This window comes from Mercenaria mercenaria, chromosome 7 (genome assembly GCF_021730395.1).
Source record: "Mercenaria mercenaria strain notata chromosome 7, MADL_Memer_1, whole genome shotgun sequence".
Lineage (NCBI taxonomy): Eukaryota > Metazoa > Mollusca > Bivalvia > Venerida > Veneridae > Mercenaria > Mercenaria mercenaria.
The window spans coordinates 77,979,964-78,124,142 of NC_069367.1; the positions used below are offsets into that span (position 1 = coordinate 77,979,964).

At 34.2% G+C, this 144,179-nt stretch overlaps 4 protein-coding genes across 6 annotated transcripts; 2 read left to right on the forward strand and 2 right to left on the reverse strand.

The window, feature by feature from the left end:
- Window positions 1–1,785: 1,785 nt before the first annotated feature.
- LOC123553881 (uncharacterized) lies at window positions 1,786–9,621 on the reverse strand. The gene is made up of 3 exons (XM_045343592.2): window positions 8,649–9,621; window positions 7,771–7,908; window positions 1,786–6,798 (listed from the first exon to the last, which is right to left on the reverse strand). Exons 1-3 carry the CDS (start codon window positions 9,085–9,087, stop codon window positions 6,581–6,583), a joined length of 795 nt encoding a protein of 264 aa, XP_045199527.2. The 5' UTR covers window positions 9,088–9,621; the 3' UTR covers window positions 1,786–6,580.
- Window positions 9,622–47,167: 37,546 nt separating this feature from the next.
- LOC123553882 (alpha-mannosidase 2-like) lies at window positions 47,168–72,615 on the forward strand. Of its 3 annotated transcripts, none has more exons than XM_045343594.2 (3): window positions 47,168–47,445; window positions 63,546–65,833; window positions 67,959–72,615. In XM_045343594.2, exons 2-3 carry the CDS (start codon window positions 63,577–63,579, stop codon window positions 69,569–69,571), a joined length of 3,870 nt encoding a protein of 1,289 aa, XP_045199529.2. In that variant the 5' UTR covers window positions 47,168–47,445; window positions 63,546–63,576; the 3' UTR covers window positions 69,572–72,615. The 3 variants fall into 3 exon arrangements, with proteins under 3 accessions (XP_045199529.2, XP_053404690.1, XP_045199530.2); XM_053548715.1 differs by lacking the exon at window positions 47,168–47,445 and adding an exon at window positions 53,744–53,976; XM_045343595.2 differs by lacking the exon at window positions 47,168–47,445 and adding an exon at window positions 56,069–56,568.
- A 7,312-nt stretch (window positions 72,616–79,927) lies between these two features.
- LOC123555225 (N-acetylglucosamine-1-phosphotransferase subunits alpha/beta-like) lies at window positions 79,928–83,205 on the reverse strand. The gene is made up of 4 exons (XM_045345897.2): window positions 82,958–83,205; window positions 81,548–81,661; window positions 80,925–81,026; window positions 79,928–80,063 (listed from the first exon to the last, which is right to left on the reverse strand). The coding sequence occupies exons 1-4, from the start codon at window positions 83,203–83,205 to the stop codon at window positions 79,928–79,930; spliced, it is 600 nt and encodes a 199-aa protein (XP_045201832.2).
- Window positions 83,206–110,975: 27,770 nt separating this feature from the next.
- LOC128558836 (uncharacterized) lies at window positions 110,976–111,677 on the forward strand. The gene is made up of 2 exons (XM_053549048.1): window positions 110,976–111,458; window positions 111,569–111,677. The coding sequence occupies exons 1-2, from the start codon at window positions 111,104–111,106 to the stop codon at window positions 111,601–111,603; spliced, it is 390 nt and encodes a 129-aa protein (XP_053405023.1). The 5' UTR covers window positions 110,976–111,103; the 3' UTR covers window positions 111,604–111,677.
- Window positions 111,678–144,179: the final 32,502 nt, after the last annotated feature.

Consider the following 144,179-nt stretch of genomic DNA (forward strand, 5'->3'; position numbering starts at 1 on the left):
CTATCACCTGCTCTAGAACATCCATAGATATAGATGAATCATTTTCCTTATGCAATGATGGAGTGGTTTTCTTATCTTTGTTCTTCTTGATTTTTCTTGGTGACGATTTCTGCTTGTTGGTATTAGATTTCTTTTTTTGTAATTTTTTTATTGTTTCACCCCATTCTTTTTGTAAATATTTGTCCTGTTTATGTTTTTTAAGACCTTTTTTGCTCAGATTTTCCAGAAATTCACTGTCGGTTGAATTCACGTCTTCCTCTTTATCAGGGTTATAGGTATAATCTGTATCTGATTTATCAAAGCATGTTGTCCATGCACGCTTAGCAAGAACACTCAGAGGGATATCTTCATCACTGCTACTTAAATATCTCAATTTCTGTCTAGTTCTGCGCTTCCTAAGGCGTTGTTTCTTAGTTTTGCTTTTTGTGTTTTGTTGTTCAGGTATTGCATTGTCTTTACAATCACTTTCATGTGACAGATCACTTAGATGAAAATCTGATTCTTTTCTGTCATTTGCATCTGATTGATTATCTTTGTCTAAGGTAATTCTATACTCTCTGAACCAAGCTGTGTTTTCGTTTTTGCTACTTTGCTCAGTTTCTTTGTGTTCTTTTTCATTTTTTGTTGCATTCTCTGTAACAATGGTTTCATTCACATCATCATTTTGTGTTGCAGTCTTTTTAACACTGCTTTCATGCATAATTTCATGTTGTGTTGAACCCTGTTTATCACTGCTTTCACTCAGTTCTTCATTTTGTTTTGCACTCTGTTCAACACTGTTGTCATCAATTTTCTCGTTTTGTGTAGCTCTTGGTTTAACACTGCTTTCATTTGTTTTCTCATTTTGTGTTGCACTTGGTTTAACACTGCTTTCATGCATAATTCCATGTTGTGTTGCACCCTGTTTATCACTGCTTTCATTCGGTTCTTCATTTTGTGTTGCTCTCTGTTCAACACTGTTATCATGAATTATTTCATGTTGTGTTGCTCCCTGTTGATCACTGCTTTCATTCACTTCTTCATTTTGTGTTTCACTCTGTTCAGCACTGCTAACATCAATTTTCTCACTTTGTGTTGCACACTGTTTAACACAGCTTTCATCTTTTTTCTCACATTGTGTTGCACTCAGTTTAACGCTACTTTCTCTGTTTTCTCGTTTTGCGGTCCACACGGTATAAGACTGCTTTCGCTCTGGTTTTCACTTTTTGTTGCACTCAGATCAACAGGTCTTATATTGTCCATTTCATCATTTTGCATTATATTTTGTGTGACACTTAATTCATCCACTTTGTCATTTTGTGTTGCACTCTGTCTGTTACTGCTTTTATCCTTTTTATCAATTTGTGTTTCACTGTGTTTATCACTTCTTTCTTCTGTTTCATCATTTTGTGTTTTACTCTGTTTAATACTGCTTTCGTTCTCTGTATCATATTGTGTTGCAATGCTTTCATCTCCATTTTTAGGTATTAGCTCACTATCAGATTGTGTCATTGTGGCCTCATCTGACCAATCACTCCATTCGTTTTCCATCTGAAAAAAGGTTATAATTGTCTGTTTATTATCAGTTCTTAGTTATAATTAAACTTTAAATATCAATGTAGGTAAGCTTAAATCATATATTTTAACATGATTTATTTTACATATTTGTGTATTATGAATTAAATAAATATTGCTGAAAATTGATAACAATGAAAGTTCAATGGTCAAACTAAGACTCAAATAAATATCAAATTTACTTTTATAAACTTTTGTATGTTTAAGTAGTAATTTAAACCTTACCTTTAATAACTTCCACCTTTTTTTACTAAAACATTCAGACAGAAGAAATTCCTAGACCATAATGTTCAACATTCCAGTGCAAAATACAAAATCTGCCACACACTTTAAATTTAATAGCCTGTTATCAACACCTAATTATTGAAACAACAGTGGAAATTGACACCGCCTAAACAACCTATTATGGAATGTCTGCTTCTTGATACGCAAATGACATACGATCTTACTACCGGGGCATCAACCAGAATCTTCTATCTTGAAATAGCATAATATGGCTGTTGCACTATTGTATTTTATTAGTAAGATTTAGGTTCCATCTTTATATAGCCTGTAATGGCAAAGATGGGTTAATTTGTTACATGTAGTAAACTGCTCTACTAAAACGAGCTATCTTCACATATCATGTTTTGGAAATTTTTTTAACCTTCTAAAAACTTAAAATGCAGCCTGCCAAGAGCAGCTATAAGTGTATAGAATGTTTTGGTAAATTTCAAATAAGCTAAACTTACATTGGTAACATGCTATGTAATGAAAGCTGTTTTTGGCATAACTCATTAATGGAGATCCTGACATGACTGGTTTGATCTTGATTGAATTAATTAAGAAATAATTAAGATATAATGACGCAGATTTGTGCAAAATGTGCGCCTTGAAAAGCTTTACCTGAAAATGCCAAAAAGTGAAAATCGTTAAATGTGGTACATAGCACCTTCTGGCACTTACCCCTCGTTAATTTTTGTTTTTGTTTTTATTTTTATTCTCTTATAGATAATTAAAAGAAAAACTCACAAGAAAGGGGCGAGTGTGATATAATGGTTTAAAGAATCCATTATATCAAATACTTCTTAGGCATTCTTTTCAGACAGCTTTTCGGTCAATAATAAGTCATGTACTTTAAGAATATATTTCGCATTCCTTTTCACACTTAGCTTTACGGTCTAGAAATTAGTTATGTGCATTAAATGACAGGTTACATTATATCGCCCAGTTAATGCATTGTCCAGCAATGCATGTTTCAAAATTACTAATTGTTTTGACAACTGACTAACTGGATAAATGACAGGGTAATTATAAACACCCGGTCTTTTGATCACGCTGCATGACTCAAGTCACGAATCATTTCTTTCATAAGCAGAAGTTTTGAGACAAAACTTCAGTATCCTTCTGGTACTCAGTTAGGTTAGATGCGTATGTCCGATACGCGCAAAAATGAATAAGTTAGATACGGACCGAGGCAATTAACGTTGAAGTTATTATGTCGAAGAATAGAAGTTCTGTTAATAACTGAGGAAATGTTAGTGAACTATGTTAGTGAATTATGAAGAAAGACATTGATGTATATATTATCTTAGAATTTAGTACAATATTAAATAGTAGTTATTATAGAGAATTGTTGTTGTTGTTGTAGTTAGAATAGTGAACTTTAGACCCTGTTACACCACAATTTTACTTAAGTATATTTGTTATTCATAAAACAACTCAATAAGTAATTATTGGCTTTTATTGTGGACGAAAACATTAAAAAAACAACATTAATTTCAGACAGATACAACATGCACAATTATGCTTAAAGTGCTTTTATCTGAAAACAACACTTTAATCGTACTCACGACGCCATTTTGTTTTCTGACTTAAGTCATTTCTTACGTATCTTAAGTTTAAGCTGTTTTATGAATAGGACTTAAGTTTTTTACTTAGACTTAAGCTAAAATCACCACAAACTTAAGTAAATTTTTCAACTTAAGTCAAAACTTATACTTAAGATGCTTTATGAATACGGCCCCAGATCTAGCTACTGTTATAATGACCCTTTTATTATATACCTCTACCTTTTTGTTTGTTGTTTTGTTATTGAACGAAATTTGCAATGTTTATCGATATTAAATGGAACTAAAAGAGGTTTTTATGTGCGCTATTAATAAAACTGCGTCAGGTTATGCATATCTATGAATGTAGTCCGGCACTATACAATACAAAAGGTGGAATACGGAATTTAAAAGGTACAATACGGATTTATTTCTGCCTGTTCATATTTTATTGTGTAATATAAGCCGATTTTTAACAGAATTTATATAGGTATGTAATCAAAATAATTATTCGAAATCTACAAAAACTGCATGTTATCATCTTTTGTAATGATATTTATGGTTATATTGAATATACATGCTCTGCACAGCTTGTTTAAACGTTGTAAAAAGCGATGAACACCGCAATAAAAGATTTATGCTGGAATTATCGTTCTTGAATTTTATTTAAGTGCACTTTGATATATAGTCACCAAACTCTATTTGTCACAGCTGTATTTACATCTGTTGAAAACTTGCCTATCTGTTTATATCAATCTTCGACCAGCTATAATATATGACTTTTATGATACGAACAAATTGAGCAATGCTTTATATTTCTAGAACAGATCAATCAAATACTGCATATTTATATCACTATTTTGCCTCCACTGTACTGTACTCTCTATGCTTTTATTTCATGTTGAACATTCTCATACTCTGGTTCTCATACTCTGGTGCTCATGAGTGAAAAATAGTTTGATCTGTAGGTGCCACGCAATAAAAGTGATATCAAAGATATTACATGCCATCATTACTATAATGAAAGTTCAGACAATGTTCTTTCGATGCAAGTTTGTTTTGTGATAGATAGTGTATAACATACATTTAAGGGTTGATTTATCTCTCAAAACAACAAGTTTTTCTTTCAAGTATGTTTTGATACAAAATTCTTTTATGAAACATTTATATGTTAAATATGTACCTACAAAAGGATTTAAATAGTATGTTGTGTACGCATATTTTATGATTTTACGAATAGCACTTAGGAAAGGAAATATATGTTTGAGAATGTGATCACTTAGATTTGTTTATTTCAAAACAATTGAAAAATGTATTTACAGTTAATGTTTATTCCTTAAGTACATTTTAGTAGCATCTCTTCTGTCTGATATAAAGCTATTAGTAGTTATGTAACGTCTTTCTTAGAGTATGTTGTATTTTAGTGTATAATTATAACCCATGCCTCCCATTCTTTTCTTTTGTTTAAACATATTTTTATTTCATTCGATCAAGTAACATAGTTGCAAGATACATTTGTGCAATATATATTTATGAAATGCTGCAAGTAAGTGCTTATATTAATTCCTTTCCATGATGGAGTTGGCCTAATATAATTATCATTGCACTTATTCGACCGGAACGTAAATGTAAATAAGTGAGAGTAGTTATAATCGAAACTTTTACATTACGTTTACATTTTGCCGTAAAAGTAATTATGATAACTTGGTAACTTAATCATTGTTATTCAAGTGTGTTAAGTATGTAATCGTACTAGGTTAGACTAAGAACTGAGATGAATATGAAATAAAAAAAGAAACAAATTGTGATTTGCTATGGGTTATGATGTCACGCAAGGAATAAAAGGAGTACAGAATGTCACCAAAAATGTCCCCGTCATGTGTCAAATCTCTTAGTTGCCGCTATGTAGCTCTAGACACATAGGGAGATTAGTTTGTTGTTTTCGTATGAAAGATGCTCGTCTCCAAGAAGAAGATTATTAAGTGTGATACCACATAGGAAATCATATAGGTACCGTTGACGTGCTTGGAACTGACAACTTTACTTCAAAGGCATATTGTCAGCGTCTCCCCCTTTTAAACTGTTTATTTTCATTTTAATTCATACAATTCATTTTATTCCCTGGCAATATGCAATCTTTTTCGTTGTTATTCGGCGCCGCCGTTTGTTTTCCCTGAACATGTATATGCAAATTAAGCATGTCTCCCTGGACCAATGAAAACTCGTCTTATCGTCTATGGAAAAAACGCGCGGGAAAGCCGGTAAAAATTCACATATGTCTGTGCCGATCAGTCGAAACGTAGGATTCTCCGGGATTTCAGGTTCATATTTTCATATGTAAAATATTGTTTGGTTCACATGCAAGCTGTTTCTTTCTTCTTTTTTAAAGTTCTGAATTAACACATTTACAACTGATACAGGAGATTAAAGGTGGGTGTTGCTCATTTATTGTTGGAATTCTGCCTTAACTGATCCGCGAAAATAATGCTTAAATTATATCTCAATACATATATTGTCGAAACGATAGAGCGAAGCAGAGAAGCAAAATCACAAAATTACTAGGCCTAGGTCGAAATACGAAAACCTCATGACCTGTCATAAAACGTTGACAATATGAGGCTCGTCTGCTAAATTAACATTAAAGCGCACCAGAGTATTGCGTTGTGACTATTCAACTGCATAGAAAATCAAAGATTTATTGTAAAGACACAACTGAAGAAGTGGGTCTAAAATACTCCAAGTTAAATCCTAACAGTAAATATCACAGTTTTAAGCACGCATGCACAGCGCGGGCAAGAAAAGCATATATAAGTACCAGTTCGTTTTTTGAATATACCAAAGTAATGTCTTTAATGTAACTGCGCCATTTGTCTTTTTTGAAAACATTTCTTGTTAATGATCCCATGCAGATTCATATAGACATGACGTATCCGTTCTTTCCTCTTTTGTGTACTTTCATGGTCATACACGTCACATGTTTTTTTGTATTCACAAACCGGTTATATATTACCCGTGTCCGTTTTGTCTAGTAATTGAGCGATAAAAGCAATGTCCCATTCCTGTTGAGCCGTGTTATCCTTTTAGTAGATCTATAAACTCGCTTAATTTTATTTTCTTATTTCTTTTCACACAATCCCGTTCAAAACTATGTTCAAGTTACCATCTTCTAATCCTTCACTGAACATTTTACAGAGATACAAGGCATAAAATCAGCAAATTCAAACAAAACGAATACTCCTTTCAAACCAGTCTTGAACTGAACTTTTGCCTGTCTCCCATGTTCTCCATACTGAAAACACTGCCGCCAATATCGCATAGTCACTCAGTAATGACAATATTAGCATCAATGGAACACGGAAAGTTACAATATCAGACATGCCAAGTGTGCCGAACAGCTTTAATGAGACTATAACTACGCCAACCAAAGACACAAAAGCTGAAATATAGATTGTAAAAGTAAAAAATAATTACATAAGCAACACGCTTATGCTAATTTTAGTACACATTTAGACAGGAACTATTTTTAAACATTTCGTGAGCTAGACAAGAATTTTATAAATTCAAAATGAATTGTTAATATTCTATTTGGATCTTGTAATATTCAAAACATCCTGTTACAGAACTGATTACGCTATCTGCAAGTTTACAGAATAGACAATCAACCTTAGAAATGAAATATTGACCTTATCGAATGATTTGGCAAATCAGGCCGTAAAAACTTACAAGTGGAGTACTGATCCGGCACAACAATGCACATTAACACACTGCCGTTTTCGAGTGCAATTTTATGAGATTTATGGAAGTCGTGGGCATACGTTATTTCTGAACAGGCTTCATCATAATGTGTTTATTTCTAACCATTAGTGAAAACATCTCTTCACAGGAACACTTCATAGAAACCACTGTTTGTGATGGCTAGAAGGTACTAAATGTCTCCACTACTATTTTCAGTTTAGGAAGAACTATAAAATTATAACATCTTTTTATCAGCATTTGAGCCTTTAATTTCTTGTGAAACCAACCATGTTTTGAATGTCTGTCTATTGGAAATCAAAAATACAAAAATACAAATACATTTTACTTTGTAACCATGGTCATGTGACTGAGATACGTGATAGAAACGGTAACATTCCGTAGGTAATCATAAAAGTACCTTTCTGTTACTTTCGTTTTTAACCGAGCAGCTTTGACAAAAACTTTGAAGCATATGTAGTAGCTTGAAATCATCCACAGAATTCCATTTTAAAATAAAGCAATAATAATGCCTATATCTGGTATGAAAATGGCATTTACTAATGGCGCCACATACTGATATGGTAGACCACGGAGGTATATCTTTCGTATCTAACATATTTCGATGGTTACTGTTTCGGATATGTTCGATATTACTAAGGAGTCGGATACATACCAGCCGCTAATCCGCCTAATGTCATGATCATAGAAACAGCTGATTTTGACACTTTGAAGTTAATTGTCGCAAATATTATCGTTAACACCACAATAACTGTTGATAGAAGAAAGAACTGCCGTGACCCTATGATATTTTCTGAAATAAAAAAAGCTTTATATTCACACTTTGAACAGCTGGGAAAAATTGGACATGAAACGTAAGACAATACCACGGCGTTGCTTTAAAACAAATATTTTTTATACCTTATGCCTTCCCCGCTCATATTTAGCTCAGTCATAACCGGAACTCTTTTATTATAATAACTAACATTTGTGGCACAGATAATTTTATATGCATTTCTAAATTGATTGGTCTTGTTTGCATTACTAACAGCTTTCCCAAAACAAATAACAATTGAATGAAAAATGTAACCGAGCGTGCGCACAGAATATAAACCTCGGCAAGATGCAGGCCTACGTCTTGCGGTTTGATTTTTTGTTCGTCTGTTTTGGGTTAAACGCCATTTTTCAACAGTATTTCAGTAACGTAACGGCGGGAAGTTAACCTAACCAGTGTTCCTGGATTCTGCACCAGTACAAAACTGTTCTCCGCAAGTAACTGCCAACTCCCCTACTTCAATCAGAAGTGGAGGACGAATGATATCAGACATAATGTCTTTTATCAAATCGTCACGGAGAACATACGCCCCCCCCCACCCGGGAATCAAACTCACGATCCCGCTATCCGTAGATCCGCGCTCTACTGACTTAAGCGGGCGGACATCTGCGGTTTGGACTAATTTATTCTACCAATTTGGCTAACCCAACGGGCAGTTTCGAATTGAGGAAATAACTGGCCAATATTCAACATAAAAAATGAAAAGTTTCTCTTTTTACCTTGAATTTCAAACAGCAATGGCAGAGGAGCAAAAACACTCGGGGAAATGTCAGTGTCAAGGTCTACGCAATAAACATCGTCCTCTGTGCATAAAGACGTTTTCCAAAGTCCAACGTACATATTTATTTGATTTTCAATCTTAAAGATAGTATCGTATTCATTACTCTTTCTGTAAATTCCTTCATCCATGCCATACACTAAATTAGTTTCCATAGAAACGTCCTTAACCTCTGTATTGTCTTCGAATGCACCAACAGCTTGCTCCAATAATGTTCCCATGGCAACAATAATCCTACCACAGTTTGAACATTTATTGATGTCTATTTTTAGAGTGTACCACGATTGAATGAAAAGTGTAACGCAGTTTAGAATTAGGATAAGATAAAAACACAGTAATGCTATAAGAGGTGACTGGAATGTTTTTGTCTTCATGTTCATTGTGTTCGTATGGTAAATATGTCCCTAACTTCGCCAGTCTCTTCCTATAATGTTCCCCTCAGGACACGTGCACTTTGTATTTGTACAATACTTTTCGGCCGTTACGTGAACTTTGTGTCTCTATACTATTCCAGAACAAGTTTCGAGTTTATTTATGAAAAAGTTTAAATATATAATTATAGTAAAAATAATCATTTTTTAATTAATATAACGTAGATGTAATAAAATTATGATATATCCAATTATTATTTTGTGTACATTTTATTTTGCTTACGACACTGTACAATTCCTGCAGACATTCATTACATTGTTTTAACACACGTCTTTTGTTTCTTCTTTACTTTTCCGCCCAATGTTTTAAGTCTCTTTGAACAGTTTTTTGAACTTAGATGCCCGTCTTCAAACATATGATGGTATATATTGTATTTTTCCTATAATTGATTCCCTTTCCATTTAATGTATTCATATCGCAGCTCAACATCTGTGTTCCTTAGGTAACATACGGTATCTGAAAAGTATAAATCACAGTATATTAAATCTCCCGAGCGTGTAGAATGTTTGGTCATAAACATTATCAACATGTATTCCAGGCTTTATTCTTTATATATCCGCCTAGAAATGGACATTAAAGTATATAAATGTACAAAGCAACACAAAATAGAATAGAATAGAAATTACAATACAAGTTCAATAGATTTTTATATTACTTTTTTCTTAGTTATTCTCTTTTAACAAGTGATTATAATACAACACGAATTTGCTTCAGTTAAAACTTGAATTCCTATAAAGTAGTGCTTGTCATTTGAACACATCTGTCAGTCTCACAATGACGTCATTTACCCAGCTGCATCCCGATACTATACATTATTTTTCAATCGGACTGCAATATGTAATAAATTTCACACAGTTACAATTTGCCAAGTTACAAATAGTATTCTTGTATGATCTACAAACACCTGGGACTACGCATGATGTTGCGCCTTTTAGTTTTTCAATTTATGTTCGGGTGTAAATTTTTTTTCACGTTTCTTTGCGTTTACTCACTATGTTTTAACCCAGTCGACAATGCAGCAAAATGCTCCGGTTTGCCGAATTGTAATTTGCTTCACACAAATTTCAGTAATGTTCAATTCAAACAATAAAGAAAAAATGCCCAAAGACAAAATATATGAGGAGATATAAATTCACATCATTTATTGAGAAAAAAGTTCTGTAGTTTGAATACCATACGAGTTTATTTTTTATCAAAGACGGAGTTTGATGGAAGGACTTCTTTAGAGAAAAAAAAAAGAATATGTTTTTCTTCTTGATTATAGAGATCACTTATATTTTAGCCTTTACAAGTTCCTTTGTGATTTTATTGATTATGAAATAAACTTTATTGGTAAATTTACTTTTCCTTGAATGTTTTTTTTTTGTCATTTACCTGTAAAAAAAGAAACTGGCGTCTGCTGAATAAAACTAGTTTTAATACCATCGCTTAGTTTCCTTATCAGTCATGGATAATATGGGATTAGTTTTAAATTTTGATTTCAACTTTCGGTAAGTTTCGTAGTTAAGCAATGAAATTAAACATAAATTAAAGGAAATCGTTGTATGAGTTTATATATAAATAAAAGAAATCGTTGTATGAATATATACATTTCGTTTGAATGTTTTAGGTTTAACGCCATTTTTCAACAGAATTTCATTTATCTAACGGCGGGAAGTTAACTTAATCTGTGTTCCTGGATTCTGTACCAGTACAAATCTGTTCTCTGCAAGTAACTGCCAACTTCCCAACATGAATCAGTGGTGGAGGACAAATGATTTCAGACACAATGTATTTTATTAAATCTTCACGGAGAATATACGGCCCGTCCGGGGATCGAACCCCGCGATCCGTAGACCTGTGCTTTCCCAATCGAGCTAAGCGGGTGGACATGAATATATACATACTGAAAGAAATCCGTGTATGAATATATACATAAGTAAAAGAAATCGCTGTATGAATATATACATAAGTAAAAGAAATCGCTGTATGATAATACCTCTCTAGTCAATAGTTTGCTATTTTATGACTCTAGACCGCCATCTCATATGGGGAAAAATTGTTAATCTCCATATGGGGCTACAATAAATCTCTCACTTTGTCATTTCTTTCTACTTTCACTCTCATTTTCAACTAAATTTTTGTCTGTTTGGTTGCTTATGGTAACTGGTTACCTCACCCTTACACTGTTTTCATACTGCTGTAACATATTGTCGATTGACATACACTTAAACAGGGTGACGGTTCAGTCCAGCATAAAATGAAAGGAATCTAACAGTTCACTAGTTTTGAACTCGTAACCTGGATGGCTATGATTCTTCTGCTTGGAGGTGATATACATAAAAGTCTTGGCCCTAGTTCCGAAAACTCTACTTCTTTTTTCTGACAATCCTCTTTCACAACGATAAATGATGTTTCGAAAACTATGCCCTTTTTTTCACTATAACATCCAAAGCTTTCTGAAAAAAGGACAACTTAGAAAATGAACTGGGTCTCTTTGATATCATTTCTCTCACGGATACCTGGCTAGCTGCTACCATGGACTCTGACGCTCTGCTGTTTCAAAACTACTAAAAATTATGGTGGTATCCTCGTCTATGTGAACAACCAAATACCGGCTATATTAAAGGAGACCAGATCTGGAAGTACATGGAGTTGAAAGTATATGGATTGAGCTTCAACTTAAAACGAAAAATCTTCTCTATGGAACTTTCTATCATCTTCCTAATTCTGCTCCATACGTCCTTACTCAGATAGAAAACTCTATTGGACTCGCTTTTGATACCAATATCTCAGACATAGCTGTGGCTGGTGACTTTAATTTTGACATGCTTAAACCTCTCACTTTGGCAAAGGTATCAAAAATAACCTCATAGCATAAAAGACTGAAACTTACAGTATACAAGAACTCGCACATTTTGCTGAAACATCAAACTCACTCATAGATCTGTTTCTTGTCTCTCCTTCATGCAAAGTGGCCCTTACTGGTGTTGGAGAACCATTTCTGGATCTGAAAACGAGGTATCACTGTCCTTTTTTCTGTTGCATTGACTACTAAACCACACCTTAGAACCTATAAGAGGATGATTTGGCAGTTTAACCGTGGATATTACAATGACCTCGGGCGAAACATTTCCGTCTTTCCATGGGAAACCCTCCAGCCTGACAACATTGACACATATGCCAGCAACATTACAGGTACTATCGACAAAATAACTAAAGAGCATACTCCTCACAAAATAGTTACAACAAGACAGTCATCACCACTATGGATACACAACAAGCTAAAAAACAAATCAGAAAGCGCAAAAGAGCATACGACAAATCAAAACAATCGCATAACCCTTCACACTGTTAACTCTAACAGACTTCTGGAAAACACTCAAACAGTTCACTTAAGAATAAAAACAAGAGGGCCAAGATGGCCCTAGGTCGCTCACCTGATAAACATACCATAACAGTGTAAACATGTTTGACATAGTGATTTCATGGAAACAAATATTCTGACCAATTTTCATTAAGATTGGATCAAAAATGTGGTCTCTTAAGTGTAAACAAGCATTTTCTTCAATTTGACCTAGTGACCTAGTTTTTGAACTAAGATGACCTATATTCGAATTTGACCTAGATTTGATGAAGGCAATCATTCTGACTAAATTTCATCAACCTCAATTAAAAAATACAGCCTCTATCGCATACAAAACTTTTTTCTTTGATTTGACCTAGTGATCTAGTTTTTGATCCCCGATGACCCATATTCAAACCTGACCTAGATTTTATCAAGGCAATTATTCTGACCAAAATTCGTGAAGATCAATTAAAAAATACAGCCTCTATCGCATACACAAGGTTTTTATTTGATTTGACCTAGTGACCTAGTTTTTGACTCCAGATGACCCATTTTCAAAACTGGCTTAGATTTCATCAAGGTTATTATTTTGACAAAATTTCATGAAGATCAGTTGAAAACTACAGCCTCTATCGCATACACAAGGGTTTTCTTTGATTTGACCTAGTGACCTACTTTTTAACCCCAGATAACCCATTTTCGAACTCAGCCTAGATTTCATCAAGGTAATCATTCTGACTAAAAGGTCTTTGCTTGATTTGGCCTAGTGACCTAGTTTTTGACCCCGGGTGACCCATTTTCGAACTTGGCCTAGATTTCATCAAGATTATCATTCTGGCAAAATTTCATAAAGATCATGCCTCTATCGCATACACGGTTTTTCCTTGATTTGACCTAGTGACCAAGTGTTTGATCCCAGATGACCCATTTTCAAACTCGACCTAGATTTCATCAAGGTAATCATTCTGACCAAAATTCATGAAGATAAAATGAAAAATACAGCCTCTATTGCATACACAAGGCTTTTCCTTGATTTGACCACTAGTGACCTAGTTTTTAATCCCAGGTGACCCATTTTCAAACTTGGCCTAGATTTCATCAAGGTAATTATTCTGACAAAATTTCATGAAGATCAATTGAAAAATACAGCCTCTATCACATACACAAGGTTTTTCCTTGATTTGACCTAGTGACCTAGTTTTTGAACCCAGATGACCCATTTTCGAACTCGTCCTAGATTTCATCAAGGTAATCATTCTGACCAAAATTCATGAAGATCAGTTGAAAAATACAGCCTCTATCGAATACACAAGCTAAATGTTGACGGACGACAGACAGACGACAGACGACGGACGCCGGACATCGAGCGATCAGAAAAACTCACTTGAGCATTGCTCAGGTGAGCTAAAAACAGGCATGCAAATACTTATGAAAACGGGACATATGTAACTTTAGACAAAACCAAAGCAAATCTAATGAACAACTTTTTTCACTCGCAGACAGAACCTAATGATAACAATAAAACTCTTCCAAACGCAAATAGAAAAATAGATACACTACAGTTAAATAACATTGAAATAACACCAAAAGAAGTAACATCAGTACTAAATTCATTATCAACAGGTGAGGCATCGGGTCCAGACTCAAAAACAACAGAGTACTAAAAGAACTTTCGCAAGAACTAGCACATCCTAACAGTCATCTCTTCAACAATCATTACAAACTGGAAAAAACCTTTCCAGTGGAACCTAGTACACGTCTGCGCGATCTTCAAGAAAAACGATCATACATCACTTCAATCTGGCTTTGATCCCAATGATTCCACTACAAATCAGCACATCTCCATCTAAAATACATTCTGTCAGGCTCGAAATGAAGGAAAGGAGGTACGTGCTGTCTTCTGTGACATTTCCAATGCATTTGACCGCGTTTGGCATCGCGGTCTCATTCATAAATTTGACGAAACAGGTATTACTTGTCAACTACTTAACTGGTTCTATGACTATCTCTCTGGGAGAAAGCAAAGAATGCTCCTTTCTGGGATCTTTTGTAAATGCGGGCGTCCCACAAGGCTCGATTCTTCCTTGTATATATTAATGACATTGTCCAGGGCATCAACTCTACTATCCGCCTCTTTGCAGACGATGACACCATCGTTGACAATTCATATAACTCTGCAGTCACACTAAGCTCTGATCTTGATATAATTTTCAAATGGGTGAGTGCCTGGCTTCTGGATTTCAACCCATCTAAAACAGAATCTCTATTACTATCTCGTAAAGTTCACAATCCTACTCGATCCATTGCTTTTGAAGCATATATTGTAATCACATGCTGTTTTGTTGAATAAAATATTGTTTAAACCAAATATATAAAAGAAGCTATGTCATTAAGAAACGCAATTTATTATTCCAAAGTATATAATTTTATAACTCAGCGGCGTACCTGGGCATACGCCTGTGCGTATAATTCAAATTCGGCACTTTGAAAATGAAAAGGCTTAAAATGCTAAAAATGCTATAAAATGTAAAGCCATGGGAGATTAGGTGGCTATTTAAAGTTCTTCATTTGAACAATGCCTTTAAGTTAATGAGATTATCACATTCATTTTTGAAATATGAGACTGATTGTTTTATTTTTTAATAATCGTGAATATAGTAAAAAAACGTAAAAGGTAAGTTTAAATTTCATGGAATCATATAGCACAGCAAACACAGCCAGATCTCGAGACACAGACCGCCAAATGGAAACACTCACGCACACACGCAAACACCAGTACACAAACTGAAACTGAAAGCGAGAACAAAACGAACGGATATGTGTATATTGGGCATCCCGTGGATAAAGTTTTCTATAGAAGAAATTACGCATAGAAATGCCTCACAAGAACCAAAATGCCCTGGTGGCAAACTTAAGTAGAAACATTCAAACAATGCAAGTGTATTAATGCCATGGAAAATATGCAGGTAAACACTGAAATGTTAAGAAAGTAAACTTACAATAATTTACAAGTTTGTGTTTGTGTCTCAAAAGAACTATCCAGCTTTTAACAGTGTTTAATGTTGTGGGGAAGACCCCGGGTGCCTCCTTTGGACAAAACTATAGCCATGAACTGGTACTCGGATAAAGCCATGAATTGTTCACAAAGCAAGCTTGATGACTTACTCGTATTAAAAAATAAACACCTCGTGCGGGGTTTCGAACATACAAAGATACGAGCGGATCCAGACCATATCTCAAAGTTGCACTATAGATCCGAATTTTAAATTTGATAATGAACAATTACTACCTTTACGTTTAGTTCACGTAAACATGCAATTAACAGTACTATGCAACAGGTTTAGAATAAGACAAAATGCATGTTTAGCTTTCGGAAGGCCGGTGATTTTACCTAGGTGGCCGCCCGTGATGAAAATAATGCACGGATGGGCACCTTGGGTCTTCCTCCACCATCGAACTAGAAAGTTCCCCTTTGACCTAAATCAAGTGTATCGGTGCGTCGTTGTATCCAACAAATCTCTTGTGCATGCAAGTTTCTACGGCAACGACCGAGCGTTCGTTTCTACCAACACAATACTATGTCCGTTAACTTGAACCTCGATGTTTTCAATTTGGGCATATCGGAAAATTAGTTAGCACAAAGCAGGACATCCGTCTTACTCTGCTGTTCAAATTTCAAACAAGTCAAATGGTTTATCGCGGCCAGAAATTTGTACAAACCGGACAAAAGTTGCGAAATTGTCATTTGTGCAGGAAAGAAGCGTTTACCATAATGTCCAGTACTGGACAGGTATAGTGACATACGTTTAAGATATCATGCTTTCTGTTTATGCAGCACAATTGTCTGAACAGTGTACAAACTCATTACTGTTTTTTCAGGCAAGGGTGGAAAAAAAGTGGTAGAAAATGAAAGCAGTAACATTTTTATTAAAAAAAAAATAAACAGTGAGACAAACATTTCCAACATCTTTGGACGGTTAAAAAATCCCATGTTAAACATACGATAAAGCCCGAAACGCGTGAAAATGTTCCGAATGTAAATCGGGTGAAGTAGGCGCTCTATGTATAGAGATAGATTATGCGTCTTTATACTGTACCAGAGGGGTCGGTCAATTGTGGGTTATTGATTACACTGGGCGAGTTTACTTACTTATTACATGAGGATGAAAAAAACGTGTTTTTTAAATGTTGCTCTTAAACAAGGGTGGCGGTTGAACTACAAAAAGTACAACAGTTAATTCACAACAAATCGTTCGGTATGTTTTATAATCAGTAGAAGCTAGTCGTATTTACGCTTATGAGACCTGTTTCACCCATAAGTAAAGAATTCACAGGTCCATCATGAAATATTTACCCCAGCGCGCATATACTTCACCTATTCCATATGATCGCGGCAGGCCGCGATCAATGAAATGTGTTTTATTGGTAAACCAAGAGAGCAGTTATCAGCCGATGTTGAGAAAGAAAAAAGTTACGCTAAATATAACAACATTGGCGTGATCAGAAAAGTGTCATATTTTCAGTGAAAAAGGGCACAATTATGTCAAAAATCAAGACATTTATTTGTAAACATTGCACCCAAGCGCAAAACCTTGCATGAATCTTGTTTGTCTTTATTCTTATGTGACTGTAAAGACAATATAGCTAAAGAACAGGCTTTGCGCCACAGCACTGGCATACTATAGTATTTATTTCATGAAATGTGAAGCAAAAACCCAATTACCTGTCAAAAATACTGTAAACCTAGAATTGTTTTCGCGCTTTTTAAATTAGCGGGTAGTATATTTCCGTGAAATTAAAAAGTCGCGAAAAACTCTGATCTAACAAAATCGCGAAAGATTTTAGCTTCAGCTTAAATAGATGGCTATAAAATGGTTCTGTGCTTACACATATCTGGATATTAATAATTCATATTCAGTACCATAATTGTATTACCCGAGTGCACAAATCCATATTATTTCAACTGATTGACAAGTTACTTATTTATGAAGCAACAGCATTTTCAATATCGATCCATCAGGCAAACAGGGGATAATCAAAGCCTTGAAATGTCTGATGGTTGCGGGTTTTTGGTAGATTTATTTTCTGTTTAAATGCCAGTCTATGAATGTACATGAATGAGAAACAAATACAAATTTAATGTGCCTCATATCTAAGATGAACTCTGCCTGACCCAGCTTGTGATGTAACCATGGGCTGGAATACCTTATCATTGATAGATCGTATATAATCTAGATGGTCAGTGTGAGTGGATACAGGTTGAATAAGAACTGCTTGTTCATTGATAATTCATCCGCATGAATGGGACTATTTTGTGTAGCACATGAACATCCTTTAGATGTGATTTGGAATCAAATAAAGATCCTATGATTGTCAGAAATACACTTTAGCTTTGGTAGCGGGATAAACCCGCAACCAAAACCAAAAGCAACGTAACATAACATAACATAACATAACATAACATAACATAACATTTATCTGGCATTAAACACATATGCATTTATAGCCAAAATATCTCAACAATGCATGGAGTAGAACATGTGAAAATTTTCAGAGAAAGTCTTAACATGAAGTATGTTTACAAAGTAAGACACACTATATTCAGAATACTTGTAGGTGAAAAACGCATTTCAATAACAATGCAAACTATTTAAAGTAAAGCACAATATATTAAACATTATTTCGTTCCTTATTAGCAAAACAAAGGTACTTGGATAGATTATTAAGTGTCACAGAAATGTTTTGAAGACATCAATGTTTCAAATTTATGAACAGTTGGCCAGTGGCAAAATATGGTTTCAAAACTTTCTTACGTAACATATAATATTTTGGGCAGACTAATAGAAAATGATATTCGTTTTCTACTATATTCATGTTGCAATTTGAACACAGTCTGTCTCTGACATGTTCATATCTCCCTGATTCTATTGCTAAATTATGAGAAGACAGCCTAAATTTTGCCAGTGATATTCTATATTTGCTTATATTTACACAATTAAGGTATTCTTCAAGTTAGAATGAGTGTTTGTAAAGGCTATACGATACCAATCTGCTAGAATTATTAATATTTGAGTACCACCCTTGTTTATAGATATCAATTATTCTGTTTTAATAACTTGAAAGTTGATCTGGATATTTTCTTGGTTAATCCATAAGTATGTCATTCCGATTTCATTTAAAATGGATTTGATTTGATAGGCCCAGTTTTTCCCACTATAAGAGTTATCATTATCAGCATCAGTTTTTATACATACGTTTCAACAAGCAATTATCATCTAGTGATATTAATTTTAACCAATATTTTATCAAAATCAGTTTTCGCTGGATTTGCATTGGATATCGCCCTGTTTCTCCGTATAATGCATCTAGATTTGTTGATTAACTCACAATGAATGAGTTCTATATTTTCCCCTTCATTATAACCAAAAACTTCTGCACCATAGTTCAAGATAGATCCGACTAAGCTATCAAAAAGTTTACATTTATCAGTTATGGATACTTCTAGCTGATTAAATACTATAAATAGATTATGCAATGCAAGTAATGAATGCTGGATGCAATGCAAGTAATGAATGCTGGGCTAATTTCTTTTGTGTACGATGCCAGTGTCCATCTTTGAATAAGTGTATTCCGAAGTATTAAAAAAGATTTCACGTTTTCTATGATAGTATCACCGTATGTAAAGTTGCATTGTGTATGTCGTCCTAACTCGAATATCATTAATTTCGTTTTATTTGTGTTTACTTTTAGGCCCCAAGTTTCGCAATAAAGCTTTAGTCATTCAGCATAGACTGAAGAGCTGCAGGTGTATGTGCAAATAGCACGGGATCGTCTGCAAACAATAAAATGAATATTTTTATGTCATCAATAGTAAAAAGACCATCTATATTAGAGTTAATACTACCCAATATGTCGTTTACGAAAAACAAAAACAGTAATGTGGAACTAGGGTCCTCTTGGTTTGCACCTATATTTGAACCAAAATAGGGTGACACTTCATTTTTTAATTTAACAGCGGCTTTAACAGTATTATACATACTTGGAATAGCTTTTACAAATTTGGAACTAATAACTCTTTCTGACAAAAGTTTCTGGAATATAGAAAATCGATCCAATTTTTTATCAAAACTTTTTCGAAATCCAAAAATAAGCAATAAACCTTTGTTGTTTTCTGAAAGTGACCTGGCAATAATAGAATGTAATAAAAAAAAAATACAGTCGATTTTCCCTTTTGTCAATGATTTTATTATGTTTTACTGACCATTTAGTCAAGCGATTAAGTAATATCTGTGAATATATTTTCGCAATAATATTTATTAAGGTGATTCCTCTATAGTTTTTGGCTTGTTCGATATTTCCTCCCTTGAATATTGGGACTATAATTCCAGCACCCCATTTTTTCGGATATTCTCCACTTTCAAAAATCCTATTAAAGGTTATAGATAAAAAGGGCGAGATGATATCGAAAGAGTGTTTATATATTTCCGCAATTAAAGTATCTATGCACGCGCTTTTATTATTATTCTGTGAGAACACTGCGTCTTTGATTTCGGAAATGCTTAGGCCTATAACTCCGTCAAGATCATCGTCTTCTATAATATTTGAATCTAAATTTAAATTCTCGACTCGTGCGTCAGTGCTATATAAATTATTAAAGTAATTGTATAACTCTGATATATTCAGTTCATTTGAATTTACGGAGCCTTTTACATACTGTTTTTTAATTTCCTTCCAAAATTTACGTGGCTGTGATTTACTTAAATTCGTAAGCTTTTTTCCTTCTTGTGATTTATATTTGTTTTTGTTAATACGTAAAACTCGATTATATTCATTTTTAGCGCTTACATAATTCTGTCTCAAAATATTATCAGATTTATTTCTTAAAAATACATTTCTAGATTTCTTAAATTTCGCTCGTGTAGTAAAGCAATCAGCATTAAACCATGGCTGTAGTATGTATGCGAAGTGTATTTTCTGTTTAAATTTCCGCCATTTTTGTTACAGCGATACATTTCGCTCACTTAATCCTTACAGCACACCACCATAGGTCCTCCACCTGGTGATATTGAAGATCTGTTTTCATGTTTGCAATTAAATCTATCAATTTATATCCAAGCCTAAGAAGGTCAAGAAATACCATATAGCAATTTACGCAGTTTGAATTTGCATTTGCAAATACAGTAACTAGAAAAAGGTTACATTTCGCACGAGAAAACTTAACATATTTTCAATGTCAATAAATAAATAAATAAGTACATACATAAATGAAATATATTTTTCTACAAGAATAACATTCTAGCTTTAGCGAATACGGCGCAAACTGCCGATGATTACCGAATTTGTCGGCACTATCATAAGCACCCTCTTTTTCACAAGGAAGCCAATGCCTGACTAGCAAAATTCCCACCCACCACACCCTTATTATTACATTTGTATCTATAACGCTATTTTGTTGTTTGTGAATATCGAAAACCTCATTTATATATTGTTTAAAAAAAATGTTGGCTATTTTTGAGTATTTACTAAAGTACTGCGGGTGATTTTATCTGCATTTCAGTGCCAAGATGAATTCAAGCGGTCTAAATATTCCATGGCTCCCATGGCAGAGGAATCAAGCTCCGGTGAATAAGCATTACACAAGTCAATGGCTTAAAATAAATGGAGGCCAGGAGTATTAACAAACGTAGTGGTCTATCTGTACATCGTGTATAAGTGATCTGCGAGAAGCGAACAAAGTTCTCTATTCTATTTACTCAGTCGCTAAGTGAAGCCCAGCGGAAATTCTAGCTTTAGAATTGCATGTATTTTTCAGCTATTCGAAATTCATTAAAACTGATAATCTTAAAAAATCTTTTACCATTAAACGTGTTAAAGTGAACGTATTTTAAGCCTCCCCTGTTCCTGCGTACAACAAAGTTTAAAAATAAGATCTTACAGGGCCTCGAGGTTCACTCGTGCATATTTTGGTGTCTCTCGAGAAATCCTTGTTGTTTGGATAATGTTTTTTGTTGTTTTTTTTTTTTTTGGGGGGGGGGGGGGGGGGGGGGGGGCTGCAGCCGGTTGGTGCATACTAGTGTAGCACGTTGTGCATGTGTAGCACGTTAATGCGTGGTGTAACACGTTAGTGTGTGGTGTAGCACGTCAGTGCGTGGTGTAGCACGTAAGTGCATAGTGTAGCACGTTAGTGCATGGTGTAGCACGTCAGTGCATGTGTAGCACGTTAGTGCGTGGTGTAGCACGTATGTGCATGGTGTAACACGTTAGTGCATGGTTTAGCACGTCAGTGCGTGGTGTAGCACTGTAGCACGTTAGTGCATGGTGTAGCACGTTAGCGCATGGTGTAGCGCGTCCGTACATGGTGTAACACGTCCGTAGATGGAGTAGCACGGTAGTGCATGGTGTAACAAATCTTGTGTGTTTTGTAACACTTTAATGACTTACCATATTAGTCCACTGGTCAAGCAAATCAGGGGATGGCTTAAAACAGTTTTTATTCTTCGTTTCTCACATAACACCTTAAGCTTGAGTTTCCGCTACGCGCCAGTCAGTTGTGCTTTGTTGTGTTACTATCGCGACTTCAGAATTACTTAGCGGCCACATATCTCCACAACGACAGCAGGACAAATTATAGGATGTTTTACGCAATACAGGGACAGACATTTAATTTGAAAACAGTGTTCTGGGGATTTGATCTTACTATCTGCCGCCTATATAGTACCGCAGAGGATCTGATCTATCTGTCGCCTATTTGGTACCACAGAAAATCTATCTATGAAATAAGCATAATTGACACTGACTGTTTAAATAAGTGACAATTCATAGTGCTAGTTGTAATAAATTTATCACTATGTGGGCATTCGCCCGATAATTATAATAATAATAACATGATGTCTCTAATAGAAGTAAAGCTGTTGTGTTTTTAATTATTTTTGGGAGACCTAGTCTTCCGTTTGAGTATGAGATTCCCCTAAATGTATATGAATGGCCACCATAAATACCTATTACGCAAAGCAGACCAGGCTGTTCGGGAATCGAACCAGGTGTGTTGGATTATGATAACCGGAGTCTTAAAATAATAAGTAATGATATAACAACAGCTTGTCACACGGTTTGATTATGCGATTTGTTCACATGTATAGTTGAGATAAGGTAAGAGTTTAGATGCAGTTACCCTAACATACACATTGTTAGGTCCATATAGCGATACACAATATGCCTGCGTGGGTCTTTGTAGTTCCACAATAAAATATATCATATAATGACACAGTGTTTCAATGACGCAAATATTTTGAAACAAAACTGTATAATCTACTGTTACTGTTGATTTAAAGTTGTTTTGTCCTGGAGTATATTGTATAGAGTTAAACATTTTAAAATCTCAGATAAAATTATTAATGAATACTATATAGTATGGACCAAGTATCGTGCCAGAGCGATCGAGCTATTGAAGCATACACTTTCCAGGATAAAGTTGCAGAGGACTCTATACGAAAAATGGTTATATTCCTCAAAGTATCCAGGGCTGCTCCGGTTGCAATTTTACACCCTGCCAGTAAGCATGCGCATTGTGATAAACTATAAATTTAAATGATTCTCTTTGTAATATGTAGATAGTAAAAATGTGACAAAGTTCAACAAAATATATTAACGCTGGAATATAGCTAGAGAATGCATCTCTTGCCGAACATTTTCCAACATTTTCATGAGGAGGCCCAATATACCCTAATCCGCCGGGAGATGGAGACCCCCTTCCCCACCTACCCCACATTCGCAGCATTTCCGCTTGATTCCCAACTATGCTGCTCATATCTGGCGGACAGTTCAAAATCATCCGGGTACGCCCCTGTAACTAATTGTTCGGCTTCATAACCTGTAAAATGTATATGCCCTTTTATACTCGTGTTATTATGATTGATATTTATATTTCTGTTGACTAGAAGATGTATACTGAGTACATCTAGAAATGCAACACTTGGGTCTTCTGTTGATATGTTTTTAACCGACGATACCTTGCATTGGTAAATGCAAATGGTGGTTTTACATCTTATTAACTGTGTGCTTGTTCAAACATGAATTTGGACCCTTGATAAAATTCAAATATACATGTACAAGGAAATTATAAAGGAAAGTATGAACAATAGGGTCACTGACCCTAAAGCGCTCACCTGTGTACAAGGCTTCAAGTGTGTTTGTATAAGTACAGAGTAAGGTTTCTTCTATGTTAGCCTAAATTATATACATGTCACACACACTTTTGAACCTAGGGCAATAATTTGACCAATTATGCTAGACATTACAAATCTGATATCACACGCCAAATATCAAGGCTCTAGCTATTATTGATTCAGAGAAGAATAGTGACCACGCCCACTGGCAACCATGTTTTTTGACAAATCGGAATAATCTAAACAATCTTGGTAGAGGGTCACACAAGAACCATTTGTGTAAAAGTATTTTAAAATCGGGCAGTTTCACAAAAAAAGATTTACATATAGATATACATAAAGGGAAAAGTGACCAAGCCCTCTGGCGTCCATGTTTTTTTGACGAATCAAAATAATTTGAACAATTATAGTTCCGTAGAGGGTCACACAAGGACCATTTGTGTAAAATCATTCTAAAATCGGGCAAGCAGTTTCATACAAGAAGATTTTTTAAAGTTTCTACTATATACATATAGGGAAAAGTGACCACGCCCTCCAGCGGTCATGTTTTTTGACAAATCGGTATAATTTGAACAATTTTGGTAGAGGGTGACATATGGACCATTTGTGGTAAATTATTTCAAAATCGGACCGTCGGTTTAGGAGGAGATGTCGATTGAATACTTTTCTATTTTTAGCTCTAGTAGCCCCTATGTGCAATCAAGCGGAACCGTTTGAAGATCATGACCAAGTTTCATCAAAATCCATTCATTGGTTTTGGAAGAGATGTCCTTTAAACACAAATGTTGACGACGGATGCACAGACCCACGCACGCACGACGGACGACGGACACAGCGTGATCACAATAGCTCACCATGAGCACTTTGTGCTCAGGTGAGCTAAACAGTCGAGGGTAAAAACGTTGCGTTTCTAGATGTACTGAGCATACTTTTATATAAGTCTGGAATAACTTTTGTTCTGTTCTGTTTTGTTCTGTTCTAAGGTTCTTGGTGTTCAGGTATTATGTCCCCCATCGAGGACTTTTATTTTTCACCAAGTTTCATCAAAATCCATTCACTGGTTTTGGAAGAGATGTCCTTTAAACACAAATGTTGACGACGGACGGACGACTTGCCGGACGCACGCACAGACCCACGCACGCACGACGGACGACGGACACAGCATGATCACAATAGTTCACCATGAGCACTTTGTGCTCAGGTGAGCTAAACAGTCGAGGGTAAAAACGTTGCGTTTCTAGATGTACTGAGCATACTTTTATATAAGTCTGGAATAACTTTTGTTCTGTTCTGTTTTGTTCTGTTCTAAGGTTCTTGGTGTTCAGGTATTATGTCCCCCATCGAGGACTTTTATTTTTCACCAAGTTTCATCAAAATCCATTCATTGGTTTTGGAAGAGATGTCCTTTAAACACAAATGTTGACGACGGACGGACGACTTGCCGGACGCACGCACAGACCCACGCACGCACGACGGACACAGCGTGATCACAATAGCTCACCATGAGCACTTTGTGCTCAGGTGAGCTAAACAGTCGAGGGTAAAAACGTTGCGTTTCTAGATGTACTGAGCATACTTTTATATAAGTCTGGAATAACTTTTGTTCTGTTCTGTTTTGTTTTGTTCTAAGGTTATTGGTGTCCAGGTATTATGTCCCCCATCGAGGACTTTTATTTTTCACGCGGGTCTACATTTTAAAAGATAGTATTCTTTAGATTACCAAATCCAGTTAGATCTTAAACATGTGTATTCAATAAATAAATAAAATAATAAATACATAAATAAAACAACAACAAAAAATTTGCAAGCGTCCCGCGATCTTTATCTGATCATAAATCCATCGATTCAAAGCAATAAGAACGCATTAAACGAAAGTGTACTTAGATCTATACCTTTATCTATCTACAATATAAACAAATATTACATTTGTTTCAAAATGTTAAGGATATTACTTTGACAATAAATATATATTCATAAAAAAATCAAATTTGACAAAAATAAAAAAAAAAAAAAAAAGAAATCTGTACGGTTGAGCAATTTATCTATAAGCAGGTTTCAAAGAGCACTGTTTTATTTCGTATATTTTATATTTTTTATATTTTATTTTATTAGAGTCTCATCCATTTACATTTTATACACATATACAAACAATAAAAAATCACATATCATACAAGTAAATGGCCATTCTATATAGAATTACAAGAGACTTTTTTTTTAAAAAAATAGTACATTACACTATTAAAATCACAGTAAAACTATTGCAAGTGTATTGTGTTGCATATTGTGTTGTGTTCATTTCAAGTGGTGCATGTTTGTGTGTGTGTGTGTGTGCGTGTGTGTACTGAAGTTGTGTGTATGTGTATACTATGTTGTGGTTGTGGTTGTGTTGTGTTGTGCATGCATGTATTGTTTTATTTTTTATTTTAGTCTCATCTTTATGCAAACATGCAAGTTTACAATTCAATTATACATAAATAAAACTAAGTACATAGCCGCTCTATAAGTAGGACTATAAGAGACTGTATCAGCTGTGACACCACTTGCTCCAATGCACCTGGGACCCACCACTCAGAAACCATAAATGCAACCAAGAGCTGTCCGTAATACAGCACGCTTGACCTTTCTCAGTGCCTGACTCTTAATTAAGAGTTAAAAAACAGGCATAATTTTACCAAAATTCAACTAAGAGTTATGGAGGTTGTTTCTCCTGGTGTAGACTACTATAATAATTACTACTTTAAGCTTCAAGTCAAAATCTGTAATAGTGACAATAGTATGTAACTTGTCAGAAACTTTATCCAAAACCACTACATTACAATTAAAGGGGCATAATTCTGTCAAATTCAAATATAGTTATGGTGAGTGTCACTCCTGGCGTACATTTTGATAATCAACACCTATTTAGATTCTAAGTCAATAGCCAGTAACACAGACACTTGACTTTATCCGCATATGCGAATGCAATAGCTCTACATATCCTTCGAAAAGACGAGCTAATAAATTCATGAAATTGTTTCAGAGTCGTGCATTCCAAATGCACCACAGCAAGAAGGGGCCATTTTGCCTCTTACAATACAAAATGATGCACTTTGAAAGGTACATAATAAAATTGATTATATAATCTACAGTACATGGTAAAACTAAGTAGTAGCTGCTAATCTTTCATTAAAACACAACTAAGACGAAGTTCAAGATTACAATTTTGAGAAGAAATACAGGCACTAATGCGCTTATATAAAAAACTTTTAAAAAAATCATATATCACCCAGATCAGATCTAAGATGAACTGATTAGCAACTGTTACTTAGATGAGCTAAACGAATATGACTAGGTTAAGAATTATAATGACATTATTTACAAAGATAAGACTTTCTTCTATTAAGAATAAGAAAACAGGTTCTGGCACATGATCTAATTGTCTCCTTATTTGTAAAAATAAATGCTAGCTTTTCGGATTCTGGCATATTTTCAAACAAAGGATTTACAGACAAAGTTTTTTCAAAAAGACTTTTTCGTAAGTCATCATACAAGTAGCAGTTAAACAGTACATGTGACTCTGTCTCAACGGTATCACAAAATGGGCATTTTCTTTCTTCAATGGCTAAATTCTCATACCGACCAGTTTCCAGTCTGATTGGTGCTACCCCACACCTAAATTTACAGTATGCCGACCTGTGTGAAGGTGGTAATATCATTTGACAATATTTTTCTACACTAAGTTCTCTTTTGAAAGTACAATATGTTCTAAGCTTATTTCTACCTTTTCTCGATTTACCAACTTGACTGTTTAAACTTTCCTTCCAATCATTTACAAACTTGTCCATGAGTGATTTACAGACGGTCTCAGTAATATATTGCTTAGGAGCAGGATTCCTAATATCACAGTACATATGCAAATGACATTCAATCAGTTTAGCCTTTACTACGGTGTACCAAGTTTTACGAGAGTTGGTAGCCCTTGATGCTGCCCACAGTGCGACCCGCTTATTCAAACGAACATTACCAGTATTACACAGCCGAGCCAAAAAATTAATCACACTTTTCCACTGGCGGACAACTGTAGGCTGCCAGGCCATCTCTCCAACCAACGCTGCATTTGGGGTATACTTTCCAACACCCAAAAAGAACCTCATAGCCCGATTATGAACAGCGTTGATGGAAGAGAATGACCGACAGCCCCAGACTGCGGCACCGTAATTTATAACAGGCCAAACAATGGAGTCGTACAGTTTTGTATACACATTATACGGGACTCCACCAATTGATTTGCATTTAGCAATTACCAAACCAAGTGCACGGCTCGCACTCTGGGCAACAAATTTAGCTGTTATGTGAAAGTCAAGGTGCTCATTAAGTACAAGCCCAAGATAGGTATATTTATCTACAATTTCAATAATATCTTCACCACATGTAAAAATAATGTTACTGCGATCAACAGCTGTTGGTCTAAAATGAACAACCTTGCTCTTATTACAATTTATATGCATATCATACAGATTACACCAATCTTTCAAGGCATTCAACATGGTTTGTAAATCTTGAGAATTTTCTGCTAGGAGGACTATGTCGTCCGCATACAAAAGAATGCAAACTTTTTCTCCGTCAATATCAATTCCGATATCCAAAGATTTTAGATATACTACTAGGTTGTTTATATACATATTAAACAATAAGGGAGATAACACACAACCTTGACGTAGCCCAATATTAACATCATACCAATCGGTGCAGAAATTGTCAACTCTAACTGCTGAAGACACAGATGTATATAATGATTTTACAGCATTTAACATTTTCCCTGATATTCCAGCATCTGAAATGTGTCTCCACAACTTATCTCTATTTATAAAATCATACGCTTTTTTGAAATCAATAAACGATGCAAAGGTAGATAACTTAAGCTTTTTTCTTGTTTCAATTATATTACACAGAGATGAAATATGATCAATCGTGCTACGTTTTTTACGAAAACCATTCTGCTCATCCTCTAACTTGTCATAATTTTCAGCCCAAGTACTAAGTCTTGCATTTAATATCATACAGTATATCTTATACATAGCAGACGTTAACGATATGCCTCTGTATGAGAGTGGATTTCTTGGATCAGCAGTGGCCGATTTCGGAATCGGATTAATAATGCATTTATTCCAAATTACCGGGATTACTCCAGAGTTGAAGCATACATTATACAGCACATGAAGAAAATAAATTGAAATATCATTTCGTAAAACCTCAACAGGAATATTATCAATACCACACGCCTTTCCAAGATTTGCACTCTCAACAGCTTTCTTAACTTCTAATACAGATATACTTTCATTAAAGCTATACTGTGATTCATCATTATACTGGTTATCACTTTCAGTTGACTGGGGTTGAATATTAACATTGTCAAAAAGTGAACTAAAATCATGTTTCCATCTATTTAGAACATCTTGAATATTTGTTGATACAGAACCATCCTCAAGTACAATTTCTAATGGAATTTGATTACTCTTAGCATTTGCTATACCGATTTTTCCAATGGATTTCCAAAAAGAATTACAATCAACATTACAATCATTTAGGACGCTTGGCTCTTTGGACTTCTCTATCAAACACTCTACGACTGGAAACATAGATAGACTTCAAATGCAATTTTTCATTTCTATTCGTACAATTCAGCCACCTACGTTCCTTACCACACATGTCATTCCATAGCTCAGTCAGTGTGTTTGACCACCAAGGTTTACCCGGACGGCGCTTTTTACGGACTTTCTTACCGCCAATTTTGACAAAAGGTAACGATTTGTACATATTATTCTTTACAATTTCACACCAGTTACTGAAAATAGCATCAACATCACATTGAGTCTGTTGAGATCTCTCAAGCTTTTCAATTACCCTATATCTATCGTATGCATAGTTACCGTTGTTATAGAAAATGACCAAAACCCCGCATATATTAACACAATTTAAAGGTTTAAAACATAACATAAACTGCATATAAAAAATAATGTGACGCTATACTTTTTTTTGCAAGTGGAGTGTGTACTCAATTGTACGTCTATCTTTCCTGTCCGTTAGTATGCTTCCTTTCTGTTTTCATCTATTCTATAATAATTCATAATCGGTCGTGCTCTCGTTTAGTCATTTCCACAACCACCCCCTGCACTCATATATTTGTTTGTTTCAGTATTAGATTGATATATCTTTCACGAGTGAAAACCAGATGCAATATGTTCACGAGTGGAACAGCCACGAGTAAAAATGTAAGCTACAGTGTCCATGAACGACAGATATTTTGATCTTGCATGCATGTAAACAAACATTTCTTTTCATTAAGGTTTTGACTAAATCTACCATTTTTATTATTATCATAAGTTACCAGGGGAAAAGTACACTGTGAAAATGTTAGATATATTTCACTCTAATATAATGATATTTCATTGAAAAGAATGTAATAAAATAGGTTTGTTATAACAGGATGCTACATTTGGCCCGAGTGGATTTTTGCTAGATCAAATTTCACAAGGCGCGCAAGCACGGAGTGTGATCCGACCTTGCAAAATCCACGAGAGCCGAATACAAAGTCCTTGATCTAGTTACTGTTATAACGACCCTTTTATTATATACCCCTAACTTTTTGTTTGTTGTATTGTTATTGAACGAAACCTTCAATGTTTATTGATATTAAAATGGAACTAATAGATTTTTATGTGCGCTATTTATAGAGCGGTGTCATGTCTTGCATATTAATGAAAGTAGTCCGGCAGCATACAATACGGTAAGGTACAATACGAAATTTAAAGGTACAATACGGATTTTTTTCTGCCTGTTCATATTAACTTGTGAAATACAAGTCGAATGTTTTACAGAATTTAAATAGGTATATAATAAACATGTATACAAACCTGTGTATTGATCAAGTCATCCTATAATTGCGTACATTATTGTTGCTGTATATACCACGGGCAATCACACGCACGAACATTTAATTCTTTATATTTTAATCCATTAACTGTTTACACTTTGGAAACACTTCTTGTTTTACTTATTTGGTATTATTTATTGGTAGTTACGTTGCAATTGTTTGTGTGCTGACAAGTGAACAAGGAAATACCGTAATTTGTATTGACAATACCCCTAGGGATTTTACTTACTTCAAACAGCTTTATATAAATGTGACTTACCATGCATATTAAAATTATAACAGTAACGAATAGATAACTAAAATACTGTCAACTCATGCACCGATTATTGATTGATGTCAGTATCAATTACTAAAACACTCACAACTGTTTTCAAAACAGTTGTGAATTACATTTTGATGGTACCACAATTGCGTTGAAAAGACGTGTTTTATCATCCTGGTTCATGTCACAATAACCCAGTATATATTCTGTTCTGTTCCTGGTCAAATCGGCTAAGCTTGGTGTTTTTACTGACTCAAGAAAAGCCAAGTTTTACCCCTAGTATATACCTTTCTTGCATACAAGTCCGTTTTCTTTCAAGGATAACTAGTAATGTGACTGTAAAATGACTTACTGACAAATTATTTGGAGTTCTCACTATCATTTATCAATTTTGAATAATGCATTTTTACCGAAAGAGGCGCGATTTGCCATCATATTCGAGATAATGTCGACATTTGCCAAGAAGCTGTGTTGAGCTCGCACAACATTTAAGCGTTAAAACATGATAGATACTTTATTTAAATCCATTGCATTTATAAATACAAGAGGATAATAACACACAATAATACATGATGAACAAACAGTGTGAAAACATGTAACATTTAAATATAGATCATTTGCCATAAATATCTTTTACTACATAATGCGCATAACAGTGAAAACATATCGACATAATCAGTGAATTCAGTCCATTTAAGTACAGTATTATGTGTTTCAGGACACTTAAATAGATAGTACTATTAACAGCATAATATTAAAATTGAAGTTTAACTACCTGTATGTTATTTTGTATACTATAACATTTAACGTTTACATAAACTAATTTCAATTTCTTTTAAATTATTTTATTCATGTTAACAGTATCAGAACCGGAGAAGGTCACGTAATGACCAATATAATCTATGCCTTATTTCACATATCACTATGAGCAATAAGGACATTAATTTCCATATAATGTAGAATCTCTTAAGACAAATGCATGATAAATAAACATTCCTAAATTTCTTATGATTTTCTTATTGTCTGACTGGATAAGTTCAACAAACTTCATCATACTCGGTCTATTCCAATACTTTCGTGGTAAATACTGCTTTCTAATATCATTATATAAACTACATTCAATAACAAAATGATATTCATCTTCCAATTGATTACAAACAAAACATTTTCTTTCCTCAATAGGAATTCTTACTGGTCTAATCCATCTTCCAGCTTCAATATGTAATCTATGTGATGAGACTCGTAATTTAGTTAATGCTTGACAAAACTTATTGACCGTAAAACATTCCAAATATGGTTGAAATTGAAATACATTAAGCGTTTTATAGAAACGGGCTCTATCAGAATTATTAAGTCTCGAATTCCAATTTTGAATGAATTGATCATTCAGTCTTTGCTTAACAACAGACAAAAACATTGTAACATTGCCAACACCTTGAAAAATTCAAGCATCTACCACACCTAAGGAACAAAATAAATTCTTAAGTAACGTACACCAATTTGTCTTATTAGGATATCTCTCCATATCATTTTTTAACAAGTTATATACAATAGCTACATACTTGTGCTCACTCATTTGTAAAATTCTCAGCCAGTATTTAACTATTCTAAGCAGTTGTACAGTTTTAAAAGACACACGACCAAGTTCTCCATAAATGAAATCATTCTGTGTGGTTTTCTTAACTCCTAAAATTTTCTTGCAAAACTGCATATGTACTCTTTCTATTGATAAATCGTTTGCAAAACCACATACTTCACAACAATAGTTCAAAATAGGTGAAATTAATTTATCAAATAATTCTAATTTATGCTTTGGCGTTACAAATGTAAATTTGTATAGGTATTTATTCAACTGGAACAAAGCTTTCTGGGCCTGACAGGAATATGTATGTTGTGCAGTAGCGAAAGAACCACCAGGGGTAAACACTACCCCTAAATAACTAAATTTAGAAACTATTTCTATTGGTTCAGCCTCATAATAAAACTTACATCACGTGAAACTAAACCCCCCTTTTCTAAATATAATAATTTTTGTCTTAGTAACATTAACACGAAGTTTCCATTCATTACAATACTGCTGCAACACATTTATACTATCTTGTAGTTCATTAGCTGAATTAGCAAATGTAACTATATCATCCGCATATAATAACATAAATATTTTTAACATATCGACATCTATACCATTAAGATTGTTATGCACAAATTTCTCTTCTAAATCATTAATAAACATTGAAAAGAGAAAGGGAGATAAACATTCGCCCTGTCTTACACCAAGTACACATGTAAATTCTTCACTTAAACTATTACAATACTTTACCCGTGATTTAACTGAGTCATAAATTGACTGTACAATGTTCAAAGTCTTTCCTCGAAGTCCTATATGTATTAATTTATACCAAAGATTGTCACGTACAATATAATCAAATGCCTTTGTAAAGTCAACAAAAAGAGTAAAAAGTGTTTTTCCTTGATTGAGAACATGTGATATTAAACCATTTAAAACAAAAATGTTGTCTACTGTACTCATATCTGCTCTAAAACCTGCCTGAGCTTCAATCACTGCGAAAAAAGAGTTAATATACGGGAGTGTACGGAATCCCGTATATTACCCGTATACGGGAAGAAATACGGGAAAACTAAAATACGGGCGTGTACGGGGCTTGTATATTTAAAAGTCCGTATACTAATAAAATACGGATTTCCGTATACTATGAAATACGGAATTCTTAGTATACGATACCCCGTATATTATTGAAATACGGGAAATTCTAAAAAGGGTTATTCTGATCGTATACAACACCGTATATTCCCGTATATGTCTGGTGTACGGGAATACATAAATCCGTATATTACGAGAATACGGGACGTATATTTCCCGTATATGTTTCATATACAACCCCGTATATTTCCCGTATATTCTGGATATACGGGATATGTATAGTATGTTATATTTCGAAAATACAGGGATTAAATTTCCCGTATATTCTTCGTATACAACTCCGTATATTTCCGTATATGCCAGAAATACGGGATTTAAATAATTTGTTATTTCGAAAATACGGGACGTATATGTCCCGTATATGCTTGGTATACAACTCCGTATATTTCCGTATATGCTAGAAATACGGGATTTAATAATTTGTATATTTTGAAATACGTGACTTATATTTCCGTATATTCTTTGTATACAACTCCGTATATTTCCGTATATTCTGGATATACGGGGTATGTATAGTTTGTATATTTCGAAAATACAGGTTTTAAATTTCCCGTATATTCTTCGTATACAGCTCCGTATATTTCCCGTATATGCCGGAAATACGGGGTTTAAATAATTTATATATTTCAAAAATACGGTATGCAATCAATATGTGTAGTGAAAATTATATTCTCCGGCCATTTCAAAGGTCAAACGTTTTGCATGTTTTCGAACTTGTACGTGTATGTAGAATGAATGCCAATATTGAAAGAAAGAAATGTTTAATACTAATATGACATGAACTGAAAAAAGCATTCACGGACCAAAACAGGTATAAATTTAAAATCAAACATGAATGAATCCATCATTTCATCTAGCGCGTTCCCGATTTTTTTTAACATTTAATCTAAATAGCTGATTGAGAAAAGAAAAAGATTAATCAATTCATCCCTATTTATTTGTAGTGATAAATACGTCCGTGGATCATCGCCATTGTAAAAATCTAATACAAGCATAAATTAACTCTTTTTTCTGCACATTTCCAACCATGTCAAACTAAAGTCTTCTTTCATCAAGGGACTGTACCCTGTATTTACCGTTGATAAGAAGAATTAGATATGCGAGTTTCTCCCCTTATCTACCCGTTTGGTAACATAACGTATCTTATCACCTAGCCTGAGATTCAGTCGGTGATATTTTTTGCTTTGTCATAACATACGCACTATCTTATGTGTATGAGAAAGATGCTGTTACTGGTTTAGTTTCTAACAGTAGAACAGAAACACATGAAAAATCAACAGACTGGAACCCAGGCTATTTTTCACAAATAAACAGTGTTGTTATCTATAAAAGAAAAGGAAAGACAAAATGGGAGTCCGTATAATTAATGCAAGAATTTTACAGGATAAAATATTTTCATGATCACCTCAAAAATAACCAACCTTATGAAAAGATAGCTATGATGTAATTATGATCATATGAATTGTAATGATAAAAATATCATTTCATCAGTGATATGTGATTGAAATTTTAATTAAAGACATTTAAATTGTAAAGATATCCGGATAAGAAAATTTGATTCATCAAAAGCTTTTAAACTCGATTTGTAACATTTAATGCTAAAATAACATTTTGCTTCAAGGCTTTCTTTCGATTTTATTAAATGAAAGCTCATTTTTGAGTACAGGCTATGAATGGACTAAGGCAGTCTGGCATTGTGGAAACCTTAACTTGCAGAAATTAAAAACATGTATTTACAATATACATGTAACAGTACAGAAAGAAAGAAAAATTTAAGACACCGGTCACATAACTTTAAGTACTAAAATTTTAGGTTTATCAGACCACTATCGCATTTGCATTTGCTTAATTAGTCAAGTATGATATGTTGCGCAACAGAACATCTGGTTGTATTTATCCGTATGGATAGCACACACTGCATGCAGTTATGTAAAGTCACATTCTGTGATCAAAAGTATTCAATAATTTCCGAAAAAGTCAACGTTTTAGGATATATTTTTAGGATAGAAATATGATGATTTAATTAAACATCCAGTTCATTTTCTTTCATTTCTTTTCATCATGAAGTTTTTATAGCTGACCCTTATACAGGCGCGGAAACCTGCTGTGTTAACTGCAGTTTTATCATATTGTCATGCTGACAGCTACTATACTTAACACTTTGCTATTAATCAGAAACACATTACACGCTTTATATAATAAATGCTATATGATATTTTACTTTAAAATCAAAATTACTGTAATATTAAAATCTATTTTAAATAAAAAGATATCAAATTAAAAGATTATCATGTCAGGCCGTTGTTGACATTTAAACTTAGAATAGTTTTGACAATTATTTGTTCGACTGTAAACATGATAATTACAATTAAACTCGACTCAATAGAATATTTTATATACTTCCAGTAGTGCTAAATTTATGTATTAGTCCATTATATCATATAGCAATCTGGTAATGCATATATAACAGTAAATTAATACAGTCGTATGTTGATATAGCTGTGATTTATTCTGTTATGCACTGATCCGATTCTGATAAATAGTAATAGAAGCGAAAACCCTGTAAAAACAGTTTAGAATTCTGATTTTATTTAATTTCTATACTGAATCTGCACGTTATTACTATTTTTATTTCGCACGCACTAATTTCACTTTTACAAAATGCAATCGATATATTCTGTCAGTCACAGCAAGCGTGGATGTACAATTTACAAACTATAAACTGTAATTTTGGATATTTTCAAATCTGTTATATTCTAAGATCGAATTTTCAATGACACGTGGTTGAGACAATTTACATTTTTTGACTGTAACAATGACACATGACTGACTTTTACCGAAATACACGTAATTTTTTTACACCATTTTCTTTTTTTACATAAAATAAACGATATGTAACGCAAAATGGGATAAAGGCAATATTTTATCTTTATTTTTTAAAACAATCAGCCAAAAACTTAACCTTTACAATGGTATTCAGCTATAATAGTTCTAATATCTTTGCCTTTAGGCAGAGAATCTTATCAGCTAACCGAACATAACTCGGACATTTGGCAGAGTGGCTAAAGTGCAATTTTAGCCGTTTTTAAATGCAAATGGAAGCAAGATGCTATTGAATTACTTTGAATATTTTTATATCATCACTTTCTTTGTTTGTTATACTTTCACGTCATAACAGTGATAAAATTTGTTCCAGAGATGAAACAGTATTAAATGTCCTTTAAAGTAAGCGAAAAACGTGTTTTGCTTGCATTTTATATAGGTTATATAGGGAAATACTATGGTTGGTTTCAAATGAAATTGGAAGCAAGAAGAAATAGTGTTACATTAATAAAAAATACACCAGTGGAAAGATAAGAAATGAATTTTTATGGTAGGAACAGTGATAAATTTAAATATCAGAACAGGAATAAGAATGGTCGAAACAAAATTTAATCCTTCTATATTTCAATGTAAATCTCAGGTCTGTCTGATATCGGAAAGTCTCTGCGGCGTCTGTTCTCGCACCCCGCTGCGGATGGCTTGATAAGACGCCTTAGAAGAAAAAAGTTGGGTATGGCTTGTGCATACAATGCAAATATTTATAGAAAAAAGTGGAACTAATCCATTTATATTTTGTACTGAAAAAGTATATAAGACATGTATTTATACTTTACTTATGAAATCAATTCTAATATTTTTACAGACGAAAAATAATCGATATAATGTGTCTGCGTCCAAAGATTCGAACAAACGCCTTTCGTTGATTTAATACAGTATCGTCTGCTAACGACCGAGTAGGTCGTTTTTTGTGTTTTTGTTGGGATTAACGTTGCGCTGACACACTTATTGGTCTTTAGCGACTTTTTCCGGTTTTCTTGGTGAGGAATACCCCGGGTGCCCTAACGTGCATTATTTCATCGTGACGAGCGGCACCTGCTTAATATTCCTCACATGGAAAATTTTTACACTCAGAGTGAGGCTTGAACCCGCATCGGTGTTGGGAAAACTGGTTTGAAGTCACATCTAAACCCTCGACCACGGAAACCCATCCAGGTGGGTCGAATCTTTAAACCAACATGTAGATAAATAGCTTTTTGTAATAAAGAAAGCACACTAATCTACGGAAGTCATTCAGTTTAATTATAATTCAAGAGCTATAAAATATGTATTTTATACCTTTTTGTTCAATGTTCCTTTCAACTGTTACTTAATTATAATCATTAAGCGAAAAATATTTTCATATCCGTTGACTTTTGTTTCGAAGTAATTCTGCAGATGTTCTATGTATAGTACGGTGGCATAGCGAGGACATAGGAAATATTCTATTTTTTTGTGCGCACGGTTAGCTCCACGTGCGTATGTGGTAATTCACATCGTGCGCGGGTGATAACTATCACTGCGCAGTGACGCCCCGTTATACTACCATGTGCCCATGTGATAACTAACAGTGCGCACGTGTTAGCTGATCAATGAAAAGCGTAAAAGATCTGAAATTTTTCTAAATGGATGTCTTTCATAAGGAAGCATTTTTTTATAGTTAGCTGTAATTTACGAAGTAAGTGTTTCTTGTTTTTGAAAAAAGGCTGATATCTCGATTAGTTTCGTTGGTAAATATTCACGTTCGTACGTGTAACACAACTGCGAACGTGAAAAGCTATCCATTGCGAACGTATAGCTAAGATATTTTTATTACGTGCGCACGTGCTAATCAACACATTCGCACGTGGTATCTAACATGTGCGAATGTGGTGCTAACACGTGTGCACGTGATAAATAAAATGTTTCCTATGCCCCTCTATTCACTGTAGTATACACTGTGGCAGACTATTTTATTTCTCGTGGATGTAGGGTCCTTTGTATTGACCTAGCAACATGTGAATATTTCGTATATTTCCTAAATTCTTTTCATGCCCAAACATAAATAGCGATACAAATATTACATATATAATTCTAGTTGATATTATACTATCGCATGTGCAGGTAGCTGGGCGGCAAAGCGTTCAGCTGCCAATATCAGGGTAGTGGGTTCGAGTTTGGCCTACCTTTTCCCCTAAAGTTATTTGCAAACTTTCCACCTTATTTGTCAACGCACCGTGATATTTATGGTCCTTTATTAAAGTTATCATATTCCCCCGTTGTAAAAAGTCTTTTATTTAAAATTTCTAGACAAAAGAAAGACCATTACCAGTCACAATCGTACTAAAAATAAATACTTTAAGAGAAAAAATAAAATTATAAAGATAAAACCGTCACATTACTTTATTTTAAAGCAATGATACCCGTGGTAAACGTGGATGGCGTGACACTGATTGACTGTATTAAAATACAACTATTGCTTAAATTAACGAACACGCTCGAAAAATATTGGCACAGATTAATGAGTGTCTTTCATTAAATCAAATGATAAAAGCATTTCCCAACTGATTTACCCATCTCCACGAAAATAAACTGTACATATAATTTTCTGCCGAACAGTTTTACTGCAACATTAATTGATAATAATTGTCGCATTTTAAACTAAATCAGATAGATAGCCCATGTCCCCTAACCCGGGTAATCCAGTCTGACAATTTTCTAACATTTTTCTACCCGCAAATTGACAATATCAAAACTCGATGAATCCAATTAACACAAATTAGCGCAAATTAATTGGGTCTTTAATGCATGATATTAGGTATCCCAATCAGTTGGGAACACGCTTCGTCACGCTTCGCGGTTCATACCTCGAAGCGATAACATTGGCTCAAGTGACCGCACGCGATAATCTGTATTTGCATATTTCAGAGGGAAAGGAAGTCACGAGTAAGTACTTATTTGATTTATATTTTTTAATTTTTAATAAACTGTTTTTTTTTGTGACAAACCAGCCCTAAATTATATTTCAATTAATCGGAAACATGGGTGGCTTTTTATTGCTTTAACAATTCAAAGCGTCAAAAAGGTCGTTTATTTTGTAATCTTAATATAAAAAGGAAATTCTTTAAATAGTTCATTCATTCTTTCCCATTCGATTGATCATTTCTTCACAACTAATCTTTTAACTATTATTTCATTCATTCTTTCATCCGATAGTCTACAAGGATGTCAGTCACCAAATGTTGATGTTGCAAGTGTTTGAAATAAAATAAAAAAAATATCGGAAAAAATCATTTGATGAATACATTGGGGTTAAACGAGATTAAAGTTGAATGGACAAAAAAAAACTACAGAAGAAGTTTTTTTTTCATAGAAGCTAGGTAGCCGAGGTTTAGCTTTAAAAATGAATAAGGCGGCACGCACGTTCTTCATTCGATTAAAACGGGAATCTCGGAAAAGCATTAATAAAGTTAATAATTACGGGTCTTTTATTTTTAGAAAATGGGTCCCGGTTAATCTGACAAAATAACGCTTTTTTTTTAGAAAACACTTTTGCAAAAATTACACATCTCTTGCCTCTGTCTAGAGAAAAAATTTGTTTTTTCTGCAAAAATATCAGTGTCAGTATGAAGAATTAATACTATTACAGATTATTTTATCTCTACAGACTTTGTAAGTCTATGTAAGGGGTTGTGATGCGTATTTTTTTTTCAAATTTAATTATATAAAAAAAAGTTGGTAATAAAAAAAATTTTTATATTAGGGTAGAATTTGATTATTAATCTGAAAGTTATAAGAATTTTATAGTGACCTAAAATACATACATACTATAGATCTTTTGCTTCCCAATTTTAGTAACATCTTTAAAACAGATAAAGCGGGATAACAAATAATCCAATTTGTCGATTTCCGTACAAAGTGTTGTTGTGTAACACGGGGTGGGGGGTTTGGGGTGAATCGATAACTAATAGCTTTGGTCATTATAATTTTTTATCTGATGCATTTACAGGCAAACGGTTTACTAACGATGTACATGTACTTGAATGAAGTTTTAAATTAATATTAAAGTGAATGCGGAACAAGTCGAATATGTATAATAATACTTTATTTTTGTCAATAAAGTAATATTTAGAAATATGAATATGGTATCTAACATATTTTAAATCGTTACATATTATACATCTAAAACAAACATTTACTTTCAGGACCATACATGTATAAACATAAGTAATTGCTCAGCTTAGTCTGATATTTTTTAAATCGATTTTCAACGGACCTTTTTGGGACATTTTAACAAATTAAAGTTGACGATATTTTTAATTGACTGGTATTTGTTCAGTTCTCTGTTTTACTCCTTTTTACAGCTGTAAATCTTCAATATGCCACAACGTCTTTTTTTTCAGCAGGGCGCAAAATGATGTACTTAACAGGTTAACCCCATAAAACCATAAAATTTAAAAAGTACTATCGCTTGTAGAAAGGGGGTTTTAAACAATTTTTATGACCCAGCTTGAAACAACCTGACCGGATATTTCTTACCCCCAGGCATTTTGAATAAAACAATGAAATTTAAAGGGTGATTAAACATTTGACACAATTAAATTATCTTCTTTTTAGTGTAACTGTATGCAATCTTGGGGTTAAAATAACTTTAAGAAATAACGCAATGTTTAAACAAATACAAAAAAAGGCACTGGCCCCCAGATCCCCCGACAAGAACAGAAAAAAAAATATAATTGAGCCGTGCCATTAGAAAACCAACTTTGTCTTAGTTTTCGCAGCATGGATCGAGACCAACCTGCGCATTCCGCGCAGTCTGCTCAGGATCCATGCTGTTCGCTAACAGTTTTTCTAATTCCATAGCTTTGAAAGCGAACAGCATGGATCCTGACCAGACTGCACGGATGCGCAGGCTGGTCCCGATCCATGCTAGTCGCAAACCACTATGTTGGTTTTCTCATGGCACGGCATTATATTTTTTAGATTTTTGGATATTAATGGTGTATAATTATGCTACGTATACTGACAGACTTAGTTTTCGGAAACACATAGAATTAGATGTTTTAACTAATTTTTACGATAAAAATTGTATATTTAACGCGCATTAAACACTTAACCCTCCCTTGCGTTAATTGGTAACGACAGTGGAGAACTTTTTTATTGCCGCTGCGGTCAGGGGTTTGTTTCCCGGGGCGACCATCTTTTTTTCTTATATGACATTTTTTAATATTTTTTAGAAACAAAAAGAATCCTATTTTAATGTTTTTATAATGTGACAACTTCAGCTTAAAGGTATCGTTTTATGAACTGATAATTGTGCTTTTAATCGAATCCTCCTTTAATATTTTACTCCGTAGATGTTATTTGTAGAATTTTATCGTCAAGCATATCCTGTGCTTTAAGGAATATTGATTAAGGAATATTAAAGCCTGTTTGCCTGGGGTCTATATATTTCGAAAAAAAAAAAAAACTGTGAGAACAATAAACATCTCCGGGAAGGTCTATCTTTGCATGTCTACGTTTTTCTGTTACTTAGCCAGGCCTGTTCACGTGCACGAATAGACATGCGCTCGTGCAAAACAATCATTCTGAAAACAAGTGGTCATTTATTAGGAATGAAATCGAGTATGTCTGTTATTCGGTCTTCAAACATTCAATCAAACTAGTACCATTTCTTTTATTTTACCCCAGATTAGACATGTATCACTGTTACATAATTATTTTCGAATATTCGGCAACTCTAAAATGAAATAATGTAAATTATTTGATACCCTGATTTATTTATTATATTTTAGTTAGATTAATCTATGGTTTTTTGGGTAATTTTAAATCCAGATTTACAGAGGGATTGTATTTATTTGACCATTTATAAAGAGATGGGACGTTTTATGAGATTTTTTTACTTGTCTAAGAATATTATACTGACCACGAGATTGGAATTCTGGTAACTCTTCAGATTGTTTAACCAAATTTAAAACGTTTAGAGGCAAATATTCGTTCAGAACTTGTTTTAGTCACAAGTTTAAAGAGATGTTTGAAATATTGAATTTAAAAAAAAAGCTTAACAACGCGACTGTTTTTGCATTCTCATCAGTCAGATGTTCGTCAAAATCCCGGGGAACCACGGTAGACCTCTGGGGATGCGAGAATGCTGTTATGTCACTCTGATACTTTTATCCAAACTGTACAAAAGAGTTTTTTGTGCATTTTGAATAAGTTCTAACACGGAGGATTGCGTAATGGCGGACAGGGTTTAAAGGGAAAACTAATTTACATAGTTTACGTTAACACTAGCGTTGGTTTAAATTATATCGTGGCTGTAGTTTTCACATTTTGGTAGGAATAAAATGGGGGAAATGTTTTTAGATCCCATTACCGCATTTATGTGCTTTTTAAGTTTTGTGACAGGTAAAATCTCTCTTGAAAAAGTGTCTCCCGTATTTATGTTATTACTGTATGTCAGTTTGAAGACAATCCATCAAATGAGGTGAGGATTGACCGGACAACGTGTGACGGCACTATGAACACCATGCATTTTAAAATTAAATTAATTTGGGAGATAGTTTTTAACGTAATCTAACCATAAAATGCAAATAAACACTACATAGATAACTGTATTAAAAATCAACAGGCACGTTTAATGATATCTAATTTCTTTTCGCGACAAAATGAGTATGGGCGTTCTGACACTTAATGATGTCGTTATCCACATGTCATTTATTCGTCATAAATTTTCACTCATTTTTAAAAGATATTTAAATTTTCAGTATCTATGAATTGCAAGAGTCCCTTTTTTATAACTTTTAAAGCGTGCATTTTTTTTTTATTCCAGGTTGACACAAAGTTGTTAAATGGAATCAGAAAACGGGACGACTATTTATTTTCACGATAGAGAATATACTTATTTTTTGAAGTTTCTACTAGTTTGATCAAAAGATGCAGACAGCAGCCCGGATGAGCCGTTCGTTTTCAGTGACCATTCGAACAACAGATAAAAGCTTTATACTTATTGAGATGAGGGAAAATGAATATTTCCATGTGGTTCATCATTTGTGACCTGCTTACATATCGTGTTTTCCCTACAGAACCAACATGCGGTCTTTTTAAAGTCACCTTCGGACATTAGGAGGGGTGTAACTGCTCTTTTTAGAAGACGGCAAATCGAAAAGCCTATAGCGGTAATCAGCATTCATGGGAATAACGAAAAAATGTACAGACAATAGTAAAAGAAGTGATACTCAAATGATTTGTTGAGTCAAACCGCGCAGAATTAAATGTTTCGAATTGCTAGTTTTTCAATAGAAATGAACAATAATATTAAGAAATGCTTGATGTTATTTTTACTCACATTTTAATTCTGCTTATTTCATTTGGACAAGAAATGAAAATGATTCATAACCGTTTGAAAAACTGATTTAAAAAGTATTTAAGTTGAATAAAATGTTAGTTTTAATCTGACATGTCTCCCAATTAATAACAATATGATTTTTTTCTCATACCCTGTCTTTGTCTTTCTTTTTTCTAACATAACGTATTCTGCTGGTAGGTATACCGACATTCATTTTGTCATCTTTTAGTGTGTGCCCATATACAAAATCAGTTCACATAAAGAAAAATACGGGATTGTATACTACACATGCATATACGGGGAAAAGTCTGGTAAATGGGATCTTTAGAAATACTGGTCCGTGAATTCCCCGAATACGAAACAAATTCGTCTAAATGTGACACAAATATGGAATCTGTATACTCTGCAATCATGCATAAACGGGGAAAAACCTGGCCCGTTATCAAAAACTACAGTTCGTATTTCCCCGTATATCGATGCAAATACATTCCGTATGACACAATACGGGATCCGTATATTGCGTTAAAACCATGCATATACGGGACTAGTCCGTAGCCCTATAGTAAAAAAAAACAGTTTCGTATTTTCCCCGATATGACACAAGTACGGGATCCGTATATTGCGTATACCATGCATATACGGGACAGTCCGTAGCCCGTATATCAAAAGTTCAGTTTCGTATATGCCCGTATATGACAAAAGTACGGATCCGTATACTTAGTATATCATGCGGGATACGGAAAAATCCGAAGCCCCTAATTAGAAAAAACAAGTCCGTATATGCCCCGTATATTAGATGCAATCACGGTCCGTATATGACAAAAATACGGGATCCGTATCTTGTAAACATGCGTATACGGAAAAATCCGAAGCCCGTATATTAGGAATACAAGTTTCCCTATATGCCCCGTATTTTAGATGCATCACAGTCCGTATATGACAAAAATACGGGGTCCGTATACTACGTATATCATGCGTATACGGAAAATCCGAAGCCGGTATATTAGAAATACAAGTCCGTATATGCCCGTATATTAGATGCAATTTACAGTCCGTATATGACAAAAATACGGGATCCGTTTTATTCTAAAATACGAAAGTATACGTGAAAAAAAAATCTCAGACCTTCGAATACATGAAAATGAAACTTATGTTAAAGCAGGGCACGAATAAACAACATTTCTAGGGATTTTTTTTAAAGTTCGTATATTGCATATATACGGGAAATATACATTTATGTATATTCGGCGTATACGGGATCCCGTATATGCATTCCAAATATACGGACTTCCCGTATACTAGATGTTCCGAATACGGGATCGTATATTAGGTCCGTATATTTGTAATATACATCCCGTATACTCCCGTATTTTCGAAATATACGGGACCGTACACTCCCGTATATTGACCCTTTTTTCGCAGTGAATGTATATACGATAATTTTCTGCCCATGATGTCAACCTATTATTAATAATGCGTGTGAACAGTTTACCTAATGTACTTAATAATGTAATACCTCTATAATTTGTGACATCATTTATACTTCCTTTCTTATGCAGTGGTATCACATAACCTTCGGACCATCTATCTGGAAAATAACCTACTTCAAATATTTTGTTGAACAAAGTATATAATACAGGTAATAAAACATCTTTACCTACTATAAAAAACTCATTCAGTAACAAATCCGGCCCAGCAGATTTATTCTGTTTCAACTGTTTAATTGCTAAGTTAATTTCATCAAAAGTAATACATATATTCAATTCTTCAAACATAACCATATATTCATTTCTCTCGTAATGTTCGATAAAATGTAGTACATCTTCGTCCGGGGTGAAAAACCTGTCCTCCGGATCATTAATTGCTTGAAAATACCTTTCAAAAGTTGATAATGATATATTGCACTGTTTTACACCTGAAGCCTCTTTTAACATTTTCCAGTACAAACGTGCATTTTTCTGTTTAGCGTATATAAGTTTATCTGTTTTATTTTTGTCATAATTAAATCTACATTTTCTAATGACATTTTTATATTCTGATCTGGCTTTCACCATTTGTATTCTATTTACATCATTTTTGCATGCTCTATATCTATTTAAACATTGTAAGAATATATCCCTTTTTTCCAAAACAGTGTTCATTAAACCATGGCTGATTACGTTCACTATAGCCAACATTCACATTATTACGTGTATTTATTCTCTTAACAAAAGGTGAAGCTACATTTCCGAAAAAGCCTTCAAATTCATGTATACACTGGTCAATATCAAACTGACTATCACTCATGCTAATATGTGTTGACAAATTATCCAAAGACGCTAAATTTTCAGGCCTATTTAAATTTTTAACATAAAATTATGTATTCTTTTCTTCCATATTTCACAAGTACTTATAAGAAATATTTCCATATGTGTTATCTGTATTACTACATATTTTATCTATAACAGTATCAAAACTGAATGTAACATTCTTTAAACAGTGATCTGACATTATGTTTGGATCATCAATATTAAAAGATGAAATATTCTTAAACATATTATATTTACACAATAGATAATCAACAACACTACAACCTCTGTTAGTGACACAAGTATATTTTCCCACCTTCATATCGTTACCTATTCTGCCGTTAACTAATCTCAAACCTGTTTGCCTACACAAATCTAACAGTAAACGACCATTATTATTTAAATGACCTTGATCTTGAGAAAATCTCTGCATACCAGTATCAATCTGATAGGCATCAGGCAAAATATCATCAATACAGGTGTCAAATTCAACAAAATCAGGAAGTGTAGATGTACGTGAGTTAAAGTCACCAAATAAAGAACAATAATATTCACCATGTGAGACATTTTCTACCCGCACAAGTGTGTCATTTAGCCTATCAAAAGCATTATTTTCAACCATAGACTGTCTACTACTTTCATCAGGAATTATATAGCACAGACCGATATAAAAATCTTTGTCAATTGCCAACTTTTCGGCAGATAATTTAACCCAGATTATATCATCTTGGGACGTACAGACAAGTGTATCACTCGATACAAACTTATTTTTAATATATACAATAATGCCGCCCGAATTACGTTTAGCGTTACTTTTTACTAATGTTCTATGTAAAACATATTGATCAAAACCATCAACATTCAAATCGGAATACAAATCAGTCCAAGTTTCAGTGAATAAAATAATGTCATTCTCTTGAAATATTTTTCTAGCAAAACCTGTTTTCAATTTAATTGTCCTTCTATTACAAAGTCCATTTATGTTCAAATACGCGCAACGAATATCGACCTTCTCCGCTGCGTCCTAGCTTTTAAACTCCTGATTGCGGTCACGTGATTGTCCTCCACGATTTTTCTCATTTGTTCTATTTTTAGAACCTGGGGAAATCCTGTTTATACTATGTAAATTATCGCGTCTATACGGACTAGCCGAATGTGTTCGACGAATACTGCGATTTCTGGCACGTGAAACATGCGACACTGGATTAGATGTGTTATCGTCTAACACTTTCACTTTCACATAAGTTTGTTCATTCTGCCCTGTGTCATAAGGATTTTGTACGCGTGAACTATTATCTGCGGATTTAATTTGATCATTTTCAAAACTAGTCAAATCAGAGCTCACGGAGTTAAATTCATCCGGACATTGAATATTATGTGAATTTCCATCATTCACTTGATTTGCACTGCCATCAAGAACCAGAGAAGTTTCTTTTAACAAGGTAGGAATTTCACCAAAATGGTTATTTATAGATTCTAAATTTTGCTGTACAACATTTGGTATGACAGTTTGCGGACATGACATTGGTCTCATTTGCATTAAATCAGTCTGCTGGACAGCCGGTTCATCAGTTAAATTTGAAACAGTTTCACGTCCTCCGGCGACCGCGAACTCTGACCCCAACCTTTCAACCATTTGACTAACTCCTCTGTTCAGTACTGGAAAACACGGTTGGCCGGACACATTCATAAATTCACCCTGGAGCGAAGTATTGTGATTTGGTATTACGGGGGCGTACCTAGCTGGAAATCCTGGTGGTGGGGTTATCCTGGCACATTCCGCATTTTGCACTTGAATATACTGTTGCTTGCTGTTTATATTTATGGGCTGTATCCGAGCTGATGTTTCTACAGCCGTATCTGGGCCTTGAATGGAATGAAAGTTTTGATTACTAGCCTGTGTGGGGACCTGATTTCTGTTAATAAGTCCAACTTCTGTCAGTCTATTGTAGTTGACATACTGGTTCCACAACGGAAATTCATCGTGTATCACCTTTCCGTTTGCAATAATTTTGGCCGGGTATACTACTTTCACTTTGGCATTGGGGTTTTTGGCACGATATTCTTTATAAATGGGCCACAGTCGAGCTCTTGCAGTCTAAATTTCCTTAGGGTAATCATTGTCAATGGATAAACCAGGATGCTGTTTCAGCATGTAGGCCTTACTCAGTATGTATTCTACATCTCCGTAATCACGGAAGTTCACTATTATGGGCCGTTTGTTAAAGTTTTTACCTGGAACTCTGGCTCCTAGTCTGTGCGCCCTCGCAATGTATACATCATTCTGGTTTATGTCTAATTTTGTCTCTAGAAAATTGTTAATATGTGATAAACACTGCTCATCTCTCATCTCCGGTATTCCTCTGAAAATTAAGTTATTTCTTCTAGATCTCCCCTCTAAATCTATAGACTTATACGCCAGTGCTCTAAGCATTTCTGTTTGAGAATTTGTCACCTGTACTACCTGGCCTACTTTCTCATTCACGTGTGATAAGTTTTTTTTGAAAAACAACAATATTCCGACTACAATCCACCTGTTCATTTCTAATATATTTCAGTTCGTCAAATGTGTGCACTAATTTATCATCTATTGTGCTAGAAATAAAGTCTTGCCTATTAAATCCCATATTCTGTTGAACATCCATTTCCCGCTCTGTGAAAATTTCAAATCTGTTTTGAACCGGCACACTAAAGTTCGATGCAAAGTTCATTTTGACCAGAAAAATGTTAATATTTCCACCCGTAGTAAACTATCAATTTCTTATCTCAACAATAACAAAAGAGTTTTCAAAATCTCTACACGATTAATCACTAAAATTTTAAAATTATCCCTGCATAAATTTTACATGATCACACTGTCCGCCATCCTTTATCATATAAAATCATTTAAAATAAACAACAAAGTTACTAACTGGTTCGATTGCATGACAGGGGTAAAATAGGGAGACAATATTTCGCCGACAATCTTTTCCATCTTCATCAATGACCTTGTGAAAGAGGTCAATGACCTTGACCTCGGTTTTGACTTGGGAGAAAGAAAAGTTTCTATGCTGCTCTATGCAGATGACATAGTCATGTTTGCTAAAACCGAGGAAGATTTACAAAGCATGTTAAACGTCTTACACAACTGGTGTAAGCGGTGGCGTGTCCTCATAAATACTGACAAATCCAAGTGCATGCACTTCAGGAAAGGTCGCACGGCACAAACTGATCAGATATTTACTGTTGGTGGAAACGTTCTAGAAATGGTTGAGACATACAAGTACTTGGGTGTTACACTTCATTATAAAGGTGATTTCTCCATAAACGCCGAGATTCTTGCCAAGGGCGCGGGTAGGGCACTGGGAAAGATTATTTCGAAAATTCATAATTTAAAGGATATTGGTCTGAAAACATTTGAAAAATTATACGTATCTGGCGTTACCCCCATTTTGGACTACTGCTCTGGAGTTTGGGGATACCGGAAATTCCAGACTATAGATAACATTCAACACAAGGCTATACGTTATTTTCTTGGTGTACTCAGGTTTGCTCCCCTTATTGCTATTAATGGAGATATTGGATGGCTTCCCAGCAACTACCGTCGATGGTTGAACATGATCCGATACTGGAATAGACTTATAAACGTCGATGACCACCGTTTAACTAAATATGTTTTCAAACTTGACTATACGAACGGTTGTAGTAACTGGTGCAGTGAGTTAAAAGACGTTTTAATCAAATTAGACCTAAATAATCACTACGAAAACAAAAGCGCCGTTAATCTACAGACAGTAAGTGAAAAGCTGAACAATTATTTCAGTATCATATGGAGAGACAGTTTGCCGAATGTATCAAAACTGAGGACATATGCTAAATTTAAGAATGTTTTTAAGACTGAGAATTATACACTGCTTAATCTGAGAAAATATGAACGCTCTATGCTCGCTCAGTTTAGATGTGGTATTTTGCCCCTTAGGATTGAAACTGGACGGTACATTGGTGAACGCCCGGAGGATAGACTTTGTTCATTCTGTCAATCACGTTCCATTGAAGACGAGTGTCATTTTCTTATTAACTGTACATTCTACAGGGATATACGAACTGATATGTTCAGTGACCAACTTAACAATAATAACTTTACCGTATTGAGTGATAGTGATAAACTGGTACATCTCGTAAACAATTATCTTCGTAAAGTTGCAAAATTTATTGTTAAAAGCTACTTAAGGAGGAGAAAAGCAATATATAACACAAGATAAATTAAAACCAAATAATATGAGTAGAAAATTTACTTATTTTTCAGTATATTTATATGTATTTCTGTCTATTTAGTTTAAACAGTATTTATTAGATATTTCTGTGTATTTGCATTTACATTCATGATACGGTGATAAGTGCTTGTTATTACTATGTTGTAGTAGGAGTGATATTTAAATCATTGATTATCTCTCTTTAAAGTTTCAGAAAAATGCTCATTTCATGTGACATTACGCATGTTCTTTGTATTACATTGATTGGTGACTTATAGGCCCATTGGGCCGGGTGTGTTTAACTGTTAAATATTGTATGTTATTATGTTTATATGCTCACACAGGTCACGTTAATAAACAAATTTCTTATCTTATCTTATCTTTAATCTTTGTTGACCTAGCACAGATTCGCCTGAACCGTATGCAGTGCTAGAAAAAAAAACATTCGCAAAAACTTATGACAAAACTTGCACGGAATACAAACATTCATCTTGACCCAATATCAAGCTACCACTCATTCGTTAAGATCAAATTTGATCAAATTCATTTTTTCTCAACATATGTACAAAACAATACACCAAAATTGATCTTAAGAAAGTACATACGCTATTCTAAATACATTGTATAGGTATATAGAAGACCCGTACTTAATGAGTAAATATTGCTCTTATTTACATTTTCTCAGGAAGTAAAAAGGTGTTGTGAGTTATCCTTATCTAAACAACTAGAATTGGGGATTAATAATCTGAGATCCTAAAATGTAATACGAAGTTATAAATCAAAATTTTATCGTTTTTTTTTCTCTCGTAGACTTGTGTTGTAAAATGACATGACGTCGATTCCAAGACGATGGCGTCTATGCAAACCGTCATTTTGGTTATACATCCTGCAGCGACCTCCCCTGTCGCTACAACACAAATGCCACTAACTATGAAAATCGCATGACCTTTGTAAAAGCAATTCAAACATTATTTTCATATCTTAAATTTTATTTTTTTTCATTTTATCACCCATATTAGTATTAAATTTCTGAAAAACACACAAAACAATTTCAATAACTCACATTTTATATCAAATGACGAAAACAAATCGATTTATCGAAATCTTGGATAGCAGTCTGAGGTCTCTGTTTTGTACGGAGAGACCACGAAGTTGGAAATTTCTGTCGGGGCTTTTCTCGCCTCAGTTGGTGACGTCTGTTTTCCTGTTGAAAAATATAACAGACTCCGTGCAAAAAGTGTATGATTTACTTGCACAGTTGACCCTGAATTGATATTCCGCCTCTCCCCCTTTTTTCTGTATCAGTACAGTCTTTTGCTGAAAATGCTTTTGTACTTAATCGTAAAAGAAACCTCTCCAGCAATGGCATAATTATTCTTTCAAATAAATGCATGTCAAGCGCGTATCATTGATGACTGAGGTAATGACAGTTGCCTCCTTAGAGATACAGGCACACCATTTAAAATATAATTCATTTTTATTAATGTGCTAATAAATGAGTAACCGTTGTTTATAAGTTTGGAGGTTTCGGATGCTGTGGCCCAGTGGTAATAATGTCAGACGACGAAACCGGGGACGACGAGTTCCGTTGTCTGCTAGTCCAACTAAAATAACTAACACTGAGATAAGAGTCCCGTGTGTGGGTACTTTATATCTGGCACGCTGAAGTGACCTACACTAGTAATAGCTACTACATTGCATTCCACACCTACATTCAAAACTTTTCAAGGGGATCCCATTCCCGTAATTATCCCGGAGACTGAACAACATTGGTATTCCACCAAAATGATATCTGCGGTGAGGTCATTATATGCCCCGACCTCATCCTGCGTCGGGATTTATGATACATATTAATACCATTTGAGATTATTAAAATAGCCCAACATCTAACAAACGGAAATGTAAAACTAGAAAACATACTGAAATCAGAAGAAATGCTAATTTTCTAAATGTTCATATTAAATGGGAGTAGTCATAACTTTTTTTTTAAAATCTGTAATACATACATCTATAACAGAGGTCAAACTACATGCAAAGGACATATTTTGTTAATCTAAAGTAACACTAACAAAACACACGAACACTGAAAAATACCATTTTATCTTTGCGCTGATCAAGCGTGACCTTTAAAAAAGAAAAATAACAGCTATTACGTAAATAAACACAAAAATATCATAATGAAATAAACGGAAACAAATTAAATTTATTGGAACATGGTGCAATTTTGAAACGCCATCAAATACGACAAAGAAACAGCCATGCGGAAGTGTTTCCAAATTCAAGAAAGTCACAGAGAGTCAAAGACATATCAGTAGTGTGCCGAGACGTTCTTGCTATGATAAAGTAATATCCCAGTCCCAGGCTATTTGGCGTTTCCGAAATTCGCTTCCAGTGTCGCCAAGAAGAAAAACTGTTCAAATAAAAGCTTCAAAATTTAAAACGATGTCACCTGCATTGCAGAGGGTTAAATATTTGAAAGTTTTTTTTTCAATGTACTCAGAACACAATTATTATTTATGATGAAATTCGGCAAAGTGTTCTTACTGTCTGGTAGATTTATTTACTTTTTCAGAATTATGAAAATAATTAAAACGAATAAGGAAATTAAATTTTGCCAAAAGCATTATGCATTTTTAAGTATCAAAATCCAATAATTCGGTTGCTTTAAGGTAGTTCTGCACGTTTGATAAATCGGAAGTGATGGCGTAACGTCATCTATACGGAAACGTAGAATAAAACCTGGATTCGACTTATGGAAATGAAAATCATTTTATGAATTAATGGCAACCTGTGAGTAAATTAATCACAATGACACTGTAACTAACTTTATAAAGTTAAAATATGATATTTAAACATCTAACACGTTAAATTATTCAAAATAATGTCTTAAAATTAGTGTGAAATTTGCGGGTCACGTTAATCGTGGTCAAATACCTCAAAAATAAGCACACGGACCTATGCATTTCATTTCACAACATTATAGGCCATATGTCTGTTTAAAACTATGAGAAGTTTCATTAAAATCTACATTGTAGAAAAAAATTCTACCCGCGAAAATGTTATGAAAGTTATAATTTTCATATAGACTTCCATTATGAAAAATTGCGCGAGGTCCAAAATTTTCAAATCAGTCTAGCAAAAAATCAAGCACACGACCCTGTCTTTTTATTTGCTGAATTTTCTGAGTATATTCTAAAGTTTTGAAAAATCAGAGTTCTGCGTTGTAGAAAAAAATCGATCCGAACGTGCAGAACTACCTTAAATACCACTACTCAATCATGGAAACGTTGTTTTAAGAAATGTAAAATTATACCTTAAACTAATTGTCTAACGTTTCGAATTATTGGCACTTACAAAAGATCATAATTTTTTGTTGAAAAAGTACGATAACAATATTGTAACTTTCTGCATTCAAACAAAAGAAGGCGGAAAGATTAAAAATTTCATCTTATCAAATTGACAAATTATACTCCATGTTAAGAACCGTTATCAGCAAACCTTTAAGGCAATGTCAATATAAACGTTTAAGTTGAAGGTTAGCAAGTTAACAATCAATACTTACATGTCCGGGTTTAATTGTTTTAACGGTTTATTTTTGACGTTTCAACAAATTTAAAATGATGTGAATATACCCTTAGGGATTTGGCATTGCGTGACCGACTTCCTTCTATACACTGAGAAGGTTGCGGGGAAAAAAGACATTTGTAAATTGAAATGGATATATAAAACTTGCAAAATAAGGTAAGTATACTACATGTACAACAACTTTTATTTAGCAAACTCTACATAACATACGCTTTCAGATTTTTAAATTTTAAAATGACTTCATACACACGTCAGGAAGAAATAAGTTCTGTTAAATTGTGTCATGAAAATATTTGATCTTTCTGAAAGTTTAACTTGAACGAGACCTTTGTAGATATTTATTTGAGCCGTGCCATGAGAAAATCAACATAGTGGGTTTGCGACCAGCATGGATCCAGACCAGCCTGCGCATCCGCGCAGTCTGGTCAGGATCCATGCTGTTCGCTTTCAAAGCCTATTAGAATTAGAGAAACTGTTAGTGAACAGCATGGATCCTGACCAGACTGCGCGGATGCGCAGGCTGGTCTGGATCCATGCTGGTCACAAAGCCACTATGTTGGTTTTCTCATGACACGGCTCATTTCCTATTTTCCTTGGTAGATAATGATACTTGTGTACAACAATATAAATATCACTGTTATATGCACACTTAAACGTGGGCAAAATCGGAAATACTTATCAATTACACTTCAGTTAGACTGATATAATAATTTTTCATAATATGTTGTTTGTTTGTTGTTGTTTTTTTTTTTTTGCGCATAAACAGTCATCTTTTTGTGACATTTCGTTGTGCACGTGGGGTTATGCATGAAAAACAAGAACCAGCAATTTGAAATCATTAAAATGGCATGAAATAAAAAAAAAAGTCTGCGACAGGTGTGTGGAGTGTATTGCATCCGAATGGGTACTCGCTGAAAGGTTTTAGACACAAACAGTTGTTCTCTATCATTTATTTTGTCTTTATTCAAAATTTAATAAAAATGTGACCAGCGTGGTTACTTTAGTAGTATGCCACATCAGTCAAAAGGCGGCGAGTTTGATCCGCAGTCGATCCGAATTTTTCCTTAATAATTTGATAGAAGTTACCCCACACCCCACAAATTCTGACTCAACGGTTGCCAGTGGCTTATAGAAAACTTGTAAAACGTTAAATATTATTACATGGCTCCTTGATAATCTGTGTTATACACAATATTTGCTTACTAAAAGTTTAGCTTGAAAAAATACCTGTAAATTATTTCTAATGTTATGTAATAAGACACATATGGAATGGCTTGCCCGTGTATACAGTCTACGTATTAAGCCAAAATAAAACAAACTATATCAAAATTAATAATTCTAAAAAATGAATCGTTTAAGTAATACATAAGTGCATCAAAAGGTTGTCTATTCAAACCAAGTTAATATACATGTTACATCTGCTTTGTTTTATCTTCTCCTTTTCCACACATTTTTCACGTGTCACTTTGTAAACATTTTAATCCTTTGATGTAATCTGACATTAACTGCGACCTTATTTAATATCGGTCTCGTCATTCGCAATGAATATTATTTCTTCTTTAAAGCTAAATGTTATATAGTTTGTGATGTTTTTTCACAAGTAGTTTGGCCTTTTAAAATGATGTTTATTAGCATTTAGTACTATAAAATATGCACTTGTTGATTGCAGTAAATAATCCATGAGACATTAATTTACTAAACTCCCATTTTTTTTTTTAGAAACAGGAAGAACGTTTCAAATGTGATATTTTTCATAATCTGTGTATATAGTAGGAGACCTTTAGTCGGTTTTATGTTATAAGGATTATATGCTGGACAACTCAGTTATGTTTGTCAATCAGAGAGTTTACAGGATAAGTGAATAATTGCACTGGCATATTTTTGGCACAGGATAATATAATTCGTTTTACATGCAGACATTTTTGTTATTTTTTTGTAGGCTAACTTAACCAGTGTTCCTTTATTACATTTTCTCCACAAGTAAATAACAACCTCTAAACATTAACTATTTCACTGTGTTCAGCTGGTAACGCCGGTTTACGGTAGTCACGCTAGTTGCGCTATAAGGCTGATCACTACCAAATAGAATGTAAGCCTCCGCTGGTCTATCACAAGTAGTCCAAATATAAATAGTACTAATCTTTTTTTCCTTATTTTCTCGACAACAACGTGCTTACTTTTACCCTACCGCGTTTCAGTATGTATTACTTTGCATTCTATTGAAATCGGCATGTTCCTATCGCATGTAGGTAAAAATGGCGGCGTAAAAATTTAATGTCTCGAAAAGAGAAATTGAAAAAAGCGAAAAGTAGTAAATTCAGCGGGTTGTATTTAACGAACTGTAGTTTTCTTATATAAAAGTTAACACCCCCAGGGGTTCCGCTGCTGGGTGACCCCCTTTTCTTTTTGTTTTTGTAAAGTGGTGATCTAGTTCTTTATGGGAATATAAGTCTCTGAAAATCTGATATGCTAGAAAATGTCGAAAAACCGTTATGAAGTAAGTGGATTTTATATGAAATAAAGAACAGCTGGATTTAGTTGTGTTCAGCCTATAAAGCGGTAAATTTAATGGCGGATTCAGGACTTTACGCAGTCTGCAATACTGAGTGACTTTATGGGAAACCTTATGTGCATACCATGGAGAAGGGACAACACTTCCACATTGTAAAGGTTGTTTGACAGCGGAAAGGACTGTTTTCGCAAATATTAGTGAATAACGACATTGACGAGTGGTCCCGTAGCAGTTTTGTGTGTATATTAAGTGTTTTTTTTGGACATATTTTATATAGTAACACGGGGTGTGGTGGTGTACCTTAAATACCTTAAATAGTAACAATAACTCTGCGTTTCCCGTCAGTCAATCTTCCGAGTCAAAATGTGGGTTTTTGTTATTCAACGAGTTTGTCTCAATAATCATGTTAAAAGAGAGTCTTTGTGTATACAAACAGCTTAATAGTAATAGATAACATATCATTTTCTAGATGTACAAGGAAGTTAACTACAAATAATGTAGAAGTAGATTGAAATTGAAATTTGAATAAAACACGACCACTTCCGTGTTTATTATATATTATAATTGTTTTTATAAACTAAAATAGAAAAATAATTCATGTATTCAAGTAAAAAATAATATGATGTCTGTTGCTCAATTTTCAAAATTCTCGATTTTACAGTTTAGTAAGACTTATGAACATTCACCATTAAGTTTTTAGATCAAAGCTATAAGATTATTTCACTGATGATAGGTGCAGATGAGAATATCCGGTCCGACGGTAACTGTTTTTGGCGGTAACGAGGCTCTGCCGAGTTACCGCTTAAACAGGTACCCGAGAGCCGGATATTTTCATCTGCACTTACCGATAGTGACTGAATCTTTTTCTTGCATGCCATAGTCAACAAGTAATAGTAAAAGATTCAAACAAGTAATTTTGTTATAGCACTTTTTTCTTAAAGTAGCGTATTACCAAAGCGCTGGAACTTTACGTCCGCAAACGGGAAGTACGTCATGACGTTAGAAAGACGAAAACAACGTAATAGTTCCGGTTTTGTTTTATCATCTGTAGTGAATCCGTAAAATGACCTTTTTTTGAATAGAGAAATATGTTATAAGGAACAAAGAGAAACTATCAAGTTATTTGATTTTATCCCGCTTTACGTAAAAACATAATATTACTACACAGATGTGGTTCGTTATACGTAATTTACAGCACGAGAGTCATCTTACACTCCGGGATGTAAAATGGAGTTTTCCAGCACCGGTGAAATCACCAGATATTCCAGTCTGGTATGAAAGAATGCATGACATATGCTCGAGTAACTGTTACGAAAGTTTAAGTGGGAATGCACGAATAGATAAATTGCTAGCGAACACAGATTGAACGATCGACTAAATATTAGACGTGTCTGAGGTCATGCTTCCCAAGAAAAAGTTTGAGTTTTAGAACAGCTTTGATTTTTATTGTCCATTACGCTTGTGGTGAGCTCGACATAAACGCCAAAATTACTGTTATCTCTTCTCCACCGTATGAATGTAGAGTTTTCTTTCAGTTCTATAAAGTCGCTCGGGTATTACGAAGTTTTCTCACATGACCCTCGTTTAGTCTTGAATTCAGCATTAAAGCTACCGCTGTTTAGCGCAGTGTGTACCTTCCGCTAAGCGCGAGTACTGTGAATCGGCGTTACCGGTTGAACACTGTGTTTGTGGAAACCAGAACGGAGGATACACAGAACACCGGGATCCAAAAATTGTAGATAGTGTGCTTAACCAATTTAGCTATTCGGATGTAAATGTCTGTATGATAAGTATAAATAAAAGTTCATTGTCCTGTAAAAAGGATAGCAATTTGGTAGTTGCATAACTTGGTTACTATGCGAAGCTGCTATGCGGGAAATATACTAGTATTTAAAAGTCACCAGGTATACCAAGGGAATGATGTTAACCGGTACGCATACGTTAACTGACGCAGGATTTTTTTTATTCAATGTCGACAGGGTACAATTTATCTTACAACTGCATGAAAACTTGTAAAACGTCTTAACGTGTAGGGAGAAACGTTAGAAGACGCTTATCGTTATGTATCGTTCATGTCTTGTTGTTGTTAAACGAGGCTGATTTTTAATGGTTTGGGACACACGTCGAACAATAACCACAAAGCAACATTTATCATTAATCTCTATATTGTATCCAATTATATCAGATACGACGCATTATTATCTAACCTTTATATAAAAAATGACGCATCTCTAACGCACTATGATCATGCTTCATGTGCCTCAATGTTAATATTGCAGTATAACAATGGCTTTCCTAGAACCATTTACAATGTCACACTAGAGGGCGAGAGTTCGATACCCGGAAAATATAAATTGACAGGTGCCAAATCATTTAAATACAAGTCAGAAGTCACAGTCACTACTTATGCTTCGCTTCTCTCGCAAGTCCGTTTAACGTATGTGCGTTAGTAGTTGGAATTGATTGGTCACGAGTTCGATCTTCAGAAAAACCGTCCTTATCCTGACTCGTTTGTAATGCTACTTTTTCTACTTGTGCTGTACATTGAAAAGCAGTCCAGAGGATGATATGTTTTTAAAACTATTTAATTTTCTCCCGAAGAAATACCTAATAAGTACACAGACAAGGATAAAAAGAGTACTTGTAATTTGTCATTTACGAAATTTAACAATAATGGGCATTGGACATTAATGTGCATTAAACATGATCAATCAAACATGGTAAAGCATGTTGAATAATTAACGTTGCAATGAAATAAGTGCGCTCTATAATGTTTCATGGTGGTGTTATTAGTCCTGTACCGGTTGAAAAAGTTTTGTGGACTGTATGTCCGATATTCCATCTGTCATTTAGTCCGTCCGCACTTCTGTGTCCGATACATGAAGCTGTCAACCGCCAAGAGATTTTAATCAAGTCAAGTCAAAGTCAAAGTTTATTCGGCAAAAGCATATACAAAAAATGTACATGTTCATCGACAATTACAATTTTGATATTATTTGGCTCAATTGTTTCCCATAATACGACATTTGTCATGCACAAGTTCAGACTACAGGTCACATTTGGATGTAAAAGGTCAACAGGGATTTTTTTCCTGCCCGGAACATTACTCAACCATCCATGAACGAAGTTTGATATCTCTTGGCCAAAGTGTTGCCAATTATGAGTAGATGTATCTTGTTTAACTTGCAGACCCCTAGCTTCACACAGCCTTTTTCCGTCCGTCTATCAAACTATTATAATATTGTTTGGCACAAACGTTTGCCATTATAAGACAGAATATAATGTGCGACACTCATGCCACGAACTTAAAGGTCAAGGTTACACACGGTGGCCAAATGTCAACAGGGCATTTGTCTGGCACCTCCATAACTCAACCATTCTTCAAGAGATTTTAAAATTGCATTGCAAAGCTGTCTCCATATAAAGACAATTGGCATGTGGAATTCTCAGACTACTATCCCAAATGTCGAGGTCACACTAGGACGTCAAAGGTCAACAATTTCTGTTTTAAAATATCAATTGGCACAAATTTGCTCATAACGAGACGATGTCTCATTTACAATATTAAGACCACTAGCTGAAAGGTCAAGTCCACATTTCGGGTAAAATACTTTGGTCATTATTTTTGTACAGTCTGTAACGTTTTCATCAATGCATGGTATGGATATTTAAAGAACTAAATTGGCAAATCTATTAAGTATATCAAGCCGACGTGTTCTATGGATCCAATGTAAAACTGTTGTCGTTTTCGTTCAGAATTACTTCTCTTTAATATGATACAGCATATCGCATTGCATTTTTGTCTCTACTTTTGAACCAATTTAGAAATGAAATGTTATTCATAAGATGTCTCTATATTCTTTATAATAATAGAGGTTAACAATTAACAACTGTAGTTGTATATAAATCATTAACAGTTATCAGATCATTAGGCTAGGCTGCAGTTGAGATAATTCATCACGGTCCAATAGGATAGTTTGTATTGCATGGCAGTACTTTATTCACCTTTTCAGTTTAGCATGATAAAATAAAATAGGAGTGTCTACTTCGTTACTGACATGATAAGTACAGTAATATGTTGGTGTAAAGGTCACCCTTTGGAAATAAAGAAGTGTTTTTTGTTGGCACGTGATCTCTCATATATTACATTATTTATGGTAAAAACGGGAAGAGAAAATGGCGACCTTGATAAGCATGTTATATAAATGCGGCCTCTTCAGCCCGGGTTTGACCCTTTCTTTGATTAATGTAAGATCAGTATTTTAGTTAAGTTTGGTACATTGAAAACATTACACAGGTATGATCTTAAATCTTTCAAGTATCCAATAAGAGCGATTAAAACAATAAAGTGAGAATCATACAATTTATCTCACAAAGGGACTTAAATCATATCAAACTATTTAGCCAATTTTGTAAGATTACAGTTCCAGAAGCATTTGCTGTATACATTGTAGTTTTTTAATAATCGTATATATTACACTGACATTTTGATCGTTCCTATGGTTTAGATTATATAGTCTCTCAAGATATTGTGTATAAAAAGTGAGATCTTACATATAATGTATTGTTTGGTATTGTAATATATATATATATATATATATATATATATATATATATATATATATATATATATATATATATAATTATGGTGAAAACTTGCTTCAAAACAGGTCTACACATATACCATGTCAGGTGTACACATATACCATGTCATACCACGTCAGGTGTACACATATACCACGTCAGGTGTACACATATACCATGTCAGGTGTACACATATACCAGTCAGGTCTACACATATACCAGTCGGGTCTACACATATACCACGTCAGGTGTACACATATACCATGTCAGGTGTACACATATACCATGTCAGGTCTACAGATATACCATGTCAGGTTTACACATATACCACGTCAGGTGTACACATATACCACGTCAGGTGTACACATATTCCATGTCAGGTGTACACATATACCACGTCAGGTGTACACATATACCACGTCAGGTGTACACATATACCACGCCAGGTGTACACATATACCATGTCAGGTCTACACATATATCATGTCTACGTTAGTACGAGTCGGTTTCACATCCTTTCAAATTTTGTATTCACGTCAGTGAAGTGGACATTGTTTATATGTAGACCTGTTTTGAAGCATTCATCCATTGGCGTGTCCTACTGTGTGTTTTTACCATCAAAATTTGAATTTCAAAATCAGTTTCATATTTGCATGCATGTGTTTTTGACTTTTTTTACCAAAACAATGTTTTTTTTTACATTTGTGACGCTTTTCTGTGACGTATGTCACCAGTGTCATTTTTACATTCAGAACAACTAGGTTTCGTGTTTGTGGAATGTTTTTACATATGTATCGCAATGTTTCCACATTTATAACCATTTTCACATTTGGGACCATTTTTACATTTTGGGGTCCTACAATAGTCAAATATCAAACCCGGTAACCCTATACGTTGGACATTTACATATTATTTTGTGCTAGTCTACAACAGTTACGCTTAAGACTCCCATCCTCGATCATGATTGATATCGCTAGTGCTAAATGTCACCATCATCATCGTCATCATCTATGTCGTCGCCATCATCATAATTATCTTCAACTTTTTTATCGTTTACCTACGCGTTTTTATTATCATTATAAATGCTATAAAACATATGGTATCCTCGGCTGGTTTGACCCTAGTGAAAATTACCCATCAGGGATCATTTTTCAACATGAAAAATTTACCGAAGTCAAATTTGTGTAAAATTGAACTAGGTCTAGTCTCTATTTTCAACGTTTAAAACAACAATATTGGGGTCATTTTTCAAGGGTCAGAAAGTCATGTTACACCTGTGTTGCTGCCGTCCCCGGCGCTCCATAAAAAAAGAAATCTTTACGGAATCCTGTTCGGGCCTTCGAAACATTGTGTTTGCTACCCACAGTGTGCCACGGTATGACGCGACGCATATCTGTACAATACGATGCGTTGTATCAAAAATTATTTGGGCCCAACTCACAATAAATCATGTTCATTTTTAAATATCAAGACATATCTTATATTTCGTTTTCGTTAAGATCCGTCTGGGCTACTATTATTACGTTTTATCTAGAAGCTTACGTTTACAAATTATTAGTAATTCATTTCTGAAAACTACCACTTGTCAAGGTAATATCAACATTGAATGTCCATTCTCCTTTTGTCATTGTTACAATGTGAATATTCTATAACTGTTTGTCATGTTCATTGTATATGTTTATATGTAATTGCCTCATGGACCATATGGTCCATTGGTTCTTTCTGAAATAAAATTTCAAATTTCAAAAATATCATACCGTTTTACGTCATCTTATGTCTAGTCTTTTCTTTATTCAATTATACATATCACACAAATACAACATTAACCTGCATGGAATAGATTTTCACTTATTGTTCTCACTTAACATTAAAAGGCATTTAATTAAACCCTACATAAGCTCAAACCTGGCTGGTCAAAAGTTAGAATAATTCACTAACCATATTATAAGGCTTGTTTATTTTGCTCGAGCTCCTATGATAGGGACACACACACATACTTTTCCTTTAAGGGAAAATACAGAATTAAAAGGAGTAAAAAACATGGATTTGATTATTATCATTATCATTACTTTATGTATGTCTTTTTTTCTCTCGTTCAAACTGGGATTCAAGCTTTACCTCAAGCTTATTGTTATAATCATCATCATCATCATCAGAATAATTATTATTATTTTTGTTGTTGTTGTTGCTGCTGTTGTTGATTTGTTATCGATATAATAATTTCTATTGTTATAAAAAATAATTTTCAATATTCTTTTCTTGTTTTTATTCAAGCAGAGAGTTTTATGCGGACTGAGAAAACATCCCCTCCGTATAAAGCTGCCAGGGGGTGGGGAGTGGGGTGGGGAATGGGCTTTGTTTGGGTGGGAGCGTTAAGCGACATCCGAAATATAAAACTCCCTGGGAGCACTATTCGGAATAAGCGTTACAAGGTTCTACAGGGCTTATTTCTCTCATTTCTGAATGAAAAAATAAAATATTTACATGTTCCCGTTATTTTATAGGCTGTCAATAAGTACGATTTATAAAACCTTTTATTTTTGTTTTTCCTGCGAATTTATTTTCTTAACGACACCGATTTGTGTAATTTCATGTCATGTATATTTTGTTTGTCTTTATGTCATTACAGGGAAAAAAAGCGGAACTAAGGGCCAGCAAAAATGTTGCGAAATCGGAAGGGACATCTTTACAAAAGAATCATCAGAAAACTGTTTGCTGTTTTTATTTTTGTGATTGGTATAAGACTTATCTGGGTATCTGTCGTCACCGGATGGACCTCTAATGTTACAAGAGATAACCGTGATATTCAGTTAGCAGCGAAACATTCAGTACAATTCGTTGAAGGAGATGACAAAATTAGTCACAATTTTAAATTTTCAAGGCTGAAAAATGAATATCCGGAGGAGGGCATGGAACCTGGTTTTACAAAAACTAAAGTTAATGACGTTAAAAGTAGTTCTCCGAAAAATTTGCTCAAACGTGTTAAAGAAGATCCAGAGAAAGGAAATGGCGGTATAGCACCTGACACAGAAAAACAAAACTTAATACAGACACCAGTAGTAACTAAACAAAACAGTCGAAACAATAGTATATCATCAGTACATAGTAAAAATACTTCAAATAAAAAGATAACTGATAAAGTGGATTTTCAAGCAAGATCACCAGTTCGAAAATTACCCAATGAAAACACAGCTGGAAATCAGAACAGATCATCTGCAGTGAAATCAGGTATGCATGTGATTAACAGAACACTTATTGCGATACCATCTAATATAAAGAAATCACACGATGTTATAAACGTCAAAGAGAGTATTAGAAATGCAATTAACAAAACGAGTCTAAATAAAGTTGATGCAACAGCTCATATAGAACGTGTCAAAGAGAACAAAACCGAAGAAGCAGACGAAAATGGAAAGAAACACTTAATGGAATTAAACTTTCAAGATAATGCCAAGTTAACTGGAATTAACTCAAATCTTAATATTAAGGTTTCTAAAGATGACAATGTGCTAAAGGAAGCAGCTTCGAGAGGTATTTGCAAGCTAGTTGAACCTTGGGGACAAAAATACAACGCAGATATCTCAACATACGACTTGTTTAAAAATGTAAGTTATAAAATGGATGATAATGGAAACTATCCAATACCAGTCAAAACTGTTGAAGAGTTAAGGAAAGCTAAAGAGCTGAAACCGTTAACTGTTATTCTTGTACCATTTTCGCATGCTGACCCGGGTTATGGTTTGACTATAGAGCAGTATTACAATCAGATGACGCATGCCACACTAGATAACATGCTCGTAAAACTCGTGCAGTATCCGAACATGACATTCCAATGGGCAGAGACAGTTTTTCTTGCTAGATGGTTTGAAGACCTTGATGAAAATGGTAAAGAAACAGTGAAAAGGCTGATAAACAATGGACAACTTGAAGTAGTGCTAGGTGGTTGGGTGATGCCTGATGAGGCTAGCACAAATTATGTAGCAGTTGTTGACCAGTTAATAGAAGGACATCAGTGGTTATTAGAACATCTTGGAGTCAAACCGAAGTCAGCCTGGGTTAATGACCCTTTTGGTTATTCGAGCACGATGCCGTACTTTTGGAAATCTAGCGGAATGGATAATTTACTGTTTTTAAGAATAAACCAACCTGTAAAAGCCAAACTTATGAAAAGGAAGAGTCTAGAATTTATGTGGCGACCATACTGGAAGACTTCAAACGACAGTGATGTTTTGTCTAGTTTGATGTCGTACACAAATTACTGGGTGTCGGATGTATGCGGACCGGAACAAAAATCATGCCAAGAGTTTAACTTTCTTCATCTATGGGAAGGAGAAAGCCGGGCAGTTCAAGTAACAGAAACAAATGTCGCGGAACAGGCCAAGAAATTATCAGAACAGTTCCGAATTACCAGTGACTTGTATAAACACAACACATTGTATATTGGTCTAGGAGAAGATTTTTCATATCCAAAACCCCATCAGTGGGACAACATGTACACAAATTATGAAAAGCTTATTAACTTTATAAATTCACAGACAAACTGGAATATGACGATTAAGTTTGGGACACTAACTGAGTACTTTACACAAGTCCGTAAGGAAGAACGAAAGATGGCGGAAACTTCAAACAAAAACCGGAATAATGCATTGACATTCCCTACCATATCTGGTGATTTCTTTCCCTACACAGAACGTAATCAGGAGTTCTGGACGGGATATTTCACCACGAGGCCATTGAATAAACGTTTCTCCAGAGAAATTGAATCGCTGACTAGAGCAGCAGATATTTTTAACGTGATTGTTTATTCATTATTTAAATACTATGGTGTCGAGTATAGAGCCCATGACGAAGTTGCAAGGGTTTTACGAACGGCAAGGCGAGAATTGGGAATGTTTATGCATCACGATGGAATAACAGGTATTTCTTTTGTAACTTTTTTTTGTTCTTTATTTAAGAAATAATATATTTGAACATTTCGAAACAGTACGATAATACGCTGACCGACTCATTTAACGAGGGCGAACGCTTATTGAATTATACACGCGGAGTATTACCGACTTCGTATTGTTGAGATACGTTAAAACATAGTTCTGATTTATATTCGTTTGATACTAATATGTTTTTATGTAAACAGACAGATGAAATAGGGAAGCATTATTTTATGGCGTCGACGTGACGTAGACGCGTAACCTTGTTGAAAAGTTTTAAATCACGGGAGGTAACGCGTCCAGCGGAATGACTTAACAGTAATAAGTTATTTCTCGTTCGTAATAATCGATAAAGCGTTTACGAATTAAGTGTAAAACCATTCTGTTATATCATATGGATTCTGAAGCGTCTTTAATATAAAACAGTCGGTCAGTTGTAGCATTCTTTCTCGGCGCCGGTATAGCGCCAAATATTACGTCGGCGTAAAGTCAGATTTCCTTGTTTTAATGGAAATATGCATGAATCTTTCATATTAATAGAATGTTAAATAGTTGTGAGATTTCGCGGCATTGTTTTTTTTTTTTTTTTTTTTTTTTGATAACTGTTTATTATGCGAAAACAGCAGGTGATAGGTCTTAAATTTTATTAAAAGGAGGGTTTGAACCTCTATATGCAGCTCGTCTGGGCGTACCATATGATGCTTTAAGCACTGGTACTCGCAATAGGATTAAATGACATTAAGGGGAGGGTGTGTCATGACTGTTTGTTACAATAAAACTGTTATTATTATTACTGTCATTATTAAATTTTGTAATAATCATTATTATTAATTTATTATGTACAACGCCATTGAATATATCATTGTATAAAAATAGGCGTTTAATCAAACTATTCAGTTTCAGTTAATAATATGTTGAAATGTGAACTGAAGTAATTACGCCTGTTTTCAAAAGTGACTGAGTTAGACGTAATATCTGCCAGAATGAAATGAAAGTGATAATTACGCAAAAGTTTGACTAGAAAAAATCTAGCATGCGGTAGATTGGTGGTTTCACCTAGGAGACCGCCCGTGTCTTAAATAACCCTCAAAGGATGCATCTAGGGTGCCTTCCTCTATTTATTGTAAAAAAAAGTATGGGAATTGATAACTGCTTACTTTTACCCAGAGTTCGAACAGCTTTCGAGAAAAAATATTTTTTCTTACTATCTGAAAAATAACTGTTGTTGTTTTTTCTATCTTATAAAATGCCGATAATAATATTAATTACTATAGTAAATGATGACGGCGTTGGTAATGTAATTAAAAAAACAACAACAATGTTTCAATCTGACATGCGCACATTAGCAAAGAATTCGTTTTGGTGTGTTGGCCCACGTGCCGCGACAAAATGAAATGTTTTGAGCCGCGTCATGAGAAAACCAAACATCCGCGCAGTCTGGTCAGGATCCATGTTGTTCGATTTCAAAGCCTATTGCAATTAGAGAAACCGTTAGCGAACAACATGGATCCTGACCAGACTGCGCTGGTGCGCAGGCTGATCTGGATCCATGCCGGTGGCAAATACACTATGTTGGTTTTCTCATGGCGCGGCTCTTTTGTTGTCTCGCATTGACGCGCACGAACAGTCGACGCAACAAAATTAGCTACATAGCCGCACGCATGCCATCACGATATAATGAAACAATTTATATGTCTTGGCTGGCGCGCGAGCACGGCTAAATGAAATCTTTGTTAATGGTGCGCATTCTAACGTAAAAATATAATGAATCGTTCTTTCACATATTACGTCGCTTTGTAATTTTCGTTTTTTTTCGCGTTGGTGCGTGCTCCTAAACCACACGCAATACTTTCAAAATTTCTTTATAGCGCACTGGTGCGCGCATAAGAACAACATATCTAAATGTACACAGCATAATGAAATGTCCTTATTTAGCCACGATATAAATAAATTAATTAATGATAAACAATTACCAATAGAAGTCGTATTCTTTCAGGGAAGTTGTGAGGAACTATATGATTAGAATTTTGGTATTTCAACACAAATAAGTTATCGAAAATGATTAAAATATACGAGTAATTTAATCATTATTTCAATCCTGTTTTTTTTTCTAGGAACCTCTCTGCCTCATGTTGTGGACGATTACGAGCATAGACTTTTTAAAGCAAATGAAGATGCTAACATGGCGCTCAAGATGGCCGTGTTAACACTGCTAAGCAAAGGGAAACAGTTCAACCCAAAACTACTGCAGGAGGAAACTGTGAAACCGGGAACTAAACAAATGTCGGGAAGTATTATCTTTGAAACAAAAAAGGATGTGAAAATATTGCTGATAAACCCAATTGCCAGACGACGAAAAGAAGTAATAAATATTTTTGTAAATTCTAAAGAAATTCAGTTAGCCTCACCTTCAGTGCGGATTGTACCCTATCAGATATCTGCAGCTAAAGAAAATAGTGAAAATGAACCTTTTATACTTTCTTTCGAAACAGACTTACCTGCTTTTGGTATAGAGGAGTATACTATACTGCCCAAGCATGATGCTAAAGAGAGGATAGAAGTTTATGAAAGTGCACCTACTAAAAGTGAGAGTGTATTAGAAATAGAAAACGCATTTATGAAAGTAGAATTTGAAAAAGACACTGGAATGATAAAAAGAATTATTCACAAAAGTGGTCACGTGACAAATATTACAGCTCAGTTTATGGTTTATCAATCAAAAACAAGCGGAGCATATATATTTGGACCTGCTGGTCATGCACAAGCATTTATGACCGGTGCAAAGACGATCAAGGTCAAAAAAGGCCGTCTGTTTTCCGAGGTCAAAGTTACATCGTCGGGATTTTTGATTAGTGTAAAATTGTACAATACTTCTAGTATTCAAGGTCATGGTGTTCATGTCAAGACGGAAGTTGACATGGCTGCAGTCGGAATGAAGGAAATGGAGGTGATTCTGAGATTCAAAACTGATGTACAAAATGGTGATAATTTTTACACTGATCAAAATGGTTTCCAGCTTATCGGTCGCGAAAATAGACCAGGAGACAAAATAGAATCAAATTACTACCCTGTTACGACCATGTTAATTTTGGAAGATAGTCTAAAAAGGTTAACATTGCATTGTAAACAGCCACACGGAGGTGCCAGTTTGAAATCGGGTCAGTTTGAGATCATGCTTGACAGACATACCTTTAGAGACGATAAACGAGGTCTCGGACAAGGAGTGTACGATAATGTCCGAGTAAACAGCGACTTTATTATTCATATCGAACATAAAAGTCATTCGTTTAGACCGGAAGAAGTTAGGTATACTTATCCGTCAGAAGACAGCACACTTATGAATGATATGCTTCAAAACGGTATATTCAAATACAACCTTCTAGATACTGGCTTGAAACTCCTCACAAAAGTACATCCCTTAAAATCAGCTGAATTTCCGTGTGGTGTCTCAGTTGTCGGATTTCGAAACCTTGTAAAAAGTAATTTAGAATATAATTCAACGAGTTTAGTCCTTCACCGGAAACCGATACATTGTGGATATGTGCCATTAAACGAACAGTGTTCGGATAATAATGGAAGTTTGACTATTAAGAAAATATTTCCTAAATTAAAAGTGAAGATCTCAGAGACATCTTTGTCGCATTTATATACAAAACAACAACTGACTTTAAACTCTGACATTACTCCTGACAGTCAAGAACTAAGAGCATTCAAAATTGAAATATAATGTTGCCATACCGCCTATAAGACTATCCCAACAAGTAGTTGCACATTGGAATTTATGATAGTTTCATGACATTTTTTGCCACGAAAAAAAGACAGTAAGCTAGAAAGTGGGCGAGAAGTGTTTGCAAATGTTCATTTATAACTTTTTGCTAAATCACATGTTTGGTAACTGGGTAAATATTTGATTTGTCTTCAAATGTAAAACAGCATCACGCCTACAATACATCAGGCCAAAGAACAACAAAGGTGGCAAAAGTAATAAAGACATTGAAAATATCTTTTTATGATTCAAAATATTTTTATAGGGTACCTTAACATTGTTAATTTCACCAAACTCGGACACAAAAATGTATTTTAGAATTTCTATTTTGTCTTTACTTGTTGACAGGTTGTTATGACACTTTAAAGATACCTTCTATTGAATAACGGACATTTTTCATAGACGATGATTTGTAAATGTTTCGAAAACAAAAGAGAAAATATGGGTAAGAGTTTTTCATAAGATATATACTTTTTGAGAATAAAATCTAGATAATTAAAAAAAATCAAAAAGATCCTGCAGTGTCGTACTTGGGCTACATGATAGCGGTAGGTAAGCTACTACAAAATATTGTAAGCTTTCCAAGAAAAGTTTGAATTTTTCTGTAAGCATTCGGAAATTAATCATATTTTCAAGATATTTAATTTATTTATTTCCCGAAAACGTTTTAGCGCAAACTTTCGCGTTAATGATTGAACCTGCCACGAGATGCGTGGTAGCTGTCATGATAATATTCTTATCTTACAGCAAAAGTCGAGCATTTTTCGGACACATATTATCGCAATAAATTATTTTGTAGACATGCATTTTATAAACATGAAACTCAAGGCTACTCTACTAAGGTAAACTTTTCAGAAAAGAACGAAATATCAAGATAATTTTTGAACGTATTGAGATAGCTATCTGGCTACTAAATGACAGCTCTGTGCACTTAAGTAAACCGTACCGAGATAATAAAGTGAATTATCACAGTAATATTTAAAAAGAACTTTCGGCTACGCAAGATATTTTCTTTTGAAGTATTGCGGCTGTCTCGTGGCAGAAATATGCCACCAAAAGGTCGCATTACCATTGAATATCTGGATGATGTAAATAAAACCACACTTCATGAAAAATTATCTGCTACGGGTTGGGTTAATTAAACAACAGTTTACAACTGATAAAATGTCAAAGTCGGGGTTGTTCTAGTCAGTGTTACACTGTAGAATACACAGAACAGCGTTTTACGTTCTGACGCTTTTATACTTTCATTTCGATTTTTAGAAGAGTATATACACGGTAGTATAAAATATTAACGTTTGGCACTGCATGTTGACAAATGTAGATTAGAAAACTTCCTGTTTTTGTTATGCGGAAAATATGCTCATTAGATCATTTCAGATACGATTTGATGTTTTTTTTTATAAATGTTTAAAGGGAATTCCTATAGTTTTTTATGCGCATCTTTCTGCGCAGCCGACACTGTCTATGGGAAATTGAAGAGAAGTCAACATTTGTTGAAACATGTGACAGACAAACTTAAATATGAGGAATCTTGAATAAAATAACATTCTTAATAAGTTTTATCAGTAATCAAATGTTGATACTGGTTTATGTTGTATTGACATATATCATGCCTGACATGTATCTTGCCATTTTTGTGGCTGTGTTTTGACAGCGCGTTTTAGCACAAAGACAGTGTTGTTCATATAATGTTAGACAATTGACTTTGTATTGATAAGACAATATCTCCTTTTAGATTATTTAGTATTCAATTATAGAAAGAATTAAGATTTTTAAAAACTTTTTTTAACTTCTAGCAGATATAAATGTAATCAATTTGGTCAGGTTCGCGCCATTTTTCGTCCAAACAGGTGTTGTATTCAAGCGGTCTTAATATAAAATTTAGTCTGGTGACCCATACATTTTTAGCCATTTTTATGTTCACAATACACTTATTTATACACAAGAAAAACAGGAAAAAAATCCATAAAACAGTTGTTTTTTTTTTTCAAAATTAAAAAAAAAAATTCTTCACTATGGGTATTTTTCATTGAAAAAAGTTCACAAATATGAACATGAAACAAGATTTTTTTTTCATTTGTACCCATTATTGTAAAGATATAGTTTACAAATATGACTAGGATATCAAATAAGTATATAAAAAAATCTTTAAAAAGAATAAATCTTATTGTGCTGTCTTGATGCATATTTTGGTTGGTATTTATAAAAAAGCAGAAAATTATGAAAATGTTGAAAAATCGCTGGCAATTTCAGCAACAGTGGGTGTGTTCAAAACATTTTTTCACAAAACAAGCCTGGAGACCCATTGTTTTCATTTGTTCATTGTTTTCAGCATAAATTTTCCTTTTATATGTGTGAATTTGAAAAACATCTGTAAAAGGAAAAAACTATAGGAATTCTCTTTAACAATTCGTATTATAGCCATTATATATTTTGTTAACAACTTGTCATATAGTCGGTTAAAAGCCTTTCTGAGCTCATGCTATTTTGTAAATCATGTCTAGCCGACTAAAAATAAATCTTATGTTATCATATATGACTGTAAATATCTTAAAAGTTTTAAATGATGCCGGTATAACTGATAATGAGACGCATGTTGTAAAACTTGATTTAATTTGTAATTATCTTTTAATTTTGGTTACTGTTCCTATTGGGTTAATGTATTTCTATATTTATGTCTAAGATATGTAATAGACTCTCCCACGCGTTCATACTACATATTAACTGTATTCGCTAAGACAGATCAGTGTAACAGACTAAGATATGTAAATGTTCTGTTCTTCTTCGATGGAGTTATCGGCCCTGATCGTACCATTTGGTTTTTATCGTTTGTTTCCAATTTGTTGTTACCAGTTATTCAATGACTTCTCATTTACAATGTGTCTGTTAAAGTTATTGTTTGTTGTTAGTAGCTTTATCATTTGGCTAAGTCCCTTATATTTATTATCAAAATTTATGCTCTATTGTCACATGTTTGTCAGAAATAAAATGATAAGAAACAATTTGAAATGTATTGTTTCCGTATATACACTGTCTTTTTGATATGATACAGTGCTTTAAAGATTTATTCTTTGTTTGAAGTGTTGTTTCTTTCATCATAAAAAACTCATGATGAATAATCCTCTCCGGATGAATACAAAATGCATGATTTTCATGTGTATTAAAGCAATAAAAGTGAAAGTAGATTTAATGTTAATATGTCTAGTGAAAGTTTGCATGATCTGCGAATCAGCATTTTCATTTTTAGCTCACCTGTCACGTAGTGACAGGGTAAGCTTTTGTGATCGCCCTTCGTCCGTCGTCCGTCCGTCCGTCCACAATTTCCTTGTGAACACGATAGAGCCCACATTTTGTATCCGATTTTTATTAAACTTGCACACAGCTTGTATTAGCATAATATCTCGGTTCCTTTCTGGCCAGATTCCATCATGGGTTCCAGAGTTATGGCCCCTTTAAAGGTAAAATTTGCTATTTTTGGCTTGTGAACACGATAGAGACCACATATTGCAATCAACTTTAATCAAACTTACACATAACTTGTATTGGCATAATATCTCGGTTCCTTTCGAAAACTGGCCAGATCCCATCATGGGTTGCAGAGAAATCGCCCCTTAAAGGGCCATAATTTGCTATTTTTGGCTTGTGAACACGATAGAGACCACATTTTGCAATGAACTTTGATCAATCAAACTTGCACACAACTTGAATTGGCATAATATCTCGGTTCCTTTCGAAATTGGCCAGATCCTGTCGTGGGTTGCAGAGTTATGGTCCCTTAAAGGGCCAAAATTTGTTATTTTGGCTTGTGAACACGATAGAGACCACATATTGCAATCAACTTTAATCAAACTTGCACATAACTTGTATCGGCGTAATATCTCGGTTCCTTTCGAAAACTGGCCAGATTCCATTATGTTGCAGAGTTATGGCCCCTTAAAGGGCAAAAATTTGCTATTTTTGGCTTGTGAACACAATAGAGACCACATTTGGCAATGAACTTTGATCAATCTTGCACACAACTTGTACTGCTAATACCGGTTTCTGACGAAAACTGGCCAGATCCCATCATGGGTTTTGAGAGTTATGGCCCCTTTAAGGGTCAGAATTAGGTATTTCTGACTTGTGAACACAACAGGGGCCATATTTTGAAATTGGCTTTAATCACACTTGCACACAACTTGTCTTGACATAATATCGCGGTTCCTTTCGAAAACTGGCCAGATCCCATCATGGGTTCTAAAGTTATGGCCCCTTAAAGGGCCAAATTTTGCTATTTTGTCTTTTGCAGCCATATAGAGACTTCATTTATGGTTTGATTTGATACAAACTTGCAAAACACTTACCCTAACCTTAACACTAACCCATCCGATCCAGTCATAGATTTTAGAGTTATGGCCCCTGAATGTACATTGAAAGTGCAAAAATATGTTAATTTTTACCTTGTGAACATGATAGATGCCACATTTTGCATTCAACTTTAAAAAATCATGCACACAACTTAAATCACAATAAGATATTGCTTCCCATAGCTTGAAGGTCAAGGTCACACCTTGAGGTCAAGGTCAGACTTATCAATTAAATGATTATACCTCAGCAACTATTGATGGTATTGGTTTTGAAACTTTAAGTATGTCCTTAGGTTGACCTGGACAATCAGTGTAGATAATTATGTCGAATTTCCTCCCTTTGTTTCAAATTAAATTGGGTATATCTCCATAACAAATGAAGATACTGATATGAAATTTCATTTATGCCATCAGATGGACATGGACAATCAGTGTAGATACATATTGACTGGCTTTTGACAAAGTACCTCCCTTTATTTTTTATATAAATGAATATACCTTAGCAACTTCTAATGGGATAGGTTTGAAATGCTATTTATATCTTCCATGATAAGAAATAGTCATGTTAGATAACTCTTGATTAAACGTTTATCAATATGAATTCTTTTCTAGTATCTTGTTGTTAAGGCTTATACTCTGTATCTTCTACACGCATCTACCAATATATGATTACCTCCCCTGATTTTAACAAAAATGGATTCATCTCAGTAAGTACTTATAGGACTCATTTGAAATTTTAAAATTGTCATTAGTTGAACTGAGACAATCTGGTTAGATAACTATGGACTGATTTTATGTCAAGTTACCTCCCTTTGTTTCAAATTAAAATGGGTATATCTCAGTAACCAATGAAGATACTGATTTGAAATTTTATTTATGCCATCAGATGGACATGGACAATCAGGGTAGATAACTTTTGATTGAATCTATGACAAATTACCTCCCTTAAATATTATGTAAATATATATCCTGATGATATTTAATGTGTATGCCTATGTGATTTATGCCAAAACTTGATCTTATCATTAAGTGAGCGATATAGGGCCATCATGGCCCTCTTGTTATCCCATGTTTTAAATCGGTCAAGGGCAATATTTTGTTTTGATTTTATGCTAATATAACAAAGGACGCACATCTTAGGTTTTATCGTTGTGTATGGCAATGATAAAGATTTGTCATGTGTAATAATGATAAGGGACTGTACTAAGAGTTCTTCACGTACTTTGACTTTTGTAATGGAATTTGATTATTATGCATGCACCGGTAACATGTAAAACAATGAACAGTGGATTTTATTTCTGAGAACGTCGCTGTCCATTTTGCCATACTACCGATTGACAGCGAATGCTAATTAATGACTGTTTGTGTAGCTGAGAGGTATTTAATTTGTAATCGATTGAAATCCTCTCGAAAACTGCAATATTGTTGCCGAAATTTTGAAAGAGCCCGCTTTCTTCGACGTCCTGTTGCAAAAATAAAGGCGGCATATTTCTGCCATTTCGTTCTGGCGTGTTGCCGCTATTGAAAAGTGCGAACACGCTAACACGCCAAAAGTACAGACTAGCGCTCCAATACGACAAAATACGTATATGTCGTATCGGCGCACTAATTTGTCGTTTTGGCACAATCGAAGAGGCCTTCCTCCATGACCAGAATCTGGAAAATCTCATGACTTATAATTATGCCGGTGTGACGTTAACCCAAACAAAAATATCATTTTTGTTGTTATATGATATTACATAATAAGATTTAGAATAGCGATAGACTGTAATGGCAATGGGGTGCAATGCAGACTTCAAGAAGAAGAAGAATTCTGTGTTGTTTCAATTTTCCTCTTTTCACTATTTCTCATAGAAGGATTGAAACTTGAAATTTAAGTTTTCTGCAACAATGACCTAGTTCTCCATCACACTGCAGCCTCTTAATAGAAAATTCGACATCTAATATCATAGGAGACTTGAATCCTAGCTAGCGCGAACGGGCACCTGGGTTGAACTATTGGCTTTCCAAATAAGTCAACTTTTAACAGACGGTTTCCATCAGGATTCAAGCTCTCTTTTGCCAATGTTTGAACTCAAAACGCGGAGATATGGGAAAGTTTGCACAATTTTCTATTTTTTTTCTATTTAATCTTTGCGTTGTAATAAAAAAACGATCAATAACAGATCGTTTTAAAAAGGACGCAGCTTAATAAAATAACAGAAAACCAGATTAATTGAATCTGTCCAACAAAGGTAACGAAAAGTTAAACGTTCTTTACGGGTTTCTAGCACCAGGCAACACTCAATAGTACAGCATCATTGAACGGGCTCCGTGGTCTCAAAGACATGAAATTATAACATGTGGAAATCCAAGAACGCTGATAATATTAAATATTAGCAAATTATTATTTTTTTTCAATTTCAGTTTCATTGGAATAGTAATACAAAGCTCGTATTATGTACATGTAGAAAATGTTTGTATTTTCAATACGTATTACGTACAAGTAGATAATGTATGTATTTTCATTAAGTGCATTTAAATAAAATAATGAACACGGCATTCTTTATTCAAATATTTGAAGACCAGACACAACAATAAACACTAATATTTATCTGTTAATGTTGTATTTTTCAAGCAAGTATTAAGACAATAAAAGTTCTCAATATCTTAACTTTGTAAAATTCTGCACTACTAATGGAGAAAACATAACAAAATTATACATCTGCAGACGTCCAGATTATAGTAATGAAAACTGCTTATCATAAGAGCAAACGTTATTTCATGATATATATGAACATTTTCAACAAGAGCGTTGTAATTAAGGTACGTTGTAATTAAGGTACACCATACATTTTTAAAGAATAAAGAAAAGATATCGGAGAAAGTATAATACGGTCACTGAATAAACGCAGTAACCGTAATTAGACGGTGTGACATCAAATGAACACAAGAAGAATCGGGATGCTATGCACTAAAGTCGCCGAAAATATGTTTTGTGTTGTCTACTAGAATTAATTTAAAAATGAAGAAGCTACTATTTTTGTGCTTGAATAAATGTATTGAATTAAGGAACCAGAAAGCTAGTTAAAAAAATGGTCAAGTGATAATTAAATCTAATGGATTATCTTTCAAGATGGGTTCTGTAAGCATTACAGTATGTACTGCCGGCACATTAAATACAGTTGCAAATTTATTTCATATAAAGCAAAAAAAAAAAAAAAAAATGCGAGAGTTTAAATTCTATTCAAATCTTTATTAAATAAGCAAATATACTGTACAGCAAAAGAAACTATCCAGTTTTATAACTGGGGTATTTTTTATTAAAAAGCTTTAATTTATAAATCACTTGTGTTTTTCATATCACATTACACTTGAAGAACTTCACGTGCAACATTTTAAAAAATCAATCAACCGTGAAGAAAGTAGTCGCACAATGGCCGTTTTGCACGAAATTGACGTGCGCCTGTAATTTTCTTTTTGAAATTTTATTGTCATTGGAAATATTGATAACTGACTAACTCGAACAAGAAATATCTTTAAAAATGATAGTCGGCGAATTGTAATAAGGAAAGAAGTTTATGAATTTTTCATCTAACATTCATCTTTCATCCAACATTTTTCAAATTGCAAAACTAAACACCGCACTTTAACAATTTAAATGGTTCTCTTTTAATTTTTCGCAAAGGTTTCGTAGGGTTGCAATTTTGTTTCGTTTATCCTTAGACGAATAATTATAGCAGTAGTTTGATGAAGATTCATGAAGCGGTTCATGAGAAGAGGTCAATAAACGTGTTTATATTTTTAGCTAAATTGGTCCCTATCCCCATTTGTAACAAAATAACAGGAGACCTTACGATATTGTTACACATCGAGTTTGATAAAAATCCATTACAACTTAGTGGTTAATGCGAAGAAAGGCATATCTACTTTTAGCTATAGTGGTCCCTAATAGGGCCCAAGTTCCTATATAAATAAATTTGGAAGAGGACCTTATAATGATGCTCCAGACCAAGTATGACAAAGATCCACCAAGCTGTTCATGAGACGCTGTATAAAGGCATTTCTAGTTTTAGCTCTAGCAGTCCCTAAAAGGGGTTAAATGTCCCAGCTGAACAAAGTTGGCGGCGGGCCTAATAAAGATGCTACAAATCAAGTTTGATTAGAATACATGAGAAAAAATCAATTAAAGGATTTTTTTATTTATTATTTTTATTTCTAAAATAGGCCAACTGATCCCGCTTTAACAAATGCATATTCGCTATTCATGAATCTTTGGACAATGACGTCACACCTATAAAAAGGTGAAGGTCAAGCAAAACATACAATTGTAATTATTTCAATATTTCTGTTTAGATAAACTGTATGCAGCGTACCTTCGTTTCAGTGTAATGAGATTCAGTCATTATATAGCATATATATAATAAAACAGATTTCAACTGAGTTCAATATTTGCATACCATACTAAAGAAAAATGTTCATATATAATAAATCAGTTAAATAATCTATAACAAATATATCAAAGCAAACAAGTACTCATTTTAATATGCAATCTGATACGCAGACCGTATTCAGCTCTTTCTTTAATTTGATATATGTTGGTATTTGAACAGGTTTTTATCATATTTATTAAACTTACTTATCATTTTGAGATATATCAATATTCTTGCTAAATATACTGAGCCAAAGTTAGCTTTAAAACTGTGAACAGCGTCGTTTAGGATAAACGCTTTGTCTACATATCACTCAGCGTAGCACAATCAACAGAGTGAAAGAAATTGACACTCTCGTCCAATCAGGCAGAGTGTTGCATAAATCTTCCACTTTGATAAATCTTCTATAATGCGTTATCAAGTAGTTTGATTTGCAAACTGAAGTCACGTGGCATAGGTAACGAAAACGAATTTAGACGGCGTCGCCGAAAAACAGCATAAAGTTTAAAAAATATAGTTGGTTGCACCGCACAACTGAATCAAATTAAGCGCGAGCGCCCATTTGGGATGTTAAACGCAACTGACGCGCAGAATATATAGCCTTTCAAAAGGCTATTGTGGTACTACTGACTTGGCGGTTGATTGATTTTTTCTTCACGTGAAGACATTCAAGTGTAAATTTGGTATGAAGAAACAATTCAAATTTGAAAAATTCAATTTCTATTCCAAAATATACCGGTGATACATCTGGATAGTTTCTTTTGCTGTTCAGTATACATTCTCATTCGTGACAAACTCTTAACATCTCATTATTAAAGTGGCTATAGATGGCTTTCTTATCATTGAAATGCTCAAAAGTACTGACAATGATGCATGTGTATTCATATGAAGTGAGGAAGTAAATTAATTAGTTTTACGTGATTTTCTGAATGCCCTACCTTTTCATTCAGGCTTTTTATGAATGTCCAGCCATAGCTTGCATTGGTCCAGAGGTTATACAGGTGGTAGTAGAAACTGTTGTTGTAACGGAAAAGATGGACTAAACGGTAGTTCATGCCCTGAAACCAAAGCTTTGTAATACTGTGGTCTTTGAATAAATACGGTTGCCCATAATAAAGTTGATCTTTAATTGACTGATGTTGAAAATAATTATTCTTTGCAATACAATCTTGCAAATGGCTTTCCTGCAAAGATTCACTTCCTTCTTGTCTAATTATTATTCTATCATTGATAAGGTCCTAGAGCTTATCAAGCCTAGTCACATTACGTTAAATATACATTTTGTTATGCAAAGGAAGTGCCGCATTTTTAGAAGACGACATTTTCTAGTATCAGAGAACTATTTTAACATAGATACTGGATGTGACACTTTTATGAAGAGTTTTGCATCTCGAATGACGACTGGTGTTTACCTTCTAAAGCAAGATAGAAAGATGTTGGACTCGTCAATCATTAAGTCTACGGAGCACTTACCATTGTAAACAACATATATCAAAACATGGAAGAAAAGATAATTTTTGGTTCATTTATTTATAAAGCTTTAGATATTTTCCGGATCATTTACTTGTTTCAAATGACGAAGGGTTGGGAAATAAAGAGCCGTAGCATTCCTCAAGTAGTGATACCGCCTTGTCAGCTGCGGATTGTTTACTGTAGTCTATATCGTCATTTATGCAAACAAATTTATGTTTCCTGCAAAAAAAAGATATAAATGTATAGATGAATAATATAGTCAAACGTTACGGTACAGTGGTTATCCCCAGTTGAAAGACTTGATTAAAAACTACTCTCACGTGTAGCTAGGGAAAAGATATGGTGATTTCCCACACAGGTAACATTGTTTAGTCCCACTAGGTAAAAACCTTCATGACTTAATAAAGTTTTATAAAGATTTTTGAGGAGACCCAATTCTTGTGTTCATCAACGTCGAAACTTGGATCTTATATTTCTCAAGTATTTCGTTATCTTTGTTGAATAAATACATCTTGTCATGACCGTTTCTATTAGTGCGAATTTTACAGTTACAGAGATGTCGATAAAACTTCAGCATTACATATTAACTTACTATAAACAAAGCTTGGACATACAGACCATATCTGATACCATACATTTAAGTATAGACGGATACGAGCCCTGGCCTAATTATAAAGCAGTACCATCTGTTCTGTTAGGTAAGCATTATGTTGCATCTTTAATTGACATGCATAGTTTAAAAGCATGCAACAGTTCTGAAAATCATATCGGCGTTACATGCAATCATCTGCTTAGTACGTTATCAACGCACATCATCTTAATAATTACAAGTATACAGAGAAAATTGAACTAGTTTGGAATATTCTTCCTTTTCATCTCTAACTTATTCAGGCATTTCATGTCTGATTTTTTTCAGTTCTGATTGTACAACTTGTTGATGTCATAAACTCACTGAGGATTTTATAGGTACCTTTCAATACCTAACTTCATTCAAAATATACTTTAGAAAACACCAATTTATCTTCCTTTAAACATTTATAAATCTATGAACAACTCCCAGCGAAATATGAATACGTTAACCTTATATTTTTCTTCAGTGCACTTAGATGTTTAATTGTTTGAGCTTCATTCAGATCTACTCCAAGGAATGCGACGTCTTTACTCTTCGTTATAGGAACAAATCTAATAGAGAACAAAAAATAATGTTACATGTATTAGATAATATAGCAGGAAAAGTAGCTGCTGGAGAATGATGCAGGCTATATCAAATAACAAACGATAAAGTATCAGATATTCTTCTAAACATGGGAAAGTTTGTATATACCTGCATTAAAAATACACGGACGTTTTTCAGGCCGTAAGACAACATTACAGCCATTAATGTCGGAGTTATATCCCAAATACCAATCATGATAATCTTGTAGCATGGGAGTGCTTTTGAATGATCCAGACAACCTCCCGCAGAGGTGCCAAAGCCGACGAGAAAACCTACTATGTTGAGTCTTTATTCTTGTCAGTAAATTTAATATAGCATGAAATTGTTAGTTTTAGACATCAAAAATCAATTCTTTTGCAAAATATTCCATAGAAATATTCAGTAAATTAATAAGGCGGAAAATCGAAAATCGCCAAAGTAAGCAGCTCTTCTTTCCTTTGAAAACAGTGGGCACATAATGAAATGATTGCTAAATAATTTATCTTACTTGTTTGAATTATTGTTGCCTTCCATCAAAAAGTTCATGTACGAAAACCCGAACTGAAAATCCATATTACTTCTCACTCTATGGCTGCATGTTTCTTTTATCTCAGTTGAAAACCTAAAACATTAAATAAACATTTGCATGCAGTTGCAATGGTCATTTCGTGCTCCTATTTTACAATGCTTAGAGGAGTCCTTTTGTAACTATACAAAGAGAGAGCTTTTGATTTTATACTTGTACGGATAGGCGTACGATAAGGATTAATTTCATTATTGCAGTATCAAAATTTAGAAATTTTCCAAGTTTGTGTATGTTGTGTATGATCAACTTTGAACTTAAAATATTAAACTTGAAACTGGTCTACATCACTTAATAGCAAGCTAAATCCAGAGTCAGGTCTGAAATGGACCTCTTAACATAAAATTCTTTGTTTTGCGACAGCCGAATGTTCTCTTGGTGATACCTAGCGCTGATTTGTTCATCGAACTAAACATATGGGCCACGCCATGAGAAAACTAACATAGTGCGTTTGCGACCAGCATGGATTCAGACCAGCCTGTGCATCCGCATAGTCTGGTTAGGATCGATGCTGTTCGCTTTCAAAGCCTATTGCAGTTGGAGAAACTGTAAAGCGAACAGCATGGATCCTGATCAGTCTGCGCGGATGCACAGGCTGGTTTGGATCAATGCTGGTCGCAAATGCACTATGTTGGCTTTCTCATGGTGCGGCTCATACTTTTATTCCTCTATTTGGCAACACATACATTGTACATATATAGAACATACACAAAAGTATATATGATCTATAAAAGTGTTATAGTGACTTTGTATTGTATTGTACAGTAACATATACAGATATTTTTAAGCAACGCATAGGATTGGACCAAAATGTCTTTAATTTTCCTACAACTTAATTACAATAACTCATTACCATTTTCGTGTAAGCGTACATGTGATATATGCAGAAACTTTTAGAAATTGCGAATACAATTTAGATGACATGTCTGAAGTGTGTCTGTTGTAAAGACTACAGAGGATGTTGATATCAAGATTTAAAGCACCAGGAATTCTATTTGAAACACATCTGTATGAATGGAGATGTTTGATCCATAAGATGTTGTAAAAGTGATTGATATCACTGCCTGACAATACTTGTATTTTACCTGTTTAAGAGAAAAAGCAACTGATGTCGGTAGTTCTGCCAAAGTGCCGGCTAGTGCCTGTGATAAAGTCAAAAGGGACACCTTGAAAACCTGACCTAAACTGAGTCAGTGTGACTTTAAATGAAAACAAAAACAGATATTCGTAAATCCTTAATGTATGTTTAGAGCTAAACCATTAAAATGAAAACAGAACTTAGTTTCAAGTAGGCTCTTCATTGAAATAATTACCATGCACTATGCTCTGTCTTACCTTTTAACCATATCGTCGTTCACTCTTTTGTCAATAAACACTGGAGCATGGGCGAAAAGGTGTCTTTCCTTTGGCACAAACGCCCTGTTGTATACTGCATTTGTGTAGTAGATGGAAGTGGTAAAGTCACAATGGGCTTTATCTATGTCCTTTGGCCTCAACCGTTTTGGTAAGTTGCGACAATCACCTCCGTCCCACGCGCAATGATCATAATTGCACACGCTATCACAAACGTTATTCCCTAACATCCACGTTTTGCACCTCCTGCTACACTGCGCAGCTACCGGCGATGCTAGATAAATCTATTGACCATTGCATTTAAGTGTTCTTTTCAAAAGAATACAAGAGTATATTTAATTATAGTAAATATGACGGGAATCAAAAATAATCGCAAACCTTACATACGAAATATAATTGAAAATGCCTAGTTCATACGGCGGATATTTCATTCTTGAAAACGCAGAACCCGTGCCTAAATTTTGTGAGAAAACATTTACAGCCTTATTTAGAACCGATGCATACTAACTAATAGCCGTGTCATCAAAATTGCGTTGCTATTTTATATCGACTTCGAGAGGAATTCAGTAAACTTTGAGACTGTCCATAAAAGAAAAGTTAGAATTTAGTAAATCTGTATTTAAGTATATTTCTATAGTTCCTCAAAATATCCAACCGTTACAGAGGCACATTTTTCCTTCCGGGCTGTTCATGACCTGAAAGCCACAGAGTAGTCTGCCCCAGGTATACTGTGCCGATACCGATACACTGCGCTACCAAGGGGGCTTCTGGAATTGTAGCAAGTTCAGTCATTTTTTGTCAGTAAAGGGAAGAGAACAAAAATCACAGGGACTAAAGTTGGGCGAATATGGTGGGTGTGGCAATTGCTTAACCAGCTGGTCTAGTCAATACTACTGTAAAATATTGCTCTTGTGCACAGATGCATTGTAATGAGTTTGGTCAGAATTTCACGTTCTAGAGGTAGATGTAATACTCCTGATTCCCGTTTGTTCAATACCATTGTCTCTTTGTAAACAGCGTCTTTTGATGGAGAAGAACTAGCGGAAACAGTTTTAAATTAACAACATATCTCTATGTAATTTCCTTCCGATTAGAACCTCTGTGCTTACTATAAAACAATACCAATGTATAGTAGTGTAGTGTTTAAAACGCTTGTAGTTCAGCAACCAACTGTATTGAAATGTTTAATGTACATGCCTACTGAATCCCCCTAGAAGTCCATGAAAACTATGCTTATACCAGTGATAGTTTCTATGGAAGCGCGTTTGTCTAAAATGTTTTTAGTTCTTCTTGTATAATATATCTAGAGAAGAATGCTAGAGGAGATAAAATATCTACACGCTGTAGAGGTGTGTGAGAGTCACCAAAATCAAAAAGTATGGGACAAAACACAGAGACTATTTTATTTACGTCGACGGCATATACATGTACGATTTGCAAACTGAGCATTTAAGGGTATATTTAAACCTTATTTTTTCATTTTATGCTTACTAATGAAATACTGTATTCTATCAGTTAAATATCTTTGTATCTCATCACTCACACTGTGAAAATATGAAATCTATGTCTGTTTACACGCGTCTGTTTCCCGTGCTGAGATTAAAAATTGTTGCAAATGCACATCTCAACGTAATTGAGCATAAAATCAAAAAGAAAATTTGTTTTCGTGAATATTGAATAAACCTCACCTTGCGCTCGTGAAGATATTGAAATTTTCTCAGCGAGATATATTCCATATTCACTAAAAACAAACAAATATCCTCTATATATTTGTCAGATGTTCGATATCTGATACAGATGACAGAATCTCCGGATACTCGACTAACTCTACAAGCTTCATGGGCACATTACAGATGGCAGAACCTCCGGATAGTCGACTAACTCTACAAGCTTCCTGAGCACATTACAGATGGCAGAACCTCCGGATACCCGACTAACTCTACAAGGTTCCCGAGCACATTACAGATGGCAGAACCTCCGGATACCCGACTAACTCTACAAGCTTCCCGAGCACATTACAGATGACAGAACCTCCGGATACCCGACTAACTCTACAAGCTTCCCGAGCACATTACAGATGACAGAACCTCCGGATACCCGACTAACTCTACAAGCTTCCCGAGCACATTACAGATGGCAGAACCTCCGGATACCCGACTTACTCTACAAGCTTCCCGAGCACATTACAGATGACAGAACACTATAAGCCTCCCGAGCACATTACAGATGACAGAACCTCCGGAAAACAGACTAACTCTACAAGATTCCCGAGCACATTACAGATGACAGAACCTCCGGATACCCAACTAAATCTACAAGCTTCCTGAGCACATTACAGATGGCAGAACCTCCGGATACCCGACTAACTCTACAAGCTTCCCGAGCACATTACAGATGGCAGAACCTCCGGATACCCGACTAACTCTACAAGCTTCCCGAGCAAATTACAGATGGCAGAACCTCCGGATACCCGACTAACTCTATAAGCTTACCGAGCACATTACAGATAGCAGAACCTCCGGATACCCGACTTACTCTACAAGCTTCCCGAGCATATTACAGATGACAGAACACTACAAGCTTCCCGAGCACATTACAGATGACAGAACCTCCGGATACCTGACTAACTCTACAAGCCTCCCGAGCACATTACGATGGTAGAACCTCCGGATACCCGACTAACTCTACAAGCTTCCCGAGCACATTACAGATGGCAGAACCTCCAGATACCCGACTAACTCTACAAGCTTCCCGAGCACATTACAGATGGCAGAATCTTCGGATACCCGACCAACTCTACAAGCTTCCCGAGCACATACAGATGACAGAACACTACAAGCTTCCTGAGCACATTACAGATGACAGAACCTCCGGATACCCGACTTACTCTACAAGCTTCCCAAGCACATTACAGATGACAGAACACTACAAGCTTCCCGAGCACATTACAGATGACAGAACCTCCGGATACCCGACTAACTCTACAAGGTTCCCGAGCACATTACAGATGACAGAACCTCCGGATACCCGACTAACTCTTCAAACTTCCCGAGCATATTACAGATGACAGAACACTATAAGCTTCCCGAGCACATTACAGATGACAGAACCTCCGGATACCCGACTAACTCTACAAGGTTCCCGAGCACATATTACTGATGACAGAACCTCCGGATACCCGACTAACTCTACAAGGTTCCCGAGCACATTACAGATGACAGAACCACCGGATATTCGACTGACTCTACAAGGTTCCCGAGCACATTACAGATGACAGAACCTCCGGATACCCGACTAACACTACAAGGTTCCCGAGCACATTACAGATGGCAGAACCTCCGGATACCCGACTAACTCTACAAGGTTCCCGAGCACATTACAGATGACAGAACCTCCGGATACCCGACTTACTCTACATGGTTCCCGAGCACATTACAGATGACAGAACCACCGGATACCCGACTAACTCTACAAGGTTCCCGAGCACATTACAGATGACAGAACCACCGGATACCCGACTAACTCTACAAGCTTCATGAGCACATTACAGATGACAGAACCTCCGGATACCCGACTAACTCTACAAGCATCCCGAGCACATTACAGGCGACAGAACCTCCGGATACCCGACTAACTCTACAAGGTTCCCGAGCACATTACAGATGACAGAACACTACAAGCTTCCCGAGCACATTACAGATGCCAGAACCTCCAGATACCCGACTAACTCTACAAGGTTCCCGAGCACATATTACTGATGACAGAACCACCGGATACCCGACTAACTCTACAAGCTTTATGAGCACATTACAGATGACAGAACCACCGGATATCCGACTTACTCTACAAGGTTCCCGAGCACATTACAGATGACAGAACCTCCGGATACCCGACTAACTCTACAAGGTTCCTGAGCACATTACAGATGACAGAACCTCCGAATACCCGACTAACTCTACAAGGTTCCCGAGCACATTACAGATGACAGAACCTCCGGATACCCGACTAACTCTACAAGGTTCCCGAGCACATTACAGATGACAGAACCTCCGGATACCCGACTAACTCTACAAGCTTCATGAGCACATTACAGATGACAGAACCTCCGATACCCGACTAACTCTACAAGCTTCCCGGGCACATTACAGATGGTAGAACCTCCGATACCCGACTAACTCTACAAGCTTCCCGGGCACATTACAGATGGCAGAACCTCCGGATACCCGACTAACTCTACAAGCTTCCCGGGCACATTACAGATGACAGAACCTCCGGATACCCGACTTACTCTACAAGCTTCCCGAGCACATTACAGATGACAGAACCTCCCGATACCCGACTTACTCAAAAAGCTTCCCGAGTACATTACAGATGACAGAACCACCGGATACCCGACTAACTCTACAAGGTTCCCGAGCACATTACAGAGGACAGAACCTCCGGATAACCGACTAACTCTACATGGTTCCCGAGCACATTACAGATGACAGAACCTTCCGGATACCCGACTAACTCTACATGGTTCTCGAGCACATTACAGATGACAGAACCTCCGGATACCCGACTAACTCTACAAGGTTCCCGAGCACATTACAGATGACAGAACCTCCGGATACCCGACTTACTCTACAAGCTTCCCGAGCACATTACAGATGACAGAACCTCCGGATACTCGACTTACTCTACAAGGTTCCCGAGCATATTACAGATGACAGAACCTCCAGATACCCGACTAACTCTACAAGGTTCCCGAGCACATATTACTGATGACAGAACCACCGGATACCCGACTAACTCTACAAGCTTTATGAGCACATTACAGATGACAGAACCACCGGTTATCCGACTTACTCTACAAGGTTCCCGAGCACATTACAGATGACAGAACCTCCGGATACCCGACTAACTCTACAAGGTTCCTGAGCACATTACAGATGACAGAACCTCCGGATACCCGACTAACTCTACAAGGTTCCCGAGCACATTACAGATGACAGAACCTCCGGATACCCGACTAACTCTAGAAGGTTCCCGGGCACATTACAGATGACAGAACCTCCGGATACCCGACTAACTCTACAAGCTTCCCGTGCACATTACAGATGACGGAACCTCCGGATACCCGACTTACTCTAAACGTTTCCCGAGCACATTACAGATGACAGAACCACCGGATACCCGACTAACTCTACAAGGTTCCCGAGCACATTACAGAGGACAGAACCTCCGGATACCCGACTAACTCTACATGGTTCCGGAGCACATTACAGATGACAGAACCTTCCGGATGCCCGACTAACTCTACATGGTTCCCGAGCACATTACAGATGACAGAACCTCCGGATACCCGACTAACTCTACAAGGATCCCGAGCACATTACAGATGACAGAACCTCCGGATACCCGACTTACTCTACAGGCTTCCCAAGCCCATTACAGATGACAGAATCTCCGGATACTCGACTTACTCTACAAGGTTCCCGAGCATATTACAGATGACAGAACCACCGAATACCCGACTAACTCTACAAGCTTCCCGAGCACATTACAGATGACAGAACCTCCGGATACCCGACTAAATCTACAAGCTTCATGAGCACATTACAGATGACAGAACCTCCGATACCCGACTAACTCTACAAGCTTCCCGGGCACATTACAGATGGCAGAACCTCCGGATACCCGACTAACTCTACAAGGTTCCCGAGCACATTACAGATGACAGAACCTCCGGATACCCGACTAACTCTACAAGCTTCCCGAGCACATTACAAATGGTAGAACCTCCGGATACCCGACTAACTCTACAAGCTTCCCGGGCACATTACAGATGGCAGAACCTCCGGATACCCGACTAACTCTACATGCTTCCCGGGCACATTACAGATGACAGAACCTCCGGATACCCGACTAACTCTACAAGCTTCCCGAGCACATTACAGATGACAGAACCTCCGGATACCCGACTTACTCTAAAAGCTTCCCGAGCACATTACAGATGACAGAACCACCGGATACCCGACTAACTCTACAAGGTTCCCGAGCACATTACAGAGGACAGAACCTCCGGATACCCGACTAACTCTACATGGTTCCCAAGCACATTACAGATGACAGAACCTTCCGGATACCCGACTAACTCTACATGGTTCCCGAGCACATTACAGATGACAGAACCTCCGGATACCCGACTAACTCTACAAGGTTCCCGAGGCACATTACAGATGACAGAACCACCGGATACCCGACTAAATCTACAAGCTTCCCGGGAACATTACAGATGACAGAACACTACAAGCTTCCCGAGCAGATTACAGATGACAGAACCTCCGGATACCCGACTTACTCTAAAAGCTTCCCGGGCACATTACAGATGACAGAACCTCCGGATACCCGACTTACTCTACAAGCTTCCCGAGCACATTACAGATGACAGTACCTCCGGATACTCGACTTACTCTACAAGGTTCCCGAGCATATTACAGATGACAGAACCATCGGATACCCGACTAACTCTACAAGCTTCAAGAGCACATTACAGATGACAGAACCTCCGGATACCCGACTAACTCTACAAGCTTCCTGAGCAGAGGTCACAGTTCTTACATTTATTCGAGAAAAAACTGTACAACAGGACAAAATAATTTGCAAACTATACGTGTGGCGATTTTCTTATCTCTTCAGTGCTCTGAAAGAAGTCCCGACTTTAGAGAACAGTAAAGAAACAATGGTAACATCACACTAATTTCCATTAAGTGAATATATAGGTGAAGAGAAAATTACATTATATTACATTAACTTGTACGTTACAGTTACAAACTTTAAAAAAAAACAAGCTAGAATGTGTCTGTAAGACACAGGGTGTGCCCCCTCCCCCCACCACTGGTACATTTGTCACAAATAAGGGGAAATAATTCAAATGTTTGCAGTCTTAATGGGGTACAGCCTAAAAAATGTATGAAAAGGATTCATTATTCTATACCATATACTTTTTGAGCTATGAGCATCACAAACAAAAAAATCCACTATTTTGGCTATTTCAAGGGCCATAACTCTATAATAAACGCGAAGATTTTCAAGAAGAATGCCAAGTGTGCAAGGTCACATTATGATAAAGACTCATGCAAGGTTTCATGAATTTACATTAAATACTTTTTGAGTTAGGCACATAATTAGGTGAAAATGTGCATTTTTTACTATTTCAGGGGCCATAACATTAAAAATAGGGGGAGGAGCAGGCAAACAGATAGAAGGCAAGTTCATATCATGATAAAGACTCATGTAAGTTTTCATCCAGTCATTTCATATACTTTTTCACCTAGGGTCGTCACAAGGTAACAATGTGCATTTTTGACTATTTCAGGTGCCATAACTCTGAAAATAGTGGGCGGAGGCAGATAAAAAATAGGAGGTACGTAAGTTCATATCATGATAAAGACTCATGCAAGGTTTAATCAATTTATATGTAATACTTTTTGAGTGAGGCGCGTCACAAGGTGAAAATGTGCATTTTTGACTATTTTAGGGGCCATAACTCTGGATATGGGGGGCGGACCCAGATGAAAAATAGGAGGTGCGCAAATTTATATCAGGATTAAGACTCATGCAAGGTTTCATGAATCAATATCAAATACGTTTTGAGCTAGGCGTGTCACAAGGTGAAAATGTGCATTTTTGACTATTTCAGGGGCCATGACTCTGGAAATAGGGGGCGGAGCCAAACGAAAAATAAGAGGTGCGCAAGTTTTTTTATCATGATAAAGACTCATGCAAGTTTTCATCAATTTATATCAAATACTTTTTGAGCTAGGCGTGTCACGAACTTCGGACGAACGCACAGACGCACGGACAAGAGCAAATCAATATGCCCCTACCACTCATGGAGGAGGGTGTCGGGGGGGGGGGGCACAACAAAACAAAATTCATCAATATTTTGAGGTACAGTATATAAATACTTTACACTGTGTTGTTTTTATCCCCGACATTTCGTCGAATAAATTTCACTCTTTTTATCGTATTAACAAAGTCTTAAAAACTTCGCTATGTGTGCAATAAATAATATAGTTGGTATTACCTTTGTGCCATTTTGTTCTGTGTAGAAGTCTTCCAATGAAACCTTCCGTCCAAAGAAAACGTCATCATTCATATAAATAAACCTTTCGGAGAGTCCGCGGATTTTGTAAATGTTGTGTTCAATCGCGGGTGAAGAAAATGTCGGGAGATCCTCAGGATTGTCGAATATTTCCTAAATAATAAATGTACAAAACAAACATTTGTCTGTCGTTGCAAGTCTTTAGATTAATCATGTATTTTATATACAATGCACAGTACATGTTCATTTACACCTAAAATTAAAGAAAATAAATCAAGGCAAAATCTAACTCAGACAGAGATCCAGTTGCAAATCGCATCCGTCCCGAAGAGCTCTATCAAACTGAGTATGCTATAATTGTGCTTAGTTGTTTCCTTTGAAGGATTTTCGGATAAATTTATTGATGTTTTCTTTTTTGTTTTGACAAAATAGACACACTCAGCAATATGGGGAGGCCGCGTTCATATCATTAACATAACCATATATTTCATCACTTAAAAACGGTTTTATTTCTCCTCAAACTTAAATGGTTCGAAAGCGGTAGACCTCCCAGATGCCACTATTGCCTATTTTCTAACGTTGAAAAACAACATACGCTTTTCATGTTAGACTATAATTGCAACGTCCGATATAATGCACTTTCTAATACATCGACGTATAGCGCATGTAAACATGCAGAACGCTATTCCAGTCCAGATTCCTTTCGAATTTATCATCTTTTGGATCATTTTATTTCATAGAAATGCAGTAGATGTACCGGTATATAGCTAAACGAGCAGTGCAACATCCATTTTCAATTGACCAATCCCTGACTCTCACCGAACCCTACAGAAACTTTCAGAAACTATGAGGACACAATTAAAGGCAAGTTGACAAAGGAAGTATACATTGCTCGAAGATTCACTGCGACCGGGTCGAGTAAATAATAATTTTCCGCTCGCCTTATAAGGATGATATTAGGATAGGAATTTTATACGAAAATCTACGATAAAGTAGAAAAAATCTCGCTAATTGAGAAAAGAAACTTGATTAAAGGGTTCACGCCAAGGAATAAATCAGCAGCTGTGCTTAATTGTAATATGAAAACACTTTCTCTGCGTCGGACCAGCTGCAGTGCTTTATCGTCGTCTGAAAATATATCTTTCAGGAATAAAGTCTTTTCGCTGAACCAGCTACACTGCCTAACTGTGGTTTCTCTATATCGCTGTCTCTGTCTCAAACTCTAGAACTTGCCGCTATCATGACACAATTCCACTTTTTTGTAATGGTAGAGCGTCCGCCGCCGGTTCGGAAGGTCAGCCGCGTACCAATGATTTGAAAAATTGTACCAATTACTTATGCGGATAGAACAGGCTCTTCTTTCAAACTCTTAATCTCGCAAGAATGGGATGTGGAGGCTAATATCTAAATTGGTAGAATTTGTTTCAGGATTCACCTTAAATTAATTAGTGTAAAAATCAGATTTGTAGGACCCGATATACTAGTTTCGTGCTGATTATACATGTAAATGGAAGCAACCGTCTGACATGTTGTGATCGATGAGCGTCGATAATATTTTTGGTAAAATCAAGCGAATCCTCGTATCTTAAAATTACACTTAAACGAACTTTCTAAAGATTAAAACATGTTAAAGTAACTATTTTCACGAGATTAAATCGACAACGGGCCGCATACCAGCTTTTTACAAGGCTAAGTTTGCACAGCGTATAATGTTTTTCATTGACCTCTAAGCCTGAAACGTACACGTGCTTATTGAGATACTTGGACTGACTAATCGTTCAGTTATATACAAAATTCTTTATTTATTATTTAGCAGGTAATATTTTGAAATTATTGGATACCGCAGTAGGTAAAGCAGTCGGGTTTCTGATCTAGACAAAACAGATAAATATTGATAGCACACATTTTGTCATATGATTATTTAAGTTACAAGAAACCTGGTAAGAATGTCTGTCTTGGGCCAAATTTTCGATAGCGGACCACTGGGGTAAAACATTCAATATAAATCCACGTCAACACTCTAGATTCTACATTTTCACAATATCTACTGTAACATGAATGTTGGTTGGAATGACTGCCTTTAAAACTCAAGCTCTAGTCCGGAAACTGTGATGAAAAATAGGTCCCTAGGTAAGATCTGAAGATGTCATTTGCTACTTGTTCTATGTGGTCAGAATGAGTTTAGGTCAGATAAACAGTGTAGCCTCTATTCCGATCATGTTTCATTTGAACAAGTATTTTCTGTGCGCAGTTAACAAGTATTTTCTATGCGCAGTTAACATATATAATATATGACTTTTTTATTAATTTCAGTTAACATACTTTTGACCAAGATATATAACAGGTAAAATGTGTGTCAACAAACTTTATAGGAAATCGATCCCACCGGTTTTCGTCGCTAAAATCGGGACCGATGCCTCTACGGTAACATGCGATATATACCGAATGTGTACTTTCGGCACGTGCATAGAGCGTCTGACTTAGGATATTTTCGAAGAATACGTCGTTTCCTTGTGCGTAAAAGGCGTTCACATAATTTGTCCGAAACGCAACGTCTTGCACATCAGCACAAATACGTGCAGTATTGTTTTTATATTCCAAAATCTGCGTTTAAATTGATACAAAAGCATATTTTCTGGGAAAGCTGATGGACTGTAACGATTCTCGATTGAGGCATTGTCTTAATTCATATTATGATTTAAACAAGTGGCATAATGCTTGATCTCAATGACTGTCTATCAAAAACTAATTCAGCATTTCTTAAGGACTCACATTCTGACGACATATCATGTAAATCAAAAAGAAAATTTGGTAACAAGTATATCAACGAGAATTTCTATTACTGGATTTAGTGACCTAATATTTGACCAAAGGGGCCTCTGTGACTGAGTGGTTAACGTCGCTGGCTAGAATAACTTACCCAATGTAAATGCGCCTGAGGTGTAGAAATGTTTGTGCGAAGAAACCATCCAGCCGCCTAAGTATTTTGTCTCTTTTCTCAGTTAGCGTCCTGGATGTCTAATTTAGAAAACCGAATTTCTATCTTGAAATCCTAATTGTTTGTTCATAACTGTGATTTACAATTTTTTTGAGCTACTTAGGTTAACTAATGCGAAAAGGCTTCCGCATTTATCACAGTTATCGGACATAATGGTTAGATATAAGTAAGAGCGACTTCCAAGCATAAATTGACCATCAATGAAAAAAGACATACATGTACATAATCATTATGCAAAAATGGATAATTTTGTAGCAAAATAAAGTCAAACACTCACGTGTGCGTTCATGTCTTATATGGTGATATCAAGCTTGGTAAATGCTTTCAAGGAGTTTTCTTTCTTATTTTCTGTTAGTAGTAAAATGTATGCCGACAGATGTTACACGCTTTAATTTCGTCATGAAGTAAATCAGATCACGTTTGTAGATAATTTTGTAATCGACCGACATCATTTAGACCGAGGGAACGAATAAGTACTTTTGATATATTCCTGTAACTTAAAATAGATAATTGTAAACTCAATTCTCCGGCAACGGCAGCCTAATTTCATAGATTGTGTTTATAGAATGGTTTAGCCCTTTGGCTCTATGCTTCCGGGAAATCTACCCTTACCTTTTATCTTTTAAAATACTAGTACCTTTTTATGTTTTATAAAAGTTTTTTTTTATATGAAACTAAACAAAATTACAATAAGGGTTTAAATCAGAGAAACCACTCGTAACTGCGGACTCGGGTCTAACGCATTATTTTCTACGAATCCGCAGTTACTCATGGTTTCTCATATACAAAACAGTTCTCATTTTACAGTGTTGGCATGACTAAATGCACGATGAGGACCAATAGTAAACTAGATTCGCGCAAGCGTTTATTTAGCGCAATAGAAAGTTAGCAGGATTGTTGGGAAGATCAACAAATCTCCACCTACCTCGTGATTAACTATTGTCACTCTTGGGTTGTCTAAATTAAGCCAGTTTGGTACTTGGCCATTTGTTACAATGAACACGTGGCGTATCCAATTAGCATTTTTCTCCAAAGATCTTAGAGAGTAGCGCAAACCTCCATTATCAGCAAAACGGTTGGAGTCGAGGCTCTTTAGTCTGTTCGGTATAATAATTAAAACAGTTAGTATTTGCTAGGTTGACAGTAATGCAAGAATAAATGTTATATATTATTTGCTTTGTATCGAGATATTTGCAGCAAAGATTCGTTTGTTGTTACGCGCGTCTCTCGTACCTGCTGTATGGATATCGTTTACGCCGGTTTTACACGGCGTCAAGCTATGGAAAGTAGTTTTTTAGTTATTTAGAAAAGCATCGTTATTTAGAAAATCATCTATAAATGAACTTAGCCCTCTTTGAACTACAAGTAGCATATCTGACATTCTCAAAAGTCAACACCAAGATGTACATTTCACAGCTAACATGAAATTATTAAAGAAATGATCATTTTGCAACTTGTCTATTTAGATTGTTTGTTACGTTAATTTATGAAAGAACTTTTATTAAAAAAATAGTGGTGGGAAAAAGTGATGTTCTATAAAGATACGTAAAGACAACCTGAAGTCGTTTTTTATATTGAAACAAAGAAGAATTTGAACAAATGACTTTCAACTTGTAAGAGAGGATAATAAGATATCAAATAGCATATTATGAGGTATGGCTTTCACAGCAGATATAAGATATAAATATTTTTCTACATCTATTTGCATGCAAAACTTAAGCACATGAAGGCATGAATCGAATACATGATAACTATAAAAAATGTATTGCTTTATGTTGTCCTTACTAACTTTATCCTCTTATAGACTTGCAGTAGAAACAGATAGAAATATCCTGAATATCCCTGACGATTACGTAAATGCACATTGTGTATTATTATACCTCTCTTTTGTCTGCAATGATAAAGTCCCATTACCCGAGAAAGAGAAGTAGTAATGTAAAATGATGGTGCGAAAACAATTTGACCCCACTTGACCCCATATCCCTATTCTATAAGTGGACTTTAACCTTACCCTAAACTTAAAATACTAACTTGATACCCTTGATACCCTGAAAATCTTTTAAATCTTTAGTTAAACCGAATGAAAACCTCCGGTTTAACCAAAAAAAAAACATTTAGTCTTTGGTCCGGACTGACCAATGCCAGACAATTTAAAACCCACAGGTTTTAAACCCAGTAAAAAGTTTTAAATACATATGATATAGATGAGTTTACAGAATAAAATATATTGTTTGAAAGAAAGAAGATTTACTGATAATATAAATCCTCATTATGTTACAACAAAAAACGGGAGAAAAATGATAAGGGCTACTTGTTCATCTTGTGGAAAAATGAAATCAAAGTTTGCTAAAAGTACAGGGGGTAATTTAGATATTCACAAAGCAATGTTACCTTTATTACCTAAGAAAGGTTTAACACTTCCAGGATATAATTATTATGGGCCAGGAAATCCCCTAGATAATGGACCCCCTGTCAATGAACTGGATGCAGTATGTATAGACCATGATTTTTGCTATGACAGTGGTGTAAAAAAGGGTACATGTGATAAGCAAATGCTTTCCGACTTAAATAAAACTAAATCAAAAACATTTGGGGAAAAGATTGCAAAACATTTAGTTGTGAAAACTATAATTAAAACGAAATACAAACTTGGGTTGGGACAGGAACAACAGTTCCCTATGGGTTTAACATCCAGACAAAAGTCAAAAAACGGGAAAAGGGGGTAGAGTATACCCCCGGAATCACATGGAGCGATGAATTAGCAGAAGAATTACACAAACCAATTAAAAGAAAATTTAGGAAACGAAGAGTGATTGTTAATGATATTGATGATACTTGGTCAGCTTATTTAGTTGACATGCAAGCTTTTTCAAAATATAATAAAGGAGTAAAGTACTTGTTAACCGTTATTGATATATTTAGTAAATATGCTTGGGTTATTCCATTAAAGAATAAAACTGGAGAATCTGTTACAGAAGCATTTGAAAAAATATTTTTAGAAGGACGACTATCAGTAAATTTATGGGTACATGAAGGAAAAGAATTTTATAATAAAAAGTTTGAATCATTTTTGAATAAAAATAAGATTATTATGTACCATACATTTAATGAAGGAAAGGCTGTAGTAATAGAAAGATTTAATAGAAGTTTAAAAAGAATAATGTGGAAATATTTTACAGCAAATAATACTTATACTTATTTAGATAATTTGCAGGAAATGGTTGATAAATATAACAAAACAAAACATTCTAGTATAAAAATGACACCAACCGAAGCCAGTAAAAACTTAAATAAAGGTACTGTTTACTTTAACTTATATGGTAATTTAAAGGTACCAAAGAGTAAAGCAAAATTTAAAATTGATGATCGAGTTCGTTTAAGCAAACTTAAAAGACATTTTGAAAAAGGATATACACCAAACTGGACAGAGGAAATATTTATAATTTATAAAATTAATAATACAAATCCCAGAACATACACTATAAAAGATTTGAATGATGAAATAATTCAAGGTTCATTTTATGAACAAGAACTTTTACCTACTACACAAGAGGTTTTTAGAATAGAAAAAGTTATCAGACGAGACCAAAAAAACAAGCTTTAGTAAAATGGAAAGGTTACAATAAAAAATTTAATAGTTGGGTACCATTTAGTGAATTGGAAGAAATTTAATTTAAAAAATATATTATATAAATGAGTCATAAAAATCTAATTTCTACTAATGGAATAGAAACAATAGATCAATTAATTATTCACTTAACTAAACTAGCTGCTGCTTACAGAAAAAGTTATAAATTTTGTGGGAGAGTAAGTACCGGATTATATATTACAGCAGGTATCTTTGGTTGCTCAGCTGCATTAGCACTTGTTCCAGCTATTCCTATATTTGTAGCAGTTGCTGGCGCTGTTCCATCAGTAATTACCATATTTACTAACAGACTAAAACTTGACGACAAGAAATTTATTTTAAAAGCACATCATCACAAAATAAAACAACTTATAACAAAAGCACGGATTGGAAAAGTAAATAAAGAAGAAGAGAAAAAAGTTATTCAGGATATTTTTACAATACTATTAGAAATGCAGGAAGAAAAAAAAATATTCAATGCCTTTTGAAATGTATATGAAGGAATTTAAACTTAACGGATATAAAAGTAAAAAAGAAGAAGAGCTGTATTAAATTTTACGTGTGTTTTTAGAGATTTTTTTCTATAAGTATATTATGTATATAGATGGTTAATAGAAATGTAGATAGAATGATTATACCAAAATTATCTAGCACTTTAGGAGAAATAATGAATCCAGACAAAAATTCATATAAGAAAGTTCTTAAAAGAAGAAATGTTATTAAATCAAAACTTGATCAAATAGTTAGTGATGAATATAAAAATCACGTTATTGATAAATTACAAAATGTTATAGATCCTTATCTTTTAAAAAATAATTTATTTGAATGGAACTGTGGTTGTCTATTAACGGAAGAAGAAAATGTTGAAAGGTTATGTGATTGTCCCAGACCAAATAATATTCGAAACAATCCTAAAACGTTATTGCAACCAATTATGATACTAATAAAGAAAAAATATATAGAAGCACTTATGAAGCATCCAAAGACCTTGATATTAATTCAGGCTTAATAACAATGTGCTGCAAAGGAAAAAACCAAGTTAAAAGTGGAATATCAAAAACCAGCGGAAAAAGATATAAATTTAAATATTTTAGTTCTTCTTAGACTTTATTTATTTTATTATTTTTTAATCCTTTTTTCCTTAGTGATTTTTTTTTTCTAAATATAATATATAGATGGAAATCGAGAGATCAAAAAATCAATATTATAAGAAATTTGAAATTAAAGTTGAATCTAGACAAGATCCAAAGAATCAATTATATTTAACTATAAACGGTTCTTATGAAATACTTAAATCTGAACTTAAAACTTTAAAAGGTATAAAAATAAACGTTGTTTTAAAAATAACTTTTGGAAAAATGGATAAAACTGATACAATATATAAATCAGCTTATTTTCAATCAAAGGCTTTAGAAATTATTAACACAAACGAAATAAAAAACACTTTACGTCAAGCTTTTGATGAAATAATAAATAGAATTGGTTACTGGATTTCTGAAGGAAGCGGCTGGAGAATAGAGTCAGTTGATGCCCATTATATAAATAGATATAAGTATAGTCCATTGGCTGCTTCAAGTTATTTAGAATTACCAAAACCATTACAAAATTCAATGAAAGGATTAATAAATATAAAGAATGATGATAACGAATGTTTTAGATGGTGTCATTTAGCTTACAAATTTCCTGTTAAAGAAAACCCTCATAGAGTTTCAAAATATAAAAAAACATATGAACGATCTTGATTATACTGGAATTAAATTTCCTGTTACATTAAATCAAATACCTAAAATAGAAGTTTTAAATGAAATATCATTTAATATATTTGGTTATGAAGAAAATAGTATTTATCCATTGTACATATCAAAATATCAATACGAAGAACACTGTGACATGTTGCTAATTACTAATGATAAAATAACTGATGATGACTGTAAGCCCTCAAGAACTGTAGTCCAACATTATGTTTGGATAAAAGACTTTAATAGATTAATGTTTAACAAAACAAAACATGTAAATAAAAAACACTTCTGTAAAAGCTGTCTGCAACATTTTTCTCAAGAAAGAATATTAAATGAACATATTCCAAATTGTTTAGCTATTAATGGTACTCAAGGTGTAAAAATGCCAAAAGAGGGAAGTAAAGTACAATTTAAAAATTATCATAAAGGTTAAGCAGTACCTTTTGTAATTTATGCTGATTTTGAATCAATAACTAAAAAAGTTTTAACTGCTTTACCATCAACTGAATCTTCATTTACTGAACCATATCAAAATCATATAGATTGTGGTTACGTTTATAAAGTTGTTTGTTGTTATGACGATAAATATACTAAATCAACCCAGATTTATAGAGGCCCTAATGCAGTTTATAAGTTTATTGAAAAAATGCTTGAGGAAGAGGAATATTGTAAAGAAATATTTAAAGAGCACTTTAACAAAGAACTAAGAATGTCTAAAAAAGATGAAACTGAATTTAAAAAACAAAAGTTTTGTCATATTTGTGAAAAAGAATATATAGAAGATTCAATCAAAGTAAGAGACGAAAAACAAAGTTTTCCGAATGGACCAAAGGTCCGTGACCATTGTCATATAACAGGAAAATTTAGAGGAAGCGCTCACTCAGAATGTAATATTAATTTTAAACTAACACATAAAATTCCTGTTATTTTTCATAATTTTAGAGGTTATGACGGTCATTTTATTATGCAACAAATAGGGAAATTTAAAAAAGAAATTAATGTTATTCCTAACAATATGGAAAGATATATGGCATTTATGATTTCCGACTTGGTTTTTATTGATTCATTTCAATTTATGTCTCAATCATTGGATAACCTAGTAAAAAATATTCCAGAATTTAAATATTTATCTCAAGAATTTGATAAAAATTCAAAGAAACAGAATTACCTCCTAAAGAAGAGTTTTATTCAATTTTAAAACACACATATCTGACAACGAATATGAACATGCTAAAAATGTTTGGAATAAATTTAAAATTAAAACAATGGGAGAATATCATGATTTATATTTAAAAACTGAAGTATTAATTTTAGCTGATGTATTTGGAAATTTTAGAAAACTATGTTTAGAGTACTACAAATTAGATCCTTGTCATTATTTTAGTAGTCCTGGGTTAGCTTGGAATGCAATGTTAAAAATGACTGGAATTAAGTTAGATTTAATAACTGATATTGATATGTATCTTTTTATTGAAAAGGGACTGAGAGGAGGAATAAGTTATATTTCAAACAGATACAGTATAGCAAACAATAAATATATGAAAGATTATGATCCTAAACTTGACAGCAAATACATTATGTACCTTGACGCCAATAACCTTTACGGTTGGGCTATGTGTAAACCTTTACCCTCTGGAAACTTTAAATTTATATCCGAAAAACAATTTAAGAAATTAATTGCAAAAGGTAAAACTAACTTTATAGTTGAATGTGATCTTGAAAATCCAAAAGAATTACATAAAACCCACAACGATTATCCTTTAGCTCCTGAAAAAATTAAAATACCAGATCAATGGCTTTCTGATTATAGTAAATATATTAAAACAGAATTTGAAATAGGAAAAGTAATGTAAAAAATTAGTTCCAACTTTAATGAAAAAACAAAATTATGTAGTTCATTTTAAAAATCTTGAACTATATACACAATTAGGGTTAAAAGTAACAAAAATACACAAAATATTAACTTTTGATGAAAGTCCTTGGTTAAAAAAGTATGATGATTTTAATACTCAAAAAAGATCTAAAGCAAACAATTCATTTGAAAAGGACTTTTTTAAGTTAATGAACAACTCTGTATTCGGTAAGACGATGGAGAATTTACGCAAGAGGGTTAATATTAAATTAACACATGATGAAAATATTTTATTAAAATACCTAGCCAAACCTTCATTTGTTAGTTCAACGATGTTTAACAAGAATTTGTTTGGTATTCATAGAATAAAAGAAAGTTTGTTATTAAACAGACCTTGTTATGTTGGAATGTACATTCTAGATTTATCAAAATATTTAATGTATGATTTTCATTATAATTACATTAAGGAAAAGTACGAGGGTAATTGTAAATTACCATTCACTGACACTGATTCTTTATGTTATGAAATAAAAACCAAAGATGCATATGAGGATTTTTATAAGGAAAAAGATTTATTTGATAATAGTGATTACGATAACAACTCAAAATTTAATTTCGATAATTATAAAAAAGTAATTGGAAAATTTAAAGATGAAGCTGCCGACATTCCCATTGTTGAATTTGTTGGATTAAGAAGTAAAATGTATTCTTATTTATTAGAAAATGAAGTAAATGTTAAAAAATGTAAAAGAATTAAAAAACTTGTTGTTAAGAAAACAATAGTTCATAAAAATTACAAAGATACTTTGTTTAATTCAACCCAAAGTAATCACACCTTTAAAGTTATTCGTTCTGATAAACACAATCTTTCCAGTTATGTTATAAAAAAACATCTTTATCATGTTATGACGATAAAAGATATATTCATGATAATGGTATTGATACATTAGCTTATTCTTAAATTAATTCTTAAATTAACTCTTAAATTATAGAACCATAAATTGTTAACTGAGTATTCATAACGTTTAAAGAATTAATATAAATAACATCATTTATTTTAAATTCATTTGCATAATTAATAGAAATAGATTCATTTTTTCTACTATTTTTTACATTATAACTTTGAAGAATTACATTTTCTTTATTTTTTAGTTGTAATTTAGCTTCTCCTTTATCTAATTTAATTGCATCAACAAGAATAGTTAAAATGCAATTTTGTTTAATTGTTACATTATTACCATTTTGAACTAAACCAGGACTAGCATTTACAGTTTTCCATTGAAATAATCCACTATCGGTATCTTGGGTATAACATGTTAAAAACAATTGAGGTTTTCTTATTAATTGTCTTTCTATTTGATTTACTTTTTCATTTATATTATTGAATATTCCTATTATATTAATTATTCCAGTTAAATAAAACACAGTTTTAATAAGTTTTAATTAAAACAATACTTTTAACCTTTTTTATTAAAATAATTTATAATAGCTTGTTCATTTTGTCTTACATTATTAATTTTTAGTATTTTATACAATAAATCATACAACGGTACTTTATCTTGTAACATTTTAATGAAAAATAAACAATAATATCCACAGAGTGTACTTGTTTTGCCTTGATATTGAACATTGTTGTATTTTACATTTGGTATATACTTAATTACTTCTTTCGGTGGAGGAAGTCCAAATGGATCGAAATACATATTATTTAAGTAACAAACCCAATGTGTTCCAGGACCAACAGAGTCGTCCACATTTATAATTCCACATTCAACCTTTTCTTTCGTTTTTGGTAAACCTGTGGTCTCCGAGAGTTTCACTCTTGGTAAATTATTTCTACTAAATACACCCCTAAAGTTTTTAATTTTTAATTGTTTTACCCATTGTTCAATTTCAAAGTTAGATATTGGTTTGTTTATAAATTTTATTTTTTTTTACTATAGGAATTCGTCTGTAAGGTCTCCGTTGTGAATCAATCTGTATACCTTGACCGTGTCCCTTACCACTTAACAAAGATGTAATCAAAGGTATTCCTAGACTAGCAGCCAACATACCTAAAAAGCCGCCATTTTGTTTTTGTTTTTGTGTTAATTTAATCACTCCAGATCCTACTAGTTGCTTTCTTTGATCAGGTGTAAGATATGGTGATATTATATTTCTCTTATCATTAGCTACTGAAATCATACCATTTCCAAGTATTTTACTAACACCAGTACTGGCCAGTCCAGAAAGGGCTCCAATGCCTAGAGGGGCTAATATTTTTGGAGCTATTTTTGCTGCCATTGGAAGAATTGTTTTTCCTAACAAACCAGCCAAAGCTCCTAAAAATCCACCATTTTGACCTTGACTGGACATTTGTTTTTTTGAAATTGTAATTTCTAATCCCTTATTATTTGCAACAGCTTTTTTAATTTGATTAATTTGTGTTTTTGTTAAAAGTAAAGGAAAGTTTCCGCGTAATTGTTCATGTTTTAATCTAAAAGTATGTGGAATTCTATTATTATAAGCTTGTGCTAAATTTTTCTTTTGTCCATCTGTAAGGTTAACTTTATATTCAATATAATTTGATGACATTATATATTTAAAATTTATTTTATTTAAACAATAACAAGTTCATTTCCGATAGTATTTATTTCAACTGTTTCTTCATACAATACAATTGCGTAAACACGAATATTAGCTGCTGGTGGAATATTTAATTTAGCTGTTAATGTAATATGCTTAGGATCTTCTGTTATTACTTCCTTTTTATATTCCAAGTTAAAATGAACAAATCCAAATAAATTAGAAAAATTTGATCTATTTAGCAGACTTCCAGTAGTCTTATTATTTTGTTTATAATAATAATTAATTACATCATCATATATTCTTGATATACTTGTGTATTCTGTTTCTGGATAAAAAACACCATTACCAACTTAAAGACGACAGGAGCTCAAAGTGCAATTATAATTATTAGCATTTACCTTAAATGTATCCAACAGGTGTGGGTTATGTTGTTGTGAATTACTTTTTTCAGGTCGTTGTAAATAAACAAATACATGTTGTGGTTTTGTTTATACCAGCTGTTATTCTAAAGGTTATATTATTTTGTTGTGTATCAGTTGATTGTGTCACCATTTCCCGAAGGTATGACCATCTTGCTTTTGTAAATCTTTCAGAAATTAGATAAAGTCCAAATTCATTGAAAATTAAACGTGGAACCCACAAAATTAATTTAGTTACAATTACTCTACCAGCATCAGCAGCATTAGCTCTAAAAATTAATTCATCATCATCTGTCAGCTGTAGTGTTATTTGAATTTGACTTGGAGGTATAATATTAGTTTCTAAACCCTGAAAAAATGAATAATTATTTAATGGAATTTTAGCATTTATCTCATTACCACCTTGGATTAATAACTTCCTAGTAGCAAAACCTTTATTATATTCAGCTTGGTCATCCCTACTTTCAGCAACAGCAGTAGTATCTAAAGATATAAGTTCATTTGTTCCAGTTGATTCTGCATAATCCTTAGATAGTTCAACTAAATCCTTTACATTTATTACTTTGTATAAATTATTACAACCATAAACAATTTTTCCATTTTGTTTAACCACTAACTGATCAATTAATGAAGCTGCATTATTAATTAGAGCAATTTGGTCTCCATCAGCATAATTATTACCATTAGCAAGCTTATTTACTTTAAAACTTACTTCAAAATAACCATTAAACCAATCAAAATATGAACTTCTATCATTAATTGTAAAGTGATATCCGTTTTTTTGTTGCTTAACATTATTTCCCAAGACGGATATTAAAGCTGTATCTAATTGAATAGGAGTTAATTCATATCTTTCACAATATTGTTTTGTTCTAAACATGTATATATTATATATTATTTTATTTTTTATAAATTAATCTGTTAATACGTTTTTGTAGGGCTGAAGTTCCAGATCCTGACAATATTCTATTTATTCTCATATGAATATCCTCCTCATTATCATTATTATTTTTACTGTTATTCTTCTTTTTGTAATTCCTTGGCAATTAAATTACCAACTGCCGGAGCAGGTTTCTTTTTAAATTTTTCAACAATTTTATCAGCAGCCAAATTTCCAACTTCCGTTCCAACCTTTTTTGTTCCACTTTCAAGTGCTGCTTTTCCTGCTGTTTCCAAAGTTTTTTTTCCAGCTGTGCTTATTGAAGATGCAACTCCACTTGAAAGCAATTTTGTTAAAGTGTCAAAGATACCTGTTCCATGTATGATTTCTTTTCCCGTGTGAGCATCAACATAAATAAATATTCCTTTACTTTTGTCATAAACTTTTTTGTACATTATATAAAACTAAAATTTATAATTTCATATTTCTTTTAAAATTAGTGTAAAACTTGTTTCAACCTCATTAAAATTAATTATTCTACCAAATACATCTGTAATATATATTCTAATTGAATTTATAATATATTTATTAATTTCAGAATATCCAACTCTTTGTGGTTCTTTTGTAAATGGATAAGCTCTTGTTAAATCTGCAGTACTTAAAGCATAGATAATATCACTGAAATTACCATCAACAAGTGAATTATCAATAAGATCACAATGAATGTAAATTGTATCCACAGAGTTAGTTATATTTGGTGTTGTAGTTCCCCATTCAGTATTGTCTAATTTTTTTTCTCAAATCCAAGCAATGTATGAAAATTTGATATTTCCAAATCCAACTTAAAATTATCTGTAATTGAAATCAAAATCTTAAAACTACTTAAATCAAATTCCAAACTTATTGGAGCAATGTCTGATTTATCAAATTCATCATCACCATTACTTATTAATGTTTCCCTAATATAATTATTAATATCTGTGTAACTGTAAGAACTATTTGTAAATATGATATCTTTCCAATCCTTACCATTATAATAACGAATTCTTTTATTGTCATATTCATCACTAATATTATGCCAAGAGTAGGTCATAGTGTTAATACTATCCAAACCAACAACATAAGTTTTATTTTTATCTAAAATTAAAGAACGACTAAATCTGATTGTAAAATCACTCAAAGTATTTTTATTATCGTTTTTAACTGTTTCAGAACTTAATACTATTTTTTGTTCCATTTATATATTCAAGAAAAATAATTTTTATATAACATTTCATGTTGTTCTGGTAACAATTTTTTCATTTTTAATTGTTCATCAATTATTCTAATACCTTCATTTTTTAGTTCTTCATTATTATTTCCAGCATCAATTGAACCACAAATTAACTCCAAGTCATTAACCAATTCTTTTGGATTACATAGACAAACGTCATAACCTTGTCCCCTAATTACTTTTTTAAATTTCATAGATCTTTTATTGATAGGTAATCCTGATTTTTCTGTTAATTCTTTAAATGTTTTTCTTGAATGAATTGAATGCTTTTTATTATTGTTATATCTTTTATTAATTAGATCAATTAAATCATCATCTACTTTAGTGTTAATGACTTCTTTTCCAGTTATTCTATCCTGAGCAATTAATTTGTTTTGACCATTAAGTTTATTTAAGTTAATAATTAAATTACCATATTGTCCATTTGGTGAAACTTTATATGGGTTATGATATCTTATTCCTTTTCCCATATATTCTCCTTGAGTAAGAATATCATTGAGTACTTTTCTATATTTTTTTAAATTATTCGACTTAGCTATAATTGCTTCCTTTTGCTTCAGATCGAGATTTGTGGGATTTTTCTTTCTAGTTATTGAACCAGAATCATTACCCAATTTTTTTATATCCTCTGATACATTTTCTATGATATCCTTTACTTCTTCCCTTGTCATTTTTTTTCAGGATTTTTAGATTCAGTGTGAAAAAAATCAAACACTTCTTGTGGTGTGTTATATTTTTCTGTATCTAAAAGTTTTAAATCAATCTCTTTATTTAATACCTCTGGATTGAACGACATTGCATCCATTTCTTCTTCTGATTCTTTAGTTGTTTCAGTTATTCCCATCTTTTCTCTTCCATAATCTTCTAATTCTTTTAATTTATCTTCTGGTATCCGTCTAACAGGTTCATCCCCCCAATCTACTGGTATATATTCTTGTTGTCTTTTAGATTTTTCAACTTTTCCAGGAGACCCTGTAATTGGTAGTGGTTCTTGGAATAGCTGTGGTAAACCCTGATATGTTTGTATGTCTTTCATTTCATCACCTAATAACGCTAATTGTTGTTTTATTCCAGGTAATGCTTTTAACTGACTTGATAATTGTTCTTTTTGACTTTCTATTCCTTCAGTAATTGGCTTATAAATTTCAGTGTACATATCCCGCTTTGTAGCTTTTTTAATTTTTTCTTTCATTATTTCTTCTCTAAGAGCTCTCATCTTTTGCCCGACTAAGTTTTTTCTTATTCTTATTTCATTAAGTTTTGATTGCATTTATATAATAATGTAAGATAATGTAAGATATTGTAAAATAATGTAAAATAATGTAAGATAATGTATTATTATACATAAATGGAAATTCCAAATTATGATACAAAAAGTGATAAATCTAATAACTTTACACAACATTATCCTTTTATGCCAGATTCATGTTTTAGAATGTTAATATGTGGATCTTCTGGATCTGAAAAAAAACAAATACATTAATGCATATACTTCGAAAACCTCTTATATATTATTATAAATTATACTTGTATGCTAAAAACCTAGAACAATCTAAATATCAAGATTTAATAAATCACTTAAGTCAAATTGCCAAAAAAAATTAAAGTAGATCCAAATAAAATACTTGAATATTCAGCTGATCCCAACCAAATTGAACCTTGTGAGAATCTTGAATCAGAAAAACAAAAAGTAGTAATATTTGATGATTTTGTATGTGAAGATAAAAAAGTTCAAAATGAAATAACAAAATACTTTATTCAAGGACGTCACAAAAACTGTTGTGTTATTTATTTAAGTCAGTCTTACTATAAATCACCAAAAGATATCCGAATTAACTGTTCAAATTATATTTTATTTGAAAGTCCAGGTAAACGAGAAAATGATATGATTTGTAATGAATAAAATATTAACCCTAACTCTTTTGCTAATGCAACAAATCAAAAATATGATTTCTTATATATTGACAAACCAAGGAAGTTTTTTAGAAAAAACTTTACTGGTAATATATAATGGGAGTTTTTAATAATATGGAACAAATAAGTGAACCTGACAGTATAAGTAAAGTTAAATTTGATATTGATTTAAGTGATTATGCTACTAAAAAGCAATTCAAAAAGCTTAAAAAGGAAACGGAATCATATCTTCACAGAAATAAGGAACTTGATAACACAATGAACAGAGCATTAGATATGGGAGGTAATGAAATAACCAACCTAGGAGATCCAGATAAACCCAACGATGCAGTTTCAAGACGGTTTGTGTTTAAAAAAGTTCAAAGTGTAATAGATAACTATAATCTTGAAGATGTCAAAAGTATAAAACAAACACTAGAAGCAGAAGTAAAGAATATTGAAGAATTAACAGAGGATTTTAAAAAGAATTCATTATTAATAGTTGAATTACAAGATAAAATTGAAAAAGAAATGAAAGCTATGGTTGATTCTATTAAAGAACTTGAAGAGAAATCTGATTTGACAGATGAAAACATGAAAAAAGTATTTAGAACTAATTTTGAAAAGTTATACACTCAAGTTCAAGAATTAAAAGATAGTATGATTAAACATGAAGAACTAAAAGACAAGATTATTGAAGCTGAGAAAAAGTTACAAAATATGTATCAGTTAGAAATCAGAACAGAAATAAATAAACTAAATACTGAAACTGAAAATAAGCATAAAGATTTATTAGAATTAATTTCAAATAAACTTGCAGAATATAAATCTGAACTGGAAAAGGCAGCTTCACAAAGAGGTGATAATCATGACACAGCATTAGATAACCTTAAAGAAGAGCTTAATTCTAAAATAGATGACTTTAAAAAACAAATTCGAATTTGGATTAGTACTGTTGATACACGTCACAATTTAAAGTATGCAGACTTAAGTAATATTACAAAAAAATTACAAGAAGATATGACGCAGCTTAATGCTAAAGTTGAAGAACATAAAAATGAACTGGACTTTTTAGTTGAAAAATAAGTTAAACAAGGAGAGTTAATTACTGCTAATACTGAAGCAATTAACATAATTAATGATCAGCTAGAAAATTTGAAGAAACAACTTGTAGATATGATTAATAATGTTGATGCACGTCACAATATAAAGTACGCAGACTTAAGTAAACTTACAGGTTTATTACAAAAAGATATTAATGAATTTAATGATAAAAATAAAAAAAATAATAAATGATCTGGACTCTGTAGTTGAAATATCAGCTAAACAAGGAGAATCAATCACTGCTAATACCCAAGTAATTACTGCTAATACTAAAGCAATAACCACTAATGTTGAAGAAATTTCTACTAATGCTGAAGAAATTACAAAAGTAAAAAATGTTTTCTTAAAACAAGAAACACAATTAGCTAGAACAAAGAATACTGTTGACAATCTATCTGCTTCTGAAGTTGTCACAACAAAACGATTTGATGATTTAGCTGAAATAATTCTTAAACTCAAAAAGAAAGTCAAAAAAATAAAAGAAGAATTGGAAAAAGAAATAGAAAGAGCAAAACGTGAAGTGTTTCTTTTTGAATATAACAGTTTTTATGAAACAGATCCAAGGTTTAAATATGGTTTTTATGAATACGTAAAAATGAAAAAGTATTTTAGCCGTCATGGTGCCTGGTTATATTCAACATATGAAGATATGACCGGTCTGAACCATTTAAATGCATTTCAATTAAGACCTGGAATTATCGTAGATTTTGAAGATTTTATACGCATAAACCAACAACATAAAATAGCTGTACCAGATGTGCTTTTGAGGGGGGTGTTTGTTATTGAAAAAACCGGAACTTATATAATAGATATTAATATTTTATGAGCGGGGGCCGGGTTTAAAGCTGAACCGAATAAACCGACTAAAAGCCCAATATCGCAGTTTATATTTAGGTGGTGGAATGATAGTGATGATCTATTTCTTGGTATATTTGGCAGTAATATAATAAATATAGTAGCCGAGGACTTTGACATTGGATCGGACAAAATAATATCTATATATAAGAAAAAAATTAAAGTTCATCTAACACAAGGAACAATGTTTGACATTCATACTTATGACGATTCAACATCTACAGAAATATATTTTACGCTTTTGACGGATAGTTACATCAGATTCTACATATCGGATGAACCTGTATCGGTTCATATCGGATGAATTAGTAAACAGACTTTTGAGTTAATCTTTAGTTTTTATCAATTACTGTGTTTTTATTTAACTAGAATAATTAATATAATGGGAATATTCCAACTACTCTCAAAAGCGTATGTTCAATCATGCATATGCCTATGGCATACTCAAACGGTTGAGTGATTTCAGTTGTTTGTACTTAAATCTTGTAATACTTGTTTAATAGTTGTTAAAAAAGTGCAAAAGCCGTATTGCGTACACTTATTTTAACCCCGACGCCAGGTAGAATTTATTACGTGCCCATAGTTTTAATCTATTATTGATTCGGTGGCGTGCAAGGTATAACAAGATAAACATATTAGTTTCCAATGTCGACTTTATGAATAGAGTAGTAAATATCGCGGTAGTTGCTATGTGAAAACGTAAACAAACATTGCACAATATCAAGTCAATAAATTATTGAGTCTCTTTTAGTATTAATCTTGTACTCTTCTACCGACAGAAAACATTTTAAAATCGGACTTTAGATTGTACGCATTAATACTACAAAATGCCTTCAAAATTTGAAATAAAAAGAAGATTAGACAAAGTTAATAATGAAATTAAAATTTCGATCGAGTATTTAAGGACAATTCCATGTGGAATGTTTATAGACCAAGCAAGTTTAAACAAAATAGCAGAAAAGATTACAACATTAGATATCGGAGCAGCAATACAAGAAAGTGAACGGGGATTGGAATTTTTAAAAGAACTTGAAAAGTTATTAAAACTTGAAAAAAGCAGACGAAATTGGCTGCAACAATTTGAGGAAATTAAAAGAAAAATGTCATTTCAAGAAAAAAAAAAAAGAAAACTTGAAACGGAGGCAGAAGAATCTCTTGAAAGAGAAGTAAAAAATCCATATAGTAAGTTGCTTTGAATGTATAATTTTTATTTGTGTTTTTTATTTGATACTATTGTCATACTTCTTAAGATTTATTTATTTCATTTAAAATAGTCTTTCGTTATATTTCAGATTTGAGAAGTACCCCTCCACAAAGTCTTGAGTAAAAGAAAAGAATAGAAATACAGTAATTTTGTTGTAAAAAATATACTAATAAAACAATATATAAAATATAATGTGTTCAAAATTTTGTTATAACACTACTGCCAAATTTTGCCAAAAGTCTGCCAAGTGGCAGCAATGTGGCAGTGTCTGCCAAGTTGGCAGAAAAATGGCAGGCTTTTGATTGGTTGAATTTGTGGTTTCCTACATAGCCATTTTTAGAAAATGCACTTGATTTACCTATGACACAACAGGTACATAAAGGACAAGTATGTGTCTTACAAGTAGGACAAGCTCTCAATACACAATAGAATTGTATTTGCTATAGCGTAGTATTTGTTCTCTAGTTACACTGAAAACTTGATCTTTATCTTGATATGCACTGTCAATCAGGAAGTAAATACGCTACGGTGTATAGATATTTAAGTCAATTTTATTTCAGCTTGTATCTTTGATAAAACCTGTGGGTTTTAAATTGTCTGGCATTGGTCAGTCCGGACCAAAGACTAAATGTTTTTTTTGGTTAAACCGGAGGTTTTCATTCGGTTTAACTAAAGATTTAAAAGATTTTCAGGGTATCAAGGGTATCAAGTTAGTATTTTAAGTTTAGGGTAAGGTTAAAGTCCACTTATAGAATAGGGATATGGGGTCAAGTGGGGTCAAATTGTTTTCGCACCATCATTTTACATTACTACATTACTACTAAGAGATATTTTGAATATCAAAAAATGTTCAACCTTTTTGACACGTGACCAAGCAAAGGTGACTGTCAGGTCATGTGACCGCGCTGATATTTTGAATGTCATATAAGGGCAATAAACTGCTTCAATTTTTAGCCAAATGATTGCCTCCTTTGTACATATATAGTAGTGACGTCACTATTCAATGTGTACACATGCGATTATCGCGCTAAAGATGAAACTTAAATTAAATGAATTAAACTTTTTTATGTACTAAATTTTGTTCGGTATGATAAGATAAATATTATATGGCAGCGTGTGTGACATTGATATTGTAAACCCTCGAAACAGAATGTCACCACTCGGCTTTCGCCTCGGGTGACATTGTGCCCTCGGGTTGACAATATCAATGTCACACACGCTGCCATATGATATTTATATACTGTTCTCGAGGATGAAAATCTTGTTTATGGAATGTCAGGATTTCGTCGTACTTAAGCAATATATCACAAACTACTTCTATTATCATTAAAAGTTTTCAAATCTTAGATTACTTAAACGTGACAATATCAATAATGTACATAGTATTTTCAATAGTTTTGAGTTTGAAACTAATATGAATAGTGTCTAACATTAGGTAGATAAACATTTTTAAATACATATTGCCGCTGACAATTCGAACTGTGTATGGTAAGTTTCTATGTTCTTATATAAAGTCAATGCATATCAACGCAAAATTATATTAAAACAGGTTATAATTTTGTATATCCACTGTATGCTCACAAAAATTTTAAGGGTATTGTATAATGAAACCATTGGATTCAGTATCGTGCTTTTACCAACCAATATTGAGTATATAGTATACAATGCAAAACACAATTGCGCGGTGACGTATTCTAATAGCAAGATTAAAATAGAAGTAAAATTAATTCTTGAATTTGATAAAACATTTGTACAAATATTAAATTTTATAAAACCAACACAAATGCCCATATAAAAACTGATAATCTTTTTGTTAGGTAGATATATATTGGTGTAAAGATAACAACTCAATTATTATTTATACGAATATCCTCAACAATTGAATTTAACTTTACTAACTCTAATTACCTTCAAAATACAATATCATGCAGTAGAATGTTAAAATCTCTTGGAATCATTTTTACAGTAGAAGCTCAGATCCATAAATCTGCACTTTTTTGATTCTAATGCAGAGTACAATCAATACACAAACTGGTTGATTAAAATATGAATATTAGTTTATAGCGTTTACGGTTGGCATTTCTTGGCGATAGCGATTCATGGACGATTTTCAAGAAAACCAAATGTAGTTTATTCCCGTATAAACACATACAAAATAACATTCAATTCTTAAATTGACATTGTTTCGATAATGTGCTCCCAGGGGCTTGAAGCTCTATCAATAGATAGTTATGCATTACCATATCCCACCCACCTAATGTACTATGAAATTTTCGTCATTTTTATCGCCTGATAAATCGAACCACATGTCAACTACCAATGAAAACACCCTTTCAAGTGGTAAAATAATCATTTCTCTTATGTTATGCTGAGCACATTTAGTAAGAAACATACCAAAGTCGTTCATTTTATTCGTTATCTTAAACTGTCGAAATCACCGTACTGGTATTCCGCCATACCTTATCCAGATTCCGGTTTTAAAATTCGAGGTGAATCACTTCTGAGAAAAACCTAAATTCACCGATAACAATTTGTATCGAACAACAATGGTGATTAAAGAATTATAAAAAAGCCAGTTTGTAAACCATACAGTCAATAAAACTTTTATTTACTTTGGAAAAACCCAACGGTTTCAAGGAACTGTGACGTAATGTTCGTGACGTCATAACAGCCTTGGGATGATGAGGTTCTGCTGTGTGCTTATTTTTATCGAGATGAGCGACGACGGAAACTTACCATTTTAGTAGATCTATTATTATATATATATATATCATTTTCAATTTTGCCGTATTCGTTGCTATTATATTAAAATGTAAGAGTGTATTTACAAAACTTAATGTTTGATCGCTAAACTTGAAATCAATACTTTGTTGGTTTATATGTAAATCACAAGGGCGGATCCAGGGGTGGGGGGGGGGGGGGGGGGGGGAATCGCCGGAGCATAGGTAATTTGTCTTTTGTTCTGGTTGTAAAAAAGTGAAAAATATGCACCTTTCCCGCTCGCTACGCTCTCATACGTAACTTATCTCTTGTTCTGGGTGAAAAATATAAAAAAAATTCTCGCTCGGTACGCTCGCATAGGTAATTTATCTTTTGTTTTGGTTGAAAACTATAAAATATGCATTTTTCTCGCTCGATACGCTCGCATAGGTAATTTATTTTTTGTTCTGGGTGAAAAATATAAAATATGCATTTTTTCTCGCTCGCTAGGCTCGCAAAATAAAATTTTGACTAAGTTTCCATGACCTCCTATAACGCTTTTTAACCATTTCTATGTTAATAGCCCTTGGTAACCCCGCTCCATGAAAATCCTCAGAAGTCAGGCTAAGAATTTCCATTCCGAGACACTTACGCAAGAATACGTCATAAAACTTGGACTACAATTAGCATGTTATTTGGGTTGATTTTGTCACAAAACCTGTCCCTTTTCAATACCAAATAAAGTACCTCAGAACGCCCAGAATGCACCAGATAGATCCATTGTTTTCACATTTTTCCGGGGGAGCATGTCCCGAACCCCCCTAGTTACTCTAATAATTTTTTGTGCGCCTCCCCTAACACCAAATCCTGTTCCGCCGCTGATTCATATCAACACATAGATTTACGTCTAACGAAAACGTTTCTCTAAACGATATAGATTAACAATGAATGTTATTGGTTGGTTTTTCAATCACACTATGCGCCAACCAATAGTTAGGAAATTGCGAAAAGTTACCAGCTCCAAAACACACCTATTGTCTTATATCGTTACCGAAAACATCGGCCTTAATCAAAACATACATCTTTCCAAAGATTCTCGAAGGTGGTTCAAGTATCATCTTGAAAAAAGAAAGTGTTAGATAAAATCCATAAAATTAGATTGAATATACTGGATTTCTTCTGTGACCAAGTACCTTTGAAGCTCAAAAATATGTACAGGTAAGAGTTCATAGAGTCTACTAGTTATCTATTCCCATTATAAGAGGGTTGGGAAACGATCATACATGTATTAGCATCTGTGTTGTTGTGACCACCTCAGAGTCCTTTAGAAAGATGTATGATACGGTTAATTAAGTCGTAAATTTTCGATATAACCCCTCGATTTGTCTTCGATGATTAATTTTTAGAAGTTATCACAAATGTCTTCATTATTTTAACAACAAATGTATTTAAAAATAAGACCACCGACTCTGTTCAAGTGATCCATCAGTTTGCATAGCAAAAGGATAAAATACATAGGCTCGATCATAGTAGTGCAAGAAATCCGTGCACAAAAAGGGGCGAAGTGTGCACCTTCTGTAAAAAGCATGGTATTGTATGTAACGAAAATAAATCTATAATAAAAAATCGCATATTGCAGATGTGGTGCATATTTCACAGGCGTATAGGTCTAGTAAAATTATACATTTTGATATAGATATGTTAAACAATGCTTTTACTTTAAATATACGACAAAATGCATTATTTCCCTCCTAACTTTAAACATATAGCGGGGTACAATACCATACCCTCTTAACCACGCCTGCGTACTATGAAAAAGGTTCCCGCTACGCGCCTGAATCGCTGTTAGATATTTTTTCACCATGGAATTTACATAATTAATTAATTATAAATGTTGTTTTTTTTTTCTAATTTCTTGTTAATTTATCCGAGAAGTAATTCAGTTCCAGGTATTCCAGCGGCCTGTGTAACGATAATTTCCAGAACATCAACTTTCTTTCATGGGATACACGAATAATAAACACTTGACGCACAGGTGCTCGTCCAGTCTTGGTGCCCATATATGGGTTTCCCATAAAAAAAAGTTAAAAACTACTGTTTTTAATCCTAAAAAGAAAAAAAAAATCTATTTTTACTATATACTGATACATTGAAAATGTCCCTAATGGTGCCGTAATCCTTTTTGTTTTTCTAAAGATGCTATATAGTTCTTTATGGGAATATAAGTGTCTGAAAATCTGATATTCTACAAAATGTTGAAAAACCGTTATGAAGTAAGTGGATTTTACATAACAAAATAAAGAACAGCCGGATTTAGTGGTGTTCAGCCTGTAATTACACAAATGTTGTGTATACGCAAATAAACGCTGTTTTTTCCCACAAAAAATATATAGTAAATGGAAGTATTTTTAAATTAACATATATTTTATGTAATAGTTGTTCATTTTTTTTTAAAATATAAAATTTTAGTATATGAATTTTTATAGGCTATTTTTACCTTAAAAATATTTCGATAACAAGGATTTTCCTCTCTTTCGTCATTTTTTTCTTCTTAAATTTTGAAGTATATGTAAAATTCCAAAGAAATTCGAGTGTAGTAAAAAGTTTCCAAAAAACTATTAGTTTTGAATTTACCGTAAAAAGGGTCTGTAAAATTCATCAATTTTTGACACGTGATAGATTGTTATGAAACTTTCAGGTCATTTTTTGGCTAGCAAAAAAGCCACGTTTCCTCGCAAATGTTTGTACAACGTCTTAGTCTAAAGAAGTAGTTTTCGTTATTTTGTCTTAATTGCTAATGGGAAAATGCATTTCTAGCGATAAAATTTACTTTATTACAAATATCAATGGAGTTAAAAATTGAGCGTGTTATAAAATGTTACCTGGTTGCTGTAAGCAATAATCCTTTCTTGAATCGTGCCAGACTCGCCCTATGATTTGGATCTGAACCATTTACCCACGTGTAGACCAAATCCACAGGAAAAGATGTACTGATAATAAATTTGAAAAATCACTTTTCTGTCAGTAAACGGAATTACCATACTTGAAATGAAAGTCTATAATTCGAGTGTGTTCGCTTCACTTAGTTATTTAAAGCCTGTCAATTCTGTCACTATACAGGTCTGTGTGCAGTACGCACTGTGTAATTGGGTCTTTCCCACATTAAGTTAACTTTTTTTGAATATTTCTTGAAATGTTTAAATGTAAAAGATATAAATATGCGCGGGTGTCTTTATTACGAAAACAAATTCTGCACATCAAGTTCAATAGAAAGCGCAGAAATATAGGGCTTGCGGTTCGATCCCGGGGAAGCGTACGTTCTGTGTGACGATTTGGTAAAACACATTGTGTATGAAATAATCCGTCCACAGCTTGTGGTTGGCAGTTACTTATGAACAGGCCAGTACTGGTACAGTACGCTGGAACACTACTAACTATATAGGTGAATGCCTATCGTTAGATAACTGAAATATAGTTGAAAAAGATCGCTAAAAAGATCGCTCAGAAAATTTGTCTTTTGGCTTACACAATGTTTTACACAGACTTACTTAACACATTGTAAATAGCAGAGTACTTAGTGTATCCTTTTGTAAACTAAAACACATGGTTTATGAGATTTACCTGTATATTTTATGATATTTTAGGAAGTCTTTACAAATCTTACCTGAACTGCCAGCCATCTGGAGTGTTCTCAATTTTTGACACGGGAATTCCAAGTTTATGGTTAAAAAGCTAAAAAAGATAATAAAAAAACATCAGGTAAAGCGACGTTTCAAAAAATCATTTTCCCAAAATTGCAAACAACTACACGCGGACGCGCACAAGACCAGCACACACAGGCAAACACACGTACAAAGAAAAAGAGGACAAATGAGAACTAACGGAACAAATAAAAGAACACAGTGGGGCACCACCTTCGAACGGTATGCAGCTAAACCACCACTGAGGAGCTTAAACAGGTTTATTGCGCAACCAACATCACTTTTATCCCCATCATGTTCCAACGTCACACGACACTGCAATTAAACTTATCCCCGCCTAGTGAATCCCTGACACATGCAATGGCAACAGACGGCAAGTAATTATAACACAAAAATGGTTTTGTAAATCTATATAAACGACAAGCACTGAGGACCAAACACCGCATGTATTCAATGTTTTAGCAGAAGATAGAGCAGCAAAGGAAACATCCTTACGGGCTCAAAGAAACAGGCCACGAGACGAACAGCAAAATCGCTCATTCCCGGTTGGATTTAAGAACTAACTATCATACAATTATTTGCCAGTTCCGCCAGACACAATCAAAGAAGAAAGCGTTGTCAAATTGTAAAAACGTTGAAGACTAAAAATGCGGTGTGTCACAAACCATAAGGTTAATAACTTCTTTTAGTTAAACAAGTTACAAAGTTGTTTTTCAAATTCAATGTTTACCCAGTTGATATTACGGTAGATCAGTCACATATATTTCTCTCAGATTTCTTACAGGTCGTTAAAAATACGTAGTCTGGTGCAATAACTTCTAAAACTAGCCAGTAAAGGCGTCTTAAATTTATATCATTTTAAAATATAGTGTCTTTGCTACATATGCACAAAATCTAATATTGTTCATAAACATTATGTTTGTACTTGGGTCATTTGTTTAGGTATTGGGCATGCTTCGTGGCCCACGTAAGCGACGTCTTCATAACGTCAATTTTGTTTACAGATTTTTTCGTAATTAAAATATGTTTTTGAATCTATTGAAAATATACTAAAATTTCTTTTGTCATTCATTTCAACGGAAATCATAAAACAATCCTATATCCGATAGACTTTTAAATACTTATATTATGAAGACATATGTACAGTTTAATATGAACTTCATTCGTCCTATAGATCATTTTACTACGTTACACTTGCAATTTTCTTTGAAAGAAAAACTAATTTCTTATCAAACGTTTTAGTATATAAGAACTTGAATAAACTTTTAGAAGTTTCAAGATCAATTACACTTTCATTGAGCTCTTTGCACTGGCATACTGACTAACTTCCTGACAGGTAAGAAAACAATAACAAAATGGAAAGGAAGTTGTCCGTCATCGCGTTTACTTCATTTCATTTACTTGTACTGACTTATGTTTGAAATTGCCTTGTGAGAAATTGTGACAGTGCGTCATTCAACTGAGGACTGTCTACCTTACCTGTGTTTTGTTCATACTCCATATGCACAACAAAGCTCCACTTATAAAGAAAAAAATCAAACCCCTCTTCATCATTGTTTGCATATTGTCCAGACCTGTATTTCAACAAAAAAATGTCTACAATAGATCCTGGGAAAGCAGTTATTTAGTCAAGATAAAAATATATATAATATACAGCCGACAGAACTTGTAACAATAAAGTAGTACAGATTTGAAAGATTTCAGAGACACATATTAGTTGACAAACCGCATCATGTATATACGGAAAGGAAATTATATTATAAATCAGCTCGCGCCCTTTAGGTTATTGCTGGGCAGTACGTTAAATAGTAATAAAATTTAGTGCAAATTTAATGCAAATAGGCTGCGCATTTATAAATGTACGCTATTTAAATTGTTTACACCTTCTTTCAGTGTAGTATCTGAGGTGTCTTTTTGAATGACAGGCCAGCTGGACATAAATACATTTGATATTTATAAATATGTCAGGCCAAATCGACATATCACATTCAGCATTCACTATTTGCAAGTTATAATATGTCAAACCAGTGCAAATGTAGAAATACGACATTAAACTGTCATGCAAGTTTAATATTAGTCCATATTGATCCCATCGAAAGATAGACAGTTTTGATCAAAAATTTAATATTCGAGGTTTTCATCAAATTTTGAAAAATGCACATGAACATCATCCGAAACACTACGACAGAAAACGAAGAAATTAATTTATTTTATTTATGAACAGACCTGGTCTGTTTGAATTTAGCAGAAGATTGCCCTTCGTAATACGTATATTCTGTACCACTTAGTTAAGACTAAATAAAAGTGATTTTCTAGACGGGTTTCTTTGTTTATAAAAGTAAGTTCTGCCTTTTATTAAAATACTTTGAATGTCCATATTCTACAGATACAGAAGATCCATATGGTTATAAATGAGTATCACAAAAATATAAACTTTTAACATGTTTAGATATAGTAGGTTGTTCTTGTAATTGTAAATTTCTACCCTTCGTTTCAAACATTTAAAATCCACATGTTTTATTACATTGTCCTCGCTAGATTTACTTGCAGAAATAAAATTGGATAGATTTAATAACTGTAAACAGATTGTGATACACTGTCTGTTGATTTTTTCTATACTAGATGAAATTTACAGGGAGAGCTATAATGATGTTTCGATGATATTTTCCAAGGAACGTGCTTTTCCAAAAAGGCGAAAATAAACAAATATATTACAGCCAATCTATATAAATTATATTGAACTAATTAACTGACTGAATTTTACTGTCATTTATTGATTGATCAGTGTGACGCTGGAGGTAGGAGACATGTATAGCCATTACTACTAAGGCTGAAATTAATGAATATATTACAGCCAGTCTATATATAATGAGCTAATTAACTGATTTTTACTGTCGTCTGACGCTAGATATATAGCCATTATTACTATTAAATATAAGTTATCTCCCTGAAGGCTTTGTTAATGAAAGTTTCCGTGTCATCTCAGAACATATCTACGAACAATAATAAAAAATTAAATCTAACACTTGAATTAATTTGCAGTTTAGTGTCGTATTCATTCGTGCAGGTGGTTTTCGTTGGATAATGATATATATAGAAGTAAATGTGTGTAGGACCTTGACCGTATACCTGTACATAAAATTTTACTGAGAGGTGGTTGGAGGGAGCCACCTCAGATGGGAAAATGACTGAATGAATTTTTAAAAAGAGACAGCAAAGGTCGTATAGGACAGAAGTAAAAATATAGTAACGAAGATATATTCTACATTAGAAATATATCTACTGAACAGCAAAAGAAAATATACACAAAAGGCAATATTTTCAAATATTGTTAATACTACCATGATACATGCCACGCATTAGAATTTAAAATCGCCAGGCCATTAAGCCAGAACACTTATAATGCCTGTTTTGTATAAATTGCTATACTAATAATAATGCACAAATAGAAATTTTGTCCTCAGTCTTAGCTTTGGCGATAGCGTTATCTGAAAGGCAGAAGAAATGTCTGATTTTAATTCAGTTTTACAGGCATGACTCAGTCAAATTAAGTCTGAGCGCGCACTGCAATGCTTTAGAGCAATAGAAGCGTTTTACTTGAAGCACAGACATGGTTGTACAAAAAGAAGAATCATTAAGGCAGACTAGAAGAACGTCAAGTATATTTCCTTTTGGTCGACCACGTGTACCTACAGCTGCCGAGAACCGTTACATTAAAGTGACGACCTGTAAAAACAGATTCCAACCTGCCAACGTCACTGCCGTAAGTATGCCAGGACGGTATGTCAGTTCAAATGCTGTACAAAGGAGGTTACGGGCATATGAGATACGTGCTAGGAGACCACAATATAGTCCGATTCTGTCTCCCAGAATAGGTCTACCTTGGCCAGACGCCTTCTATCATAGAGACTAGCTGATTTGAGTAACGCCATATTCAGCGATGAGACTCGGATAAAGTTGGTTCAAGCTGACTATCTATCTTTGTACATACGGCTGGACTCCCCTCATGGGTATAATAGCCGGGTTGGCTACAGGCTTACTAGCGTATACAGGAGTCGCAGAGACCGTTTCACAGCATTTTGTGTTGTTGAAACGATCATGGAAAGGGAAGTTTGATGTTTTGGGTTGGGTAGCATATGTGGAAGGCGCATAACGCAACTTTTTGCCATGTTTGCAGTTTGACGGCACAACGTTACATGGATGAAGTTCTTGCACTGGTATTAATTCCGTTGATCAGCCAGAATAGACAATGGTTAGACCTTTCAGCAAGATAATGCTAGTCAACGTACTGGTAGACTAATGCGTAATTACATTTAGCAGCAATGCGTTGGCGTCATATGACTGGCCACTTCTCCCTGATTTACCACATCTGGGATGAACTGCTTAAACGCAAAATAAGACATTATAATCGCACACAAGATTTAAATGCTGCTTTGCGACTCGCCGTATACAGGAATGACATAATATTACGCCACAGGTGATACAACGTCACGTCAATTCCATGAGGTGACCTATAGTGACAGTCAACTATGTATGATAACGGGATTTTAGACGGCTTCAGTGCCATTCTGTTTAAGACCAACATGTAATATTAGGGTTTTGTTATTAGCAGAATACGTAACAGTTTACATGGTACCCTATTTATTTATCTTTTGGGGTTTAAAGTAACCATGGCAATAGACATGTTTAAAATATTTTATATCTTGCTTTTTATCGTTATTTTTTACATAAATTTAATATTACTAATAGATAAAATTATCCTTCTCGTTAAATGTATATCAAAACATCTTATTTCCAAAGAAAGGAATGTGTGCGTCTTATTTGCATTTATCCAAAGAAATTTCAAAGCTGAAGATATTTACAGCAGAACCCCTCGTCTAACATTTTTATGATAAAATCACTGTGCTTGCAATTATTATTTTCGTGGATAGCGTTGAAATACAGATACAGAACTGAAACTTTGTTTCTTAAATAGACCTTTCAATTTTACATTTAGATATGTGGGTACGGATTTCTTTTCCATGGTAACATAAATTCAATTAAAAAATCAGCATTTCTTAATGAAATTTGAACAATGTTAGAGATTAGTTTTAGTATATACGTAACAAATTATCAAGAGAAACGTAAAAATAAGTATTTCAAATCGAACTGCTCCATTTTTATTTGAAAATGGTCGTAATAAATACCCTTTCACCCAACTATATTCCCTATAACATCAGTTATCATTATCCGTTTTCTTAAAACATGCAGCTTGCTTACGGAAGGCAAGTGGTTCTACCCATGTCTCCGCCCATTGCTGAAACTATACACAGGGTTAACCTGGAGTCTTTTTTCTACTATCTAAAACTTAAAAAGTTGCAATTTGTACTATATTATGACAAATGTACATATTAAATTGCAAGAGGAAAAATCCTTAAATATACTGTACTTAGCTTCTGCGCCAGTTTCACGAAATCTACTTGGAGCAAAGACAGAACTTCGGAGTAAAGTAGAACTTAGGAGTAAGGTGTTTCTCAAACATAAATTTAAATATATTCATTTTCTCAATTCAGCCTTTTTTAGAATACCAGGCGAAAAAATACAACAACAAATATCTGTCATAAAAACTGACTAATGTCAGCTTTTGTAAATGATACATGTTATATCCACTGAAATAAATGTGTTAAGCCTTTCTTATGAGAGAACTTAGGATAAAACATATGAACTTTTGAGAAACCGGTCCCTGTTCCTGAGACTTGATAATTGCATTCTAAAATACATTTTTGATGTGGGTATGTTTACACTTGTGTCAAATTGTGACCAAATTCTACCAACTATTAAAGATAAACAAATTTAATTAATGTTACAATGATTACAGAATAATAAAATGATATATTATGAAAACATTGTTGCGCGCTAGAGGTGCATGGAGTGTTGTTGTTGCCCTAAGGTGTGGCCCGGGGTAAGTGGGAGGTATTGAACGGAGGCGGCAGTGGTCGCTTCTGACTACCCAAGACTGGCTTCTCCAATATCCTATGAAATGGATCCGGTTAGCCCCGGGAGTTTTCCTTTTGTATTCAAAAGATTTGGTAAATGTACGCAACTGCACTGGTACACTCTACCACGGTGAAATTCATGTACATGTATTAAGGTTTCATACAACATTCGCTGTAATCTGCATTCCGCTCCTACGTAATGATCTTCATGGTCCAGTTCATCATCCTTTTGAGTGAAGTGCTTTGAAGTGGACTACAGTTATAGACAAGGGTCAAATACTGTACGAAGGGGGGTATATAGCTAATCACTACTAAAGATGAGACAACTCTTTTTACTCTAACAATTTTAATACATTTATTGACATTTTCAACAAGAACAAATATTACTGACACATAACGGTACACTAAAGTATATACTGACACTTTCCGGTACACATGAGTTAGAATTACCCTGATGCTCTTGAAAACAAACCCAATAAAGTTTTCTTTATAAATGACCTGCCATCATGCAAAACTTTGACTTGTACACATATCAAAGTCTGCTGTTAATTTAAATAAAATGAAAATATTGTTTTAAAACACCAAATAATGATGATATTTTACTTGAAACTAGAAATTAGCGTCAGGTATGGAAAAAATGACGTTTTGTTCTTGTACATAACAGGGGAAGGTGTATGTATAATTTCTACCATGTGCTGTAAAGTAAATTTGGTTGTTGAAGTTGCAAACTACGCTCTCCAACAATGTAGGTTTTATACTCTAATATTGTCAAAACCGCGAGGAGACGGTGGTTATTTATGCTTAAAAATTTTCTTCAATGAGCAGTCACGTGCAGTTTATTATATAGATTTTGTTGTTTGTAGATTGTCATACACTAAACTTTATTTGATAATATTCTATTTATATAGACTATATTATTCTTTTTTATGTCTTGGGTGGTACAGTTTGACATCTTCGTACACACGTAATTACAACTACTCGATATCCGTACTATTTCCGCTTTTGTTTTTACATTTTTTTACAAATTTTTGTTTATGTGGACATTGACTTATACAAGCATTTATAATGGTGGTTATAGGATACCGATTACGGAGATTTAAATTTATACTTTTGTCTTATATTAATTTTATCAGTTGGGTATGGACGTCATTCAATTCGCTACATAATGTACAATAATCATTTCCTACTATTAACTTTGTTTAGCAGAGAGGTGTTTAGTATATCTATTATGTCTCTGTTTCAATATACGAATATTATAATTTTAAACCAAGTAAAACTCACAAGGGTGGCTACGGTTATTTCAAATTGCGATAAGACTTATGAAAATTTATTCTATTTCGATAATTGGAAATTATCTTTAGGATTGCTAAATGTTAGTATATTTAATAAGCATTCTACTCCGAGACAGTTTTTATTTCGTAAAGTAAATTTTATTTTGGATAAGGATTTGGTATTTAAAACAGTTAGTATTTCGATGGTGCATGTGTATTTTCTTAGTACAAAAGATTTGTCAATAATTGACGTCGAATGCCTTTTATATCAGCAAATTACGTGAAAAAAAAACTGGATTTGTGGGCACTTATAGATGTTTTAGTTTGTTTCGAATGTTTTTTCGAATGACAGGTTGGAAACAAGTTCCTCTTTCTGATAGTAGAGCTATCGTCGCAAGCGGTTTGCGAGATTACTCTATGATACATTTGAATTCCTGAAAAGAAATAAATGTAATTTAAAAGATTGATACCAGTAACTGATTTTGGTTACGTAGCTTAAGAACTGCGTTTTCGGTCTTGTTTACTCTGTGTTAACTGATAAATAGAGGAGATTGATTATTCTATTGGCGTTATATTTTGGTGCCCTGAAGTTATATGATCTGTTTATCTATTCTTTGAAAACTTCAAAAACGAAAATGTATGATGGTTTTATAAATGTTAACGTACATGTATCAACGTTTTGAACATCTCTGCCATAATACCGCACTGGGCTAGTCATACTTATAAATTAGATGTCACAGATACATGAGTAGGGACTCGCATCAATTAAACATGTATAGTGATATGTTAACAACTTGATTCATGTAGTATTTAAATTGAGGCATTATCCTAAAAATTGGACTATATTCTTTCTTCCTTCATGATAACTACCAAGTGCGTTAAGTGATCGGCTAAATTGCCAAGTACATATGTCAATTTTTTATAATTTTCACGGTAGTATGGGTAATATTTTTAATGTCCCCTTTAATTTTCTTGTTCATAAATTTAATAAATTTGTGTGTTGCCTTGTGTTCCTTTGTTTGTTCGTTTTGTCCTCGTGTGTTGGCTTTGTGTGTGTGCACGGTATGTGTGTGTGTGTGTTTGTGGTGTGCACGTCTGCGTGCTGTAGGTTTCGTTTTGGGGAGGCTGCGATTTTGGTACGTGGCATTCCCTGTTTGATATTTGTCTTTGTTTTTTTTTGTAATACAAGTTGTCCCGTACATTTAAAACTTTCTTGGAATATTTATTTATTAATTGTAATTAAAACATAACAAGATAATTTGGAAATTACTTTATTCATTAAACTAAAATTATTGCGTACAGTTTGTTTGTTTATTTGTTTTGTTACGGTTACGTCTCACGACATAGTTGCAAGTCATAGCATCTACCAGCTTGGGCGGGAGCGACCAGGGCCTCGCCATTATTCATCGGGGCGGCACTTGTGACCATAGACCTTCTGAATAAATGATGGCTTCTTGATGAGAATTCAACGCCGAGTGAGCTCGAAATTGGTTAGGGGAAAGCGTTCACCACTCGCCACGAGCCCTAACAATTATTGACTTAAAAATAATACTGACTTGGCAGTAGAGTAGATATTCATTATAGTTTAGGAGGCCAAGCTGACACGCGAAAGTTGATTACTGTTTCTGTATAATAAACTTGCATGCATAAAAACAGAACGTCGCGTAGATAATATGTAATGTAGTATTGATTTTGTGGTCGCCCGCTTAGCTTTATAGTAGCAGCGTTGGTTATACGCATCGCAGGTGTGAGTTCGATCCTGGCAGCGTATGTTTCATGACGATTTTAAACTACCATGTGTCTGAAATTATTCGTCTCCACCTCGTTTCATTGGGGAAGTTGCAGTTACTTGTAGAGAAAGTGTACTGGTACAAATCAGGAACACTGTTACGTCTTTACATGACTGAATAATGTTAAAATCGGCGTTAAACCCAAACAAACAACAAACACATCAATTTTTCGTGCAATATGGACGATAAGTGGATTTATCGAGTCTTTCATACGAACTTATTAAACGAGTTTAATAAAATAATAAAATGCGACGCTCTGCCGAGCATTTTATCAATTTTATACAACGAGTTTAATAAATTCAATGTGGAAAGTCACAAATGTAATATTCTTTTTATCACATGTTAGCTTTTCCCGTCGAAACATCAAAAATTCTACTTTCTTTTACTATATAAACAAGTCAATTTGACCGACGTCCCCTATACTATAAACGACGTCGACGTCATAGCTCTATTATACTAGTGTATTATAATTTTTATTTAATGGCTTTATTACACTCCCACGACGTCAAACGTGTGATAGACATATTATTACAAACTTTGAATAGTGACAGTTTCTCTAACTCCATGCCCCTTTGGATAGCTCCCAAACTTGTTTTCCTTTTAAAATACTGACTGAATAGTACTATTTTGTCAGTCGAATCTTTTTTTTTTATTGAATCTACTGAAAAAATAACATCCACAAAGAACGCGAGTCGCTTTGTAATACCGGAAGTGTATCTGTTCTATGTTCAATGAAAGATCATTCTAGCCATAGAGGTTATTATTCTATACCTATTTTATCTATCCAATCGCGAACGTTCATTTGCAACACGTGACCGTACAATATATTACGGTATTTGGATGCACGTGCGTACAAAAATCTTGTATTTTCTGTATTTGGACGCACGCGCGTACAAAAAATTCTGTATTTTCTGTATTTGGACGATAAAGCCCGAAACGCGTGAGAATGTTCCGAATGTAAAGCGGATGAAGTAGGTGCTCTATGTACAGAGTTTGATTATGCGTCTTGACATCTGGATTTAATTTGAGTTTTTTTGTTTACAACACACAAAAAAGATTCAAGGGATAACAATGCTATCTTATTTAGATATTAAAAGGTTCGTTAATAATCAAAAACTTAAAAATACAGTAAAAAGGATCATCAGATGTTGAAATATTTGAAAAGTCGCTTAAAGAAGCCGTTCCGGACGAAACCTAGAAATTGGTATCAGCCCTGACTGTCTGAATAGCAGTTTTTATTTAACGATTAAGAAACAAAATGGAGAAGATTATGAATGGCAACGGACGGACGGTCAGCATCCAAAACATGTCTGCTCTATAATTCAGGTTTCGTCGGATCTTCACCAAACTTGCTGACAATGTTTGTTGGCATTACATCTCCGCTAATTTCGATAATTTAGCCTTGTCTGCTCTTTTAAGTCGAACAGTTTTCATCAGATCTTCACCGAACTTGCTGACAATGTTTGTGGGCATAATATCTCAGCCAAGTATTATTACCACCCAAATCGCCAAATGGCTGTTGTAGGGAGGTTGCACCATATACTTTTTTAATGATGATACGCACGTATATTACGTATGAAGTGAAATAAATATAGAATAAAAAGGTTATTTAAGGTCTAACATTGTTCTGTATAATATATATTTGCACTCATACCAAGCTGGGAAAAACTAGAAAAAGCAGGAATACACTATTCAGTGAAACATTTTTAAACTATTATTACAGTAAGATAAAATAGATATAGAATAAAAAGGTTATTTAACATTGTACTGTACAATACGAGATATATTTGGACTCGTACCCAGCTGAGAAAACCATATTGAACTCGCCTAGCGGCGCGTCCAATATGGTTTTCTCAGCTGGATACTCGTCCAAATATATCTCCGTATTGTACAGAACAATGTTGAATAACCTAATAATATTTAAGGTTTATATAACATATATAGAAGTAACTCTGAGTATACAATATAATTATACGTTTACCTTGTACGAGAATGTAGCTTAGTCAAATTTCTGATTGTAGTGCCTATTGACATAAATACGATGTTTTTGCTGTTGATTATGGGAACAAATCTAAACGAGGAAAAATAATATCATATGCATTATAAGTATTACTTGAACTGTAATTGCTGGAAAATACAGAACACTATATAAGAAAACAACTGATGCCAAAGGTTATTAATACTTCTATTATAAATGTTCTGAGTTACAAACAGCCTTAGTTCAGGTCATTTGACAACAGTCCGGGTATCAATACCGGAGTTAGGATCCAAATACCAATTATGCAACTTTTAACACATGGGAGCGCTCAGAAGTAGAACCACGTACAGAGCTTCTTCAAGCCAGTAAGATACCTTAATCTCAAACAGCTATGAATCGCAAGCGAGGTGCCGAAGCCACAGATGTGAGTGATGAGTGATAGCTGGTTGCTTGGATAAAACATGTAGTTGTTACTCCCTGACATTTACAAGCTGATATGTGCAAAATATTCAACTAAAATCTTTAGTAACTAAGCTTATGAAAACGAGTAAATCGCAAAATACCAGAATCTTTAACTCGCTTTTTAGATCTGACTGTTTCTATATCAGGAACTTTGGGATTCCTATGGAATGTTTCCTAAATCTGACCTTGTTGAATTATTGTTGCCTTCCATGAAAAAGTTCATGTAGGAAAATCCAAATTGAAAATCCATATTACTTCTCACTTTATGGCTGCATGTCTCTTTTATCTCAGCTGAAAACCTAAAACAGACCAGTATGTTTTAATGGACACTTAGGCATAGTAGTGTTACCGTGTAAAAAGGTGCTTATGATTTTATACTTGTACGGATACGAGCACGATTACGATTGATTCAGCCTGCCCGCTTAGCTCAATAAAGCGTTGGACTACGGATCGCGGGGTCGCGAGTTCGATCCCCGGGTGGGCGTATGTTCTCCGTGACGATTTGATAAAAAGACATTGTGTCTGAAATCATCCGTCCTCCAACTCTGATAATTGATATGTGGAAGTTGACAGTTACTTGTGGAGAACAGATGTGTACTGGTGCAGAATCCAGGAACTCTGGTTGGGTTAACTGCCCGCCTTTACATGACTGAAATACTGTTGAAAAACGGCGTTAAACCCAAAACAAACAAACGGTTGGTTCCGTCATTTCAGTGAACGTTAGAGAAATAAAGCTTTAGAGCATAGCAAATTATTCACGATATGATTGTATATTTATACGTTCAAGTTCACTTGTATAACCAAACTCAGATGTTTAAATTTGAAAATGATCTCGTAGCAATTGATTCACTGAAAATCAGCAGATCTTAAAATGATGTAATGAAATTTACTAAACGATCACAACCACTGTATTAGTAAACTGATTATTTAAGATATAGCCCATTTTTCATATACGTACAGCTGATCTGGAAACGGAAAGTTTAATATTAGTAAATTTAAACATACATAATTTCGTCTTCTTTCTGCCAACATAATTATTCAATGTATATATATGTGCATTGTAGAACATAGAAAGGCATAAGGGTTCGTAACAACAATTAAATACCACTTATTACAAAGTCATTCTTGAAGGTGACATTTGACCACTAAGTTTACCCTTGACCTTAGACTTAGGGACCTGGTTCTTGCCAAAGACATCTCTCGCATGGCGATGAAAATTTGCGTCAAGTTACATCGCAATCCCTCTATTCATGAAGAAGAAATGTTCCGGACAAAGTCATTCTTGTATCTGACATTTGGTCTCTAAGTGTGGCCTTGGCCTTAGACTTAGGGACCTGGTTTTTGCGTATGAAACTCCGTCTTATGGTGATAAACATTTGTGCCAAGTAATATTAAAATCCCTTTAAGGATTGTTGAGTTACAGACTAGACAGGACTTCAAAGTGTGACCTTGACCTTTCAGTTAAGAGCCGGCCCGGATTTTGCGCATGACACGTTGACTTATCCAGGAGAATATTTATGTCAACTAATGTTCAAATCCTGTTTCGCATGACAAAGTTATAGGCCAGACAAGAAAAAATCCTATTGACCTTTGATCTCCAAGTGTGGTCTTGACCTTTAAGCTAGGGTTCTGTATGTTGCGCATATCACGTCATCTCATCATTTATGCCGAATGATATTGCAAATTTGCAATCCCTTGATGGATGGCAGAGTTATTGACCTGACAGGGAAATCCCCTGCTGACTTTTGACCTCCAATTGTAACGTTGACCTTTGAGCTAGGGTCCGGGTTTCGCGTCGTTTCATCATGGAAAAATATTTGTGCCAAGTAATATCAAAATTCCTTAATGAATGATAGAGTTATGGACCAGACACGAAACAGACCCTGTTCATGCCATGTAAACATTTGATCGCCAAGTGTGACCTGGAGCTAGGGGTCTGAAAGTGTATGACACATTTTCTTATTATGAGGTATGTTTGTGACACTAACGTTTGAGCCAGAGGTCTAGGTCTGCGCATGACACGCCGTCTCTTCATGTTGAATATTTGTACCAAGTAATATAAAAATTCCTACATGAATGACAGAAGTATGGACCGGACAAGAATGACGGACGGAAAAGTGAATAGTCCCCGAAACATGTTTTCGACCAGCAGGGGACTAATAATGGGCTTGCCCTAACAAAACTAAACAAAATGGAATTTAGAAAGAGAATCTGAGGTTACGGAGCCTGCATTCCACAGAAACTGCCAAAAAGACAAAGTCAAAAAACAGGAAGGTATCCAAGGGTACAATAGCCAAGGCTACGAAGCGGATGTATTGGAACCACCAAAGTCGAAATATTCAAGCTCAAAAAACTAAACAATACCACTAACACAACATACATGTCGCGCTGAACGATCTGAAAGGTTCGAAATATAGTTCAACAAGTTTAAAATAAGATAATTCTACATTGCAGAATTTGATTAAACCGGCATACTACGACAATTCGGCAAATATAAAAGACAGGAAAATTTTCATTGGAAAATCGATGATAATGAAATGTTCGCGAACTTAAAATTTCACATATTACATTTAATCTGGTCAAATAAAATTAATGGTCCGTATGCATATTTTTGAAATACCTGTCTCCGAAAATGTCAAGCTGATTGTAAGATATTATTTGGAATTAACTCACGTGTCAAGATTATTCTATTTTACGTTTAAAACGATAGCTATATTAACGTTTTTATAAATCACTCAAGAGCGGTTTGCGACCGTGTTTGCATGGTATGTTTTCCTGATAAATGACACCATAACTTCCGGTATTTCAAACGTGCAGATCTACCTTTATGACACGTGGAATATACACAATGCAAACACCACTGCACTTGCTATACAGACTACAAAGGTTGTTGGTCTGAAGATAAAACTAACTAAGAATTTCATTTGAAAGAAATACCGATCTTTGAAGCGAGCTATTTAGTTCAGTGAGATGATGTTAACGGTCGATATATTGCACTCTTCAACAGAACAAGGAGCCTCCTCGTTAAGTGGTTAAGGTCGCTGACTTAGAACTACTTGTACTTCACCATTGTTGGTTTGAGCCTTGCTCGGGTTATCATGTGAGAAAAAAAATAGACCTGACTGGTGGAAGGTTCCAGGTCCGGATCTGGAAATATTTTATTGGGAGGGATGTGCACCCATTTAGAAAGAAAGCGTCACCCGCGAAACACATAACGCCGAACGGGGGTATGAACGGGTGTAATACGTTCGTGTTAGTGGTGTCAGGGGGGATTACTCTGTAAAGTTTTGAAATAAAGGTATGAAATGGTGGCCTCTAGAGCATTTTCTGTCAAATTATTGAGGTACGGGAGGGGTACTCTTATCATTTTTGTGGGGTCAGCGGTCAGTCCCTGGAAATCTTTGAAATATAGGAATGAAATGGTGGCCCATGGTGGATTTTTGTTCTAAATTTTGAGGTACGAAGGGGGTACTCCCATCATCTAAGTGGGGTAAGGGGGTGTCCCGCTAGAAAAAAAAAATGAAATATAGGTATGAAATTATGGCTTCTGGTAAATTTTGAGGAACGAGAGGGATACTTCCATCATTTTAGTTGTTAAGTGGGTCTGCTCCAGGAAAAATTTGAAATACAGGTATGAAATGGTGGCCTCTGGTACATTTTGTCTATATTTTGAGGTAAGGAAGGTAACTCCCATCATTCTAGGGGGTCAAAATGGAATACCCCTGCAAAATTTTGAAATAAAGTTACGAAATGGCGGCCCCTGATGCATTTTTGGTTTGAATTTTGAGGTACTCCCGTCATTTAAAGGAGTTCAGAGGGTCCCCATGGAAAAGTTTGCAAAATAGGTATAAACTGGTGGCTTCTGGTGCATTTTTGGGTCTGTTTTGAGAAAAGATTACTCCTTTTCCAAACAAGTTGCAATTTTTATTATTATAAGTCACTCCTCAGCCAACTGGGACGGGGTGGTGCTGGATCAAAGGGGCACCTGGGGTCTTCCTTTACATCCTAAGTTGGAAGACGGCCGTTTTATCTAAACTGTAAGTGTAAATAAATCCCCAAAGAAAATGCACGTGAAAATCTTCGGTGATGTGCGTTCAGTGTTAAAGAAATTAAACGAATTATGATTGGTCATAAGAAAACTTGGTTTTAAGAAAACTAATGTGAATAATATCTTTTCAATATTTACCAAAATCTATATTTTGTTGATAGGTTTTACCTGCTAAACATATCTTCGTTAACTGTTTTGTCAATAAACATTGGAGCATGGGAGACAACGTGTCTTTCTTTATGTCCAAACGCCCTGTTGAGTACTGCATGTGTGTAGAAAAGAGAAACAGTAAAATCGCTATGGGCATCATCTGTGTCCTTTGGCCTCAACCGTTTTGGTAAGTTGTAACAATCACCTCCGTCCCATGCGCAATGATCGTAATTACACACGTCATCACATACGTCATTTCCTAACAGCCTCGTTTTGCAAAATCCGCTACATTGCGCCGTTGCAGGCGATAATGGTGTTAGATAAATCTGTTGAATTTTTCGTGTCAAAATGAAACAAGAGATTATTTAACCAGTGTTAATATGACAAGGATAAAAACTTACGGAGGATTTATACTGAATGAAAATGAAAATACTAGATCAAATGGCAATTTCAATTTTTGCAAATTACACACAATATATTAATGGTTCTTTAATAATATTCTATAGAATAGAATCAGTTTCAAATTTGCATTGCTTATTGACATGCCATCTTGCCTTGCAATGCAGGTATTTACAATTTACCTTGTAAAAGTCCGTGCATTAATTTCAGAGACAAAGACTGCCTCTTTTTCCGCTTCATAATCATTGTCGATATGTGAGAATGGTGTAAGGCTGTTTTTCTTTTTGTTGAGTGCATATGATTATACTGATTACTGAAGTTAAAATGCCTGTGATAATTTAGAAAATTTGTTGAATATATACTTTTTCTAAATATAAAAACAATACCATTGGTTACCTTTGTGCCATTCAGTTCTGTGTAGAAGTCTTCCATACTAACATTCCGTCCAAAGAAGATATCATCATTCATATAAATAAACTTGTCTGAGATACTGCGGATTTTGTGAATGTTGTGCTCAATTGCAGGTGAAGAAAACGTTGGAAGATCTTCAGGGTTATCAAATATTTCCTAAATATGAAATGAACAAACCAAAAAGTCATTTGTTGTATCAAAACATTTTATTTCAATATGTACAGCACATATCGTAAACGCATATTTATTAGCAATAAGTCATTGTTCAACCAAAAAAGTTGACAAGAGTTATGTGCTATTGCCTATAGATGGAGATCATGATGATAAACAAGTATTCAAAGTATCAAAGCCACATGTCAAATAGTTTTGACAAAATGTCGACTTGTACGAAATCTAGACCAATTTTTAAGTCCAAATGCCATAACTCAGCCAAGATATTTGCCAGAATTATGTACCCTTGCCTACAGATGAAGAACATATGATGAAAATATGAAAACTTTTACAATATCACTTGATTCCTTATTGCCTCAGCTGCTTTTTGATTAATATGATAATATATTTCCACGACCTTCAGTTTGTTGCAAAGTACATTGTACTACGCGCCTGTACTTCTTTAACGCGTTAATTCTTACACAAACACAGAAATATAGGCCGAAGCATTGACTATTTAAAGATTTATTATCATTTTTATTCACCAGATTTTTATAGCGCTCTTTTCATCTATAAAACAAGAGCGCCGCCAAGCGGGGCAATATACGCCTGAAGGGTTACATCAGAGGATGGGAGCAAAATTTAAAGAACTTGACTGATGAAGCCCGAAGGACAGAAACAACAAAAAGAAGAAATTATAAAAACAATTCAAAGTCCACAAAACAATTCTTACCAGGTAAAGTTATGTCAAAATGCATCTAAAAATTGGATGTACCATCCATGTTGTACCACAGAAAAGTGGTCTCGGTTTTTCCTACTGACAATAATAAAAAAGTTTCAAAATAAGCTATTTATAGTAACAAAAAAGGGAAGTAAATAAAAAAAATACTGTAAGAGAACAAAAAGGGATCTGCCAAATAAAAACAAGAGCACTACAATGCATAGAAATATACACAAAGCAGTCATATATGACCTTTTACCCCTAAGTGTGACCTTGACTTTGAAGCGAGTCATGCAAAACATGCGCTCTGCATGCCGCCTCAATATGGTGAACATTTGTGCTAAGTTTCTTTGAAATCCTATAAGCAGTTCAAGAGTTACAGAGTGGACACAGCAAAGTCATATATGACATTTCACTCCTAAGTGTAACCTTGACCTTGAAACTAGTCATCCAAAACAAGTCATCTGCACTTTGTCTCAGTGTGGTGAACATTTGTGCCAAGTTTCTTTGAAATCCTTCAAGCAGTTTAAAAGTTACAGAGCGGACACAGCAAAGTCATATATGACCTTTCACTCCTAAGTGTGACCTTGACCTTGAAACTAGTCATCCGAAACAAGCGCTCTGCACGTCGTCTCGGTGTGGTGAACATTTGTGTCAAGTTTCTTTGAAATCCTTCAAGGGGTTCAAGAGTTACAGAGCGGACACGAAATTGCTAACGGACGGACGGACACCGGGACCATAACATAATACGTTCAAATAGTAAACGTTCAAAAGCGCTGTACAAACTACACATCACAGAATAATATGGACATACAATACAACACAAAAATATATCAACAATAAAAGGTATTTAGCCGAAATCAGGTTTTACTCTACATTTAAATTGTACTATATATTTTTAAGAACAATAAACAACAGTAAATAATTTCCATTGCAAAGTGATATAACAGCTTCTTTTCCAGTGCAAAGTTCGTTTCAATAGACCTTGAAGGAAAAGTATGTTTTTAATGATCTTTTGAAAGCATCATTTACCCTATACTTTCTTACCTAAAGGGAAGCAACGTATTTATGGAGTCAAATTGTTGCAGGAACAATGTTTGTTAATCACTAGTGGAATCAAGACGTAATGTATCTATGTTTTCTACAAAAGAATTATATCGGATAACACAGTGATACATTTATTAGTCTTTAGATTATTTCTTTTTCTTATTTTCTCATATTTCTAGATGTTTCGCATATAGCAGAGGCAGTTATTCAGTAATATCTTCATCAACAGATCTATTTCACCTTGAGAAATTCTGCATGTTTTAAATTTTGCTTAAATGAATTACAACTTTTTTTTCAAATTACCGACCGAATATAGTTTGTTGTTCAGATTTGTCTTCAGTAGTTATCATAAAGGGGAAAAAAAGCTGTTTTAAGTAATTTTGAAAGGACCTATATTGAATAAATTGCTGATAATCAAACATACTAAGGTAAAAAACCTACCTCGTGATTAACTATGGTCACTCTTGTGTTCTTTAAATTCAGCCAGTGTGGTATTTGGCCATTCGTGACAATAAACACGTGACGTATCCAATTTGCGTATTTCTCCACGGATCTTAGAGAGTAGCGCAATCCACCAATATCAGCGAAACGGTTGGGCTTGAGGCTCTGTAGTCTGGTTAGTACAATGACGAAATCGTTATATTCTAATTAAAACGACCTGTTCACAAAAACACAGGAGCAAAGGCAATAGGTTATCAGCTTTACAATTAAGAAATAATTAACAGCAAAAGAGTGTTTTATCACTATCTATGCACGATGGGCGGTTATACGCCGGGCGTAATAATTTCAAAAATAATAAATTATGTGCACGACGTATAACCGCCCTAGTGTATAAATAGTGTTAAAACACGGTTTTGCTATAAATTATTTCGATTCTAATATGTGTCCTTAATCTAAAACAGTAGATAAAATATAGTAGTGCTCTTTCTTGGTCGCATCAAAAACTTTGACTTCGCCGCACGGTAACGTGACGTCATTCTAGCGTAAGCATATTAGAATGAGAAATATGCATGTCTTCTGAAGATTCATCCACAGTCTGATCACCTTACACTAAACTTAATATCAGTAAGATAGAAATGGTACAAAGAAGAGCAATCAGTTGGAAATACAACTATTTCACATATGACAGTCGCAGGTATGCAGATTTCTCTCGGTTTAAGATCTTTGGAGAACAGGCGAACTGATACAAAATTAATAATATTTAATTACAAAATTGTTCGTTCACTGGTAGCTATTCCTGTCCCAGTATATTTTGAGAGACCAAGGAGACCGACTCGTCACACACATCACCTGACCTATAGATAAATCCATACAGTCCCCAATCACTACAAATTTTACTTTTTTCCAAGTACTCTGGTACTCTGGTCTTATGGAACAACCTCCCATGTGAAGTTGTTCTCCTGCCTACGCTACGCAGTATGCCACCAAACATGCAATTAATTGTAGAAAAGTGCGTTTTAACCTGATTTAACTACTCTTGTCTGTATATCTAACACTTTTAACTTTTTTTCAGTCTCACATTTTCACTCTGACATCTCATTGTCAATACTTTTGTAAAATCTTTCTCATTCACTGACTGCGCACCTGCTAATAATACCCGAAAGGTGGGTTAAGCAATATATGAAGATAGATAGATAGAGTGCAGTTTATTTTTGTAGTACAAAATCCAGAAACACTGGTTCGGTAACATAACTAAAATTATTGAAAAGCGCTACTAAAATTAATTTAATACACGCTAAATGACGTTGAAAATGACCTGTATCAAGTATAAATTAAGCATACAATTGTCGGTACAATAATCAACTCAACAATCAGTATAACAGTGTCCCGCTCCATACGAAAATTATATTTTAATGAGTAGGAAGTTAATAAAATAACTGTGATCCAGTTGGCGAATTCTAAGTGATTATTTATTTGTGAATAAAACAAAACCATATCCAGTTTTCTATCCAATGTCAAATAATCATTTTTGTTGTGATCATTTCTCTTTGTGAAACTGACTAATCAAACTCTACATCACCGATATATTGTAAAAGTACACAAATCAAGGCGAGACTTTTATTGGACATGGGCTTTTATTTCTTTGTAAACAAAGGATTTCTAACCAGTATTTTACGACCAAATTCATTGGCACCGGACCAGAAAAGAAACACAGTATATGTTAAACCATTCCCCTAGGTATACTATAAGAACCATACTCGTAACTGGGAAAATTTACTAAATTAAATCAATTTCAATCGCGCATTTCGGTAAATGGGTACTATACATATTGAACAAGTGTTAATTTATCTTCCATTATGCACTAGTCACATTGCCTCAATACATTAACGTTACAGAAAAAACTTGGATTAACTTCACTAATAAACTTCCGGTCTAGACGACACGACTGGGTGCACATGTAAGGCGAAATGTAAATAAACATAATATACCAAAATGTAGGGTATAAGATGTATAGTGTGTCATTTTTTGTCCGGTCCCCGGCCGCGTCATATCAAAGACGTAAAAAAATGGTACTTGCAGCTTCCTCGCTTGGCGCTCAGCATTAAGGGGATAGTGCTAAGACTGGTCAGCCCGGTGTCAGTATAATGTGACTGGGTGGGGTATCATGCCACGTGTGATATTCCAGTGAGGCAGCACTATAAAGTTGGGCATTGTGCTCACTGCTACAAGTAGACACCGTCGTTTATATGACTGAAAAATTGTTGAAAAAGACGTTAAACCCGGACACACACACACATTTTTTTGTCCGGGGACCTTCGTGGCCGAGTGGTTAAGGTCGTTGACTTCAATTCACATGCCCCTCATCGATGTGGGTTCAAGGCTCACTCTTGGCGTTGAATTATTCATGTGAGGAAGTCATTCAGCTGGCTTACGAAAGGTCGGTGATTCTATACAGGTGTCCGCTCATGATGAAATAATCCACAGAGGGGCATCTAGGGTCTTCCTCTACCATCAAAGCTGGAAAGTCGCCATATGACCTATAAATGTGTCGGTGCGACGTTAAATCAAAACATTTTTTTGTGGTCTGGCGCCAGTGATTCGGAATATAGAATATGCAAAAGGGAAATTAAGTAGTGCGGTAACAATCGCGTACTGGAATAGAAAAAACGGGTAATGATTGAAACTTTTCTTGAATTACATACAACTATTGTTCCTACTTATCTACGCCCAAACTGTTAAACATTTTTTATTTTGAAAAAGTCGATGTGTAAGAACATTTTAACTCGACTAGACGCTCAAAATAATGCCACAAATGACACCAAATATCCGATGTGAAATTAGCCAATAAAATAATAATTTTGTATTTATGTAATAGTGTGTAATAAAAACATTTACCTGGATGCTGTAAGCAATTTTGATTGCAATAAGCTTTTCTTGAAATGTTCCAAACTTTCTATGTGTCTTGGATCTGAACCATTCACCCATGTGTAGACCAAATCCACAGGAAAAGGTGTACTGGTAATAAACTTATACATAGAACTTTTTTATAATATTACGAAGTTTTTCAAGCATGTACGTTCCTGTTTGTTTCAACAACTTCCGTTCAAGTTATGCTCATTATTATAATTGTTTTCTATAGTTTCATTTTGCAGGTCTATGCGCAGAAAGTAGTCTGTAAATAGGATCTTGACCGGACCAAATCAACAGACATTTTTTCAGCAGATTTCTTAAAACGCTGACATCTTCTTTCAGATGTATATGATATTTGTATTCTAAAAGGTAAAAGAAAACAAAAACAAATTATAAGCATATAGAATCCGTGCACTATGCTCAATAAGAAAGAGGACGAATTCTTGAAGTTTGTATCAGAATAGAACACTTACCTTTACAGGTATATGAAAAATAATTATTTTTTATTTTGTTTTATGTGTGTGTTAAGCAAAGTACATAACTCTTATATGTTTAATTTTACCAGCATATTTAACGAGATTGTAGGAAGTCTTTACAAAACTTACTTAAACTTCCATCCATCTGCAGTGCCTTCGTTGTTTGACATAGTACGCTCTAGTTTATGATCAGTAATCTAAAAACAGAGAAAAGCATTATTACATAATTCGTCTTTCTGATTACATATATACCGATTTGATAGGGAATCGATCCTATCGATCCCTCTGCGGTAACATGCGATATACCGAATATGATACTATCGAATTAAGAAGTGTGTACTTCCGACACGTGCACAGCGCGTCTGACTATTGTTTAGACGGATTGTTTGGAAGATTACGCTTTTTCCCTGTGTCTAATAAGCGTCCACATAACATGTTCGAACCGCAACGCCTTTCACATCAGTACAGATATGGATACTAGTATATGGTATATATACACGTAGTGTGCACTTGTGTATTAAAGCACCTATTGAGCACAGTTCATATAAATAAATATACCTCTGCGGAGCGCCTATCCAAGAAACAAATTACCTGTAATGCAATACATTGGCAGTTTTTTTTTTTTTTTTTACAAATTCTACCTTCAGAATGATAGGGAATCGATCCGACGCTTAGCTCGATCCCTCTACGGCAACATGCGATATACTGAATGATATATTTAGATCTAAAATCGAATTAAAAATGTGTCCTTCCGTACTGTCATTAGACAGTTCTTTCCGAATATTATGGAATGAGCTGAAGTCAGATCGATTCCCGATTGAGGCAATGCCTTATTTCATATTATCTAAACAGGGTAGATACATACATTTCCCCCCAACATTACATGGGAAACTGGATGCTTTCCAGATTCCTGGAGCGATGCTCAAGTTATTCCAATACCAAGACCCGGGAATGATATCACGGGCCCCAGTAATTATAGATCGAGCGCTCTCAGTAGTTGTTGATGTAAAACACTAGAACGAATGACTAAATCTAGATTAGTTTGGTATTTAGAATCTATTAACTAACTTTCAAAGCGGTTTTCGCTTAAAGCGTATCATAATTTATTATTGTGTTCGACTGGAAAATTCTACTCGTCATGAATATGTCAAAAAAAGAACATCTCGTTTAGAAAACGCTTATGATACAACATGGAAGTATGGTATTATGAACGACCTTGACGATTTGGGTTTGAAAGGTCGTCTTCCAGTATTTATATCTCAATTTTTAATTGATTTCAATTTCAAACCGACTACCCCACACATTATAATTTGCGATTTTTAAAATAATTTATTACGGAAAGGCAAAACTACGCCACGGTTTTATATACATACATCAGACTTAACGATTGTTCAATTTCTGGTTTCCGGACTTATGGGAACATTCGAGTTTTCGTAGTTTTTATGCACTTTTATATTACTTTTTGTAAGCATTGTTAAACGTGTAGAACGAGAAACGATAGTATGTTAGACACTATCATCACGTAGGTAGCAAATCAAAACGCATTTTGCTTCACTGAATAGGTAACATTCTACCAATTCAGTTTCTTCTTTATTTCATATAAACAATGAAATATAAAGACGGTCACCTCATTTGCAGTACTTTAGAACATTTCAATGATATGAAAACCATTTATGGTCATTTAGTATGACATGTCTTCTTATCAAAAATAGACAAGAGGGCCATGATGGCCCTATATCGCTCACCTGAGTACCATTGCTTTAACCAAAAACAAAAAGAACAAATTCTTACAAGGTACAGATAATGTTAAAATACACCTAAATATTGGAGGTACCATCCATGTTGTACCACAGAAAAGTGGTCTCTGTTTTTTTCCTAGGGCCAATAATAAAGAATTTACTAAATACTAGTAAGCTATTTATAGTAACATAAATGGGAAGTTATTAAAAAAAATATTGTAAGCGAACAAAAGAAGGATCTGCCAAATAAAAAACAAGAGCACTGCAATGCAACGCAAATACAGAGTAATATTCACACAAAACAAAGTCATATGACCTTTGAACCCTAAGTGTGACTTTGACATTGAAGTGAGCTCTGCACGTCGTTTCAATGAGGTGACATTAATGACAAATATGACCTTTTTGTGTCGATTCACCGTACCATCTCAGTCACTTACTTGCATTTTCATTCCCTTAAGTTATTAGAACCTATATTGACCATGATTGATAATGATAATTCAACGAAATCAGACACCTAATAATAAATTAACAATCACATATATGACTTTGCAAAGGCTGGTTTTGTATATAGTTTTCCTTTTTAACCATTTTTTTCTAGTTTAGGTTTCATCATAATTACATAAAACTAGACATATGTATTTTCCTTCGTGTAATTTTTAAAACATCGTTTATTTGTTTTGTCTTGTTAAGGAGCGACACATATAAGTCAAACAGCCCTATCATCAAATTATACTTTTTTTCTGGCTTCCGGAAGATTAATTTAAATTAAAGTTTCTCATACAATTTTATATGATCAGTTCATGCAATCGAAGGCTCAATACCTACCTTGTAATCAACATTTTGTGTGGGTACGTACTTACGTAAACAGTTCAAACGTGGCTTCAAAGACTTGCATTGAAAATAAATTATCTAATATATATTGGCATTATGTTTGTGTTTAGTTCATGCAAGACTTAATGTAACAAGCATACATTGAGATTCATACCTCAGTTATCTTCATACTCCACATTAAGCAGATCACAATCCCACTTATAACAATAATTTTCAAAGTTCTTTTAATCATTCTTTTTTAATATTACCTTGCCCCGTATATAGATGAACAAGGTCAGCAATATAATCTGGAAAATCTGTTATTTTAAAAGATATAAAATATGTATAAAGAATGTTTAGCAGAAATATAATTTGAATAGATTTAACAATAAAACAACATTGATTTGAGAGTTTTCTTAAATACATAGGTCGATAACCTGTATCATGTATATAAGGAAAGGAAAAAAATAATAGATCGTTTCATGCCCTATAGGATAAAAAATTTACCATCCGGCTTAAATTGGTCAGGTTTATTGCGGTTTAAATTCTCTCTACCTACAATAATTTATAATGAGATCTTGTATTCTCGCGGATCTCACGTATGGGAAAATCGACTTGTCTGAATTTTGAGTTTTATTCCTAAATGCAAATTGTATCCATGAAATCCAGTTACCTTTCAAAGAGAAAATATATAGCTTCTATCTCTTGTACCAATCAGTAAATATGACGAACATGTCACTACTGATTTGTGAGACATGATAACAGAAATTTAAGTATATATGCAAACGTTAAACCAGTCCGAATATATGTGCCAAAAACTAATTGTAATGGGTTAGTTGACTTGCTGCGAAAAGAATGCATGTTAGATTGTACAGCTAGGCGCTTTGCTGTAGTTGGTTTGGTATGTTGTTGTGGCGATTTTTTTTATTTTTGGGTTTTTTTTAGCACTTTTAGCTCGAATTCTACTCACCCCTGGTGTCGGCGCCACACCTTGGTTAAAAAGTTCGTATAGCTATCATTTAAAGGCAAATAGCTTTAATACTTACTTTTTTTTCTTTTTCAAGGTCAATTACCAACCTCACAGGGTCAAGTCACATAATTCTTACATGTATTTAAAAAAACAAAAAAAAAAAACAGTTTTGCATGCACGTTACTGCCTCCAAATCTAATGCAGATATTGAATTGAAACTTCACATGTTTCTTCGGGGTTTTAAAAATAGGTGATACCATCAAGTCCAATAACGCCTTTTGGACTTAGAAAAGTCTGTTTAAAGTTTTGCATGCAGGTTTCTATCTCAAAAACTAATGCAAATACTGGATCGATTCTTTATTTAATTATTCACATATACTTTAACATTTAGGGCAATATTTCTCTGCTTCTGAGACAGCTATTCGAATAGTCAAGCATGGGCTGTATTACGGAGAGCTTATTTATATATGTACGGCTTGAACTTTGTTTGTTCCTTACTTAAATTGTAGTCAAAAAAGAAATATCCGATATTAAGATTTAGAGCTTTGTT

Excerpts from the sequence above, each read along its gene's own strand:
- LOC123553881 (XM_045343592.2), bottom strand. The coding sequence starts at position 9,087 with ATGAACATGAAGACAAAAACATTCCAGTCACCTCTTATAGCATTACTG. Across the intron at positions 7,909-8,648 it reads ATTGCTGTTTGAAATTCAAG|AAAATATCATAGGGTCACGG; the intron begins GTAAAAAGAGAA and ends TTTTTATTTCAG. Across the intron at positions 6,799-7,770 it reads ATTAGGCGGATTAGCGGCTG|CTTTTGTGTCTTTGGTTGGC; the intron begins GTATGTATCCGA and ends TCTATATTTCAG.
- LOC123553882 (XM_045343594.2), top strand. The coding sequence starts at position 63,577 with ATGTTGCGAAATCGGAAGGGACATCTTTACAAAAGAATCATCAGAAAA. Across the intron at positions 65,834-67,958 it reads GCATCACGATGGAATAACAG|GAACCTCTCTGCCTCATGTT; the intron begins GTATTTCTTTTG and ends TTTTTTTTCTAG.
- LOC123555225 (XM_045345897.2), bottom strand. The coding sequence starts at position 83,205 with ATGTTAGGGAATAACGTTTGTGATAGCGTGTGCAATTATGATCATTGC. Across the intron at positions 81,662-82,957 it reads AACGACGATATGGTTAAAAG|GTTTTCAACTGAGATAAAAG; the intron begins GTAAGACAGAGC and ends TTAATGTTTTAG. Across the intron at positions 81,027-81,547 it reads GGCAACAATAATTCAAACAA|ATTTGTTCCTATAACGAAGA; the intron begins GTAAGATAAATT and ends GTTCTCTATTAG.
- LOC128558836 (XM_053549048.1), top strand. The coding sequence starts at position 111,104 with ATGCCTTCAAAATTTGAAATAAAAAGAAGATTAGACAAAGTTAATAAT. Across the intron at positions 111,459-111,568 it reads AGAAGTAAAAAATCCATATA|ATTTGAGAAGTACCCCTCCA; the intron begins GTAAGTTGCTTT and ends GTTATATTTCAG.